This window comes from Papio anubis, chromosome 6, assembly GCF_008728515.1.
Source record: "Papio anubis isolate 15944 chromosome 6, Panubis1.0, whole genome shotgun sequence".
In the NCBI taxonomy this organism is placed as follows: Eukaryota; Metazoa; Chordata; class Mammalia; order Primates; family Cercopithecidae; genus Papio; species Papio anubis.
The window spans coordinates 75,227,282-75,357,228 of record NC_044981.1 but is presented as its reverse complement, the minus strand read 5'-3'; the positions used below and the strand labels follow the sequence as shown (position 1 = coordinate 75,357,228).

Below are 129,947 nucleotides of genomic sequence, written 5' to 3'. Positions count from 1 at the left end.
GGGCTACATACTATATGAATCCATCTATATGACATTCTGGAAAAGGCAAAATTATGAAGAGAATAAAAGAGATGAGGAGTTGCAAGGGTTGGGAGCAGGAAGGGATAAATGGAAAATCACAGAGGATTCTTAGGGTAGGGAAAATATTCTGTATGATATTGCAATGGCAGACATATAAATATGTCATTATACATTCGTCCAAATGCATAGAATGTACAACACCAAGAGTGAACTCTAATGTGAACTATGGACTTTGGTTGACAACTATGTGTTAATGTAGGTTCCTTGATGGTGACAAATGTGCCATTGCCGTGCAAATGTTGATGATTAAGGAAGTTCTTTATTTGGGGGAAAGTATATGGAAATTCTCTGCACCCTCCTCTCAAATTTTTTGTGAACCTAACACTGCTCTAAAAAAAATAGCCTATTTAAAGAAATGGACAAAGGATTTGAATGACATTTCTCCAAAGAAGATATGCAAGTGACCAATGAACATAAGAAAAGATTCTCAACATCAATAGTCATTAAAGAAATGCAAATCAAAACCACAATGAGATACCACTTCATATCCACTAGGATGATTAAAATAAAAAGAAATCCATAACATGTGTTAGTGAGGCTGTATAGCAACTGGAACAATTGTACATTGCTGGTGGGACTGTAAAATGATGCAGCTGCTATGGAAAACAGCTTATCAGTGTCTCAAAATGTTAAACACAGTTATCTTTTTAATTTTGTTCTTCTATTTCTCTTCCTTTCTTGTTTTTTTAAACATAGTTATCTTATGACCCAGCAATTCCACTCCTAAGTATACACCAAAGAAAAATGAAAAAGGGTGTACACCAAAGCTGGTACACAAATATTCGTAGCAGCACTATTCATAATAGCAAAAAAAAAATGGAAATAATCCAAATACCCATGAAATGATGAATGGTTAAACAAAAATGATATATATGTAAGTAGAATATTATCTGTCAATAAAGAGTAATGAAGTAGTGTTACATGGATGAACTTTGAAAACATTATGCTAAGTGAAAGAAGTCAGTTTAAAATACTATATATTACACAATTCCATTTGTAAAAAGTCCAGAATAGGCAAATCAACAGAGACGGGAAGTGGGGAATGACTGCTAATGGATATAGTTTATTTTTGGGGTGATAAAAATGTTCTAAAATTAAATAGTGTTGATGGTTGCACAACTTCATATGCTAAAAACCAGTGAACTGTACATTAAAAGGATGAATTTCATGCTATTTAAATTATATATCAGTAGCACTATTATTTAAAAATTAAATTATAGAAAAATAAAGTTGTATTTGCACATCTAAATACGTTGATTAAGAGATTCATTCCCCCTACAGCATGTTTAACATCAAGTGTATTAGTTCACAGACTCTGTTTATATGAAATCGGTTTCAACTAAGGACTTGGGATAATGGAAAAGCTCCCTGATTTTCCTTACTTCACTGAATTACTACATGGAATGATCCTGCTGGGATCAAAAGAAAGTCCAGAACATAGTCAAAGCCAGTGTATTTGTTTCCTAGGGATGCTGTCACAAAGTAGCACACACTGGTTGCAGAAATGTATTGTCTGTGATTCTGATCAAGTCCAAGATCAAGGTGTCAGTGGGACCATGTGCCCTCTGAAACCTGTAGGGAAATTCTTCTTTTCCCTTCTGTTGGTTCTCTGGAATTCTTTGGCATCCCTTGGCTTGCAGCTGCATAAATCCAGGATGTGCCTTTGTTACTACATGTTGTCTCCACATCTTTGTGTAGCTATCTTCTTATAAGGACACCAGTCATATTGGATTAGAAGTCCACACTGCTCCAATCTAACGTCATCTTAACTTAATCAACTACATGTGCCATGTTAACTTAATCAACTACATGTGCCATGACCCTATTTCCAAATAAGCTTAAATTCTGAGGACCAGGGGTTAGGTACTGGGTTTGGGGTAGGGGAGTGTCAAGCTCAGCTTAGCTTTTGGGGAGCAGGGGCATAACAGTCAGAGACATGGTTGCAAGAACAGAAGCTAACTGGATGAATACTTTTGATAAACTATTAGGAGGAAGTTTACATTGTTAAAGAGTTTTTATAAACTGTTATATGACCTAAAGTCAGTTGGAGAAGGGTTAAAGATCTAGACATATTTGGTCTAGGTAAGATTTTAAAAGTGATGTATTAATTCTCTCTCAAAGTTTGATGGGCTCCCTTGTAGAGGGGTTAAATTTACTATTTAGCTCCGAAGGGAAGAATAAGAAACAGGAAGAAGCAATTTCTAGTGTAATGTAAAGAACTTCTTATTAAGTAGACTGTCATGGGAAGTAATGAATTCTCTATCATTGAAATAGTCAAGCACAGAATGGATGAACACTATTCAGGAAGCCTCTTGGGAGGATTTATGCTTCATTTACAGGTGGTTTAGGGTACTTCTAATTTTAAAAATTCTGATTCTACCATTCACTGGTGTGTACTGAGAGCCTCACATGTGCCAGAGACAGTGTTTTAATCAACATTATTTTAAGACAATCCCTCATCTAAGCCACCTGTCCCATCCAGCATGTGAGTTATTCCTTCTTCCCCCTCCTCGGCATCTTAGCAACTTCTCTCTGGCTTCTTATGTCCTGCAGGGGCCTGAGATGCACTGTGATCAGTCTTTCAAACACTTTGAACCATGCTATATAGACAGAAGAAAGGGCATCAAAAAGTGACATTATTGGAAGTTCGGGCTCAGTCCAGTGGAAGGATTTAGCTACAATCAATGGCTCAGAAAATGGCTCCAAATATTAATATCTGCCCGTATGTAAAACAGTGTTTTAGAGAGAGCTACTCATCTGTAAAAATACATACCAGCCCAGCAGTAGTGATTTTTTTAAATTCCCCCAGGTAATTTATGAGTACTGCCACGTTTCTCAAAGCTTAATTAAAACTAGGGCTTACATAATTGTGAATACTGGGACAAAAGAAATTTGAGACCCATATCTTACCTTACCTCCATCACAAACTTTATTGGGAACACCAGGTGATGACCAGTGGGGAAAGAGAGAAGAGCACAGGGGCAGTCAGGCAGTGGTCACCACCAATGACCCTTGACAATTTGATCTCCTCACCATGTAAAGCCACTCCTAAACACAGGTAAAATAGAAGTCAGCCAATGTCACACAATGCACACATTTAACCTACCCAAATTAACATGATACTTTAAGTAGAGCAATTGATTCTTTCCTTTCTTTCAAAGAGTATAAGCCCTGGACCAGTGGTGCTCCACCTTGACTTCACATTAGAATCACCTAGGGAGCTTTCAAAACATACAATATCCAGACCCCATGTGGAAAACAGTATTGATACCAATGTTTCTATTCCCTCTGCTTTTAGGAACTCAGATAGATTGAACTTCCCTAGCCACTGAAATCCAGCATTGTTGGGGGCCGCACCGGGGGTGGTGGAGAATGAAAGAACACACACAAAGACAAAGACACACAGAGAACATGGCGGCCGCACTCAGAGCCTCCGCCTCACTTTATTTATACTCCATAAACCTCACGTCAGCAGAAAGAATGCAATGCAAAACAAACTTTCTTTTCCCACATGTAACCTTCTACTCAGTACCTTGTTTCTATATTCTTTCTTATCTACCCGCCTTCTTGGCGCCTACGGGAGTTCATTAAAAGTTCAGTTGGAGATACTGTCCTTGAGCCCTATCTATTCTCAGCATACTGTTTTCAAAGGCCCCTGCACAGCATAGCAATGTGTCTTGCTTTGCCAATCAATGAATTTGACCACAAGTATAGATGGGTATTCCTGGGTGGAAGAATTTAATACCTGATAGCCATTTCTCTAGTTCTCTTCCTCTGTCTCATCAGGTAGTAACATTTCAGAAACTAGAACATCCATAAGCTGTCACTGGAATGGCACTACGTGGAGAATCACCTGCCCTTCTTCCATACTTGTTTGACCTGGAGCATGACTGAGAAACAATTTAAGAATGTATATTTGTATCTTTTAAAAATAGAACATGACTTCAAATCACAAACCTACTTTACATGGTGTTCAGCTATTCTAACATATCCTAACTCTTCAGGAAACATTCTCAGTAATATACTTACTAAAAGTGCATTTTCTACAACATGATGCATAAATGTAGCTACACGTTATTATTGTGGATTTAAACTATTTTCAACTGTAATTTTACCTACTCACAAGTTTTACCATGCACTTAGGTTTTAGAATCTAAACACCTAAAATTGATGCAACTCTCCTCTACTGAGGAAACACCAAAATCTTTTCTATGCACATTTTAATCTCTTAAAACAACTGATGACAAAGTCTTACTACACTCACTTTACAGATGAGAACATAGGATCAAAGAGATTAAACTGACTAAGTTGAGTTTAAGCAGTTTAAAGTTTTCCAGTTTGTATTTTTCATATTTCAAAATGTGTGGCCTTATGCCGTGTTTCTCAAATTTACTTCTCAGAGTAATCCCTGAGGAACTTGTTCAAATTTTAGATTTTCTAGGCCCCATGCTGAGAAATTCTTATTCAGTAGGCCTAGGGTAGACTATCTGCATTTCTAATAAGCTTTCCCCCATCCAGTGTCTTTGATATAAATAGTCCACCTATGATACAAACAAACCCTATAAAAAACAAACAGCCTTTATATATACTGTGTTCTCTGTCCAGAAAAGAACAGTTACCACCTTTCCCCACTCACTCTTTTATCAAGTAGGGTCATTAGGTTACAACTACTGAAATCAATTCTTGCTAACTTACCCAGAATTATGATTACTTTTCAAAATACAGGATGGCCCACAAAAATTGAAGAAACAAACAGACTCAGAAAGAACAGAAACCAGGATGGCCCCAGAGATTCAGGTAACAGGAGTTAATTTAGAGATGTGTAAGAATATTAAAACTCATAAGATGAATTGGCTCCAACGTCTTTATGTGATGCTGCTCAAGATTCAGTTTCTAGGAGACAGAATCTGACTAGACGAGATTAGTTCATTGCTATCCATTGACTAAGGAACAGTAGGGTATCCTATTGACCAAGACTATATACAAAGTAAAAAAGATTTCCCAGACATAACTCAAGGGGCTGCTACCAACCAAAGGGAGAATTGATGCTTGGAAGCCAAAAAAAGACCTAACGACTATACTGGAAGTACCTGGCAGGTACTTCCTGCCCAGGAAGTACCCATGTGGTCCCTCTAGTCATTAAAAAAAAAAAAAAATCCCACCATGAAAGTACTTCCTCTGAACAGAGACTGGAAAACTGCCACTAGAAGACTACTTAAATGTACTTCTGAATTTCTGTAGAAAATGTTGGCTTCGTAAATCTGAATATTCTTACATCCTCTCTTTTAAAAAGAAAGAATAAAGGGGAGCAAATTAAACACACACAATTTACATATACAGCATAGTTAGGACAGAGACGTCTATAAACTAAAAATGTATGGGAAAATGAAAAATAAACAGACAACATTAGGCTCACACAGGTAGAGGGAGTCTAGAAAAAGCTTTATTTAGAGCAGAAAGATCATCTGAATAGTTCTAAATCTACAAAAGAAGCTAAATTTATACCTTAAAACATCCCAACAAACAAAACTTCAAGCTCAGATTGCTTCGTTGGTGAATTCTACCAAACATTTAAGTAAGAAATAATACCAATTATATAAAAAATCTTCCAATATATAGAAGAGAGGGTAATATTTCCCAACTCATTTTATGATAACATTAACCTAATATTAAAATCAGATAAAGACACTACAAGAAAACTACAAATATTCCTCATGAGGATAGATGCAAAAATCTTTTTTTAAAAAAAGCAAATATAATAAAGCAATATATAAAAATGACAGTACAACAAGGTCAAATGGGCATAAGAATTCATAGGAATGCAAGATTGATTTAACATTTGAAAATCAAGGAATGCAATTCACCATATCAACATACTGAAAAAGGAAAAAGTAATCATTTTAACAGAGGTAAATGGAAAAAATAATCATTTTAACAGAGGTAAAAAAAAAAAAAAGAACATAGACAATACAAAGCAGAGATTGTTAGACTGGATGAAAAATCAAGATCCAAATAAATGCTGACTACAGAAGACACGCTTTAGATTCAAATACCTAAACGTATAAGAATAGAAAGATGTATCTTGCAAGCACCAGCCATAAGAAAGGTAGAGAGGCTATATTAATATTAGAAAAAAAATAGACTTTAAAACAAAAATAGTGTTTCTACAGATAAAGAAGTATATTTTTATGAAGACAAAAGGGTCAATCCATCAGGAAAATGTAAGCAATCATAAACATATATGTACGTAACAACAGAGTACCAACATACATGGAGCAAAAACTGACAGAAATGATGGGAGAAATGGACAATTTTATAACAATGGTCGGAACTTCAATAACTCACTTTAATAGTGGGTAGAACAAGGCAGAAAATCAGCAAGGAAATGGAAGACTTAAACACACTGTAAACCAACTAGACCTAACAGATATCTATAGAACACTCCACCTAAAAACACCAGACTACATTTTTCTCAGGTGTATATAGAACCTTCTCCAAGATACAGTTTGGCCATAAAGTAAACCTCAATACATTTAAAATAATAGAAAGAGTTGGGCATGGTGGTGTGCACCTAAAGTCTTAGCTACTCAAGAGGCTGAGACAGGAGAATCACTTGAGCCCAGGATTTCAGGCTGTAGCACACTATGATTACACCTGTAGATAGCCATTGCACTCCAGCCTGTGCAATATAGTGAGACCCCATCTCTAAAACAAAAAGGAAAAAGAGAATAGAAATAATGCAAAGTATTATTTCCTCTGACCACAATGGAATAAAGAATGAAATTAAAAATCAAATGGGTCAAAAAATAAATCCAAGGGAAATGATATGGTTTGGGTCTGTGTCCCAGGCCAAATCTCTTGTCAAATTGTAATCCCAAATATTGGAGGTGGGGCCTGGTGGGAGGTGATTGGATCATGGGGGCAGATTTCCCCTTTGGTGCTGTTCTTTCATGAAAGTGAGTTATCACAAGATCTGGTTGTTTAAAAAGTGTGTAGCACCTCCCCCCATCTCTCTTCCTCCTGCTCTAGCCATGTAAGATATGCTGGCTTCCCTTCACCTTCTGCCATGATTGCAAGTTTCCTGAGGCCTCCCCAACCATGCTTCCTGTACAGCAGGCAGAACTGTGAGCCAATTAAACTTCTTTTCTTTATGAATTACCCAGTCTCAGGTATTTCTTTATAAGACTGTGACAACAGACTGATACAAGAAATTAGAAAATACTTACAGATGGATGAAACCAAAGATACAACATATTAAAACATATGTAACTAAAGTAGTGCTTAGAGGAAAATTTACAGCTGTAAATGCCTAGTTAAAAAAGAAGTAAGATCTCAAATCAATAACCCAAATTCCTGGCCTAAGACACTAGGGGCGGGGGAAAAGAATAAACTAAGTCTAAAGCAATCAGAAGGAAGGAAATAATAGAGATTAGAGTAGATATTAATGAAATAAAGAATAGAAAAAAAGAGTAAATTATGAAACCAAAAGCTAGGTTTTTTGAAAACATAAAAAAAAAAAAAATCGACAAACTTTAAGTTAGATTGACCAAGAAAAAAGAGAAGAATCAAATTACCAGATCAGAAATGAAAGAAAGGGAATGATTTTTAGATGAAAGGAGTGAAAAGAATCAAAAGCCTTAAGTAGGTGAGGACATTTAAAAGGTATCATCTTTTTTCACATCTTAATTCCATTAAAAGACAGATGACTATTTAAAGTAAAAACTGTGGGTGGGTGTGGTGGTTCACTCCTGTAATCCTAGGGCTTTGGGAGACTGAGGTTAAAGGATTGCTTAAGCCCAGGAGTCCGAGACCAGCCTGGGCAACATAGCAATACCCCATCTTTTTTTTTTTTTTTGAGACGGAGTCTCGCTCTGTCACCCAGGCTGGAGTGCAGTGACCGGATCTCAGCTTACTGCAAGCTCCGCCTCCCGGGTTTAGCCATTCTCCTGTCTCAGCCTCCCGAGTAGCTGGGACTACAGGCGCCCGCCACTTCGCCTGGCTAGTTTTTTTTTTTTTTTTTTTTTGTATTTTTTAGTAGAGACGGGGTTTCACCGTGTTAGCCAGGATGGTCTCGATCTCCTGACCTCGTGATCCGCCCGTCTCGGCCTCCCAAAGTGCTGGGATTACAGGCTTGAGCCACCGCGCCCGGCCTCAATACCCCATCTTTAAAAAATAATAAAAAATTAAATAAAGTGAAAATTATAACACTGTGTTGTGGGGTTTGTAATGTATTTAGATGTAAAATATAAGACAATAATAGGATAAAGGATGGAGTATAAATGGAAGTATACTGTCAAGATTCTTATAGTTTGCGTGAAGTAATGTGATATTGAATCTAAGTAGAAGTGATATGTTAAGAATGAATCCCTAGAGCAATAATCCCTTACAATTCCTAGAGCAACCACAAAAAAAGTCTTTCAAAGAGATATAACTAAAAGTTGAATTGAGAAATTAAAATGGAATAAACATTCAGCCCCAAAGAAAGCAACTCTATTAAAGATTCTTGGTAGGGTTGCTATATTCAAAGGATCATCTTGTAAAAGAAAACTGGCTGTACAAATAAGTTAGGGTAAATTACCTGTTATGTGCTGTAATAGACACAGTGAGATAAGTAATTGGTTTAGATACCAGTTCTGTTTCTAGCTGAATGACCTTGAGTGCATCATTTAACCCTTCAAGTCTCATGGAGAGAATATTAAAACTACCTAGAAGGATGTCATAATGACAAGATCACATGATACATACAATTTACTTGTACATACCAATCGCTCAATAAGTGTTGAATTAATCTACACGTGTAAACACATGTAAAAGATGTATATGTGCCTGTTCCAGAAAAAAAGTCTAGTAATATTAACTAGGATTGTTTTTATTAAAAATTCATAATTATGGAAGATGCCTTATCTCTCAGAAAACAAAATAAAACAAACCCCCCTCACTAGCCCAAAAAACTCACAGTTACAGATTGTAGTAGCTTGGTCAAGACACCAGGTGGCATGAGATAATAAAAATTATTACCACTCGATACTATTCTTCAGAATACAATTGTACAATGATTCGCATACTACGTATTTAAGAAAGGTTGCGATTTAAATTTTCTAAATCAATGTACAGATTTGAAGGTGCCTTTTGATTAGTTCACCTTCCAATAGCAATTCCATTTCAGCCTTTCAGTGTATCTGCCTTTGCATCTGCCAAATAATAACAGGCTAAGCCTCATACATTGCATGCATTATTTTATTTTATCTTCACTCTCCTAAGAAGCAGGTATTAACTCCAGTTTATAGATAAGGAAGCTGAAGCTTAGGGCAGAAAATGGGGTTCGAACCAAGATTTGACAGAAATTTCTTTTAAAATTCTGTTACCTGGTCTCCCATGGTACTTAATTCCTCTAAAGAAGTATGATTAAGGAAATAGCTAGAGTAACCCTTTTCAAGCAAAATGCAAGAAGCAATCATCAAATTTATTATGCTTTATAAACTTGGATGTGGATTTACAGTGTTGAATTTAGCAGACATAACTGTGAATTGTAAGTAAAAGCTTATTAATAATGCAAAATGTTTATGAAATACACACATAGCCAAGAGGTTTAAAATACCTTACAGTTTCTTTAAAAAGTAAAATATGTAGTAGACAGGCATCACAAGTTTCCATTTACAAAGAAAGAACAGAGCACATGTGGGGATAAGTCATTTAATCAAAGTCACTCCCTCCAAACCCATCTTGGAATTGGCTTCAGAGTATTCATGTGCTTGTTTTCCCAGATCAAAGTAGTGTATATTTACTTTCTTCTTCATTCAACAAAAATGTGTTGAATACCATGTGAAGACTAATACAAACTAGACACAAATCCTGCCCTCAAAAGTCTTTATCTCCAAAGTAAAAAAGTTAGGTAGAACAGTTTCTGGACTGGCTCACCCAAACTCAATTCCACTGACACAATTACACTTACACAATTCCACTGACACTACAGCAGGATTTTCCTTCCTGTTCAGATGATTACATGACCATCTGTGTGGCTCAAGTGGTCACGAATATCTGTCATGCTGAGCAAGAAACATTCTTGCACAAGTTAAGGTCCTGCCCTGGAGCCATAGCTGGAGGAGAAGAAGATGGATAATTAATGCTGCTTCCCTCTTTGGGTGTGGCTCACCAACCAACATAGATCCCCTTTCCAACTTTAAAACCCTTGGTGCACAGAAATGTCAATTCATCGGAAACATGTGTAAGCTAGGACAGATACAGACAAGTTGTTCCAGAGACCATTCTGCAAAACATGTAGTGTGTAATACAAAGTAGAAAGAAATAACTCCCTCAAAGAATACAAAAATGGGTCGGGCCTGGTTACTCAGGTTTGTAATCCCAGCACTTTGGGAGCCTGAGGCAAGAAGATCACTTGAAGACAGGAGTTCAAGACCAGTCTGTGCAATATAGCAAACTCCATCTCTACAAAATAAAAATAAATTAACTTAGATGGGTGTGGTGGCACGTCCGTCTAGTCTTAACTACTCAGAAGGCTGCAGTGGGAGAATATCTTGAGGCCAGGAGTTCAAGGCTGCAGTGAACTATGATCACGCCAGTGCACTCCAGCCAGCCTGGGCAACAGAATGAGACCCATTTCCAAAAAAAAAAAAAAAATTAACTACAAAAATGTTTCTCAGTGCAGTCCCTTACTACTGCATCATCATCAGCTAGAATGCAGGTCAAAATACAAAGTCCTAGACTCTAGACCACTGGAGGGATAGGGCCTGGGAATTCCCATTACATTTTTTTTCTTTTTTTTTTTTTTTTGAGACGGAGTCTTGCTCTGTCGCCCAGGCTAGAGTGCAGTAGCCTGATCTCGGCTCACTGCAACCTCCACCTCCTGGGTTCCATGTCTCAGCCTCCCGAGTAGCTGGGACTACAGGCCTACGCCACGATACCTGGATAATCTTTTGTGTGTGTATTTTTTTTAATTGTAGTTTTAGTAGAGATGAGGTTTCACCACATTGGCCAGGCTGTCTCGAAAGACTGAAAAGGAAACATTGAATATTTCTTTTAGCCAAGAAAGGAAGGGCCATGTGAAAAGAGTGGCATTGGACCAGGGCCTTGAATATAGGGAGCTAACATTCCACTTAGGTAAACAGTAGCTTGAGCAAAGGCAGAGCAGTGTGTAAGAACAGGTTCCTTTGGAATGGGGCAAAAGATACCTAACAAACAATAACAGGGAATGAAGTTGAGACAGTCCTTAGGCTCAAATCATGAGGGTTATAAATGTCATCTTAGGAAACCTAGGCTTTGCTTTATTGGGTTGGGGGATGAGCTGTAGCAGTGGTCCTGAAGACCCTCAAGTTGGTGATTGCTGATGTTGAATTGACTTTGGTTTCTCATAAACAGTCATAACAGATAGATGACATGAGGTCAGTTAAAATAAACAGACCAATAAGAACAAGCAAATGGAGTTAACCATGATGACACGCTTCAGCCCAGGCGTAACCCTGAAAATGTCATCTTAAAGGAAGTAAAAGATGAAACTCTAAACACTAGCCTCTTTTCACCACTCATCTCTCTGGACTGATGCAAGATATTTGACACTATTGACTAAACTTTTTTTTTCCCTTCTTTAGCCTGCCACTTCTTTTTCCCCTCTTTCTCCTAACATTCCATCATTTTTTTCAGATTCCTCTTCCTGCTTCTACTCTTCTAAATAAAGTATCCTTCAAAGCACTGTTCTTGGGCTTCCTCTTCTCTCTGTCCCTCACAAACCTCATCTCTTTCCCCCATCATTCAGAAGCCAATGATAATGGTAGCTCTCCTCTTTGTGCAGGAAAGAGTAGCAAGCACTTTGTACGTACTTTTTCTGGTCTTCAGAGCAATTCTGTCAGTTAGGAATAATTCTTATTACTCTTCAGATGAATAAACTGAGGCTCAAAGAGGGTCCATTCACTTAGTTATGGACATACCTCTGTAAGTTATGGACATACCTCTATAAGTGATTAAGTGATTCCAAGTAAGTTGGAATCCAGTGCCTGACCTTTTCCCATGCTGACTATGATGATTTTCATGTGAAGTCCAATACTGCCTACAATACAGTGGGGTTGGCAAAGGTGCAGCCAGACAAATTGATGGACAAAAAGGGCAGTTCAGAAATAGTCCCTGGCATATACGAGTAGTATATGATACAGCTGGTATTTTAAATCGTGAGAAAAGGATGGGTTTTCCAGTAAATAATATTTTGACATGAATATTTAAACACCTAATTCAAACCATACACCAAAATTCCAGTTAGATTAAAATCTTTATTAAAAAATTAAGCAATAAATATTTATCTATATTTTCTATGCATGCCATATATATTTACTTGCATTCTCTATATTTACTTGTATTTTCTCAGTACATGTTTACGTGACATGAAGGAGGGGAAGGACTTTCAATACATGCCATTAAAGGTGGAAAGCATAAATGAATTAGTGAGACATTTGGTTACCAAAACGGAAAAATTTCCTGAAGAAAACTAAATATCTTAAACAACTTCATAGCTCTTCATAGCTGACATTTCCATTTTCCTGCTGCTCATGCTGCTAGTTTCTTATTTCTATTTATAGTTTGTTCTTTTCCCACTACCATCTCATCTACAATCAAGTAGGAGAAAGATCTCTGAAGTAGACTCAACACTTAAATGCAGGTATGTCAAACTTTCTGGAACTCAGTTCCTCTTTGTTTAAATAGAAGGTGTTGACCTGGATGATTTGTGAGGTGTTGTTTTGTTTTTTTCATTTTAAAATTCTATGATTCTCTTTTTACAGCCTCTATTCCTTTTATTGCTATTTGAAGGGGATAATAAATAACCACTCTTTCTTCTCCTGAGTTCAGAGCCAATTGAGAATTAAGACACATGAAAGACACATATGGCAACTAGGTAATAGCTTTCTTACTGATAATGGTGAGTTTAAAAATGTGGCTTGTTTTATGGCCATATGAGCATGCTAATTAACACTTCCTCCCTGACACAGAATCAAACTCATCCACCCAGTCAAAGCTAAGTTTGACCACAGTCCCTCCTCACTGCACAACAGAGGAGGATAATAAGGAGAGAGAATGTGATGTGAAGCTACACATGTTCATTTTTTCCTCCCAACCTCATCAGAGGTAGGAGTATAAATTTAGCTCAATTCCTTGTATATGGAATTACGAAGGAATGAGAAAGGACCCTCTAACACCAATCACATAATTCTCCGTCTGTTTCTCTTAATAACTGATCTAATTCGGAGTCCTTTCTCCTTCACTTAGAAAAAAGGATATCCTCTAAATTGCTCCCCCCCAATTTCTGGCCTCCCCACCATGGTATCCATGCTGTGTACCACTTCCAGATTAATCTTCCCAAATCATGGGGTAGCTGCACAAATCTGAATTTAGATTCAGAAAATGGACGTTAATCTTGGTTGTTTTACTAATTAGCTATATGGCTGTGGGCAAGTCTCTTTACTTTGCTAGGTTTGGGGGAACACTTATCCATAGCATGGCACGGTTAGACTATCCCTTCTGATTCCATAGTAGTATCAATTTAAGTTTCAAACACTTTCAGTAAGTTTGTCCATAGTATAAAACCCTTAGCATGGTATATGTGACTCTCTACAAACTCACAAACAAAGATTTTCAGTCTTTCTTCCCAGAGTTTCCTAAAGGGCCTGTGCTTTATAGCAAAACTGATCTCTAAAACATTTAGTCCTTTATTATTTCTGTGCTCTTCCTTTGTCTGCAGGGTAACTCACCACTCCCAGCACTGCTTCTCTAGAGACTGTCCAATCTAGATCCCACAAAAACAATTCTTCTTTCCCAGACCAGGCGCGGTGGCTCACGCCTGTAATCCCAGCACTTTGGGAGGCCAAGGAGGGCGGATCACTTGAGGTTGGAGTTTGAGACCAGCCTGGCCAACATGGTGAAACCCCATCTCTCTTAAAAATACAAAAATTAGCTGGGCATGGTGGCGGGCACCTGTAATCTCAGCTACTCAGAAGGCTGAGATAGGAGAATCACTTGAACCCGGGAGATGGAAGTTGCACTGGGCCAAGATCATGCCACTGCGCTCCAGCCTGGGTGACAGATCAAGACTCCGTCTCGCAAAAAACAAAACAAAACAAAACAACAAAACAAAACAAAAAAACTTCTCTCCCAAGACTTTTTGAATCTTCCTAGCCAGAAGTGATAGCAGATTCAGATCTAGGGTGGGGCTACATTTGTCATATACCCACCTGTGGCAGAGACATTTACTGCTCACTGAATAGCCATGGGCAAATACGTAAAAGGAATACATCCTACTTCGGGACAAATGACCCTACAGTTCTCTCGTCCTCTGCTGTGGCAACCTGAAATATATTTGTTTTGGTGTCTGTTTCACAAGCTCTTGTAACATGAAAGACACAGAGTTGAGTAAGCAAGCGAAATTTGTTACCACAGCATAACCCAGCCTAATCTGACTTAATACATCACCTGAAAGAAGGCTGGAGATCACAAGGCCTATTGCTGCTTCCTTAATTGTACACAGAGCTATCAACATGATGGTGGGATATCAATATTTATTATATGTTTTTATATTGAAAATTATAATAACCTACAGCATTATCATCAATATTTATAATATTCTGTTAACATAATTTTTGTTAATGTTGTATACTCTTATGTATCATGTCATTATTTATTATTATATCACCTATAATAAACACCAAAGTGTTTCTTATACCTGTTTTTAGTTGTTCTTTTTTACATAAAAATCTGCTTTTTATTTAATGCTTAAACAACATACTTTAACTTCTGCTCTAAGCAACAGGACAGAGACCCAAATAGAGTTCCAATCTTTTAGAAATTACACTCCTTCTCATTGTTTGTTGGATTTCATGACCTATTTACCACCTTCTAAAAATATAGGTGACTGTAAAACAAATGATGAATAAAACAGAGACTCAGAGAGTAAGTTCGCATTTCTATTATAAAGAATAAAATAAACATACTCATAAAAGTAGAAGCTGGAGAGCCTTGGAAATGACCCTATTGCCTTCTCTACACATCCTCTTACAGGCTCACACTTTCACATTTTCTTTTAAATTATTATTATGAAAAATGTCAAAAAATATAGACAAAAGTAGAACCAACAGTAAAACTAACCCCCATTTATCCATCATCCAGATTCAGTGATTATCAAGATTTTCTCCTACTTGCTTTGTCTGGTTTTTTGGTTGTTATTGTTGCTAGAGTATGTTAAAGCTATATAACATTTCATCCATACACATTTCAGTATACATCTCTTTAAAAACTTACATTATCTAAAATAACCACATTGCCATTATCATACCACAACATTCTCAATCCCTACATTTACTTTTAAAAATTAAAATTAATAGGCAAAAAAATAAGTTTGTTGAGAAAATTATTTTGAAATGCAATACAGTGCTCCCTTGTGAAATGTGGATATACCCTTGACCCAACAAAGACGTTGCAACTGTTTGGCTTCCTTGACAGCTTCCAAGGCTTACAAGTTCCATCATCAGGTCAAAGGGGACATGAAGCAGTCAGCCAGCCAACTCTCCCTTCAAACAAAAGCACCCACTCTTGGGATAAAAGGTCATCTCTGCTCCTCTCTACCAAAACACAGCCCCTGCCCTTAGCCACATGGCAGGATGCTTTCTCTTCCAAACAAAACCTTAGATGAGCGACACTGTCATGGGAGAAAGTGTGAATTTGGAAGAAGAGGCTGCTGAGGCTCGAAGTTAGACTTTCCCTAAATCTTTGGGGTGTGAAGGAGCTGGTTTTGGCATCATTTATTATATAAGAGGGGTGTGTGTGTGTGTGTGTGTGTGTGTGTGTGTGTATTGTTATGAGTTTTGATCTGTGTGGAAAAGGGAATTTGAAAATAGCAGTGGATGATTGGAAAGGCTTTCCTTGTAGGCCTTGTTCAGTAAGCATAAGAGTGCTCCTGTTACATTACCTGTAATCTTTGATAAATAAATGAAGCAAAAATAAGCTAGATAAGAACAAGCTGAGAATTACAAGCTGAATATTCCAAGGCAAATTATTTATCCTTAAGCTTTCATTTCCTTACCTAGAAAATGAGGACACTGATGCCTACCTGACATTAGTATTAATATTGTAAGGACTAAAGAAAATGTGCAAAAGGGGGATTAGTAGGAATCCATCTAAGAGAAAGAAGGTTGCAGTGGGTGGAATATGCTTCTAGAGACTTCATCAGCTTTCCCCAACTTATTTCTGTGAGCTAATTTTAGAGTAGATGTGAATTCTACCCACTTCTTTTCTATCATTGGTCGTAAAATTTCAAGAGGGCAGAAACTCAGCATCAGGTCACCCACCATGCCTAATCAGGAGGAAAGAGCACGCTGAGTTTCCTGAGGAGGGAGCATGTGCAGGAGCAGTGGGAGCTCCATTATTACTCAAAAGAGCTTTTCCTTGAGCTCAGTGCCTAGGGCAGGCTTAAGTACCAGGCCTGAGACCTCAGTGGAGAAATTGTTAGTGCAAACTAAAAGCAAAAAGTCATGTAAAAGGGGAAAAATTGCACATTGCCCTGATCCTTTTAAAAGAAAATTGTTATTTTTAAATTATGTGAGATTAGAAATTGTTGAAGCTATTTACTTAATCCGGACAAATCACAGATGTGTTTGGTTCCCAGAAAGAATCTGCACCCAGTTTAAAAGGTCTGGGCTAGAGGAAAAAAGAAAATTAGAATGAATTTCTCTTTGCCATCTGTCTGCTAGGGGAAGTGGGAAAGGAACACAAGAATGGATTACAGGGAAGTCTGTGGGTAACAAGGTGTACTTGAAGCTGAAATTCTTCCCCACTCCAGAATCTCCATGTTGCTCAGTTGCCTGAAGTAGGCACACCTTGATATGTGTCCCAAACAGTACCTCTTTGGTCCTTACAAGGACACTAGCTGACAATCTGGGAGTTTCATTACAACAAAATCAAGCACAATAATAGTATCAATGAGAGCAATTGATAATAGAAAAATGTTTACTATGAGCCAGTCAGGTACAGTTCTGCAGAGAGAGAGAGAGATATATATATATGTATATATAGCTATATATCCTGCATATTTCTGTGAGTTAATTTTAGAATAGATGTGAATTCTACCCACTTCTTTTCTATCCTCCTGCATATATATGCATATATATACATACACACACACATATATATGTATGTATGTGTGTATATATATAGCTCCTGACAAGCAATATCTCCTGACCAAGAGCTGTAGTTGAGAGGCCAGTTGGGTGTGAACTGCTTCTTTTTTTTTGAAATGCAGAAAGAATGTCTTCTACTTCTGGGTAAAATTCAACATCAATGACTGAGCCATAGATTGAAGCTTGTTCTGTAATTGGGGGATTAGTGTGATTTTCCTCACCATTCAGGGAGCAATTCAAATTGAGGTAACTAATCATCCATAGCTCAAGTACACTTTGTTAACACAGTTTCAGCCCAATTACTTATGTAATATAATCTTATAAGGGACAAAAAATTGGTTGTTTTTTTTTTTTGTTTTAGGTTTTTTCTAAACGTTTATTTCAAAATAATTTTATACTTACACAAAATTACAAAAATTGTACAAACAATTCCCATATACTCTTCATCCAGGTTCTAGAAAGGTTAATTCCTTTTTTTTTGAGACAGAGTCTCGCTCTGTCGCCCAGGTTGGAGTGCAGTGGCGCGAACTCGGCTCACTGCAAGCTCCGCCTCCCGGGTTCACCCCATTCTCGTGCCTCAGTCTCCCGAGTAGCTGGGACTACAGGCGCTCGCCAACACGCCCAGCTAATTCTTTGTATTTTTGGTAGAGACGGGCTTTCACCGTGTTAGCCAGGATGGTCACGATTTCCTGACCTCATGATCCGCAGGTCTGGGCCTCCCAAAGTGCTGGGATATTACAGGCGTGAGCCACCGCGCCAGGGCGAAATGTTAATTTCTTATATAATCATAGTATGATAACCAAAACCAGAAAAGTAGTATTGATAAAATTCATTATTTGGTCTACAGACCTTATTCAAATTTTGACAATTGTCTCATTAAATATCCTTTTTTCTTATGTAGGTTCTAATTCAAGACAGGATCACACATACATTGTCATGTTGCCTAGTTAATCTAGATTATAGAACACAGTTCAGCAAACTTATACTACAAAAGGCCAGATAGTAAATATTTTTGTGTGTTCTTTAGGCCAGACAGTCTCTATGAGAACTACTCAACTTGGCCAAAGGTAGCCATAGAGTATACAGAAATGGGCGTGGCTATGTTCCAGTACAATTCTATTTAGAAAAACAATAGACAGGCTGAATGTAGCTGATGGGCCATAGCTTGCCCATTCTAGAACATTGGTTCTCAAAGAGGGGGATCCCCAGCCCACCAGCATATGTTGTCACCTAGGAACTTGTTAGATATGCAGATTTTCAGACCCCATCTCAGACCTACTAACTAGAAACTCTGAGTGGGGATTGGGGGGTCAGCAATCTGTGTTTTGTTTTGTTTGTTTTGTCTTTTGAGACAGGGTTTAGCACTGTTGTCCAGTCTGGAATGCAGTAGTGGGATTTTAGCTCACTGCAGCCTCAAACTCTTGGGCTCAAGGATCCTCCACGTTCAGCTTCCTGAGTAGCTAGGACTATAGGCCCACATCCCCACACCTGGCTAATTTAAAAATATATATATATTTTTTGTTAGAGACAGAGTCTCACTATGTTGTGTTACCCAGGCTGGTCTAGAACTCCTCGACTCAAGCAGTCCTCCCACCTCAGCCTCTCAAAGTGCTAGGATTACAGGTGTGAGCCATCACACCCAGCCAGCAATCTGAGTTTTAACAAGCTCTCCCAGGTATTTATGATATATGCTAAAGTTCTAAAGCACTGATCCAGACAATTTCTGTGTCTTCCTTTGCCTTTCCAGACCTTGATATTTAGGAGGAGCACAGGCCTGTTGTTTTGTAGAATAGCCATATCTCAGCTTGGGCTTGTTGATGTTGGCTTATGATTAAATTCAGGTTATGCATTTTTTTTAGCAAGAATACCACAAAAATGATCTTGTGTCCTCTTCATTGGGGCTTGTTAGAAGATGCACGGTATCAATGTGTTTCTTCAGCTTTGAGACTAACTGATCATTTGGTTAAAGTGGTATCTGCCAGGTTTTTCTACTGTAAAGTTACTATTTTTCTCCTTGTAACTAATGATTGTCTTGCAGGAAGATACTTCGACACTATGTAAATACTTTCAGGGACTAATTTTATCTTCCATTGATGAATCTTGATCTTAAAACACTTATTACTGTGGTGTTTGCAAAATAATGATTTTTCTATTTCCATCAACCTGTGCATGTTACTAAGAATTCTACTTTAAAAAATGGCTTTTCGTAATCCTTCATTTATGTGTTTGTTCAATGATTTGTTTATAACAGCATGGGTCCATGGATTCTTATTTTATTCATGGATTATAACTACCATCATTAATTTTTTTGTTCCAATTGTCCCAGATTTAGTCAATGGGAGCCCCTTCAAGTTGGCTCCTTTTTCTTTTTGGCATGTCCCATCATATTTGGAGCCTTAATAATTTACGTCTTGATTATCTGCTTTCGGCATTCCATTCTCCTAGCAACAGCTTCAATGAGTATGAACCACTTTTAGCTGTACCATTTTTTTTTTCTGAGACAGAGTCTCACTTTGCTGCCTAGGCTAGAATGCTGTGGAACAATCTTGGCTCACTGCAACCTCCGCCTCCTGGGTTCAAGCAATTCTCATGTCTCAGCCTCCCCTGTAGCTGGGATTACAGGCATGCACCACCACTCCTGGCTAATTTTTGTATTTGTGGTTGAGACGGGGTTTTGCCATGTCACCCAGGCTGCACTTGAACTCCTGACCTCAAGCAATCCTCTAGTCTCGGCCTCCAAATTGCTGGGATTATAAGCCTAAATTTTTTTTTAATTAAAGAAAGATAAACATATTTTTGAAAAGGTATAGGGCTGAGTATGGTGGCTCATACCTTTAATCCAAGCACTTCGAGAGGCTGAAGTGAAAGGATCACTTGAGGCCTAGAGTTCAAGATTAGCCTGGGCAACATAGCAAAACATTGTCTCTCTCTCTATACACACACACACACACACACACACACACACACACACACACTTACCATGTTTTTATTAAAAAAGATTTTTTAAAATCAGCACAAGGTGAACTTGGCTTTCTAAGAATTATTATGGAAGCCCATCTTCCCAATGTTTTGAATTCATGATTCATCTGTAACCGAATATAAACATTCCTATTTGAGCTAGTCTCCCAAATGTGTGAGAAAAGATGGCCCAAGGACTACCAAGAAGTCATCATTGCTAATGCCAGATTCTATAATTCCATACCATCTAAGCAACAGACTAGAGTCTTCTTTCAAAATTTTCATTATAGTTTTCACACAGTATACTGGCTGTAGGTAAAATGCATCTACATTTTCCTATATGTGGAATTACACATTGCATATTCTTTCCAAAACGAATAACAGTATTATTCAGAGAGGTTGGTAAAGAGAGGTTATGTTCAGAAAAGAGGCATTGTCTTCTTTACATCTTTATGACTTAGTCTTGACATTCCTGAGGACAGAATTACCAGCCAAAGCCTGCAGGTGTTAAGTAGGGTATGTGCTTTAAGTCCACAATGATGCAAGACACGGTCCCAGCTGCTTTTCATTGCTACAGAAGGCTCAGGTTGGCCCTGTCTGACACCTATCTGTATGATTTGCAACGTACAGGTGTTGTGAAAGTTTAGGAAGTGTGAGTGACAAAATGTAACACGAGTAGGAAGGATCACACAGTCTGAACCTCTACCACTCAGGCAATCAGAATTGATGGCAGTAACTGATTGATTTAGTTACGTATTTACTTACTGTATATTTCCTTATTGCATATTTATTGAACACCTACTAGGTTCAAGGCCCTGAGTTAGGTCCTCTTGGAAACCAGGTTATGTCAGACATCTCAAAAGGGTCACTCCTACAGATTTAAAGAAATTTTTTCTCTTAAAGAAAAAGAAAATACGTTTAAAAATCTAAATAAACACATACGCATTTGAATGGACATACATGCACACTCAAATAAGAAATTGCTAGGCAATTGAGAGGTGCTTTTCCATTGGCTGCTGCTCTTTTGTAATTCAGTGAGCAAAAAATTTCATTAGCAAATTTTCAGGGAAAAGCTCAAACTATTAAGAATAGAATTAAATTACATAATTTTATTTGTAATAAAACACAGTATGATTCTATTTGTATGATGTTCGAAGGTAGACAAATTTAATCTTAACGAAAAAATCAGAACAGAGATAGCAGGGGTTTAGTAGTATCTGTTGCTACATAACCAACACCCCAAATTTAACAGCTTGAAATAACAAGAATTTTTATCAAATAATTTCTGTGGGTCAGAAATTTTGGACTGATATAGCCCAATGGTTCTGGTTCAGGATCTCTCAGAAGACTGAGGTCAGTACATTGGCCAGGGCTGCACTCATCTCAAGATTTGACTTGATTTGGGCTGGTTTATTCACTTCCAAGATGACTGTTGGCAAAAGGTCTTGGTTCCCTGCTGTTGACAGCAGGCCTCAGTGTCTTGCCACATAGGTCTTTCCATAGAGCTACTTGAGTGCCCTCACAATTTGGCAGCTGGCTTCCCCTAGAGAAATTTGCAATGGTGGCCGGGCACAGTGGCTTGTGCCTGTAATCACAGCACTTTGGGATGCTGAGGCAGGCAGATCACCTGAGGTAAGGAGTTCAAGACCAGCTCAGTCAACACAGTGAAACCCTGTCTCTACCACAAATACAAAAATTAGCCTGGTGTTGTTGCACATGCCTGTAATCCCAGCTAGTTGGGAGGCAGAGGCAGGAGAACAGCTTGAACCCAGGAGTCAGAGGTTGCAGTGAGCCAAGATCATATTATTGCACCCCAGCCTGGGCAACGGAGGAAAAAACAAAACAAAACAAACAAACAAAAAAACCCAGAAATCTGCAATGTATTTATAAACCAATCACAAAAAAGAAACTCCATCTCCCATTTCCACAGTATCCTATTGTTACCCTGGTCAACATTATTTAATGTGGGAAGACATTACACAGTGGCATGATATCAACAGGTGGTAAACATTGCAGGCCATCTTAGAGGCTGACTACCACAAGAGATGGAGGGTTGACTAGGAAATAACATAAAGGAACTTTCTGGTGAAATGTTCTATATTACAATAAGTATGTGGGGCTGGGCATGGTGGCTCAGGTCTTTAATCCCAGCCCTTTGGGAGGCCTAGGCAGGTGGAACACTTGCAGTCAGGAGTTCGAAAACGGCCTGGGCAACATGGTAAAACCCTGTCTCTACTGAAAAAACAAAACTTAGCTGGGTGTGGTGGTGCACACCTGTAGTTGCAGCTACTTGGGAGGCTGAGGCACAAGAATAGCTTGAACTCGTGAGGCAGAGGCTGCAGAGAGCTGAAATCATGCCACTGTACTCCAGCCTGGACGACAGAGCGAGACCCTGTCTCAAAAAAAAAAAAAAAATGTGGATTTCATGTGTATGTGCATTAGTCAAAACTGTGCCGTTAAGATTTGCACATTTCTATCAATGTGTGTGTGTATATATAATTCAATGTATATATACAATGTATATAAGAAAAATTATAAATAATAATAATCAAGGAGGGGTAGAGAGGGGATAGAGGTACAGATGATAAAAGAATGGTAAACAACAGTTTTTGAAGTTGAATAGATTGGTGCAGGTGAATTTATTATACTAAAATATTTTATATTATACTTTATAAACATTCAGTTCAGAGGGTCACATATAAAGAATCAGGAATTTCACATTCATGATGTTTACCCAAAGATGCATCCAAACATCAATTTCTTTGACTTGATATTAATGGAAATATTTTAAAGTAGATCACATACATCTTTGATGTATTGACTTGTATAAATATATACATATTCGTGTGTGTGTGTTTATATGTGTGTGGGGGGGGGGAGGTTCTTGTTGACTCAGGGTCATTAGTATGCATGGTTATTACTGTTTTATTTTGTGATAAAGTGTTTTTGGACTAAAGGCAGCTGAAGAATAACTTGGATTGACTTACCTAATGGGATTTCAAGCCTTTTCTCTTAGAAATGGCTTTGTAAATATTAAATAACACCCAAAATTTCCCAGTAGTAATTAACTCTTTCTACCAAAGAGAAATGTATTCTTTGAAATCTATTGACTTTTATTACATTACTTTTGTCTCCTTTCTTTCTGTTGAGCCACCCAGATGTTCAGCTGATGTTCAATTCTAGAGCAACCCATTTCCTACTTCCAATTGCTGAGTCTACCCCATTGAGGACAAAGGAATCAGATACTTGGTTCAACCCAAAGACACTTCAAACTTACGGGCGTGCATAGATAACAGAGACAAGCTGCCTGGGTTCAAATACTCTTTTCACCACCATTAACTCATTGTTTGCTTTGTCTATGTTATTTAACCTCTTTATGCCTCATTTTCTTAAATATGAAATGGGCTTAATAGTACAACAGAAGATTGTTGTAAAAGGACTAAATCAGCTAATACTTATATAATGTTCAGAACAATGCCTAGCATTATATGTATATATTATTTCTGTGTTTAAGTTCTGAAGAATTTCTGCAATGCTTCTTCATTTAGTGAGTAAATGGCCACGTTACATGAATAATGAATTACACAGAGCACACACAAATAGGATTTCCTATTGAAATCACACACAAAAAAACAGGTTAACTTGACACATACAAGCATTATTATGCTGCAGAGCCATATACCATTATTCCCAAAACTGTAAGCAGCTCACATAAATAATTTTGTAAGCAACTCACATAAATGATTTTCTGATTTTATAAGCAACTCACAAAAACAGCGCTAAGGTTAGGGTAAATAGACTAACTCTAAATGTAATTAGAATTCCTTTATATACTCAACCTTCTTTACAATTTTGCTCATTTAATTTTAGTAATTTCCAATATCTGAAATAAATATTAATAATATTTTTCTAATACCCCATATTTATCATCATCTTCATCACAAACACCCATTTTAAATGCCAAACAGCCTGCAATCCAGCAGCTAGAATTCACAAGCTTAGGACATTTTCCCCACCTTCTTCTTAGAGGTGAATCCCCTGGATTCATTTCTGCATTTCTATCTTGTCAGTCTCTTTTGTCACACTCTCTTTGGGATTTTGGGACATTTGTCCTCTGTTCTTGCCTTCTCCTGCGTACTACTAGTTCTGAGAATAGGAGGGTTGGAGATAACTAAGGCTTTAAAGGCACTCAGCAATAGAAATATATATATATATATATTTCTTTATTATTTAATAAAGAGTGTCTTTAATAATAAAGGAGTGTCTTTTATAAAGACACTCCTTTATTCTTCTCCTTCAAGAGTAAATTAATCTGTGCCTATTTAATTTTGCCTTGTTGCTTACATTACTGTAAGGAGAAAGAGGATTTGGTTTGAATCCTTGAAGTGTCGGGTGCTCCTACAGTGTGATTTTATGCCTAAGAAAAAGGCATGCCTCCTCTTACAAAATTACCTACCATGCCTGCCCTAATTTTCTGAAATGTCTTTAAGAATTGAACATGAAAGGTCACCCTGCAGGGTCTGTTGGTAGCCTCCTGGAGTTCTGCCTGCAGCCAAAGGGCAGGTGGTTGACAAGTCCCAGTGTGAGCAGAAGGTGCCAGAGTAGAAGCCAAGAAACAAAACCCTCTGGGGCTCCCTCTGGGACTGCTATCTGGGCTATACATTTGGCCACCCCCTCCTAGCAAAGGCAATGGCTTCCAGACTCCTGTACGGTCATCCTCTTGCTGGTTGCCTAGGGCAAGGGCACCTTGTGCGAGAGGATTGCTCAGAACTTAGGCCTCCGACATTTCTCTAGTAGCCACTGCTTGCAGGAGAACATCAAGGTCAACACTGGAGTTGGTGACATGGCCAAGCAGTACATAGAGAACGGTCTTTTGGTTCCAGACCTGTGATCGCATGCCTAATGATGTTGGAGTTGGAGAATAGATGTGGCAGCACTGCCTCCTAGATGGCTTTCCTAGGACATTAGGACAGGCTGATGTCCTGGACAAAATCTGTGAAGTGAATCTAGTGATCAGGTTGAACATTCCATTTGAAACACTTAAAGATCCTCTCCTAGCGGAAGGGTATATAACTTGGAATTCAATCCACCTCGTGTATATGGAATTGATGACATCGCTGGTGAACCATTAGTCCAGCATGAGGATGATAAACCCAAAGCAGTTTCTGCAAGGCTAAGACAGTACAAGGATGTGGCAAAGCCACTCATTGAATTATACAAAAGCCAAGGAGTGATCCACCAATTTTCTGGGATAGAGACTAACAAAATCAAGCCCTGTGTTTACATGCTTTTTTTGAACAAGAGCACAGCTATTTAGTCAAAGACACATATTGACCCTGTGCAATGGAAGAATCAGGAAGATTTCGTCACTCATTCAATTTTGTCTATAGTATTGGTATTGTGTCCAAATAAGAAGCTACCTGAGATAGCCTGCAGCTTCTTTTCTAGTTTTAATGGTGAAGTGATAGGAAAACTAATGAGTAGAAAGAGTTCATGAAGAGTTCTGCCTTTCAAAAGAGTCACCTTCACATGTTTAAGGTATCTCAGCACATCTCAAGTCCTTCACAAGAAAGCAAGTACAGGCTGGATTTCAAATGGTGTACAACCTAAACTCTAGCTGATTTTTGCAGCCTTGTTGTTGCTATAGTATCCTTTTTACACATGATGGTGGTGGTCTCCGGTTCTCTCCATCTCCTCAAAGATTGTTGAACCACAGCACCAGTAAGCCTAAGAATGCTAAACGCTCTATCCCAGGCTTTGTCCCAGGTTCTCTGGTATGTGCCCTCCTGGTGACAATGAAATCGATGCTAATTGCTCTTAGCGGTTGTTTCTCTGGGCTTGAGTGATTGTGTCCAGAGTTTATTTTTTCTCATAGGCATAACTCCTTCTTTTCTGCATCCATGCTCCATAGAATCTCTCCTTTTCAGACATCCTAGGATGAAAGGAATTGGCTTCTGTTTTTTTAATGTCTATTTTCTCTGTTCTTAGGCTACGAAATAATACAGGTAGTTATTGCTCTTATTCCTCTCAAATTCTTCTAAGAACTGAGAGCAAGAAGGCTAATTGAATCTCTTCATGCACCAGAAACTGAGCTATGAAGAGGGTCTTAAACTGCTGGTCTGACTCTCATGGATTCATACTGCTCCTTTCTTTTATTGTGAATCCCATTATTGGTATATACCCACAGGATTATAAATCATGCTGCTATAAAGACACATGCACACGTATGTTTATTGTGGCACTATTCGCAATAGCAAAGGCTTGGAATCAACCCAAATGTCCATCAGTGACAGACTGGATTAAGAAAATGTGGCACATATACACCATGGAATACTATGCAGCCATAAAAAAGGATGCGTTCGTGTCCTTTGTAGGGACATGGATGCAGCTGGAAACCATCATTCTCAGCAAACTATCTCAAGAACAGAAAACCAAACACCTCATGTTCTCACTCATAGGTGGGAATTGAACAATGAGAACACTTGGACACAAGAAGGGAAACATCACACACTGGGGCCTGTCGTGGGGTGCGGGGAGGGGGCAGGGATAGCATTAGGAGATATACCTAATGTAAATGACTAGTTAATGGGTGCAGCACACCAACATGGCACATGTATACATATGTAACAAACCTGCATGTTGTGCACATGTACCCTAGAACTTAAAGTATAATAAAAAAAAGAAAGAAAGAAAAAAGAAAAAAATGGAGATAGTAACATTATGAGGACTAACTGAAAGAAATTTACAATACTTAGCACAGCATTTGACAAATTGTAGTTACTTAATAAACATTAGTAGTTACTATCGCAAAAAAAAAAAAAAAGAAAAAATTAAACACTTGAAATTATTTTGGGAACTTCCTGAAGTCTTTTGGGAATCCTCAAAAAACATGGGAAATATTCACCTACATGAATGTTGAGAGCTCATATCTTACGTACAGAAGTAAATAAGACTGTATGAGATTACTGAAATAACGGCATAACTTTTATTTAAGACAACAAAATGCATTTTGAAAATGTTGCTAACTACTGATGTTGACAGTGTCTTTCTCCTATGAGTGACCCAAGCATATTACAAATAGTAAAGGGAATGGAGCCTGTGGGGTTGAAGAAAATGTTGCACTAGCTGTGCCTAGACTAAGACGGAAGCTTTAAAATTATGAGAAAACAAATCTTTATTTTTCTTCTATTCCAGCGATTCATTCCAGAATCTAATTCTCAATGTCTAGAATTAGATACTAATATTTTGTCACTTGTTGTAATGTAATATTAATAAATCATTTGTTGAAAGATAAAAACAGATTAAACCTAGTAGAATTAACATGCTAATATAAAGGAGTTTTAAAATGTAAATGATGATCTCAGATCTTTGATTGAATTGAGAGACAGCCTTAGAAAATGAGGAAGAGTTAAGGAAACTGAGGGAAACGGGAGAGTTTGACAGTGAAGAGGACCAAACATAACACAAAGGTTATAGACAAACACTTCATAGTATTTCACCAGGACTTGACTCATCTTCATCAGTTAGAGATGAAGAGGATCCCAGGAACACCCATCAACACCTTGGACAATTACAGACCTTGTTCCCCTACAGTCCTCACTGGCACTAAGTCCAGCTGAGGGAGCTTCCTGGGGTCTATATACCTGTGCTGTCTCCAGAGAAGGAGCTAACACTGTCCCTGCCCCTGTGGGCTATAGTTCCTGTGCTGTGCCACCTTGGAGAAAGAAGTGTGTCTTTCTCCAAAGACAAATAGCCATGGCTTCTTCTCACCCCTGAGACTAAGCTACCACCAAACCACCCTAGGCCAGTGGCCTGACATCCCCATGTCAAGTTGTGAGCAGCTGTTACACTTTTTCCAGTAAGACCAAGCAGATGTGGAGCTGCTCTACCTGTTCCTTCCTCCTCCTTGAGCTGTAGTCAAAGCAGAACTCTTTCTCCTGAGAAAGTAGTACATTGGCCACTCCAAGGAGCCTCACCTCCCGTGCCTAAGTTGTTGCAGCTCCTTGCATCCCAAGAAACAGTGCCTTGGCTACCCACAGCAGTCACACACTCCAGTACCTAAGCTGAAGCAGTGCCATGCATCTCAGGGAAGTGGTGCTTGGGCTGCCCACAATGGTCACATCACCTGGGCCTGAGCTGAAGCAGTATATCACCCCCTGGGGAAGTGGTGCTTTGCCAAGCTGTTAGTAGCTGCACATCTCAGGGCTGAGCTGACACAGCACATACCACATCCCAGGGAAACAGAGCAGTGGGTGAACTCAGACACCTTGCCCAAACTCTAGGACCCTGCTTCCCTGGGGCAGAATTAGTTCTCTAGTGTCTGAGCTGCTGAAACACTGTTCTCCTTGGAAAGAAGAATCATTGCTGTGCTATTTCTTCCCCGTACCCCAGGGTCCAAATGATAGCTGTACTCCACCATTTTAGGGTACCAGCTGCTACTGCATGTAGCCTCATAGAGTCAGGATACTGCTGAGCCCCACCATTCCAGGGTCTAGAGTCACTATATGATGCCTCATCCCCTGGGACCCAAGTTGATGCACTGAGCCTTATTGGGTCAGACACCCAAATTGCAGCCATACCCTTCTCCACAGGCCCAAACATCCACAGCACCCCTTCTTCCCTGGAGGTGGACCAGTGCTGTGCCCTGCCCCCAAAAGATAGGATTTGTAGCTACAATCCAGTTCCATGAGCAGTTCTAGGTTGTGCCTCAGAGTCATAGATTCTGGTCCTGTAGGCTACCTGGTCCTCCAATCCTGCTACAAAAATGAACCTGTACTCCAAGATCCAGGTATCACAATAGGTTTGTGAGACTCTGAGCCTAGGATCCTGGCCCCACAGCTGCCTCAACTACCTGCACCTGGAATCCAATGCTTCTGTAGCTGCTATTAATAGTAAGCCATGCCACACTTGATATCAAGAAGGATTCCCTCCTCTAAGTCTCTCCATTGTAGGAAAAACAAGGAGGACTTCAAAAGCCCTTGACACTGAGGAGCTATTAACAACCTACACTGCCACTGCCATCCCACAAACTTCTACAGCTTATGCTACTGAGGTGCTCACAGTTACTGCTGACTTTGAACAGCTGCAGAAGCTATTGAAGGGCAGCTTTTCTGGGTATAGTGTTCTTGACTGCACTGTACCTGCCTGAAAATAGAATCACTACATCCTTCCACACTGGCACACCAAAACCCAACTGCAGATGAAAGTTTTTCTCTACAAAATCCACTCTAGAAATTTTGGAAGAGGTGATTGTTCCATCAGATGCACAGACATCAACATAGGAACACACACATACACACAACATTAAAAAGCAAGAAAAATCTGATACCACCAAATAAATATAACTATCTGGTTACAGACCCCAATGAAAGTGAAATCAACAAACTGCTGGAAAAGAAATTCTAAATAGTGATCTTAACAAAACTCAATGAGATACAAGAAAATACAGACAGGCAATTCAACAAAATCAGAAAAAAATTTATGATACAAATGATAAATTCAACAAAGAGATAAAAATCATTGAAAAAGCCAAGAGAAATACTGCAGCTAATGATTTCTACAAATTGAAGAAATAATAGAGAGCTTCAACAGCAGCCTTGATCAAGCCAATAAAAGAATCTCTGAACTTGGGCCTGGTAATCCCAGGCCCAAGACTTATGCCTGTAATCCAAGCACTTAGGGAGGTTGAAGTGGGTGGGACATGAGGTCAGGAGTTCAAGACCAGCCTGGCCAAAATAGTGAAACCCCATCTCTACTAAAAATACAAAAATTAAGTGGGCATTGTGGCATGTGCCTGTAGTCCCAGCTGCTCGGGGGACTGAGGCAGGAGAATTTCTTGAACCCAGGAGGTGGAGGTTGCAGTGAGCAGAGATCATGCCACTGCACTCCAGCCTGGACAACAGAGCAAGATTTTGTCTCAAAAAAAACACAAAAAACAAAAACAAAAACAAAACAAACAAACAAAAACTCTGAACTTGAAGATAGGTTATTTGAAATTACCCAGGCAGAGAAAATAAAGGAAATAAGAATGAAAAAGAGTAAAGAAAGGCTACAAGACTTATAGGACCCCCCATTACGTGAACAAATGGTCACATTTATGGGAGTTCCAGATGGAAAAGAGAAGGAAAATGGTGTAGAAAAACCTATTTAATAAAATAATAGCTAAAATCATTCCAAGCTGGGGAGAGATATGGATATCCAGATCTAGGAGCTCAAAGGTCTCCAAAAAGATTCAGTCTAAAAATCTCCCTGTGGCACTTTATAGTCAAACTGTCAAAATTCAAAGGCAAAGAGAATTCTAAAAACATCAAGATAAAAGCATCGAGTCACACATAAAGGAATCCCCATTAGACTAACGCATATTTCTCTGTAGTACCCTTACAGACTAGAAGAAAATGGGATGAATTATTCAAAGTGCTGAAAGGAGAAAAACCTGCCAGTCAAGAAGACTATACTCAGCAAAGCTACCTTTCACAGATAAGAGAAATAAAGCCTTTTCTAGACAAGCAAAAACTGAAGGAATTTATCACCACTAGCCTAGTCTTGCAAAACTCAAGTGAGTCCTACATCTTAAAGTGAAAAGATGACTATCATGAAACCATGCAAAAGTATAAAACTCACTGGTAGAGCAGATACACAAAGAGAAAAAGAATGAAACCCTATCACTACAGAAAACCACTAAACCACAATGATAAACAATGAAGGAAGAAAGGAGCAAAGGATATGCAAGACAAGTAGAAAACAACATAGTGACATGAGTCTTCACCTATCAATAACGACCTTGAATGTAAACGAATTACATTTCCCACTTTAAAGATATAAAATGACTCAACTATGTGCTGCCTACAAGAAATTCAGTTCATCTGGAAAGACACATATAAACTGAATGTGAAAGATATGGAAAAGGATAGCCTATGCAAACAGAAACCAAAAACAAGCATGAGTAGCTATACTTATTTCAGATAAAATAATTTTAAGTCAAAAACTCTAAAAAGAGACAATGAAGGTTAAAAGATAATAAAGGGATAAATTCAGCAAGAGAACATAACAATTGCAAATATATATGCACCCAACATCAGACCACCTAGATATATAAAGCAAATATTATCAAATCTAAAGAGAGAGATAGACCCCAAAACAATAATAGCTGGGGACTTTAACACCTTTTTACTCTTATTAGGAGGTCATTATTCACTACATTTTAGTATAATGGTTAAGAGTTCAGGATCTGGTATTATATTATACTAGCTTGAATTACCTACTTGCAGATGGCCTTGGGTAAGCTTGTGATTCAGTTTCCCGATCTTCAAAATGAGTAGTATAATAGTCATTAACTCCATGACTTGTGAAGATTAATTGAGAATATTTAGAATAGCACCTGGCATATAGTAGGTGCTCAATACATTTTAGCCATTACTATCTTTTCCTGTATTGGCCATTCATATGCCACTCATACACTTATTCAACTTGGATTTTTTGTATAACCTACATTTGCAAAATGGTTGACTGGCAAAGATTTAAATCATTAAGTTTGTTGGTGAGGCGGGGGGGGGGTGGGGCGGGGTGCGGTAAGGAATTCTATTACTTCTAACTAACCAGTTGCACCTTTCAGTAGTTTGGTGCATTACCAGACACAGTGATCACTATATTGATAGTAACCAGCATAGACACCAGCATAGCACACTGAAATTCAGAAGAGTTGGACTCAAGCCATTTTTCAAACTCAACTTCTCACTTCAACAATATATTTGTGTCCAAGAATGTAAAGGTAAAACACATAGCCTGACTAAAGAAACGTGATACACTCTCTTACAGTCAAATTAAGTGTAGTTTAAAGTATTATATTCAGGACCTTGGCTGTTAAATAATGATGATAAATGACAGTATTTCTATTTTCATACATAACGACTTATGTTAAGTAGTTATTTTTACACATGAATTCTTATTCATTTTGGTCTTCTGTGTTCCCTTTTCCCATAAATGGCACTCCCACAATGCCCAGCTAGAAACCAGTAATTGCCCTAGGTATTTCCCTTTTCCACCTTCTTCACTTACAGTGACCATTCTATTTATTTTACTTATTTACTTAATCTATTCTTTCCTCTCCATCCCTTATCCACTGCCATAGTCTAAGCTCTCACTATCTCCCTCCTGGCCTTTCGCAATAATCTACTGGTTTATATCTCCACTATTCCATTTTTCTCAAAGAATTAGAACATTTAGTACAAATAGAGTACAAATAGAGACAAGATCTTGTGTCTATCCTGCTTCAAAGGCTTTAAAAATTCCCCACTGGTGACAGGGAAAGAACCAACTCCTTAGGATGATATACAGTCCTTCATGTCTGGACTCTACACCCAACTCTAGCATCAGCTCCTGCTGTGCTCCCATTAGCTTTCTGGACATAGATATTGCCTGTCTTATTTTTGTATCACAGCATTTATTCTACTTCTGGCATCAATAAATGTTTGCATAATGAAGGGATGTACACATGTATAATAACAAGCATGACTTTTAAAAAACTGGTATTTATCTCTAGGTTTTTGTAAAGGATTCAAATTTATTTCATATTAAGAGAGTGAAACTTAAAGGTTCAGCTAAAGCTCAATCTTGACACTTAAGAGCTGATCATAGAAATCATATTGTATAATAAAAATACACACACATATATACATATACATATATATCAGTATATTTTGTGTGTGTGTGTATAAAATACATATATATATATGTATAATCGTTCCTTGGTATCCATGGGAGATTGGTTCCAGGACTTCTACAAATAACAAAATCTGCAGATGCTCAAGTCTCTTATATAAAATGGCACCATATTTGCATATAACCTATGCATATCCTCCCACATACTTTAAATCATGTCTAGATTACTTTTAATACCTAATACAATATAAGGACTATGTAAGTCATTATTATATTGTATTTAAAATTTTTTATTTTTATTGTATTGTGATTTTTTATAAGTTTAGTTTTTCAAAATTTTTCAATATGTGGTTGGTTGAATCCGTGATGTGGAACCCATAAATATAGAAGGCCAACCATATGTACTTTCAGACATATTTCATAGAATATAAATATTTATATATCCTAAAAACCTATATATCCTTTAACATGATAATCAGGTTGACCTCTGCATCTTTTGCCAGATAAAATATGAGATGCTTTTATTAAATAGTGGCAATCAAAAAATAACTCTTAAAGCAGGCAGCTGGGCTTTGAGAAAACATAACCCTAATCATTAGGAAAATAAAAAATAAAGGTGGGAGGCAGAGGTGGGAGTGTCACTTGAGGTCACAAGTTTGAGACCATCCTGGCCAACATGGTGAAACGCTGTCTCTATGAAAAATACAAAAATTAGCATGGCAATGAAGAGCACCTGTAGTCTCAGCTACTCAGGAGGCTAAGGCAGAAGAATCACTTGAACACTGGAAGTGGAGGTTGCAGTGAGTCAAGATCACGCCACTGCACCCTAACCTAGGTGACAGAGCCAGACTCTATCTCAAAAAAATAAAAAATAAAAAAATTTAAAAAGGGACCAAAGTAAGGCCCAAAACAAAAGGCAGTAAGTTGTTATAATTGGGAGCCCAGGGAGTAGAGATCAAACCAAAAGAAAGCATCCCCAAACAGCATGTGACTGTGACCTGGTGAAATGTCTTGTTGACCTGTGCATGTGGCAACTCATGGGACATCTTTTCAACCAGCTGTGTTCACTCATTATGAAAGATAAAATGGGTATCTGCTATGAGCCAAGCACTATAATAGGCCACATCAGGGCCTAGATGACCATGTAATAGCCAAAAACTTAAGGAGTTCACAGTCTATTAGGGGAGATAAATACGCCAATAATAATGGTGGCATTTTCAAAATCTTATGAAGCATAGAGAAGACGACTTCTGCTTGAGTAATGTGATCAATGAGGAGCCCAAATCAAAGAAAGTTTCTTAAGAGACGACATGAACTGGGCTTATAAGGGGAAGTAGTGAAAGGGAATCCATCAGAGGACTCAGTGTGGGTATCAGCTAGGAAGTTTGTGAATCTGTGGAATGTCAGATGCCAGATAGGAAGTGGCAGGAGAAGGATGAAGCTAGACAGGTGGGTCGAGGACACATGATCCAATATGAAGGGCAATCCATACAATGAATGGAGGACAGAAGTCACAAACTCAGTATCTTAATTTCATGCTCAAAAACCAGGCCGCTCCAGAGTAGTTGATTTCACTGGATGGCTGTTCTTTACCTGTAACACAATAAGGCATACTGAACTAGGGTTATTTTGATTTGCTAAGTTTTAAAATCTAAAATCAGCCTTTTTGCTCAGTAGAGGTTCTAGAGATTTGTTCTCTCATTAATCATAGTTGTCCAAATACTAATTAAATCATATATAATCCAAACACAGAGATTTTCTAAATGTAGCCAGGCTCATTAGAGCTAATTATATGATCTTCTTCCCAAGAAGCAATGCTTTATTTTAGTCTTGTGAGGATTTTTTTTTCCTTTTCTTTACATTCATGCATTTATCTATACTCCCATCTCTTCTACAAATTGTCCAGTGTAGCCTATAGTGGCTCTAGAATAACATAAGAGTAGAAATATAAGTAGAAATAAGTAATTATGACCAGGAAAAATAGAAAAAAGTAAAAGTTTAAGACCAATGCAAAAAGGACACAAAAATGCAGATGATAAGAGAAGTTGTAGTTCTTTCACAAGAGCTTCAAATCTGGTTCTGAACTTTCTGGAAATAAAGCAAAAAAAGACATGACCCAGTTAGCTGTGTATTGTCATGAGGAGAGAGAAAAGAAACATACCAGTTCCTCCAGAGACATGGGTTTTAGACCAGGTCTACTAACTTGTATGACATTGGGACAATCACTCAGCTATGCTGTGTTTCGCAGTCTTTATCTGTGAAGTGTATAATAATATCTGACTCAGCCACCTTTAGGAGAATCAAAGGGGATTGTAAATAAATTGCTTTGAATAATATAAAGTGCACAAATGTAAGGTGTTACTTCCCATAGAATGCTGAAAAAAATTACTTTGGACAAGCATTTGATATCTATGCACAATGATGCAAACTGCATGGCCCTCCGCAATACCTGCCAGGATGACAATCATGTTGATATTTACATCTATTTGCCAGATAAGAAGGTTGTTACTGGCTGTAGGAGATGTTACTTACCTGACTTTAGATAAGTCAATTCTTGGGATGCATCAAGTCTGCCCCTTTATGGAAACAGCATTTCTGATTCAAACCAGCCTAGTCAGAAACATTTCTCAACTACCCCATTTGGAGAATTCAACTTAATAAAGGATTCATATCTTTATTTGAAACCTCAAGTACAGAGAGTTGAGTTCATCCATACTCATCACATTATTATCACATTAATGGAGATTATTATTGCTGATACATGCAAATGCCTTCTCTTTATTTTTACATCAATTTATCCCTGGCTCCACTACCATTGCCTGCCCCTTAAATATACATGAGTTTTAATTTTGACATATATCATTTTATTTGCATGTCTCTGAAAAACACATATTTTCCTGTGTGCATTTATTTTAATTTACTTATCTTATTGTGCTATAGAGCTCTTTCTGTTTCTTACTTCCTTAGCACTATCTTTAAGATCTACGCATGGCTGTACATGAATACCTAGACCATTGTTGATAGCATTTCCTACATTACTTTCCCATTTCCACCATGACAGATACCAAGATTACCTCCAAGTCCTAGTGTATAGACATGTTGTCATAAATATTCTTGAATGTGTCCCTTCATGAAACTGGATGATAATTTCTCTGTGAATATTTGTTTAGTCTCACATAAGCCAACCTTAACAATTCTACTTACCATTATTGAAAAATAATTCAAACAAAAATATTTCACTGTAGCTGAGATCCGGCCACTGCACTCCAGCCTGGGCGACAGAGCGAGACTCTGTCTCAAAAAAAAAAAAAAAAAAAAAAAAAAAAAAAATTTCACTGTAATAAAATAGTTGAAATATGTCCTCTATAATCTAATGTAAGACAGGAAGAAGGAAGCAAAGGAAAAATTTAAGTAAAAGAATTTAAATAGTTGAGTTTAAAAAGAAAAAATATATATTTCAAGTAAGGAAGATAATAGAAGAACGTTCAATACATATGTGAGTCTGGAGAGTACAAGACAGGAAAGAGTATGGAGACAAGAGGCTGAATTACAGGAATGCCCAATTCCCTTGATTTTCAGTCTTTCTGAGATGTGCATAGTGGGAAGAAAGGATGATGAAGATTGGCAAGATTCCTGACTGACTCCCAAAATTGATTTTGTAACTTAAGCATAAATATTGTCTCCTGCCATCATGTATTTGGCTCACCTACATAATCATGTACTGTGATTTACTCTCGCAACAGCCACCCCGTGACTAGGTATGTCAGCTGCCAAGACTCCTCTACTTCTGTTCTGGGGACCCAAGACCTACTTGGGCTTCTTTCTCTTCTCTACCTTAGCAGTGATTGGTCTCAGGACATAATGTTTATGTCATGGTTTCTGACTTTAGGAATATACTCTGTCTCCTAACGCAGGCACACCTGCTGTACTGAATACACAGGCAAATGAACACAAAGTCTAATCACTGTTTTATCTACAAATCCTACTAATCCTGGATCACACACACACAAAAAGACTGAGTAGTCTTGTGAGTAAATTTCAATAGTGTCATGAGTTGGAGCAAGTCAAGGTCCTGTGGAGTGTTTGACTTAAAGTAAATTTAATGGTGACCAAAGCTTTCCACATTCTTGTTTTCCTTGTTTCTACTCTTCCTCTTTCATTTATTGTGACTTTTCAAATAGTGGAGAAAATATCACTTAGATGACAAAGCCATGTATGGATGAGGAAAACAACACTAAATGAATTTATGAGATTATAACATCTATGATAGTATCAAAATTAGAATGGAGATGATCCCCATCACTCCTTATTCTTTGTGTTGGTTAATAGTTCACATTCCCAAGTTTCACGTTGTATCTCTTGGGAAGAATGATGTGATTTTTTTCAAATCTCCCTGACAGGTACTCTCTTCCCTAATTCCACTTGGTCTGGTCTTGAAAGTGTTTCTGTTGACGCTTCTCTCTTTGCCAAGTGACCCAAGTTCTAATGTTGGTAGAAGAAACAGAGTTTTGAAGTAGATATATCTTAATCATCAGAATCACATGTTCTGGGAAAAGAAGCTAATTCGTATACATAAAAATAACAGCAAGGAGAAATAGGACTTTGGACAAATCTTAGAAAACTTCTGAATCTCTGTTTCCTCATCCGTACAATGAGAATATTAAGGAAATGGTGTCTAAATATCTTCCAGATCTGATCAGACCCTCCACTTCTTCCACTGCCCACTGCTCACTGTCCTCTTTGCATATATGTTCTTCTTCAGCAACCACAAATAAAAATTTGTGTATATAGATACATATGGGTAGTTATTACATATGATGTTACTGAGTGTCCATGATATCCTAGACATTTTACTTGTGTTGCCCCTTTTAATCCTCATTTAATGCTGCAATGTATTATGAACCATATTTTATATATGAGAAAACATCTATAAAGGTTAAGCAATTGACATGAAACCTACAGTTAGTAAATGATGAAGCCTGGAGTCAAACTCTGGTTTGTAAACTCCAAAATCTACACTCTTTACATTAAAACATATTGCCAATCACACAAATGAGTCCAAACCGATGTGCAGACTAGAAAGACCAAAATTGTTCTCCTTCCATCTTTACTACTATAGAAGATATGTTAAAGTGTTTGTGCTTTCTGGGTGGTTTCTTGTAAATTGTAAATACCAAAAAGATCTAATCTAGGGTCTTACATTTACAGGATGAAAAAGAGAGGTGGGGGGAGTGGAGAGAGAGAAAGAGAGGGAGGGAAGGAAATGCCAGACTGAGTTGATAAAGGAGTTCAGCGGAGAGGAAAATTATTCTGAACTGGGACTCTTCTGGGTTGCTTCACAAACGTGTTAGAACTTGCAGTTCTAGAGCCCTAAAGAAGAAATGCCTTCATCAGTGCAGAACAAGGGTTTGTATGTTATTTAGGGTACTTGTAACTACAAATAATAGATAGCATACAATTCAACTTGGCATAAATAATAAGGAAAATTTATTATCCCATCTAACAAGAACTCTCAAGGTAAGTTGGCTTCAGGATTGGGTCACCTCATGCTTTACATCACCAGGGATCTACATTTTGTTTTTTTTTTTTTTTTTTTTCCTGCATCTTTTTGCTTTGCCCTCCTACTCCTAGTTCTCCTCATAGTTGCAGGAAAGCTCCCGCAGTTCATTACATCAAATGCAGGCATAACTACAGGAACTACTTCTTCCCACGAATTTATTTTTAAGAATAAGGATCTATTTCCTATAGTTCCCTGGCAAACCATTCTTCATCTTTCATTGGCTAGAATTAAGATATATGCCCATGGCTAAACCAATCACTGGCAGGACAATGAGACCACCATGATGCATTTAAGCCAATCAGGACTGACCACTTGAACCGGGAATAGAGCCAGACTTGTCTGAATCCCACAGGGAAGTGATGGATACTCCTGCAGATGCAGATCCCCGCCCCTGGACAGGTGGGGAAAGGCTACAGGGAAGGCAGTTAGTGTCTGCTGCAGTACACACAAAAATGGGAAGCTGTAGGCGCAGTGCTCTGGAAAGATGATTGCAGCAAGAGCTTCATCTAAAGGACTAGTAAGGACAGGATTGGATCAATAGGTAAGTAGACCAGAATTAGAATTTCTAGAGCTAACTATGGAAAATCCAGAAGGAGGAAAGGAAGGATAAAAGAATGTTATCTCTGGGCTAGTAGAAAGATGCTACATTACGTTATTCTCATGTTAGGAAAAGGGGGCTAGTTTCAAGGGATTTTTAGCGTAGTTTCTAGTCTTCTAGATCATTATTAACTCTTTTTTTTCATAGTTTCTATGATTTTCTCTAGTTTTTTTTTTTTAATTTTCAAAATTGCTGTAAACATCTAATATATTGCCAGTGTTCTTCCTGTTCCCTTCCTGTTGGCCATTTCTTTTATGCCTAATTGTTTATTTTCTGACCATTGAGCAAAGGGTCCTCCAACCTTAAGAGGCAGAAATGCAGAGATGAATGACAAACTTAAAAGTGTCCTAGAAATAGACAAAAAGAAAAGAGTGTTCTCAGTTCAGTCTTGCCAACAGGAAGAGATAATCTCTTCAGAGTTAGAAAATCTGAAGGCCAGTAAGTGCATAGAAAGAGATAATTATGATAACTAATATTATTGAATATTTATGTTGTGTCAGGCACTGAACTAAGCGCTTTTTATATACTAACGTATTCACTTTCCACAATGATCCCAGGAGTTAGGTACAAGGTCTTCATCTGTAAAATAGAGGTAATAACTGAGGTATGGAACAGTTAAATAACATTTCCGAGATCCCACTATTAAGTGGTGGTTCTAGGATTCAATCAGGTAGTTGGCTCAGGTATCACTCTTTCCATTATTTCCTCTTTATAAGAAGGTACTCATCAGACTAAAGTGTTGCTGAAAATCAGTAATACAGTAATTCATTAATTGAGTACGTACTAAATGTCTGACGTTGCGCTTAGCATTTTCCAAGCATCACTAAACTACATTTAATCTTCAGGGCAATCATGCAAGGCATTATTATTACCACTTTGAGGTAAAGAAATCTAGGCTTAGAGAGATAAATACATAACTATGAACATATTTAAGTATTAATATTAGATATTAAATAATTATGAACAAAATTACACAATGTGTAACAGGACCAGGATTCAAACTCTAATTTGAATAATTCTAAAGCCAATGAATGCTCTTAATTATTAAAACAATGAAAATGGATGAACTTTCAGGTTAGGGTCTGAATTCATAATTCAAAGACCAGGAGAATAGACAGATATTGATGCCAAGTATACTCTAGTCATGGTGATAGTTGCTTTTACATCATTATTTCCATTTATCTCAGTTATTAACACTTTTTTTAAAAAATTAGGTATCACTTTATTAAAGTTTGGGATCAAGTTATGTATTATTCTTGTCTTTACATAAAATATTCATAAGACATGACTTTTTAAAAAGTAGTATACTTGTTTTTAAAAGCTATATATATAAAATATATACACATACACATATATACATTTTTTTTTTTTGTTTTGAGATGGAGTCTCGCCCTGTCGCCCAGGCTGGAGTGCAATGGTGCAATCTCGGCTCACTGCAACCTCTACCTCCCGGGTTCAAGAGATTCTCCTGCCTCAGCCTCCCGAGTGGCTGGAACTATAGGCACGTGCCACCATGCCCGGCTAATTTTTTGTATTTTTAGTAGAGATGAGGTTTCACCATATTAGCAAGGATGGTCTCAATGTCCTGACCTCATGATCTGCCTGCCTTGGCCTCCCAAAGTGCTGGGATTATAGGCGTGAGCCACCGTGCCCGGCCTATATATATATATATTTTAAGAGGCATAGAATGTTGAGTCAGATTTATACTCATCTCTGACAATAAACAGTAATCTATTCTTGGTCAAATTGTTAAACTTTCTGGGCTCAGTTTCTTTACAAAATGACACTGGTTGGTCTGAATGATACCATTTTAAAAACAAGACTGCCCTCTTAGGGAATTCTGCAATGTAGGATTCAAGGAGAAAATTCCCTGGTTCTTAGTGATTCATGAATATCAAAATCTCCCAGCTCACAGAGTCAGACAGGATAAAAACGATTTTCATTCTAGATTCTCCATAAAGATTATATGCTTTTTGATGTTTTATAACATTAAATCTCTTTGTATTACACTCACAATGCCTGATTATTTCCTTATAGCCTATATCAGTGTTTCCAAAACTGGCCCTATAATAAGAATACCTGGTGCGTTTGTGGAAAATATAGATTCCCAAAGCCGTACCGTAGGCCTTCTAAATTGGATTCATCAGTGGAGGGCTCTGAGAATCCATGGTTTGATCAAGTACCCAAGTATTCCTATCACCAGGCATGTTTGGGAAACATGTTTGTAAACAGTAAATGCTCAAACGTTGATTTTTTTAAAATGGTGACATTTTGATTAAAAGAAACAAACAAAAGGGAAGAATATCTGTTAGACACCCTATTCCTATGGGGAATCTAGATCCACAGACATAAAATAATGATTTTCATTGCAAGGTAAAGTGAATAGGTGCCAAATGATGCATTAGACCATATAAATGCATAAGACAACAATAAGTTCAGAGGAAGAAGAAAGTTCCAGGCTGGGCTTGGAAATAAGGCTTGGCTTATGCTGCTGCAGATGTATAGGGTATGAGTAAGTATGAAGAGCATGGGAGGAGGTGCCATGGGAGGGCAGGAACATTAGAGAACAAGGACTCTGACTGGAGCAAAGGAAATGCAGAAGAACAAAAGCTAATACAGTTTAGGGGGGCCTTGAAAATTCCAGCCAGGTCCAGGATTATGTTTGAACTTAATCCTGTAGAGAATGGGGAGCCCTTCAAGATTTCTGAGCCAGGTGTGGTGGCTCATGCCTGTAATCCCAGCGCTTTGGGAAGCGAGACGGGAGGATTGCTTGAGCCCAGCAGTTCAATACCAGTCTGAGCAACAAAGCGAATCCTTATCTCTACAAAAAAAATTAAAAATTAGTCAGGCACGATGGCATGCACCTGTAGTCCCAGCTAATCAGGAGGGATGCGGGAAGATCGCTTGAGCCCAAGAGTCTGAGGCTACAGTGAGCAATGATCGTGCCACTCTAGCCCGAGTGACACAGGGAGACTCTCTCTCAAAAAAAAAAAAAAAAAAAAAAAAAAAAAAAGAAAAGAAAAAGAAAAAGAAAGATTTTTTAGCAGATGAATTTGCTTATAATATTCCACAGTGGTTAAGAGGCTCCTCCTCAGAGGGCTTGTTAAAATCCAAATTGCTTGGATTCAGGAGGTCTGGGAAGAAGGCTGAGAGTCTGCACTTGTAGCAAGGTCCCAAGTGATGCTGATACTGCTGGCCCAGGGATCACATCGTGAGAGCTAGAGTTGTATATGATGGATTGAAGACCACCACAAAGAGTGAGGTGGGATGGCTGTGTGCCAGGACAGGATGGTGGCTTGAAAAATGGAAGTGAAGGAATAGGAAGGAATCATTGAAAGAAACTGGTGGGCAGTTGGAATGGGTGTAGGAGAAGTACGGAAAAAGGAAGACAACAGTTTTAGAATCCAAATCTGTGGATTAAAATGGCAAGAAAAAAGGGAGAAGGCTGGATGCACAGCCATCTTAATTATAAAAGATGAAAAATTCTATCTTTATCATAATGAATTGCTGCTTGAATTACATCCTTTCCACCTTGTTATACATTGCTCCTGGTCACAGAAAATTAAGCAACAAGGAAACAGCTAGTGAGGACAAAATGATAGGAGAGATTGGCAAGAGTGCAAAGAGTGTGTTCTGGGCACTGACAGGGTAGATTGGGCAACTTGTGATTGACACTGTCCTCCACACTGACCTGACCCACTTAGCATGCCTGTCACAGTCTGAGCCTTATAGCATGGTTTCAAATCAGTCATTTACACAGACTCAACCCAAACCAGAAATTCCTGCTTAGGATCTAAACCGCAGCTGTTGTCACTGCCACTCCACACCTACCATGGGGGCTGGAACCTGTGAACTCTGACTCACTAGGCCACTGGATGGGATTCCAGACTTCTGTGATGGGTAGCACTCTCAGTACCTCTGACCCTTACAAGGGGGCTTTTTCCAACCCTATGAAGAACTTGAGCAAGTCTAAGATTGCCTAAGGGAACCCTAGGTTGGGGTGGAGAGAATATCTGCTTATTACAAAGAGCCCTTGGCAAGTCCCCACCAGAGAGAGGAGCCAGGGATTTCCCTCAGATCCGAGTGTTACAAACTAGGTCACTCAGAAAGGGTGGTACCCATAAAGGCATGTCTGTTCTTGGATCCCACCCTACAGTGGCTTTCATCAGAGCTGCTGAGCTACCCATGATTTGCTAATGAGGCTAATAATGCCCCTTGGTGTCTTGTTAACACTTCCACAAATGTGCCCTATTATGGTATGAGCAAGACCAGAGTTTTTAGTCACATAGTCAGGACAATCTGGACTATAGCCGTCACAACTGAACAAAGTTGCATTCCCTTCATTAGTCACTGAGAATATAGAACTGAACAAAACCAATACAAAATCTGCAAGCTGGGCACCGTGGCTCATGCCTGCAATGCTCTCAAGTACTTTAGGAGGCCCAAGTGGGAGGATCACTTGAGGCCAGAAGTTCAAGATCACCTTGGGCAACATAGTAAGATCCCCTTCTCTACAATAAATAAATAAATAAGTTGCCATTCTGGGAACTGGCATTACAATGAGGGAAGACAAAAAATAAATTAAATAATTCATGTATAGAGAATGTTAGAAGGATATTATAAAAAGTAGTAATGCAAGGAAGGGGGTTATGAAGTATAGGGAGTAGGGAAATTATATTAAGTGTGCTATTTAAAGAAGGCCTCACTAAGAAAATGACATTTGATACACACAAGGAGGTGAGGGAACAAACCTAGAGACTATTAGGGAAAAGGAATTTTAGGAAGACGGAACAGCAAGCGCAAGGCACGTAAGGTAGGAATGTGCCTGACATGTTCATACAGCTTCTTAGAGCAGGGGAGACCTATCCTATACAAACTTGGGCACTTACTCTATATTAGAGGAGACTCAGTTGGAGCGTATTGAGCAAAGGAGAAACATGATCTGATTCATGTTTGAACAGTTCCCTCTGGGTGTCCTGGGAAGAGTTGAGTCCAGAAGAACAAGAGTAGAAGCGTGAAGGAGTTAGGAAGTTACTGCAATAATTCAAACTGGTAGGGATGGAGGTGGTGAGAACTGATAGAATTCTGGATATCACTTGAAAATGAAACCAACAGGATTTTCTGGTTGGATAGCCTTTTTCTCATCTTTAAAATATCATTTAATTACATTTACTGACAATGGTATTGGGCTGCCCACCACACACAAGGGATGACTTTAAAGGATGACTTAAAGTAAAACCAAATCTCAATTTCCAAAGCTAATATCAAAATGCAGTAAGTTTTTAAAAATCTATTATGGTGTCATGGTTTTTATTTGTGGATTTATGTTATTACTTATGTTTTAGGATAAACATTAACTTCCATTCTCCAAAAATGGTAAAAGGTAACAACTTTTAAAAGTTGAAACTTTTTCTAAATTATTTTACACAAAAAAGAAAAACTGAGAAATATGCCGGTGCATTCTTATGATAGAATATTTCATAGCTATCAAAATGATATTTATGAAGGAAAATACGTATGAGAAAGTTAGGTGGAAAATAAGAATATAAAATTGTAAATACATTATCTCAATTGTATAAATATGCCAAATGTTAAGCTATCAACTCACAATTATGGGATTAAAAGTTATTAATGCTTATTTCTACTATACTTTTCCAGTAGAGTAAAATAAACTGTTTTCCTTTTATACTAGCACTTTAAAAAATCCATTAACAAGAGATTCACAACCAAAGCCTCCATCTATGGTTACTTTCCATTTATCCAAGACGGAGGAGACAATTCACTAGGTTCATCTGGGCTGGTTAGAGTCTTACCAAAGGGAAGAGAAACAGGCAGCATGCTCAAGATTTTCCCAATATGCAGTCACAGTGTGTCAATCTGATATACAACTGTAGCCCTTCTATAAACACTTACTTTTTGAAATCTCTTTTCAACAATCCCACTCCTCTCTCCACCACCACCACCTCCACCTCCATCACCACTCCCTCCTCCACTGCCACCTCTACTACCACCATCTCTACCTCCACTATCACCTCCACAACCACCATCTCCACCAACACCAACACCCTTCCTCCACCACCACCACCACCATCTCCACCTCCACCATCAACACCTCTCCTCCTCCACCACTACCTGTACCACCACCATATCCACCTCTACCACCAACACGCCCTCCTCCTCCACTACCACCTATACCACCGTTTCCATCTCCACCATCAACACCCCCTCCTCCACCACCACCTGTACCACTACCATCCCCACCTCCACCACCACCATCTCCACCTCCACCATCCTCACTTCCACCACCAAATTCCCACCAGAATAGAGATAGCTAGCTGGTCCACTTGTTGCTCTGTGACTAATTATTCTTTTCATCACTTGCATAGGCTTTTTTCTTTATTATATTCTTAAACTAAATGGAGACTTTGTAACTAGGGCCAGTAGAGTTTGAGCTAATCCACTGCTCCACTTGGTCGAATGCCAACTGTGTCCTTGACACTCACTCTTGTTGTAACAAAAATTTAAACAGCTGTCCACAGTCACCTCTTCCTTCCTCACCTGTGTGTACAGGGACCTTTCTGACCTTATTCTCTCAAATGTGCTAGTTTAGGATATTTCTAATATCATGGTATATAATATGTTTCATGCAATCTTACAAACATTTTAACACAACAAATTTTACTTATTATTTTAACTATTTAATAACAAAGTAATTAGTAATACATTTTCCTCTTACAACAAAATACACTTTCTGAGGTTGAAAGTGGAGGAAAGAGAAGAGAGGAAGAAAAGAAGAGGATGGTGGGAGAATCATGGAGAGCAATGCAAAGTTATTTGTAACTACTTTGGGAAAGTAGCATCAAATAAAAATCCCCCGAAATGATATGGCAAGAAAAACAGAATATTTCAATATTTCTATAGTCCATATCTTAATATCTAACAGCCCCAGGAAACAACAAATCATAGGTTAGGAACCCCTGATTGAAGCATAGTAAGAAAGACTATTTATGAATATTAATTTGTGCTCTTCATCAAATATTTTTAGCTGTTCTCTTTCTAGACAAATGATCATTGCATGAAGCCATGTAATCACTTTGGCCAGTAAATCATGGGCAGACATGCAGGGTGTCACTTTCAAGTGATAATTTGAAGAGGCAGTGCTTGATTTGTTGTGCCTTCTCTTTCCGTCCGCCATACCAACTGGCGATGGGGTACTAGAAGCCTAGCACAAAAGCGATGGCAGCATGGCACAGTGTTCAGCTCTTCTGTAGACATTAATAAGAAATTGTCTAAAGTTACTAATAATATTTGAGATTTTTGGTTACCATGGCAAAACGTAAATAAACTGGATTGATACTGATACTGGCTTCAGTTAATAGCAAATCCTAGCTCCCTCTGGGATTTCCAATAATTGAGAGCAAGCAAATAGGAGATCACAAAGATCAACGAATTCACTAGAAAGTAAGTGTATAGAGAAGATTTAACACAGTAGGCCTGAGACTGCCATCACGAAAAAAGACCTGCTTGCAAGGTTGGCCCTTGGCTTGTGTCTGGAAACTTACAGTTTCAGGAAGCTTCCTGTAATTATCTGAATGCTGAGTGGCCCACTGTTCCTAAACAATATGATTTATGCTGAACACCTGCATCCCTTCTGGAAGTCTGGAATTTTGGTACATGCTAGGTAAATGGTACCTGCATGATTGGTTCCCAATAAACAAATCCAGAATGCTAAGTCTCTAATGAGCCCCCTTGTAGACAACATTTCACAGGTATTGTCACAACTTATTGCTGGGGGAATTAAGCACATCCTGTGTGAACTGGGAGAGGACTCTTTGAAGTTTGTGCCTCGTATCCTGCAGACTTTGCCCCATGCACCCTTCCCCTTTGCTAATTTTGCTTTGTATCCTTTCACTATAATAAATCATAACTATATTCTGAATCCTGTGTATTCTCCTAGTAAATCATCAAACCTACGATGATAAGAAACTATGAGCCAGAGTTACAAGAAAAAACAAAATAACAGATTTCAACTCAAAAACTTCCAAAATACTGAAATTGTCACATACAGGATTTTAAATTGTTCAACAGGAAATTGTGAAAGAAATAAATAGTGGAATCACACATTAGAGAAACAAGCCAGAAAGCATAAAGGAAGAACAAACAGATTTTTAAAATAATCAAATGGAATTTCTCAAAGTAAAAAAGTTCAAAGAGATAATGGCTGAGAACTTTTCAGAATCAGGAAGATATGTGACTCCATAGACTTGAAAACAAAATATATTACAAATAGGATTAAAAATCTGAAAATCAGTGATTAGCCATATTGCAGTGAAACTTCAGATCACAGAAGATTAAACAGAAGATCTAAAAATCAGCCAGGTGGTTGCTTAGAAAACTAAACAAACTCTAACCATATGATCCAGCAATCATGCTCCTTTTTCAACAAAAGGGAGCTAAAAGCTTATGTCTACATAAACATCTTCACATGAACTTTTATAGCAACTTATCCAGAATTGCCAAAACTTGGAAGTAACCAAGATATACTTCAGCAGGTGAATGGATTAATTAACTATCCAGACAATGGAATATTATTCAGTGCTAAAAAGAAATGAGCCATAAAAAGACATGGAAGAAATGTAAATGTGTAATACTAACTGAAAGAAGCCAACCTGAAAAGGCTACACACTGTATGGTTCCAACTATATGACATTCCAAAAAAGACAAAACTATGGAGAGACAGAAAAAGAATCAGCGGTTGCCATAAATTGGAGAGAGGGTTGAATAGGCAGAGTAGAGGGAATTTTTAGGGCAGTGAAACTACTTTGTGTGATACTATAATGGTTGATACATATCGTTATACATTTGTCCAAACCCATAGAACGGACAATACCAAGAACTCTAATGTCAACTATAAACTTTGGGTGATTATGACATGTCAATATGGCTTCATCAATTGCAACAACAAATGTACCACTCTGGCGAGGGATGTTGATAAAGGGAGAGGCTATATATGTGCAGGCAGGGAATATATGAGTTATTGCCACAACTTCCTCTCAAATTTTCTTTGAACTCAAACTGCTCTAAAAAAATAAAGTCTTTTCAAAAAGTAGCCAGAGAAAAAAAGATCACCTACATGGAAATAATAACCAGATGAATAGATGACATCCGAATCGCAATAATGGAAACCAGAAGTCCGTGCAATAATATCCTTAAAGTGCAAAGAGAAAATCACTGTCAGCTTGATATTGAGAACCTGCAGAAAAGAATCTTTCCAAACACAAGGATGAATTTAAACAAAAAGGGGTAATTTACTATCAACAGATTATTGCTAAACAAATTTCTAAAGAGAGTACTTAAAAAGAGAGGAAATGGTCCCAAAAGAATAGACTGAGATACAAGGAGTATATAAAATGGAAATGTTTATGTGAATTAAATAAATATTGTATGTGCAAAATGATAATAATCTGTGGGATTACAATAAGATAAAACTAAAACACTAATATCATGTGAGTTGCACTAATACAGTTAAGATACATTAATCAAAGTCTTTGTATTGTTTGGTAGGGAGGCTAAGTTAGCTGTTTAGGTCTTTGTTAGGTTATAAGCATGGTAAGTTTTAAGATTAATCACTAAAAACAAATAGCCTCTGAACCTTCCAAACCAGTAGAGGTGAAAATATGGAATAGGAAAACAAACAAAAGACTAAACAAACAAAAAACAAAAGGCAAGCAAAGAACAAAGGAAAGAGAAAAGTGGATTAGTAGAAATAAAATATATGAGGGTAGAAACAAATTTATAGCATGACAAATATTATTTATATGTGCTGCAGAGAAAATTGTATTTAAAGAGAAATGTATAATTTTGACAGCTTATTTTAGAAAGGAAAAAAGGCTGAAAATTAATTAGCTAAGCATCCAAATTAAGAGGCTAGGAAAAATAACAAAATAATCCCAAAGGAAGGAAGAAAATAATCCGGAAGGAAGGAAGGGAGGGAGGGAGGGAGGGAGGGGGGGAGGGAAGGGAAGGAAGGAAGGAGGGAAAGAAGGGAAAGGAAAAGGAAAGAAAAAGAGGGGAAATAACTATATATAGCAGAGAGGTTAAAAAGTTAATTTGAATTTCCATTCCAAGATGGCCGAACAGGAACAGCTCCGGTCTGCAGCTCCCAGTGTGATCGATGCAGAAGATGGGTGATTTCAGCATTTCCAACTGAGGTACCTGGTTCATCTCATTGGGACTGGTTGGACAGTGGGTGTAGCCCATGGAGAATGAGCTGAAGAAGGGCGAGGCACCGCCTCACCCAGGAAGTGCAAAGGGTCAGGGGATTTCCCTTTCCTAGCCAAAGGAAGCCGTGACAGACTGAACTTGGAAAAATGGGACACTCTTGCCCAAACACTGTGCTTTTCCCAAGGTCTTAGCAACTGGCAGACCAGGCGATTCTCTCCTGTACCTAACTTGCCAGGTCCCATGCCCACAGAGACTTGTTCACCATTAGCATAGCAGTCTGAGATTGACCAGTGAGGCAGAAGCCTGGCGGGGGGGGGAGAGGCATCCACCATTCCTGAGGCTTGAGTAGGTAAACAAAGTGACTGGGAAGCTCGAAATGGGTGGAGCCCACTGCAGCTCAAATAGGCCTACTGCCTCTACAGATTTGACCTCTGTGGGCAGGGCATAGCTGAACAAAAGGCAGTAGAAACTTCTGCAGACTTAAACATCCCTGTCTGACAGCTCTGAAGAGAGCAGTGGTTCTCCCAGCATGGCGACTGAGCTCTGAAAACTGATAGGCTGCCTCCTCGAGTGGGTCCCTGACCCCAGTGTAGCCTAACTGGGAGACACCTTCCAGTAGGGGCTGACAGACATACAGGCAGGTGCCCCTCTGGGACGAAGCTTCCAGAGGAAGGATCAGGCAGCAATATTTGCTGCTCTGCAGCCTCTGCTGGTGAAACCCAGGCAAAGAGGGTCTGGAGTGGACCTTCAGCAAACTCCAACAGACTTGCAGCTGAGGGACCTCACTGTTAGAAGGAAAACTAACAAACAGAAAGGGATAGCATCAACAAAAAGGACATCCACACCAAAACCCCATCGGTAGGTCACCAACATTAAATACCAAAGGTAGATAAAACCACAAAGATGGAGAGAAATCAGAGCAGAAAAGCTGAAAATTCTAAAAACCAGAGTGCTTCTTCTCCTCCAAAGGATTGCAGCTCCTTGCCAGCAACAGAACAATGCTGGATGGAGAATGACTCTGACGAGTTGACAGAAGTAGGCTTCAGAAGGTTGGTAATAACACTTCTCCAAGCTAAAGGAGCATGTTTGAACCCATAGCAAGGAAGCTAAAAACCTTGAAAAAAGGTTAGATCAATGGCTAACTAGAATCAACAGTGGAGAGAAGACCTTAAATGACCTGATAGAGCTGAAAACCATGGCATGAGAAATTCGTGACACATGCACAAGCTTCAATAGGCGATTCAATCAAGTGGAAGAAAGGATATCAGTGACTGAAGATCAAATTAATGAAATAAAGCAAGAAGACAAGTTTAGAGAAAAAAGAGTAAAAAGAAACAAACAAAGCCTCCAAGAAATATGGGACTATGAAAAGACCAAATCTACATTTGATTGGTGTACCTGAAAATGACGAGGAGAATGGTACCAAGTTAGGAAACACTCTTCAGAATATTATCCAGGAGAACTTCCCCAACCTAGCAAGGCAGGCCAACATTCAAATTCAGGAAATACAGGGAACACCACAAAGATACTCCTCGAGAAGAGCAACCCCAAGACACATAATTGTCAGATTCACCAAGGTTGAAATGAAGGAAAAAACATTAGGGGGAGCCAGAGAGAAAAGTCGGGTTACCCACAAAGGGAAGCCCATCAGACTAACAGCAGATCTCTTGGCAGAAACCTTACAAGCCAGAAGAGAGTGGGGGCCAATATTCAGCATTCTTAAAGAAAATAATTTTCAACCCAGAATTTCATATCCAGCCAAACTAAGCTTCATAAGTGAAGGAGAAATAAAATCCTTTACAGACAAGGAAATGCTGAGAGATTTTGTCACCACCAAGCCTGCCTTACAAGATCTCCTGAAGGAAGCACTAAACATGGAAAGGAACAACTGGTACCAGCCACGGCAAAAACATGCCAAATTGTAAAGACCATTGATGCTATGAAGAAACTGCATCAATTAATGGGAAAAATAACCAGCTAACATCATAAAGACAGGATCAAATTCAAATTCACACATAACAATATTAACCTTAAAAGTAAATGGGCTAAATGCCCCAATTAAAAGACACAGACTAGCAAATGGGATTGTCATCAATGTGCTGTATTCAGGAGACCCATCTCACATGCAGAGACACACAGGCTCAAAATAAAGGGATAGAGGAAGATCTACCAAGCAAATGGAAAGCAAAAAAAAGCAGGGGTTGCAATCCTAGTCTCTGATAAAACAGACTTTAAACCAACAAAGATCAAGAGAGACAAAGAAGGCCATTACATAATGGTAAAGGAATCAATTCAACAATAAGAGCTAACTATCCTAAATATATATGCACCCAAAACAGGAGCACCTAGATTCATAAAGCAAGTCCTTAGAGACCTACAAAGAGACTTAGACTCCCACACAATAATAAGGGGAGACTTTAACACCCCACTGTCAATATTAGACAGATCAATGACACAGAAGGTTAGCAAGGATATCCAGGACTTGAACTCAGCTCTGCACCAAGTGGACCTAATAGACATTTACAGAACTCTCCACCCCAAATCAACAGAATATACATTCTTCTCAGCACCACATCACACTTATTCTAAAATTGACCTCATAATTGGAAGTAAAGCACTCCACAGCAAATGTAAAAGAATTCATAACAAACTGTCTCTCAGACAACAGTGCAATAAAATTAGAATTCAGGATTAAGAAACTCATTCAAAACCACACAACTACATGGAAACTGAACAACTTGCTCCTGAATGACTACTGGGTACATAATGAAATTAAGGCAGAAATAAAGATGTTCTTTGAAACCAATAAGAACAAAGACACAACGTACCAGAATCTCTGGAACACATTTAAAGCAGTGTGTAGAGGGAAATTTACAGCACTAAATGCCCACAAGAGAAAGCACAAAAGATCTAAAATTGACACTCTAACATCACAATTAAAAGAACCAGAGAAGCAACAGCAAACAAATTCAAAAGCTAACAGAAGGCAAGAAATAACTAAGATCAGAGGAGAACTGAAGAAGATAGAGGCACAAAAAAACCTTCAAAAAATCAATGAATCCAGGAGCTGGTTTTTTGAAAAGATCAACAAAATAGATAGACCGCTAGCAAGACTAATAAAGAAGAAAAGAGAGAAGAATCAAATAGATGCAATAAAAAACGATAAAGGGGATATCACCACCAATCCCAAAGAAATACAAACTACCATTGGAAAATACTATAAACACCTCTATGCAAATAAACTAGACAATCTAGAAGAAATGGATAAATTCCTGGACACATATACCCTCCTAAGAATAAACCAGGAAGAAGTTGAATATCTGAATAGACCAATAACAGGCTCTGAAATTGAGGCAATAATTAATAGCCTGCCCACCAAAAAAAGTCTAGGATCAGACGGATTCACAGCCGAATTTTACCAGAGGTACAAATAGGAGCTGGTACCATTCCTTCTGAAACCATTCCAAACAATAGAAAAAAAGGAATCCTCCCTAACTCATTTTATGAGGCTAACCTCATCCTGATACCAAAGCGTGGCAGAGACACAACATAAAAAGAGAATTTTAGAACAATATCCCTGATGAACATCAATGTGAAAATCCTCAATAAAATACTGTCAATCTAAATCCAGCAACACATCAAAAAGCTTATCCAACATGATCAAGTTGGCTTCATCCCTGGGATGCAAGGCTGATTCAACATATGCAAATCAGTAAACGTAATCCATCACATAAACAGAACCAATGACAGAAACCACATGATTATCACAATAGATGCAGAAAAGGCCTTCAACAAAATTCAACAGCCCTTCATGCTAAAAACTCTCAATAAACTAGGTATCGATGGAACGTATCTCAAAATAATAAGAGCTATTTATGACAAACCCATAGTCAGTATCATACTGAATGGGAAAAAACTGGAAGCATCCCCTTTGAAAACTGGCACAAGACAAGGATGCCCTCTCTCACCACTCCTATTCAACATAGTGTTGGAAGTTCTGGCTAGGGGAATCGGGCAAGAGAAAGACATCAAGGGTATTCAATTAGGAAATGAGGAAGTCAAATTGTCCCTGTTTGCAGATGACATGATTGCATATTTAGAAAACCCCATCTTCTCAGCCCAAAACCTCCATAAGCTGATAAGCAACTTCAGCAAAGTCTCAGGATACAAAATCAATGTGCAAAAACCACAAGCATTCTTATACACCATTAACAGACAAACAGAGAGCCAAATCATGAGTGAACTCCCATTCACAATTGCTACAAAGAGAATAAAATACCCAGGAATCCAACTTACAAGTGATATGAAGGACTTCTTCAAGGAGAACTACAAACCACTGCTCAGTGAAATAAAAGAGGACACAAACAAACAGAAGAGCATTCCATGCTCATGGATAGGAAGAATCAATATCATGAAAATCGACATACTGCCGAAGGTAATTTATAGATTCAATACCATCCCCATCAAGCTACCAATGACTTTCTTCACAGAATTGGATAAAACTATTTTAAAGTTCATATGGAACCAAAAAAGAGCCTGCATTGTCAAGACAATCCTAAGCAAAAAGAACAAAGCTGGAGGCATCACGCTACCTGACTTCAAACTATACTACAAGGCTACAGTAGTAACCAAAACAGCATGGTACTGGTACCAAAAGAGAGATATAGACCAATGGAACAGAACAGAGCCCTCAGAAATAATACCACTCATCTACAGCCATCTGATCTTTAACAAACCTGACAAATACAAGAAATGGGAAAGGATTCCCTATTTAATAAATGGTGCTGGGAAAACTGACTAGCCATATGTGGAAAGCTGAAATTGGATCCCTTCCTTACACCTTATACAAACATTAATTCAAGATGGATTAAAGACTTAAATGTTAGACTTAAAATCATAAAAACCCTAGAAGAAAACCTAAGCAATACCATTCAGGACGTAGGCATGGGCAAGGACTTCATGACTAAAACGCCAAAAGCAATGGCAACAAAAGCCAAAATTGACAAATGGGATCTAATTAAACTGAAGAGCTTCTGTATGGCAAAAGAAACTACCATCAGAGTAAACGGGTAACCTACAGAACGGGAGAAAATTTTTGCAATCTACTCATCTGACAAAGGGCTAATATCCTGAACCTACAAAGAACTTAAACAAATTTACAAGAAAAAAACAACCCCATCAAAAAGTGGGCAAAGGATATGAACAGATATTTCTCAAAAGACGACATTTATGCAGCCAACAGACACATGAAAAAATGCTCATCATCACTGGTCATCAGATAAATGCAAATCAAAACCACAATGAGATACCATCTCACGTCAGTTAGAATGGCAGTCATTAAAAAGTCAGGAAACAACAGATGCTGGAGAGGATGTGGAGAACTAGGAACGCTTGTACACTGTTGATGGGAGTGTAAATGAGTTCAACCACTGTGGAAGACTGGCGATTCCTCAAGGATCTAGAACTAGAAATACCATTTGACCCAGCAATTCCATTACTGGGTATATACCCAAAAGATTATAAATCATGCTACTATAAAGACACATGCATAGATATGTTTATTACAGCACTATTCACAATAGCAAAGACTTGGAACCAACCCAAATGTCTATCAATGATAGACTGGATTAAGAAAATGTGGCACATATGCACCATGGAATACTATGCAGCCATAAAAAAGGATGAGCTCATGTCCTTTGCAGGGACATGGATGAAGCTGGAAACCATCATTCTCAGCAAACTATCACAAGGATAGAAAACCAAACATCACATGTTCTCACTCATAGGTGGGAATTGAACAATGAGATCACTTGGACACAGGGTGGGGATCATCACACACTGGGGCATGTCAGGGATTGGAGGGCTGGGGGAGGGATAGCATTAGGAGATATACCTAATGTAAATGACGAGTTGATGGGTGCAGCAAACCAACATGGCACATATATACATATGTAACAAACCTGCATGTTATGCACATGTACCCTAGAACTTAAAAGTATAATATTAAAAAATAAAAATGAAAAAAAACAAAAACAAAACCCTGACCTGCCAACCATCGGGGAGGTCAGGACTTAAATGTGTGCTGTCAGGGGCCCCCTTGCTTGGTGCCTGCAAATAAACACCCTTCTTTTCCCACTAGAAAAACAAAAGTTAATTTGAGAACATGTTAGCCCACATAACTTAAAAATTTTGACAAAATGGAGAAATTTCTATAAAACAGCAAAAACAACTCAAAATGAAATTAAAGGCTTGATTTTTGTATAGCTATTAAAGAAACTGAATCCATAACAACAGTAAAAATATTTCCAAAAGAAAAAAATTAAGCCTAAATAATTCTACAGGTAAGTTTTACCAACCTTGCAAAGAAGACATGATTCTAATTTTACAAAACTCTGCTAAAGAATACTTTTTGTAGAAATATTACCCAAATCCTTCTATAAAACTAGTCTGAAAATTAGTATGTAAAAGCAAAATTACGGGCCAGTGTCATTCATAGAGATGCAAAAATTCTCAACAAAGTATTAGCAAAATGAATCCAGTTTAGCAATTGCAAAAAAATACTTACAAATTCTTCCTGTCCATGTAGGCACACTCCTTTACAATATGACTGTCACTTCTCCCATTAAGAGGTGAAGTCTGTCTGTCCAAGCTTTGAATCTGATATTGACTATCTGACTTGATTTGGCCAATGAGACATTAGCAAATATAAGGTTAGTAGATGTTTGGAATGTACTTGCACACTATGCTTGCCCTATCTTTATGCTGCAAACCCTTCTGCCACCATAGGAACAACGAGTCAGGGCTAACCTCCTGGAGAGAAGGCTGTGGTAGACATGGAGATTTGTTGCTCAATCTCCCTTCAAAGAAGGTCTGGTTGTCCAGCTGAAGGAAACGTGGTCAGCAGTCTTCAGCTGTCAGTTCCTCAGGGTCCACCTCAGCAGCAGAGGTCACAGTCTTGTGAAAGAGGTGTGTGTATAAAGACTGGCCACTTCAGCCTGACAGTGGACATCGCAGATGGGCAATGTTCACTCCAGAGTTCCCTACAAAGTGTGACAAGGCTTCATGAAGCCTGCATCACAGTTCAACTTCTCCCTCTGCAACAATCCCTTTTCTCCTTTTCTTTCACAGGTATTAGTTCCTAATACACACCTTGCACCTTAAATTCTATCCCAGAATCTGCTTCCAGAGAACCCTATCTATACCAAGACCCTGATGATCCCAGTCATCTCAGCTATTCCTGCTGAAGTTCGACTCATGTGAGTGAGGCCATCCTGGATCAGCAGAACCAGGATGAACCAGCTCCAACGTAAAAAGCAACTGACTCAGATAATCCTGAAAAATAACAAATATCTGTTGTTTTAAAATACTAAGTTTTGAAGTGGTTCTTTACATAGCAAGAGCTAGCTGGTACATCAGCATATTAAAAAGATAATACAAAAGTTGGACTTGAACTCCCGAGAGAACTCCACAAGAGAGCTGACATTAGAAAAATCTATGCCATTCACTACCTTAACAGTTTAAAAGAGGGAAAAATATATTATCATCCCAATAGATTAATTAAACTAAGTGATAAAAATAATAACCTTTTATTACTTAGAAAAAAACCTCTCAGTAAAATAGAAATAGAAAGACACTTTCTTAACATGAATAAAGGTGTATTCCAAAAACCTCAAGCAAGAATCAATTGAATAGTGAAATACTAAAATCTCCTTTAAAATCAACAACTAGCACTATCACTATTTTCATTCAATATTTCACTCAAAAAAAATAAAGAAGAAAAAGGAACATGATTTAGTAATAAAGAAATAGAGACCCCCTATTTCTGATGTGATGACCCTACATGTGATGACTATTTATATAGAAAACCCTGGAACCTTTAGGTTAATTAGGAAAATAAAAATCTTAGCAAGGTGGCTGGCTATAAGTTCAGTAACAAAAACCAATTACACTCCCTGATGAAGTTAATTGCAAAAATAAAATAAAATTAAAAAACAAATTATGGTGCTATAAAGGAAGAACAAAAAATTAAGAAAGGTAATTTTTAAAAGCTACTATTTACAATAGCAACAGAGCTTTTGTAAGAAAGCCAACAAAAGATGTGAAAGACCTGCATGAAAAAAATTATAAAGTTTATTGAAAGATAAGAGAAGACCTAAATAAACTGAGAAATATATCATGTTCATTGATAGGAAGACTCATCATAAAATGGCAATTATCTCTAAATAACCTAAATGTACTATGAAACTATAAATACAATCTCAGTATGATTGTTAAAATTTTTTTATTTTATTTATTGTTTTTGTATTTGCCTCCTGGAGGCAGGAGCTCATTCTGTCACCCAGGCTGAAGTTCTGTGGCATAATCATAGCTCACTGCAGCCTCAAACTCCTGGGCTCAACTGATCCTCCTGCCTCAGACTCCCAAGTAGGTAGGACTACAGATATGCACCACCACACCCAGTTGATTTATTTTTATTTTTATTTTTTGCAAAGAATGGATCTGATTATGTTGCCCATGCTGGTCTCAAACTCCTGGCCTCAAGGAATCTCCCTGCCTCAGCCTGTCAAACTGTTGGGATTACTAGCATGAGCCACCACCATGCCCGGCCTCAACATGATTCTTTTGTGTATGGAATTTAATGAAGTGATAAAATTGACATGAATGCCTAAGGGGCCAAAAATAGCCGATACTCTCCTAAAAGTATTTTTCAACACATTAACTGATTCTGACTATAGGTAATTGTAATACAAAGAACACTTATAAAGAAATAAAAAAAGGTAATCCAAAAATAAATATGACATGAAACACATGAATACCAGAGAGTAAGGACCTGGCTTTTCAGTGATAGCAAAAAAAAAAAAAAAAGAATGGTCAATAAACATATGACAAAATGCCCAACCTCATTACTAAACAAAAAATTAAAGACACTGCAAAAATATTATTTTACACCTATGATAGCAAAAACCTTTAAATTCTGACAATATTAAGTATAAAAGATGTTGTAGACCAATGAGTTCTTAATTCTGATAGTGGGAATATAAATTGGCATGAATTTTAGTTTTTCAAATGAGTGAGAAATTATGGAATCCAAATATTAATGAGGACGAGAACCCAGAGAGGTTAAGCACAACTAAGCATTTGTCTTTAAAAGAAACATCTGTGAAACTGAGGTACAGGTTTGACAACCTGGTAGAGTATGATAAACAAGACTCAAAATCCAGGAACTTCCTAAGGAAAGACACACCTGACATTCGCTTTAAGTTGGAACCAGAAGGGCTGACCTCCCTGGACAAGTGTCCTCTAGAAATAAACCAAGTGGATTTTTGTGTGTGTGTGTGTGTGCGCTTAACTTTTCTTCTTTTTTTTTTAAGTGGATTTCAACGTGATTTTGTATCACCTGGGTGGTTCTGAGAACCTCAAGCTTTGAATTTGGAATACTCTAGCCCTAGGTAAGCCTCTCGGATCTGGTATAAGCTAGCAAAAATATTCTCCGCATTTGGAAATCCATCTTTGGAAGATGCCATTATAGGAAACCTCATATGCTTGCTTTTTTTCCCCCAAGTAACATGACTAGCACAAAGACAAAGATAATATTCCACACACAACATAATCACAACATGATTATGTTGTGTGTGGAATTTAATGAACTGATAAAATTGATATGAAAGCTCAAAGGGCAAAAAAATAGCCAATACTTTCCTAAAAATGTTTTTTCAAAACATTAACTGATTCTGACTATAGGTTAGTAATTGTAACAAACAAGACACTTTCATCAAGAACCCACTGAAGCAATAGACAAAATGATGCTTTTCCCCATAATATAATTTCTAACTCTAAACATGACAAGTATTAAAAAAAATTGTTACATACACAGTAAACTTCAAAATAATTTTAAAAAGAAAAAAATAAACAGTATTCTCAATGAACACATGTAGACAAATGCCTGACTTCCAGGTTGAATTTTTATCATGCTTTCTCTATGAGTGTGGTTTGCAGAATTCTTGTTTAAGCCTACTACTTCTCTATTACACTACATTAACTTAAAACCAGGAACCATGAAAACTAATAACCACAGTTACAAATTTGGGAAAGAAGAGAATGAGAAGAAATGCCACAAGTGGGAGAAAATAATGTGCAAAAGACATCTGATAAAGGACTGTTACTCAAAATACATAAAACTCTTAAACCTTAATAAGAAAATAAACCAATTTAAAAATGGGCAAAAGATATACAGATAGCAAATGAGCATATAAAGAGATGCTCAACATCATGTCATTAGGGAGATGCAAATTAAAATGAGATACCCCTACCAACCCATTAGAATGCCCCATATCCAAAACACAGACATCAAATGCTGGAAAGGATATGGAGCCACAGGAACTCTCAAGCACTGCTAGTGAAAATGCAAAACAGTACAGCCACTTTGGAAGACAGTTTGGAGCTTTCTTACACAACTAAACACTCTTAACATAGAATTTAGCATCAAACTCCTTGGTCCCAAAGGAGTATTTAGCCAAAAGAGCTAAAAAATTAGGTCCAGACAAAAACTTTCACATAGCAACTTTATTCACAATTCCCCAAATGTGGAAGCAATCATGGTATCTTTGAGCAGATAAAGAGATAAGCTGTGGAACATCCAGACAATAGAATATTAACCAGTGCTAAAAAGATATAAGCTAGCAAGCCATAAAAAGACATGTTACTAAGTGAAAGAAGCCACTCTGAAGAGGCTATAGACTGTATGATTCCACTTATATGACAGTCACATTCTGGAAAAGCAAAACTATAGAGACAGTAAAAAGATCAGTGGTTCCCAGGCATTAGGGGAGAGGGAAGGATGAAGGGACAAAGAACAGAGGATTTTCAAGACAGTGAAACTATTCTGTATGATGTTACAATGGTAGATAAATGTCATTATATATTTGTCAAAACTCAAAGAATATACAATACCAAGAGTGAACCCCAATATAAACTATGGACTTTGGGTGATAATATGTTAAGGTAGGTTTACAGACTGTGATAAATGTACTACTGTGGTGCGGAATGCTGATATGGTGGATGCTGATAGCAAGGGAGGTAATCACATGTGTGGGGGTGGGGTGGGGAAAGGATTACCTGGGAACTCTCTATACATTCTGCTCAATTTTGCTATGAACTTAAAACTGCTATAAAAAATAAAGTCTCTTAAATTCTTTTTTTTTTTAATTGAGAAAAGGATGCTACGTGAGGATACTTTAAGCTATTAGATTCAGTCAAGAGACTCTGGGGCCACATTTATAATTATCCATTACCTAGCAAGTCATACAGTGAGGGCATGCCCTATACAGCTTACAACACAGAATCCAGCATGATATTCTAAATACCAAAAACAGCAGATGTTATGAAGAATATCTGAAAGAGCCAAGTTCTTTCCTAAAATTATAGACTGTTGTTATCAGTGCCAGAAATAATTAGGAAGTCTATTTTGGAATTCAAACACTTCAGGATTTGCTTTTCGAAGTTCATTTACTAAGGTCTAGTCTCACATCTTCCCTAATCTACTTTTTACTAATTAAGAATTTTGCTGCCATGCCAACAATACATTTTCTTAAAGAAAACAATCTTACAACTTTGAAATGTTAGTGTCATTTTATGCCACAAAACTTTATTTACAAAGTTTTTTAGAATATACTTGCTATCCACCCACTATTCCAAGAGTGAAATGATGTCAAATAGATTACACAGGAGCATAAAACAGAGAAAACAAGTCTACAATATATACAGTGCCATAAGTGGTTGCTATTTTTACAGTTTTCCTTTAAAGATAATCTACTGAATTTTTTTTGCTGATAACACTTAAGAGTGATGTTGTCTTCAAATGTAGATTTCCACAAGGAGTCAAGAGTATTACAGTCCAATATATTTTATAGGTGGTATGTGACAATTTACGAGTAACCGCAAATCATTTTTTTTCCCTTTTTTTTCCGAAAGTCTTGGATGATGAAGAATTATGACTTTCACCACCACTATAGTGTTCATATAAAGTCTGAAATTAAAAACACAAATCTGTTTGGTAATTTTTTAGTTCAATGTACTGTCACATTAGATGTATTTTGATGTATTCTAAATATAATACATTTATTTCACTCTTGCTCTTACAGTTGGGAAATTATTTTATAAGCTAATAGAGATAATAAAGAATTTTAAACACCAAGCTTGGTCTTAAGTATTACCTATCACGAGATGTAACTCAATCTTTCTATGAGAGAAATATAACAGAGCTACTAATAAACATACATATGAGACTTCAAGGTCTTATCTCTTTACTTTTTCTTAAATAAAGCTAGTCTTAGGTAAATTCCTATACAAAATGTATTTATAAGGAAACTTTATATAGATGGTATTTTAACTAATAAATAGAAGACATTACAAATTATTATATAAATATAATAATTAGATATATATTAAAATCCATGTATTTAAAAATTACTTAAGACTCAGCTAACATTTAACTTATGAAGATGGCAGACATCTTTGCCCTCAAGGAACATACAACCTCAGTGATAAAAGTAACTAATCTACCCCAATTATAGCTATAAGAGGCTTTGAACAAGATATTAGTATAAATTTAAAACATGGAGATACAAAATACAGAGCAATTACAAAACATATTCGGTCCACTTTTAATTACTAAATCCATTGATTTAGCCATTAGCATTTGAGAAAATTTAAGAAAACAGTTACCTCATATCATATAAATGCAAATATAGTGAATGTATAGTAAATTCCTTCAGAAATGTACTCAAGTTCTTGGCAACTTAGATGGACTTTATACGTATCTAAAGAGCTACGAGTATTGATAGTTTAAGTTCCCGTAATTTTATGATAATTGTGTAACTGAAATATATAATTAGGAACTGCTTGTTGGCTAAACCAGTTGGTCAATAAGATTCATGGGGTTCTAGTAATAACTAGGTGCTTGAAAAATCATGGTATAGATATAAATGGACATTGGAGGCTAAACAGCTTGAGACTTGTGCTTTCAGAATTGTGTTGACTGCTGTATACAGCTTCAAAAAAGCCATTAGATGTAATGTCTCTAAGGAAAAAACTGGCTAAAAGGAATGAATTCAAAAGCTGTATTAATAATGGTGCTGAGTTAAAAGACACATTATATTCTTGAATGCACCTTATGTGATGATCTACTTTGAACTGTACTGTATGCAGAAGAATACAAATCAAGTAAATCTGTATTTGTCAAAAGGCACATGTTAGGTATCTAAATGTAGAAACATGTTTCATAACTGATCTGATGATTGGACCAACTTTCCTTCAGACTGTTTCCTTAAGTGTCGAATTCACTACATAAAACAGTTAAAATTAATGTAAAGAACAGACATACTTACTTTAGCAGCTTTCAAAATGGAGTTAGGAGAATTCAGACCAACAAGTTGGCCCAGAACATATTTCATTTCTTCAGTGGTTCCCTTGGCCATTTGGTTACCTATAAAATAAATCAATAATACACTAATACCACTAAGAAAAATATAAGTCCATTATAAATACACATTTTGTTTAACAGCACAAGTGATATTCTTGTAATTTATCACTGATTTTAACCCCTTATCTGGAATAAGTAAAAATAAATACCATAAGTAAAGAAAAAAAAGTTTATTTACTTTACTATTTATAATAATGGAACTTCCTTAAGGAAAAAGGCAGGCTGACAAAGGGTAGGCAATTTAGATTCTGTCTTTGTTATATCAATAGGTAAAAGACTGTTTATATTACCAATCTAGTAACAGACAAATTTTTAAAGAAGTAGTACCTGGATGAGTTTGAATTTGAACGTATGGATGAGCCAGGAGCTCAGGAATGGATATCCTCTGTTTAGGGTCCCTTTTTAAACAACACTATTAAAACAAAGATATTTTAAAGAGAAACAAAGCAGGTTTTCATATATGACATTGATAAAGTATATTTCCAGATTACATTACGTTATAAAAGTTGCTTTTTAGATATCCCACTCAAGTAATGATAGGATTATTTCTCCCAAGGCACTTTTGCAAAATCCCCAAGTATTTACAAGCTTTAAAACATCTTCAAAGTAAAAAACTAATTCAGTTAGCAATTTTTTTGAATAGAACAGTTATATCTAAGCCAGTTACACAATTCCAATTATTTCAGCATTTAAGTAAATAATTAGTTACATGATATTAATATTACCTTTAACACATCCTGAAGATCTTTCTCTGGAATATCAGGAAATTCAATTTCATGATTAGGATCAATTATGGCATGCAACTTAGAAATCTGATTAATTATATGCTGAAATGGTGTTTTCCCATAAGTCATATAGTACAAAATACATCCTAAGGACCAAACATCACTTTTGGGGCTTATCTAAGAAACAAACAAACACAAAAAAGTTGCTGTTATTTTCATGTAAAATGTAAAAACATATATATTATATATATTTAAAATCATAATTAAATCTCAATGAATGTGTACTACATTATGGTAACATGACAAAACATCTTTTTCTAGTTTTCATTTCAGTTGGTTATTCCATCAGAAGATATGAGCTTTACTTTAAATCTTTCTATAACCTCGTAAGTAAAATATTCCAATTAAGACAAAATATTAAATTCTTTCCAACTTGTGAAAATATAAACTAAAAAATGTAACTATAAGTTTTAAGTTTACTTGTTTTCCCCAGAATTATTGGATTATAAATTTTTATATAAGTTCAAAGTATGTATACAGTTTTAAAGGTTGTTTAAATTATGCAACCCTTCAGATAAGACCATTGGAAATAATAAATAAATAATACAACTTTAAACCCAAACGCATATATTATAGAACTATGCTGAGCTTGTGTGTCCAAAATCCCCAAGTATTTACAAGCTTTAAAACATCTTCAAAGTAAAAAACTAATTCAGTTATCTATTCTTTTGAATAGATCAGTTATATCTAAGCCAGTTACACAATTCCAATCCCTTCAGCTATTTCAAGTAAATACTTAGTTATATGAAATTAATATTACCTTTAACATATCTTGAAGATGTGTTACTAACTGGTAATGCTATGTGTCTGTTTCCTCACCTCTGGTATAGACATTATAAAAGTACATTGTCACGGGCATTAAATGAAAAACCATAAATATGGTTAATCATAGAGAAAAGCTTCTGGTTATCGTAAGTACTGAAGTTGTAAAGCAAATGAAAATAGAATTGATAAATGAAGTCAGGAACTGCTTGTTTAAGATGAACAAAACCACAGAAAGTCTAATAAAAACACAAGAAAGTTAAGTTTTAGAAGAAGAGTGGAGGCTAAACAAATATAAAAAGAATTTTATGAAAACATTTGGCAAAATTTTATGCCAGTTATTTGAAAAACACTTAAAAGCCAGATTTTCTAAGGAGGAAAATATAATTTAGTAAAACAAAACAAAACAAAAAAACACATTTATCAAGCAATGATTCTGAGCTGGATAAATGTACTAAGTACTTTATATATTCTTTCCCATTTAATCCTCGATTTATTTTATAATAGGCACTGTCTATAGGCACAATTTAGAGAGGCAGATCTATGGCTTGAATGAATGCAGGTCCCTGGGACAATTTGTGCTTGCACTCACTTGGTTACACTGATGTACAGAAAGGTTAGCCTGGGAGTCCAAGGCATCACAGTAGGCAAAAGGAGTCCCTGACAAAGGGCACCCAAGAGGCTAACACAAACTCATCGAGGTAGTGAGATAAAGTCAGTGAAAAAGTAGCCAGTGGCAGGCCAGAAAACAACTACATTCTCCAGCTGTACTTGGAAATGTAGAATTCACAAATGAATAAGTGGTGAAAAATAATAAGAATTGCAAACAAAAAAAACCAGCAATGTCTCTGTAATGGCCTAAAAAGTTTTAGAACTTAAAGAAATTGTTATCTGGTAAGTTTATTCAGAAAACAGCGCATTCCCTACTGTTACCAGATAATTGCGATGTAAATAATCTTTTCAGTACCTTTGACTTAGACTTCCCATTCTCTCTGGAGGAAGACATATCTTTGATTGCTTCTGGTGGCATATAATTAACTGTGCCAACCTACACGCCAAGTCAGAGAAAACACAAATCAATGAAAATATTTCATTCTGTTTTAGATTCTTAAAAATACAAATGCCAGATCCTTGGAAACTTGGCTAATTATAGATTTCAACGATATCCTTGCAAACTTCAAATAACTGCTGACAATGTTAAGATATATATATCAAATTTCTTCCCAATTGCAGCAAAATGAGTTGGGTTCATAATCAGCAAAGTGACTCCTTTCAGAATGCTGTGCTTTTTCTGTGATTATAGTGGGCAACTAGTAAAGTCTGCCCTAAAAACTGTCCAGGCTAAAATTCTATTAATGGCCATAAACTTTGAGGCCATTGAGGGACTTACCATTCGTTTCTGTGTTGTAACATATTCAACTTTAAAAATATATATTTTTTAAATAAGCCAACCAATACATAAACAAAAAGACCATCTAGCTTTGTCCCACAGTAGTCCTCTGAGTTTCTACAGCATGATATGCCAACCTTACAACAGCCTCATTTTCTTCTAAAATAAATGGTTTGCTTTAAACACAGAATATATCTACTTTAGGGCCTTGACATGGAAGATACTGTCAAGCTGATTTACAACTCATTGTTCTGCCATACTTTTGATATAAAGAGACATGACTCTCAAATAGGGCAAGTTGTCCATCTATTCCTCCTAACAAAGTCTATTTTACTCCTGGGATTAAGGTGAACTCACATCAAAAATCTGTAAACACAAAACATATCATCTTGGCTCCAAGCAAGAATATCTTTTAGATATACTTTGGTGCCATTGCTTTAGTTTTTATAGAACAACTTCATTAAGTTTGCTGTTACAATATCTATTATAAAAATGTTGCTTATAATACTTATGGCATTTACAATATGAAGGCCCATTTAAGAATTTTTTTTCCAATTTCAGTGATAGGAAAAGGTCTGCTTCTCTAGAAGAATAAAAATAATCTTACCTCACAGACAATGAAAAACATATAACTGCAACTATCTCTTTGCTACAAGGAAACTCTGAGCCAAATTTTCAGGTCAATTTTTGATCATGACCAAGTGATTTCCAAGGAAGGTATTACTGTTTCTCTATTTCAGCTGTAGTAAAACCATTCAAAATTGCTAGGGATATTACCATTTGATCTTGATTTTTTAAATTATAATGATTATGGTTTATATTTTTAAACCCATTCTTATTAAAAGACTTCAAATCCTTTAGAGATGATTAAAAATATAATACTCATTTGCAATATAATACTTCACAGGTGAAAAAAGAATTGAACTCTACTGTGAGATAACCAACATTAAAAGTCTTACCTGAGAATCTTTAACAATACTTGTTGTATCTGGTTGCATTTGGTTTGCGATCCCAAAATCGATTAGCTTTAGCATTCCATCAACTATCAGAAAGTTAGCTGGTTTAAGATCACTGTGAACAATGCCTTTAAAATAAAATTCCACTATAATATTAAACAATGCAAAACATCCTAAGGACCAAAAAATTCAGTCTACAGGTCAAGCTGTATTTATTCCTTCAATTAGTGAATCCAATTCAATATTTATTTTTTTATATATTCTGCAAACACTTACATAGCACTTGATATGTGCCAGGCACTGTTCTAAGCTCATTGTTTATACAGTACTGAATCATTTAATCTTCACAACAATGCTGAAGTATTATCATCATCCCCATTGTAAGGCAAGGAAGCTAAGGCAATGAGAGTTTAAGTAACTTGTACAAGGTCACACGGCCTAAGTGACGGTGCCATGAGTTGAAGCCAGACAGTCTGGCTTCAGAAATCTATCCTCTTGATCGCTGTGATTCACTGCCCACTAGACAGCATCATAAATTATACTGTCAGACAGTAAGACCCTAATGCTCCTGACATCTCCACCCCATAGCCCTGATCTTGATCACTGGTGAATTATCTTTTAACTTACAGAAGGAGGGATATAAGGAGGAGATAAATTACAATTAACTAGGATAACAGTACTAAGAACAAAAAAAATATATAGGGTAAGGTAAAGGCAGAGAAAAACCCTAAAAAGAACCAAGGACAAGTAAAAACCAACCCAGAAGGTAGGTCTAACAGTAAAAAACAAACCAAAAAAACACAACTCTCACATAGGGCATACAATACAAAATGATTAGAATGAGTAAAGTAAACATCTCATATTTTTTAGGATGCCTGAACCCCAAAGTCTTAGACCTGCTATAATCCAAGTATTTGGAGATAAAGATGACAGACTACGTTAATACTGAGAAAAATACATTTTGTATTACAGATGTGGGAACTTGAGTTCGTGTCCTATATCCTTTGGGTTAACAGTGTTTTAAGAAATGGTTTTGTTCCTTTATCTTTAAATGAACTTCTAATTATTTAGTTCATCTAGTTAAAGATACCAACAACCAATGCCTTAAAATTATAGGTATATTTCTCTAAGATGACACTATTAACAAATATTTTAACCTTACAAATATAAAAAAACCATTAAATACCATGTTGATGGATTGTGTGAACTGCCTCTAACATATTTTTCCAGTAACTCTTGCGTTCCCATGGATCAATGGATTTTTTCTTTTTAAGCCAACTATTAAGATCAATATTTCCACACTCCATTACCATGTAGATGTACTGGTCCGTGATTTCACTGCAATTAAACAAACAAAAACAACAAAACAATAAATGGCTAGGTTATATCAAAGTTTACTAAATATTTACCTGAAGAACTATAGCAAAAAGTTTTCTTTTTAAATTTAAAAAGGATTCTTACTAATCATAAAGTCGGATGATCTTATCACTGTGTTGTTGTAGTTTATTCAAATAAGCTATTTCGTTCCGGTAACTATCAAGAGTTTGGTTATCTGCTTCTTCTAAGTTCACAAATTTTATAGCATATATCTGTTTCTTTTCATTCAACACCTGAAATACCTACACAGTAGAACAAAGAGAAGTTTAGAATGTACTATTTATACACTGTCACACAATGATTCTAAATGTATTAGAATTTTAGGTTGAGAAAATTCTAAAGGAAATACTGATATGAACAATGAAAAGTTTCGGGCCTATTTTGAGTGTAGAAGGAGAGAAATAATTCTGATAGCAGAGTTACAATCCATTCCCAACGACCTATGATGATGGGCATTCAATAATTTAAAGGTATAAATCTAAAGTTTCTATATCAACATGTAAGAAAAGTTTAAATTTCATATATATAACAATCTGTTGGATGCCCTAACCAGGGAAACAGCATAAAGAAAAAGACATCCCAAAATGTTAAGGACAAGCCTGGTGTAGTCGTGTGCTCCTTTAATCCCAACTACTCAGAAAGCTGAGGTGGGACAATTGCTTGAGGCCAGGAGTTTGAGTCCAGCCTCAGCAAGATAGTGAGACACTGTCTCAAGGAAAAAAAAAAAGTTAAGGATGACTAAAAGCTATGATATAGAGTCAATTCAATTCACAGATGTTGTTTTCTCCATAGTGCCGCGACTTAGCAATTTCATTCATGTGATAGAAAATATTAAAAATTATATACTAATCATAAGCTATCAGTATATCCAGCTGTGAATAGTAGAGTAGGTCTGAATTTCAAAGTAAAGCTGGCAGGAACAAGATGTTCTTGTATGTTGTCAGGATCTCTGAGATCAAAGTTCAATTGCTCTGGCTATAAAAGATGGTCAATTCCTAAGTAACATTTATAGGACAGATAACATTTTTTAAAATAGAAAACAATGCAAATGTAGCTAACTTTCCGCAGAAATGCAACAAGGATGGTGCTTTTAAAACTCAATTCAAATACAAAATGCCTGTGTATACAAGAAAAATTATATTCATTTACCCCTTTTGACATATTTAAGTAAAAAATCATTTAACCTTGACTGCCCAGCAGATACTGGGAAGGAATAAGAAAAGAGCCCAAGTGTTTATGAGGTTGATGTGCTAAAACTGCACTAACAAGGAGAATTTATTAGGCCCCTCAGGTATAGCTTGTGTTTAAGTTTTAAGTATGAGACTCGAATGAAGTATTACTAGTTTTAGTAGGATACACAGCAAATTAGAGGGGGATGGGGCATAAGAGGGATAAGAAAATAACAATACAACAGATAAGGATTTAAAAATAGCAGCATAAAGCCATTTTGTAAAAGGTAAATAACCTCATTAATCCATGACCCTGAATGTGATGGCTAATGCCTTATTTGTATGTTCTGGTAGTATATTTGTACAATGAAATAGCTTTGTATCATAAAAATAAAATTTAAAGATTAGAAAACATAGGATATGAAACTTAAGAAAGACTAGAAGGAAATAACTGTATTTGAGCTCCAGCTCCATCTTTATCAGCAACCTAACTTTGGGCAAGTTCCTTAGTCTCTCAAAACTCAAATGCTGTTAGTAGTACCTACAGCACAGGATTGGAAGGATGACTCAGATGACTGATGTCTGCAGTGCGTTCTGTAGTGTGTCTGGAGTGAAGCAAACGTTAGCTACCATCACTGAAGACATTCAGGACAGAATAAAGTGGACATTTTAAAACATGCTAAAGTTTTCGGACATATCAGAAAAAAAAAGTACAGGATACTAAAGCTATTTATGTAATAAGATCTTAAAATTAAGTAAACAAATGAAAACTTTTAAATCAACTTTTTGTATGAATGAGCTTATTATTGCCCCCACTGTCCCTGTTCCGGCAAAACTCTTGCAATCTGGTTTAGGTAAGCCTTATTTCAATTTCACAGAGATCGTGTCAGAATTATGATCTGTTAGTTTTATGGGAAGTTACCAGTGTCTTGACCATTCTCATTACCCCATGACTGTTCTAGATACTCTCAATAGCCTCCTTAAAAGTTGGTCACTGCCTAAACTCTGAAACAGGCAAAGCATAAATGGTATTAGTTTCATAAAGCATGTTACTTTCTTTGAGGCATTTGATTTTTTTCAACTCAATCATAATTAACTTAAATGATAATTTAGTTGAATTCAGAAAATATGGGCCAGCCATCGCTTTATCACTTGGCCCTTGACTTAAGCTTACACCTTCATTATACTCCAAGGAAAAAAATGTTAAAATGCCATTAAAATGCCACTCTACATTCTCTGAAAACATACCACTAAATAAATATCTCTATTAAGTGTCATTACCTTGATACTACTAAAATATAGCCAAATAACAAATAAATAATAAATATCAGCCAAGTAATTTTTATGAAAGCAACTAAATTAGGTAATTTAAATAGACTGATAAAAGGAAATGTATAATGAAACCAATATTTATTGAAGAGTTGATACACATGGGAATGCATATACCTTATTTATTTATTTATTTATTTGAGACGGAATCTCGCTCTGTCACCCAGGCTGGAGTACAGTGGCACGATCTCGGCTCACTGCAAGCTCTGCCTCCCGGGTTCACGCCATTATCCTGCCTCAGTCTCCCGAGTGGCTGGGACTACGGGCGCCCGCCACTACACCCGGCTAATTTTTTTGTATTTTTAGTAGAGACGGGGTTTCACCCTCTTAGCCAGGATGGTCTTGATCTCCTGACCTCGTGATCCGCCCACCTCAGCCTCCCAAAGTCCTGGGATTACAAGTGTGAGCCACCGCACCCAGCCATCCTTATTTTTCATAAGTTAATAAGACAGCCTTATGCAAGTCTAATTATTGTTAGTAAGATTAGGAAATTACAGTAAAACTTAAAATGAGTCCAACAGTTTTTGTTTAATGTGTTTAATGTGTTTTGTTTAATTTGTTTAATGTGTTTTGTTTAATGTGTTTAACAACTTATAATAGCAAAAGAGCTTAGGACGGACAGCTTACTCATTCAACTAATAAATTCAATCCCTATCTGTTCTAAGTACTGTTCTGGATACTGGGGCTAGTATCACTGAGCAAATCAGAAAAACATCACTATCTTCATGGAGCTCACATTCAAGTGCAGGGGGACACAAACAACAAATCAAGTAAGTAAATTACAGAATGTGTTAGAAGGTAAGATACACAGAAAAACAAACCAGGCGGGGAATAGAGAACATTGGTGATTAAAGGTAGGAGCTGCAGTTTTAGAGTGTGGGCAAGGAAGGCCTAACTCAGGAGACACATGATGATATCTAGAAGAAAACAGGATGTTATGTTAAAATAGGCCAGGAAGAACTGAAATAAGCTAACACAGAAAGACAAATACCTCATGTTCTCACTTATATGTGAAATCTAAAACAATTAATCTCATAGAGAAGAGCTCACACCACTTTTGACAATAGTGGTTACCAAAGGCTGGAGGTTGAGGGAAATGGGGAGATGTTGGTGAAGGAATACAAAGGCTCAAATAGGAGATACAAGTTTGGTTTTTTTTTAGATGATTAGCATAGCATGCTGAAAATAATAATTGGATACTATACATTTCAATATTGCAGAGTCAATTGCTAATGTTCTCATCACACAAAAAAATTGAGGTAATAGATGTTAATTAGCTTAATCATTTCACATTGTATTAAAAAAGCTAATACCACCCTGTACCCCATAAAAATATACAACTATAATTTGTCAATATACAATTTTTAAAAATAGACCAGGAGGGCAAGGACTGAGTCAATGAAATCCTTTAGGAGGCTACTAAAGTAATTTAGGTGAAAATACAAAAGTTGCCTTGACCAAAACAATAATGCTGGAGATGATGAGAAACAGATTCTGGAGATACTCTGAAGTAGAACCAACAAGATTTGCTGATTGGCTAGATGTGTGTGTGAGAGTAAGAGGCACCAATTTTTTGGTCAATCAATTGGAAGAATGAAGCTGCCATTTACTGAAATGGGAAAAGCTATGGAGCAAGAGTTGTGTTTGGACATATTGTTTTAAATGCCTGGTAGACACTAAGAAGCGATGTTGAATAGTCAAGTTGAATATACAAGTCTGCAATTCAAAGGAGAGGTACGAGCTGGAAATACAAGTTGGAGAATTGTCGGCATATACATGATATTTGAAACCACAAGACTGAAAGAGAACACCAACAGAATGAGTTTAAGAAAAAGATGAAAGAGGGTTGAGGACTAAGCCCTGGAGCACTGCTTCACTGAGATCAGGAACATGAGGAAAATAGGTATGGCCAGTTTGAGAAGAGAAAAACACAAACCAAGTGTGGAAAAACGCTTGATTGAGAAAAAAAAAATCAGTTGTCCCAAATGCTTAGTAATCCAAAATCTAAGCTAAGAATCAGATTTGGCAAAAAAAATGGAGGTCATTAGTGGTCTTGATTACAGTTATTTTGGTGAATGATGAAGGCAAAAATCTAACGGAAGTAGATTTAATTGAATGATAATTAAAGATGGTAAATTTAGATAATGCTTAAGATGCCTTCAATCTAGAGATGTAAAATGATATAAATTTAGAACTCACGTAAGTTTAGAAAATAATCTAATTCCAGAAATTCACTTGTTACTGAATTCTGTTTCTGAAATGAATAACTGAAAACAAAACAAAATCCATCAGCAAAAATCCTTGCTGAATGATTCTAAACATATTAGCAATTTACATCACATTCTGACTCAGAAATTTCTGATTCTTTTGTGATAATACATAGTGGTCATTCACTACCCCATGTCAATGTTTTTGTTATTAAAGAAGAAGTTTAGAAGCATAGGACATTGAAAGGAAAGGCAGGAGACGGGGAATAAGAAATCTAAAGAAGATATGTCACATGTGAGGCAGTGGGAAGAGAAGGGCAGGTGTTAAGATGGCTTTTTGGCTCAAGGGCAACATGGCCCCTAGAAGTTAAGGAAAAGCAGCCCTCACAGGTAGAAAGACAAAAAAATAGAAAGTTTAAAATATTTTTATTTATTTCTTTTTTTTTTTTTTGAGACGGAGTCTCGCGCTGTCGCCCAGGCTGGAGTGCAGTGGCGCGATCTCGGCTCACTGCAAGCTCCGCCTCCCGGGTTCACGCCATTCTCCTGCCTCAGCCTCCTGAGTAGCTGGGACTACAGGCGCCCACCACCGCGCCCGGCTAATTTTTTGTATTTTTTTAGTAGAGACGGGGTTTCACTGTGGTCTCGATCTCCTGACCTTGTGATCCGCCCGCCTCGGCCCCCCAAAGTGCTGGGATTACAGGCGTGAGCCACCGCGCCCGGCCTATTTATTTCTTAAATATTTTAAGATACTTACCTTGCTTGAACCTCCACTTCCTATCTGCTTTAATATGGAATAAATTCTTCCTTTAACCGAAATGCATTCATTTGCTGAAGAGGATGCTAAAACCTAAATAAGTAAAATATATAAATAAAAGTTCAATCAATATGCCTAAGAAACTAGCTTACATTTGGTATAGTCAACTGCTCCCCATTTTGAATTTATCTTAAATCTTAATTAGAAATGTTACAATATTTTTAAAAGGACTTGCTCTACTTAAATAAAAAAAACCTTAAAAAATAATGTAGACAAACTTCTAAGATCTCCCCCTTTAACTGGTTTTGACTTCAAAAGAAATTTCGAGGAGGAAAAAAACACTTAATATGCAATCTGCAAACTTATAAGCTTAAAAAATATATAAAAACTAAAATATAAAATTATATTTTTCATATTTCTTTTCTTTTTCCTTATACCTCTTTACTTACATATGTACATATACACACACATAATTATATCTGTATTTTTTTTTTTTTTTTTTTGAGACAGGGTCTCATTCTGTCTCCCAGACTGGACTGCAGTGGCATGATCTCGGCTCACTGCACCCTCTGCCTCCGAGGCTCAAGCGATTCTCCTGCCTCAGCCTCCCGAGTAGCTGGGATTACAGGCATGCCACTACCATCCGGCTATATCTGTATTCTTCTTTCTCATTTAGCGTTATATTATAAAGGAAGCAATGTGCTAAGGTGCTAAGAGCTCTAGAGTCAATGAGACAAATGCAAATTTCAGCAATGTCCCTGACATGGTTTGGATCTGTCAAATTTCATGTCAAATTATAATTCCCAATGTTGGAGGTGGGGCCTGGTGAGAGGTGACTGAATCATGGGGGTAGATTTCCCCTTCAGTGCTTCTCTGAGAGTTCTCAAGAGATCTGGTGGTTTAAAAGTATGTGGCACCTCCCCACAACTCTCTCTCTTCCTCCTGTTCCAGCCATGTGACATTTGCTCCCTTTCACCTTCTGCCATGATTGAAAGTTTTCTGAGGCCTCCCCAGAAGCCAAGCAGATTGCCAGCATCATGCCTACTGTACAGCCTGTGGAACCATTAGCCAACTCAACCTCTTTTCTTTATAAATTACTCTCAGATATTTCCTTATAGCAGTGTGAGAACTCATTAATACAGCCCCACACTTTGTGCTGAGTGATATTCAAAAGTTACTTAATTTTTCGGAACCTCAGCATCTTCCCCAGCAAACTTTCAGGTGATGTACTATACAACCTGCCCCATCATCCCTTTCCTTATACTGGAGGATCTCTCTGTGTACCTATAAATGCTTTGAACAGATGGAGTGCTGAGAGGACTTATTCTGAGCTGATAAAGAAGTTGAAACAAAAAGAGCTCCTGATTAGCTGATTAACCAAGTTGAAATAAGGTCTGAATAAACCTCAATTTAACTAAGGCCTGCTTTAGGTTCCAAATGGTAGACTCTCTCATGTAATCTCCTATTTATTTATTTATTTATTTTTATTTATTTATTTATTTTTTTTGAGATGGAGTCTTGCTCTGTTGCCCAGGCTGGAGTGCAGTGGCACAATTTCGGCTCACTGCAAGCTCCGCCTCCCGGGTTCACGCCATTCTCCTGCCTCAGCCTCCCGAGTAGCTGGGACTACAGGTGCCCGCCGCTGCGCCCGGCTAATTTTTTCTATTTTTAGTAGAGACGGGGTTTCACCATGGTCTTGATCTCCTGACCTTGTGATCCACCCGCCTCGGCCTCCCAAAGTGCTGGGATTACAGGCGTGAGCCACCGCGCCCGGCCGTAATCTCCTATTTAAATAAAAAGTTAGTATTCTAATTTTTTCACCTCTAGGATTGAGATACACTGTTGAGTCCATATATATTTTCTGTAACAAAGTGTTGGGCTTTTTGTGTTGTAATTTCATCATTTCCCCACTCCTTTCTTTTGTGCCTCCTCTCTCTTCTTCCTTTCATATTTAAAACTGTGAACATTGCCAAGGGAAGAAAGCAGTTCAATGTCCTTTCCCCATGGCTGCTGACAGTTTTTAAAATAAAATAGTTCTTATTTGTGATTCAACACTAATGTGAACTCCAGTTTCCTATACAGGACATTCCACATCCCCCTTAGTCTGCCCTACTCACTGTGGTTAGAGTTTCCAAAATGCAAATCGGCTCTTTTCACTTTCCCTGCTTCAACCTCTTCCAAAGCTTCCCACCCTCTTAGGGTAAAACTTAAGGGCCCAGCAAACCTTGGGACTCACCCCTTCCCCTTCCTGAGCTCTAGCCACACTGTGGCCTCTTTCAGTCCTCTCCTGACACTGGCCTCTTCTAGAAGGCTCCACCAAGCCCCTTCACTTGTCATCTGTGACTCGTCTTCTGGATTGCAACTCAAACAGGGTCTGACAGTAATAGCTAAATAAACGTGTTTTGAATCAATGCATGAACAAACTTGATCATTTTTCTTTTTCCTCTGTAATTTATTATATTGTTTCAATCCTCAAAACACTATCACCTCTTTCTAGTTAGTATCGACTGTCAGTTCATTGTTTTATCCATTATTCTTTCAAACTGCACAAATTATACATAACGCAAAATTTACCACTTTAACCATTTTTAGGTACAACTCAGTGCATTAAGTACATTCAGTATGTGATGATGAAAAAGTTCTGGAGATGGATGGTGGTGCAAATATCATCACTGAAACTCTATACCCATTAAACAGTAACTCCCCATTCCTCCTTTTCCGTTCCCTGATAACCACTGTTCTTATTCTGTTGACTAATTTTTTTATTAGTTGATTTTTATAGTTAATTACTCATGGGTTTTTTTATTGTTTTATTTAAATAACGACTGCTGCTAATATTTCTGATTTACTAAGTGTCATGCTCTGTATTAGGAGTTACATATATATTAACTAATTTAATCTTCATAACCATCCTAGGAGATAGTTAGCTGTATTAATTTTATAGATGATGAAATGGGCACAGAAAGTTTAGGTAACTTGCAAAAGATCACAGAGATGGTAAGTAGTGAGGCCAAGATTCATGCCCAGTGTCTCCAAGGCCCACATTTTCTAACAGTTAATTAAGCTGCCTCTAGGACAGTTATTAGAAACCAACTTTTGCCTCATCAGCAAAAAAATCTTTCCTCTTAGTTTATAGTTATTAGTATAATACATTCTAGCAGTACCTCATATTGCTATTCTGATATTTTTGAAAATTTACATTTCCAAATGAATTGTATACTAACAAACAAAATGAAGCTGCTCACTAGCAGCTGACAAAATACAACAAAAAGTAACCTCAGCCAGGTGCAGTGGCTCATGCCTGTAATCCCAGAACTTTGGGAGGCTGAGGCGGGCGGACCGCTTGAGGCCAGGAGTTCGAGACCAGCCTGAGCAACATGGTGAAACCATGTCTCTAGTAAAAATACAAAAATTAGCCAGGTGTGGTGATGCGTGCCTGTAATCCCAGCTACTCGGGAGGCTAAGGCACGCAAATCACTTGAACCTGGGAAGCAAAGGTTGTAGTGAGCCGAGATCACGCCACTGCACTCTAGCCTGGGCAAGAGAGCGAGACTCTATCTCAAAAAAAAACAAATAAATAAAAATAAAAAATAAAAGGTAGCCTTGATTATAAGAGAAGTTTTATCCAGCTATTCAAACTGGATCCTTTGGCCTAGTTAATAAGAGTAACTTCATCAGCTTCTTCAATAATGAACCTCTCAAAGCCACAAGGCACACTCTTATCAGGATAGCAGGAAAGTTTTGTCTAGTGGAAATAAGAATGGCCAAGTTCTTAAGACCTTTCCTGATATCTAGATGCTATAAAAATAAAAGCTGTACAAAACTGATTGTATCTTAACATATACCATCATATATAAAGCTTATCGAACCTGTAAATTTTGAAGTGGAGTAGCAGGTATTTGCTGCTGTTGCTGCTGGAAACAGGCAGGTTGGCCATAGGGTGTTGACAACTGACAAGCAGGTGGAAAGTCATTCTTTACAACTGGAGTTCTAAAACTAGGAAATATATATATTTTTTATTTAAAACATTACAATTTAATAAATAAGATTCTGATTGTTTTCAAGTATTTTAAAAGGCTGATATAAACTTAAAAGTGCTACATCAAACAGAAACCAAGTCAGTTTACATGATATAGCTGACATTTATTCCAGATATGCCACCACCGAATATTTAATTTTGGGGAATTCTTTCTGAAAGTAAATATTTGTATGCAGACAAGAAATCTTTGTTTGTAAGATAAAAAAGATGGCATTTAAAATACAAAGTAGTTAGAGTTATTTTATACGAATTTAGCAAACGTCAGCTTATGGCCGGTCACATATTTTGAGTGTTTTTTTAAACAGTATTGTTCTATAATGGCTTGCTAGAAACATCAGAAAGCCAGTTACGTCAGAGGAGTTTGGCCTTTGAGCTTAAATCTGTCCAGCATACATTTGTGCTTTGTTTGCCTTGTTTGCTATTAATATAACCTCAACACCTAGAACAATGCTTGGCACGAAAGAGCTCCACAAATATTTGTTAACAGTAATTAACTTAATGTCACAAGAAATATCTATTATTGCTATTTTAGTTAGCAATCATTCTTTAAAATATTCTACATATAATAAAACGAGGCAATATATAGTAAAACTATATTAAGTAGGTAAGAGGCTGGGTTATAAAATCTTTAAGGCCAGTTCTAATTAAGATCAAGAATTACATTATGAAAATGAAACGTAAAAGATGACATGGATTTAAGCTATCCCCCAAGACATTAAAGATATAGCCACTGGTTGATGGTTGTAATGTACCACACCCCTTTATTTCCTTTCTCTGAAATGTCATTCATTTTTTTTTGTAGTATTCCTTGCGTTCCCTGTCAGCACACTCATCATCCAACTTCTTCACTTATCCATCATTCCTATCCACTCAAGTACTACACCCTTGAATATCCCCAGAACTACATGAACTGTAGCAACCAATCTCTTCCAGAAGCTATCACTTTCCAATTACCACCACTCACGTGAAAAAATTCATCTACTCTTTATCCGCTCTAAGAATACTAACCTTTAAAATCTCTCTCTCAATAGAGAGATATCTGCATGGCAATACATGATTATCAAGACGTTTTACATCCTTAGAATATTTATAGGTTGTAGGTACAGATTACAATATGACAGAAACTACATTCACAACAATCCTTAAAGATATGTATTTTTGCAACCACTTTCCCCTTTCCATTTTATAGATGAAAACAATGATGCTGAGAAAATAATATGAAGTTGGAAAGTCTTTAAAGTAAAAGAGCAGGATTTAATCCCATATTTATTTGGCCCAGAAGCCCATGTTAATTCTATCATACCACCCTGCCAATCAAGCAAGGGGCCAAAAGTAATTACCAGCTCATGTAATCATCCAAGGTATTGCTGCTTGGTGTCTTACAAATAGATTTTGGGTCAAACCATTTAGATGCTGACATTGGCGGTGACTGTTTTGAAACTGAAAAGACAGGTTGCTCAAAAGTGGTGTGTTTCTGCTAAAACAAAATAAGGAACACTATGATTTAGAGTTTTTAAATTAGTTGCCTGTTCACTAGTTTTTACAAATATTACAACTTTTAAAATAAAACAATAACATATGATATACAAAAACATACTAAAAGGGGTAGGCATATAAATATACATTTTAGACTCTCAATAAATTTTTTAGTGTAGTTATTTTACTCCAAATTCTTAAGCCTAGTACATTCTGCTCAAACTGATGGCAAGTACAGGGAAGGCACACAAAATTGTTTAAAACAGAATTTAACATTCTCCTCTATCAGAGCTATTGTAACAGGTATTAAATTCTTAAAATCTAAAATAGTAGTCTGTGTTGCTGAAAATCAGCCTTTCTTTAATCAATAAAACTCTATTCCCTTCTCCTCAAATGCGGCAGAATACTAGTTACTTAGCAAAATGTGGAACGACAAATGCCTATATTGTGTCTGCCATAAGAAGAGACAGAACCTGCAGAAATTCTTTTTCCAAAAGCATTGTAAAAAAAAAAAAAAAAAAAGAACCTGTAGGATTCATCCTGTACAAACACCAATGATGAAAGAACATTCGCTGTAGCAGAGATCAGCAAATTACAGCCTACAGGCTCAGGCTGAATGTGGCCTGCTGCCTGCCTATTTTTGTAAACAAAGTTTTATTAGAACATGGCTATGCCAATTTGTTTACATATTGTCTATCGCTTTTATTTTCATGCTCTAATGGCAGAGGTGAAAAGCTACAACAGAGCCCTTCTAGCCTGCAAAGCCTGATAACCCCTTTATAGAAAGTTTGCTATAACCCCTGCTGTAGCACATCTCAATTAAATAGAGAACCAAGTTTTGCTTGAATACTTTTAGTAACTAAGCATCACTAGTCTACAGAGGTTCACTTCAATTTTGGGACAGCTTTAGTTATTAGAAAATATTTGCAAATAAATTGGATTAAATTGGTTTATCTATTATAATTTCAACACACTGGTCCTCATTACGCACTTGAGAATTACAGTGGCTAAATCTATCCTACTTTCTACATTTCAGTCTTGGCCAAGAAATTTTTTTTCCAGGAAAAATTTTCCCTCTTATTTAATACTTCGTGTGTCTATGCTTACGTGCAAGCATGCACATATTTTAGGATTAGTGGTAAAGATGTTACTGAGGAACTGCTGTAGTAAGATTAATGAACAAGGAAAATGAAAGAGATCATGCTCATAGAGTGGAATGTCTGCATTTGCGATTTTAGAGGTCAGAATTGAGGATATAAGGAGTGGGTGGCTAAAGTAAAATTAAGGAAATGGTCATGAGATAGGAAGAAGTTAGAAAAATGAAGGCCAGCTGTAGGACTGGTAATACACAGGAGTGTAGAAGCCAACAAAAACAGTGACAGTTGTTGGGATCTGGTTGATCCGGAGCCTAATATCTTCCAGGAATGATGGGGAGTCACCAGGACTTTCAGAGATTGAGAGTAAGTCAAAAGCATCAAAAGAACAGGCCTTTACAAGAAAGAGGAAGAAATGGTCTGGACACAGAACAGAGAGCACATAGCCATTTGGTAAGTGAGATGTGAGACAAAAACATTCCTCCCTTGAAGGGACTGCTGGACAAGCTGTATCCACAAGAAACTGCCTAGATTCTATACTTTTTCTTTTTATGTGTACTAGCCAATGGTTCTTAGTTGTGCAATGGTTCACGGCTGTGCAACCATCACCACTATCCAATTTTAGAATATTTTCATCTTCTAAAAAGAAACCTCATACCCATTAGTAATCATTCCCCACTCCCCACTGCTCCCGGCCCCTGGCAACCACTAATCTACTTTCCACCTCTATGGATCTGCCTATTCTGATGATTTTATCTAAATGGGATCATAAAATATATGGGCTTTTGTGGTGAGCTTCTTTCACTTAGCATATTGTAAATGTTAACTTATGTTGTAACATGTACTAGTACTTCATTACTGTTTATTGTTGATTAACATTCCATTGTATGGATGTACCACATTTTGTTTATCCATTCATTGGTTGGATATTTTGTTATTTCCACTTTTTGGCAATTATGAAAATGCTACTATGAATATTTATGTACACATATTTGTGTGGATATATATTTTCAGTTCTCTTAACTACAAACCTAGGAGTGGAATTACTGGATCATATAAAGCTATGTTTAACCTTTTGAAGAACTCCCAGACTGTTATCCAAAGTGACCGCACCATTTTACATTTCCACTAGCAGCATATGAAAGTTCTAAAATTCTCCACATCCTCACCAACACTTGTTATTGTCTCTTTAATTAAAGCCATCCTAGTGGGTGTGAAGTAGTATCTAATTATGGTTTTGATTTGCATTTCTTTAATGATCCATACGGTCTTCAGTTCCCTTACAATCCTATTAGTGTACAGTTTCCAAATAGAAAAAAAAGAGGAGATGCTTGTTTCATACAATCTATGACTCAACCTGTCAGGATCCTTATCATCCGGCATTTGTTATCTATATCTACTACTTACAGATCTTACTATGACAATATTTACCTTTCTCACTTTTATTTTCTCATGAATATATACAGGAGTTTTCTAGAGACTGTATGACATGTAATAATGAAATACATTGAATGCAAAAGCAGACATAAGAATCCAGTCTTCTGTTAAGCCAAATGTTAGATTTGCAAAAACTGTAAAACAATGCTGCTCTTCTCACTGTAGTTCTTTTGTTTCAGAAAATACATATTTTTCATAATAATGCATTTATATTCACGTGAATTTATCAGTAATTTTTGTTTTTTTTTTTGAGATGGAGTCTCGCTCTGTCGCCTAGGCTGGAGTACAGTGGCACGATCTCTGCTCACTGCAAGCTCTGCCTCCCGGGTTCAAGCCATTCTCCTGCCTCAGCCTCCCGAGTATGCTGGGACTACAGGCACCCACCATGACGCCTGGCTAATTCTTTGTATTTTTAGTAGATACGGGGTTTCACCGTGTTAGCAAGGATGATCTTGATCTCCTGACCTGGTGATCCACCCGCCTTGGCCTCCCAAAGTGCTGGGATTACAGGCATGAGCCACCGTGCCCAGCCCTCACTTATTTTTAATTAATTAATAAACATTTTTAAAATTTCTTGGTTTTACATCCTAATATATAGTAAATAGAGATAAATATAATCAACATAAACAAAATCTCTTTAGGAGCATTGATAATTAAGAGTATAAAAGACCAAATGTTTGAGAACCACTGAATTAACAAAGCCTTTACTGTATTTACTACAAGTCACTGAAAAGAAATGATAAGGAAACTATGGCCATGAACTGCAGCTATAGCTCTCTAGTATCCTACTTGATCATTCCTTCTGAAAAGCCACCAGGAATGATCATTCAGTATGTTACAAATTCATGTACAGTGTCTAGGCTATATTTTTCTATTTTTCTATTTTTATCAATGAGTATGACCATAGGAAACTGTTAAGTGCTTGGGACAGCACTGTGCTAGTTCAGAGATCAGCACACAGTTTTCTGCAAAGGACCAGATAGTAAACATTTTAAACTTTGCAGGCCAGGTGGTCTCTAATACAACTAATCAACTCTGCTCTTATAATGCAAAAGCAGCCACAGACATTAAATGGATCAGTGTGTCAGTGTTCCAATAAATCTTTACACAATCAGGCTAAGAACTAGATTTGGCCCATAGCACCAGTCTATTGGCAATCTAGAAACACTATTGAAGATAGAAAATAATTTAGCCTGACTTACTGAATGTATGACTGCTACTGAACACCATTTTATAAATGATAAAAAAAAAACCTTTAAATAAACTATTCTACTAAATTTCATATATATTTAATAAAAGAAAACATTTAATATGATCATCAAACTTCAGAAATGCATTATGAACAAAAAAGCAATGTTGTACTGTAGTGGAAAAGTTACCTCTATATTAACCTTTCGGGCTAACTCTGGAATCTGCCACTGATTTGAAGATGCAACAGGATTCTGGTTAATACATGCTGACTTTCTCTTAGATTGCCACTGTTTCTGGTTACTCTCTGGAACCTCTGGTTCTTGGTACTCTTTAGTTTCTGAAATTGTATTTGTTGTCATTAAAAAGCAAGAATATTTGATCATAATAAACTAAGCCTAAACAATAGAACATGTTACAAACTATATTAGTATTTAGTTCTTAAAAACAATCAAGGAGGGAGAGAAACTGAAAGCTTTAAGCCAGCTACTTAACAATTTGCTTTTAGCAAGTCAATTTCACAAAGTTGCACTATAGTCATCTTCCTAAACTGTTACTAAGAACTTTGTCAGAGACCCTGCCACATTTAAATGCTTCTTTACCAATAAATAAGTAAAAATGTAAAAACATATAGATGTTATAAAGTCTTACTAAAAGAGAAGCTAATTCACTTTTCATAGACCGAGTATCCAAGTCTCAAAATGCATTTTAGAACCTTTTTTTTTCCTTTTTGCTTTCAGCCTCAAAGCATACTTTTAAACTCTTTAGTTTCTCCCTTTCCCACCAGGCACTTCCAGGAACAGTGTTCACTTATCTAATCATGTACTTGCTTAGAAATTTCAGGGGCCAGTTTTGAAACGAACCAAGCAGAGATGGAGCTGCAGACTCCTCTTGCTTAGGGGCAGTTTCCATCAGTTAGCCTAGCAGTACCCAGTGAAGTCAGGATGACACAAACCTTACCTCCAGATGGGCGACGACTCAATATAACCATCAGAACAAGACATTCAGACCTGCACCACTCCCACATCTCTCCCACACCTTTTCTTTCCCAAACCCCTTCACTCAGCCCAAAAAGTTGAAATGGTCTTTTGAGGGCATGAGCCTGGCCAGTCCCCAACTGCAAGCATTTGATTAATAAACTGCTTTCCTTTCACCACACCTCACTTCTCGTGTTTTTGGCCTCTGTGTGGTGAATAGCTAGACTTGAGTCAGTTACAAACGTGGTGCCTTGTGTGAGGAACCGTGTGTTTTGAGGGGCTCAGCCTGTACACCTGGTTTCCAACAAGTGGAGCAATTGGCTGTGGGAGCAGGCCAAGGCTCACCCATTCAGGCTACCCGGCCAAGGCAAGGGCCACTTGCAAACGCCAGCTGCTCGTAGCTAGCTGACCCTGCAGTTGGGACCTTAAGGAATTCCCAGCAGCTAGGGAGACCACCCTTGTCTCAAGGATTTTTCCTTCCCTTCCCTTTGCTGTAACGCTCAGTTAGTGAAAGGAAAGTGGCATCTGGGAAGTCAACAGAACTCAAGGGTTGGATAAATCAACCAGAGTGTACTGGGAAATCCTCTGTCTTAGCCATCTGTACTTTCTAGTTGTCTGGACCTAGTAGAGGTCATCTGTGGTGCCATTTGGGCCTCTTTGCCATCTGGACCCAATGCAGGTCACTCTGCAATGCTGTCTGGGTTTGAGACAAGATCTCAGCACTTATCTCCAGTCTCCCCTTTTTGGGGATGGATTTGGAGTGCTCCATCTGCATTGGATCTGCCTGTGTTTGTGTCTCTGTTTAGCATTATCCCTCTCTCCGAGGGTGCTTTGAAACTGTCTCCATCCCACCCAGCAAGATAGGCTGCTCCTCTCCTCGCTAGTGGAGAAATGCTTTCCAACAACCTGACCTCTGATTTTTGTCATACTCTTTTGGACTCCAGAATATTTCTTGTATCTGTGTCAAGCTTTGTTAGGGGAGAAAGCATGTGAGCTCTTTCCTGGACTATCTGGGACTCCAGCTGGTTACACAGTACAGCCCATTTTTGTGCACATTTTAAAACTATGGGCAAATTACAGTAAGAAAAATTCAGAGTTCAAATGGTTAACCTGCAACTATAAAATTAAACAGTCTTCTAAAGCTAGCTCTCTATTTTATCTTTTCTTTTCTGCCTGCTTTGAATGTGCTATTATGCTACTTGAGTTGAGATAAAACTCACTGTTTAAACACCACTTGGAGAGTTTGGTTTTTTATTTTTCTTACACAGTTCAGCCAGTTACGGTTATAACAGAATCATTAGTAACTCATTTGCAACTGAAGAAAAAGGGGGAAAAAAAGGATAAAGAGGTTTTTAAAACCAAACTGCCATATAGAGACTGCTTTACCCAAATTTTGGTTGACAGCTTTCCTTAGATTACCTATCAAGGCAAACAAGGTTTAGCCATGTGAACAGGTTCCAATTTCATCAGAAAAATAATTTGGATCAGCTATCTTTTATAAAGTGGTGAGTTTGTATTGCTATCTTATGGCTAGATCTGAGGTAAAAGCTGTTGGATCTTTGTGCCTGTATGTATACATGTTTAGACATGTGTATATGAACATACATGTATATGTTGAATCTAGCATGCTACCAAATTGGCTTATAAGTAAATAAAAACTCATAAATTAAGTAAGTCCTAATGCTTTTCAAGTTCACATGAATCTTTGGTAATTAAATTGATTTTAAAACTATTAATAAAAATAAAATGTCTTCAGAATCATCAGCATATATTTTTATCTAAGTATTTTGACCAAATGGTTTTATATTTGTCTATGTCTATATATTAAGATGTCAGAGTTTAACATAACGGTTATAAGACTATAAAACACAGTCAAAAACAGACTAATCTTTGTGTGATTTTTTCGACAAATAAGACTAATTTAATTTAGATTGGTGGTTCAATGAAAACAGCTCAATATTCTGAGTTGCCAGCAAAATACATTTACTTAGGTTCTTACTTAAGTGTTCACCTGTTACTCAGACTTTAAAAATGGTTAACGGGGAAACAACTTTAAATAATGACTAGCTTTGTATAACATCTCAGTTTTCAGAAGTAATCTAGATATACTGTTAAAAATGGAAAAAGCTCAGGGCATGTAAATGAGATAAATGCCTGTAGTGGACTTCCAAATTATTCTGAATTAAGTAATTGATGCTCATGAGATGTCTGGGTCATTTCCAATTAAGAAAAAATTATAATATGGGAAAGCATGTTTCAGAAATTGCAGAATAGTCTTTTGAAGGTAAGAGCCTGGGCATTCTCCAACTGCTAGCATTTGGTTAATAAAATTGCCTTCCTTTCATCACACCTCATTTCTCGTCTTTTTTGACTCCAAGTAGCAAGCAGCTGGACTTAAGTCAGTTACAAGACCTCTAGTTTAACATAAAAATTTCACCTTATGCAAGTTCGTAATTTATTCTCTCAAAGGTCTATAAACAAAACCGCCTCAACAATATATTTAACATTCTATAAATATACAATTCCATTCCTTTCATTATAATGGATGCAAAAGTCCTAAACAAAATATTAGCAATTGATATACAAAAGGGATAAAAAATTATATCCAAATTGGGCTTATTCCTAAATGCAAAGTTTGCTTAACATTTGAAGGTCAATGTAATTAGCCATAATAACAGAATAGAGAAGGAAAATATATAATTAACTAAATAGATGCAGAAAAAACATCTGATAAAATTCAACACCCAGTCACACACAAAAAAACAATTATTCGTAGCCTAGATATAAAATAGAACTCACTCAATTTGACAAAAAGTAGGGACAAAACTCTACAGCAATGATATTAAAGATAAAGTATTGACAGCTCTCCCTTAAAATAAGGAATGAGACAAGAATGGCACCTATCATCCCTTTCCATTCACTGTTATACTGGAGGTCATAGCAATTATAACAAGGCATAGAAAAGAAAGTTAAAGGGATTCAAAAGGAAAAAAGCTGCACTATTTTATCTTTTTCTTTTTCTTTTTTTTTTTGAGACGGAGTCTCACTCTATTGCCCAGACTACTAGAGTGTAACGGCATGATCTCAGCTCACTGCAACTTCCGCCTCCCAGGTTCAAGCAATTCTCCTGCCTCAGCTTCCCAATTAGCTGGGATTACAGGCACCTGCCACCACCACACCCAGCTAATTTTTTTTTTTTGTATTTTTAGTAGAGGCAGCGTTTCACTATGCTGGTCAGGCTGCTTTCGAACTCCTGACCTCAGGCAATCTGCCCGCCCTTCTCCCAAAGTGCTGGGATTACAGGCGTGAGCCACCGCACCCAGCCAGCTATACTATTTTCAAACATAACTATATACCTGTAAAAATCCAAAAAATGCATGGAAAACTATTAGAATTACTCAGTGAATTTAGCAATGCATGAATAAGTAAAAATCAATTATATTTTTTATAAACTAACAACAAAGTTTTTTTTTTTTTTTTTGAGACAAGGTCTTCTTCTGTCACCCAGGCTGGAGTGTAGTGGCATGATCATGTGATCATGGCTCACTGCAGTTTCGACCTCCTGGGCTCACGTGATCCTCTCACCTCAGCCTCCTGCGTAGCTGGGACCACAGGTACATACCACCACACCCAGCTAACTTTTTCTGTAGAGACGAGGTTTCCCTGTGTTACCCAGGCTAGAAAAAGGTTTTTAAAAAGATATCATTCATTATCACAGCATCAAAAAATATCAAGAATATTTGATCAGCATTAAAAAAATATTCAACAATAAATCTAGCAAAAGATACACAAGATCTCTAAACAGAAAATAGTTATCTCATTACTTTAAATGACTGAAAAGGTATGCTAGGTTATTGAGCTGTAAAACTTAATTGTAAAGACATCAATTTCTCCCAAATTTCTTATAGGTCAAGTTAAATATCAATCACAATCCCATTTTTTTAAAGTGGTAACCAAAAGGTAGATTCTAGTGTTTATATGGAAATGCAAAGGCCAGGAATAGCCAAAATAGTCTTGAAGAATAAAGTTGAAAAATTTACACTGACAGATATCAAGACATAGTGCAGCTATTAAGAGAGCATTAGGCCTGGTATGACAGCTCACACTTATAATCCCAGCACTTTGGGAAGCTGAGGTGGGCAGAGTGCTTGAGCTCAGGAGTTTGAGACTAGCCTGGGCAACATAGCAAGACCCCATCTCTACAAAAAAATTAAAAATTAGCCAGGCATGGTGGCACAGGCCTATAAGTCCCAGCTACTCAGGAGGCTGAGGTAGAAAGATCACTTGTGCCCAGGAGGCAGAGGTTGCAATGAGCTGTGATCGCACAACTGCATTGCAATCTGGGTGACAGAGCAAGGCCCTGTCTCAAAAGGAGAAAGGCAAAAATAAATATGGAACAGAAAAGAATCCAAAGCCAGACACCATACATAGAATCACCTAATTTACAACAGGTCAGTGAGGTAGAGGAGGATCTTTTCAATAAATGGTGCCAGGTCACTTGGATATCCATTAAGGGAAAAATAATGAACCCTGACACTTGATCTTACACATATGTAAACATTAAACTTAAGAAAAATATAAATGAGAAGGTGAAAGGTAAAATGATAAATCTAAAAAATATGGAAATATCTTGCCTGATGGCAGGGTATAAATCTTTCCTTACTGGAGACAACACTTCCTTTTTGGCCCAGAAAGCATTAGCAGGCACCAGAGGAATCTGGAAATAGATTTTACTACTTTTCCACATTTTCCTGCTTTTAAAGATTGGAACTGTTCTCTCCTCTGTTTTGCCAATATTTAAGATTTATGGCTCTTTTCAAAATACCATTTAAGCAAATCCACTGCTTGGAGAGAAAGAAGTACTTCAGAACTGAACCCACCCAGGTGATGGATAGAGCACATGTTAACAAACTTCTGCTTGTTTTTCTATTGTTAATCGTTCTTGTATTTTCAAGAGTGTCTCAACTAAGAAACTAAAAAGGGAAAGAAAAATAATTATGCCTTTTCCCTTACAAACACATATTCCAACTAATGATTTATATCTAGATCATATAAATACCTCTTAACAATCAATGAGAAAAAGAAAGAAAAACCAATAGAAATATCAGCAAGACTGCAACCTGGGTGACAGAGTTGCAGTATGTTAAAGAGAGTATCCACATGGCTAATAAATACATGAAACGATGTTCAAAAGCAGACATTAAGGAAATGCGAAATGCAAATTAAAACCACAATGAGATAGATAACACTAGATAGCATCAAAATGCCTAAAATTAAAAGCCAACAATACAATGATTGCAAAGAACAGAAGAAGGAGCAACATAATTGTTGGTCTAAGGTTAGCACAACCACTTTTCAGACTGTTTGGCACTATCTTCCAAAGCTGAACACACGCATATCCTGTGACCTAACAATCCCACTCTTGGAATACACTCAATAGAAATTTGTACATATGTGAATCAAAAGACACCAAAATATTAATTAGCAGCATTATTCATTAGACAAAAACCTTATCCATATACATGTGAATAAACAAATTATACTATTACACTAATTAAATAGCATATGGCAATAAAAATCAACAGACTATACATCATAAAAACATGGATGAGTTCCATAAACGATAGCAAGTAAGCAAATACAAGAATACACACTGTATTATTTCATTCTGTGGTGTTAGAAATCAGAATAGTGATTATATCTGGAAGGAGAGAGGTCTTGACTAGGAGGTGGAGCAAGGAGGTTATTGAGGTGCTAGTAATGTTCTAATTTTGATCTGGCTATTGGTTACAAGTATGCATTCACTTGTGTTATTTCACTGTGCAGCACTCTTGTGATTTGGGCAGTTTTCTGACTGTATGCTTTATTATATTAATAAAGTATTACTGGTACAGTGTAGACAGTAAGCATTCATTTAAAACATTAACTTAGGTACTGAGAGTACTATTAACAAGCATATTTGATAAAGATGATTTTCTCAATCATACCAGTTATGATAGATGCCAACAAAATACGAAATGTAAACATTTTCCATCAAATGCTAGGAATAAGAATCTGTTCCCAACCAAAATAATGGTTTTTTGTGTGTGTCCCTGTTTGACTGGGACTGAGGCACTCTTGGGATATTGGGCATTCAGCAAAGTCCCTGGCAAAGGCAAGCCTCACTTGGTCCCAAAGTTCCTCCTCAGTCCTATTAAAATGAATAAAAAATTAATACATCCAATCTGGCAACCTCTATCTGGGCAATGATCATCCTATTAATGATTATTTATGATCTGTTTAAATATATTTTTAATGGTACCCTGCATTCTAAAAATAAACACAAAATCTAACGGCATTCAAAGTCCACCTAGTCTTATTTCCTATTTGCATACTACCCATGTTACAGTCTGCAGCATAACTAGACAGTCTCTAGTTCCTGATTTTACTCATTGTCTGTGTTATCCTCTTCATCTGAAATACTCTAGTATTTCCCCCCATTTAAATCCGAATTAGTTTCTTCGAACTTCACCATCATCACAAAATATTTCCTTATTTCTCCAAACCAAATTAGTTCCTCAATTTCTCCCTCTTCTGAATTCTCATAGCATTTCATATATGCGACTCTCATGACAATCTCTACATTCTATTCAGCATTATATTTATATATCTCTGTGTATCTCCCACACTGAACTGCAACCTACTTGGGACACTGTTTTATTAACTTACATATCCCTAGAACATGTATCACAGTACTCATGCAGTGGAAAACCAAACACTTGATAAAAGATGAGAGTTGTCATATAAAAATAGCTCTGTATCGCTTTCAGAAAGCCAACTGAGAAAAATAACTCAGTTCCATTGCATTTTCCCTCCACTCTTTCTTTTATGCACCTTTTAGGTAAATAAATTTCCTTTGCTACGGGATTCAATACTTTTCTTATATCCTATATAACTGAACTGAAATTCAAGATAAAAGAACATAGACAAAGTTTCACATCATAATTCTTGGGTGGCTAGTCTGCTTTCTCAAGCTATCAAATGGTTTTCTTAACTAAACATATAAGTCTACTGATTTTGTCACTCTTACCTTCTAATTTAGCTCGAAGACTTGATTCAGTTTTATTCTTCAGGGTTACTGAATCAGTAATAATAAGTTCAGAACTCTTTTCATCTGATACCAGAGGTTCCTTGCAATGAATATTTTGAACAGACTACATGAAAAAAAAAATCAAATAAAGTCCCATAAATAGTAGTACTACTAATTTGTCTTACTGTTCAATATACTAAAGTCTTATCTATATATAGATTGCTCGTAAAATTTTCTGTTATAATTACATGTAGACTTACAAACCCCCAGCAAAGGTTAATTGCCTGAATTATTAATTAGAGGAATGGGAAGGGTCATAACCATAAATCTGGCCTATTTGCTTTCAGTGGATGTATTAATCAATTGCTAATATTTCATTTAAAGATGGAAAGGGTTAGAAAGTTTAAATTCAACATAGAGTATGCCTCATGACAAGAAAAAAGATTTAAGTATTTGTTACTTTGATGGCTATTTTATCACCAAAAATAACAAGTCAAAATTAATAACTGTATAATTTAAGACAGTAGTTACTCTAAATCCAGAGAGCGATCTTTTTGATACAATTATGCACTGTTCTCTAGGACAGCCAGGATTAGAAAAAAATTAATACTTAAAGCATAGATCATGAAAGAGGGAGGCATTACAAAGAACATAAAATTGAAAAGACCCACAGCATGATGCCAGGGGTTTAACTCAATTATAATAATAGTATAACCACTAAAAATCACAGTATAGAAGGAACTAAAATTATTTCCTTTAAGTCCACACAGTTACTCTGCCATGTCAGGAAGTCAGGATTGATAATTTATGTCCTCACCTCTGCCCTAACTCAATTTACTCTCTCATTTTTCTTTTTCTAAGATGTCTTACCAGAATCATATGATTAAACATAACAAAAAACAAAACTTAAGACACAATAGCTCCCCCAGTCATGTATTCCCAAACCCAGCCCAACTATCTGCTTAAACACATGCATAATAAATACTACTTCATGATTCTCTTAAGAGACTGTTGATCCTTGCTCTACCACTTTAATTTTGGAGAAACATAGTCTAGGACTTCTGCACCAACTTCCTACTGGTAGTCCCATACCTCTTGGGGTATGGAGGAACACTGTTGGAGATATATGAACTATTTATAAACCCTTTCCCCAGAAAAAGCTCCATGAATCCTGATCTTCCCAGATCAGGAACCCTTGCTTCATATAATGACATAGAATTAAAATACCTTTAAATTTCTCAATTCACAGGAATCATTTCCACTTGGTTTAGATCCGGCCACAACCAAATCTCGGCATTCTGATCTAGAGGTTTGTCTTTTACCCATGAAACAAAATAATTTTAATATTAAATTTGAAAAAAAAAATTTCAATGTATTTTCTCATCTTAAGTTGGATTTTTAATATAAATACTTTTTATTTAAAAAAACTCTTAAAAGGACATTTTTTAAAGTGACATAATTCCAATACAAAGGTGACAGCTAACAAAATTAGGTTCTGGGCAATGACAAAAGTGACAAGAGATAGGTGATTGCCTACTTCTTCATTATCTAATCAATAGCAATTGGAGTTAGGGTTAGACTGTGGGAAAGGCAAAGTATGTAAATGAAACTACATTTCCAATTACAAATAGCTAAAGGATAAGAACCAGGGTATAGCACTTCTGTGGACCTCCACAGTACCTGGCATTGTCTATCATTAATAGGAACCAAGAAAATGGCTGGAGTTTTTCTGTTTTTATTTTTAATTTTTTGGAGTGGCAGAAAGTCTCCTTTATTCTTGAGCTAGGTATTTGAAATAGAGATGAACAAGATGGAATGATAGTGACAAGACTTTAAAGCTTAACCTTGACAACCAAAATGTTCTTTTAATGTCAATGTTTAGTCAAGTCTAAATATAATAGAAATTTAATTATAAAAGATGTTAACTAAAAACAATCGTTGTATTTCTAAAGTTTATTTGCAAAATGATTCTCTGGACTGTAAAGAGCCTTTTCTAATATAAATATTACAAATGGTGGTCAAAATTAAGAATAGACCAAAATAATTCTCCTTTAGCTGAGCTAGATGCTACATTTCCATTTCTTAACAGGGAATAAACATGCAAATTGAGGGAAGGGGAACACACTGGATGTGATGAACAGTATTTCATCTGTACCTAACCTGTCCCACTTCTTGAAGCCCTAGACTCTGAAGCAAAAGAATCATCATCTTTCCCACTGACAGCAATTCTCCCCTTGAACTACCTGGAGCAAATATTTGTTCCCAGACCTCCTTCTACCCATTATGGAGACTCTCGAACACAGCAGGAAGAGATTCTTAGCAGACAGCCTACCCATAAGTGAGAAATCCTCAAATATCAGTCTTTTAAGCTTAATGTTGGCTTAATATTTTTTCCTAATTTTTAAAGTTCCTTTAATGAATATTTTTAATGAGTGAAAAACAAAACAAAAGTTATTTTCTCCACTCATTCCTTTGTTCCTGACAGCATTTAGAGACTCAGTATCTTCTAAAACTGAATAAAAACTTAATCATAATTACTATTACTCAGTAAAAGACTTTAAGACCATTCTGCCATCAATCTTCACATATGGACAACAAATTTTAAAAATTAAAACTCAACATACCTTTTTATAAAACAAGGTACAACTGAATCATCTGTCTTCACATCACAGTCTGGGCTATTTAGAAGGTTAAGTGGGACTCTTCCAAATGGGCATGACTAAAAATATTTTGAAAGATTAAAATAACCAACTAGGAAATTAAGACTTAACTATCACCACCTTAATCAAGCAGATTGAAAGTAACTTACCTGTTTAGTTTTGTTGGTTTGTTTCAATGAATTCCGATAACCTATTTCTGCATCTTGTGGGGGCATGTTCTCTCTAAACAGAAAGAAAATACCCCCAATTTTTCCAAGAATAATATTAATATGTATTTCTACTCTATTGCTAAACATTATCACACACGAAAACATATATATAGATACATGTAATTAAATTAAAAAACACAGATGTATTTATATAGAAGATGAACATTTAAAAACTGTTTCCATTTCCTTACCCATACAAAAACCGGGCTTTGGTAGTCTGTCCTCTGGAATCACAACTGTTGTTCCTATTCTGTAAATGCCCAAGTGAACTGGAAAATGATTCTTGGGCAGTTAATACCATAGATGCTGTAAAAATTTTGAAACGATGATTAAATTTGTTAGAAATAAGAAAAGTACAAAAAAGTAATCTTATAAATAAGAATATTTTAAAAGTCAACTCATAGTAAATACTTGACCCCAAGTAAGATATGCAGACATGAAGATGTTACCAAGATAATTCTTTAACTACTTCTTCAAATTCTCTTAAATTATATAACTATTTCCCCAGGGTAAAAGCACATTCTGTATTTCCAAAAAAAAAAAAAAAAAAAACCATTCTCTTGCTTAGAGTTGTTTTTCATGTGTTAACAAAAGTTTATTTAGCAAAAAAGACAAATTTGCACAGGGTCGTAAAGACTTTTTTACTTCTCAAAGTCTTAACTTCCTTTACAACTTAATCTTAGATTTTAACCATTCTACATAAATAATACTTTTCTATAAAATATTATCCTGAATCTTTACTTGAAGTACTACCGACCACAGAAAAGTATTAGTATACATTAATAGTTACCTGATAAAGTCTTCTTTTCCTCCTCTGAAAGCAGCTGCTTTTTTTGGAGGTTTAAATTCCGTAGGGCAATTTCCAGCATTTCTAGTGGTACTGCTCCACGTTCCACAGCTTTTTGAAGAAGTTGTTTACTTTTTTTGACATTACCTAACAAAGCAAAAGATACTTATCATTTTTAGGCAGTAATCTTTACCCACCACCCAGATATTTATTTATCAGGACCTAGGAAAAAAACTCAAAAAGACTTTAAAAGAATATTTATTCCAAGGCTCACGTACTTTATTTCATAGGCAAGTAAGCAATCTCTCACTTCTTATGCAGATAATCAACTCTCTTAACAATGCATACCAAATAGTTTCCTTGCAACATGGAGCTGACGTAATCGTGCGTTACTTTATTACCACCATCCACTTTCAGAAGTAACAGAAGTGTAACAAAGCAGTTACCAAGAGGGGACAGCAAAGGTCAATCACAACAGTTAGAAACAGGAGGGTGTTCTAGATATTACAAAAGTGCCAAGAGCATCAGTCTCTTACAACATGCTGTAATAAGTATCATTCATAATGACATTTAGTTAAGGGAAGGATGACATCTTTTGTTAAACAGCATCTTCCATCAAAAGAATTTTGGGGGAAAAACATAATAAATACAGATTAATCTTTAGCTATCACACTCAGCTATATCAGCCTGAAAAAGAATGCAGAATAACGGAGGAACTATCATAATTGTCTTTCTGAGTATGGACCGATTACCAAACAAATTGGTAAACTTACCCCTAGCATTTGACTTACTTTAAATGTATACATCACATATCTTACAGAATATTATCAACATTTATGGGAGCCACTGAACTATGCTATGCACTTGGCACTTAGGGTATAAAAATGCTTAGGAGATGATCTCTAGCTTCTGATAGTTTATAAATTTTTAAAAATATCTTTGATAGTGATTAAGTCTACATTTATTCAGTAGTGGTAGAATTTCATGTGTTGTGTATTTTAGCACGACAAAAGAGAGAAAGGCTTAGATTAGAATTAAGAAGCTTAATTAATCAGAGAGCTTAGTACTGAGATCTGAGATTTCTTTAAGAATCTGGTAAAAACTGAAATGTCCTCCATCCCTATAAAAATACACACACAACAGACCATGCATAGGATTTCAGGGATGTTGCATTATTTCCTGACAGTCAAGCCATCAACTGTGCTCAAAATAATCATAATTTGACCACAATGCACCACTGTGCAATGCATTTGACCACACTGCATCACTGTGCATTACCACCACACTGCAGACAAAGTGGTATAGATAAAGTTCATCTTTTTTAACAGATAACTCAATTTAAGAGTTTCAATATTTATGTGTTCTAAAGATGTAAAATTTATGGTTGTTATTGAGAGCCACGATACCTCAAGAAATTCTGAAGTAGAATGGAGAGAAAGAAGCCTTGCCAAATTTTCTCTAACAAGCAAGGAGGAATCCATTTTTCTAAGGAAGAAAGGGATAATAGTTCTAAAAAGTAACCTGACAGAGCAAAGGACATATTGGAGAAGACGATTACTAGGACTCAGAAATCATCTGAATGGGTAAAAATTCAGGGTTCTCAAATCATTTCTGAGTCATATAATTCTCTTCTCCAGCCTCAATCCTGGGGAATACTCTCCAGTGACCAATCCCTGCTATGGAAACCATCACGGGGATTCTTCCAATAGTGTTAATATGTTTATCACTGGCAGTAAACTGGATCACAGTTGTAGCAGAAACAAGGCAGTGGGAGAATGGAAACACCTGGCCAGAGAGCAGACTGAGGATGTTATCGAAAGGCCCCGGAAAATGAGAAAAGACTAAAGAATGGCCAGGTTAAAAATGTCTTAGGAAGAGATTGTCTTGGTCTTACCCAAAAAAATCCAGACTATGAAGAACCAAGTGAACAAGAAATAGTTTCTACAGCAGTTTACTTATTTTAAAGAACTACCAGTTAACGCTACACACACACATATAGTTTACCTGACCGCCAAGCTACACAGCTACACTTTAATGTACATTTTGGTGCTATGAAACCATAGCATAAGAAAAGTTTATGTAAGCTCTAGATACTCAAGCTAGAGCTTAAATATCTGATATCCTTCTTCCTACAAATACTCAGTGAAGCAGCTACTTTCCTTTAGACATTTCCTGAATCTAACTAGTAGCACATAGACAATGTTCATGCTCATTTCCCTGGATTACTCTTTATACATGGAAAAGCTAGTATAAGAGATATTCTCGGTAATTATGTTTAGGTGGCATTTTCCCCCCCATATTCTCATCTGATCAACTTAATGCCTTTTGCCTCAAATTTCCACTGCATATATATGATTTAATATTAGAATGTAAGTTGTAGTAAGTTATCCTTCACTTAAAATTTGAATTTGACATTTTCAGATTACCTTGTGACAGTTCAAATTGTGCAAAAGATATATGAACAAAAGCAAATTTCTTGCAGTTTGCTCTGGCCATTTGAAAGTAGTCACGTGCATCATCTGGCTCTTGAATACTGTAATAAAAGATCTGAGTCAAAATTTAAGAAAAAGAACACAGCTACTTAAATTTGATAATGCTTCATTCAATTTTCCAAAAGACATGGGATATTGCTTTTTTCTGTGGATAAAATTAAATACTAGTAAGTTATTTTTTAAAAATCTTTTTAGACAGTTTAAGTAATTTGTGGAAATGTGCATAGAAAAGAGTTTACATTAGTCTCTTGTTAATTAGAAGCAAAAGTATTTGGTAAAAAAATATTAATTTTCTCACAATACTGACATGTTTTTATTTTCTCCCTTTGCAAGGTGGTTACATATTATGTAACATAGTTAAACACAGTTAAAATGCTAGTACTTACGCTTTTAATTCAGCAAATCTCACTTGAATTCTAGCAAAACTCTCATTTTGGCCATATTTATCTGGGGGAAGTGCTTCAATTGCTTGACTGTAACGACCAATCAATTTATTTAAAAGAGCATCACTTAGAGGAACACTGTTTTTCTCTAGTTTGAGCAACAAACTCAACCAGTCCTCTGGGCTGTTTGCCATCATCATAATTTGGTTAACAGTTCCCGAGTTATCTAAATAAGGGGAACAAAATATATCACAAGAGAAGACATAAAACAAATGCCAAATTGCAGTTTTCCTTCAAAATATAGTCAAGCATTTGTACTCACAGTATCAATGTACATAAAGTCCTTGTAATACTTTTTAAAATTGTAAAAGTTCATATAAATGTAACTTATTTATTGTATATTTATCTTTTATCTAGGTATACTTTATCCAAAAGTTATGTATTTTGAAGAAAAGAAAAAATCTGAAAATAAGTGGGATTTTTTGTAAGTAGCCTTTAAAAATTGGATGTAGTTTAAGATAATTTTATGCTGTTGCAGGATAACTACAATTTTAGCATCCTACCTATCCATAGAAAACTAAATCTCTCCCACCACCACCTGTACTAATTAAGTTAGAAAATTCTCCCTTCAATGATTTATTCATTAAACTTACTGCTCCGGTCCTAATATAATCTTCTTTACAACCTTACCCATTCAACATTATCTCTGTATACCTCATACTTACTTGTAAAACAACCAAACCAGCTTTACAATAAAAAAATAAACAAATGATATAATCATTTTCTTCTCTCCAAGTAACCTGTATTTCTCCTAGAGGCCCTGTTAATTTCTTGGTCCAACAAACTCATAGTTACCATGGTGTAGACCTTTGGAATTTATAGGACCTCTAGTGACGGTCAGGTTTCTCTCTGTGGAACCCCAACCAACAGAAACAGCAAGAATAATCTTCAGACAAAATTTTCACAGTGTAATGTACTTTTTAGTTTCTTCAGTGTTAGTTTTTTAAAAAGATAACTTGAATGTCAGTCTTCTGTTCAGGATATTTTGGTTATTACTCGATCTCCTGACCTCGTGATCCACCCGTCTCGGCCTCCCAAAGTGCTGGGATTACAGGCTTGAGCCACCGCGCCCGGCCGCTTTGGTTATTACTAAGCATTATTAAATTCAGATTTCCAGAGAAGCTATCATTCCTTCTATAAATTTCAGTCACTTTCAACAAAGCCTACACCTTTACTTTTACAAATAAAATTTGTTTCTACTTTCTACTAAAATATAGTGCATGCATAACTTTGCTTTGTCGTTTTAAATTTAATTTGGCCTGACTTTTTCTATTTTTACCTCCTATTGCTTTCCTAAGAAATTAGTCTGTGAAATGTCTAAAACACACATTTTCATCTGTGGCTTTGCAGATACATTCCTCGTGCCTGAGGACCCTATTCTTCCTCTAATCAACAAATAAAACATTTGTGTTTTATCATGCTAGTATTCCTATGATGCCCAGCATGCATTACAGTGTAGCATAGTGAATATATAAATTCTCACCTAGAAAGAAACTATGGTTTCAAGCACCTTTGAATCTTCCTCAATACTTAAAATACTCAATTGCCTTGATGTACAACCTTTGTTAGTGTGACATAATTAAGTACAATTATACTCTATTAAGATTTTGCTTAACACCAAAACTATCATTTTCTAGGTTTTTTCAAAGTGAACACAGTCAGCCACCATGATTAGATCACAGGTTCTTCCACTTATTTTCAATTTCTCATCTATTTAATGGTTAGTATACATGTAACAAAATTATCCAAAGGTCACCATTCAAATGACCAACCATTTGAAATACAGTAAAGAATCAGGCTTCTGAGCTAATACTTTTAGAAGAGCTAGAGTATTAAACTCTGGGCACCTTCACCCATTAATCATTGTTCAATAAATGTTTAAGTACCTACCTACCATGTGCCAGACACCAAAGTTCTGTGGATATAACAGATAAAAACCCTGCCCTCATGTAGCCTACATTCTAGTGGAGATGAAAGACAATAAACACATGAGTAAATTTTAAAGTGATTAGTACTACTTCTTTACCTTAGAGGACACCCAACAAACAGTTAATAACTTAAAAGAAAAGAAAAACTCACCTGTAGTATCAGCAGAAATTTTATTCAAGCTTAGTTCATCAGTAAGGTCTTCATTTTTAAACTTATTTTTAATGTCTCTCACTTTGTTCATTATGGAATCAATTGTCAATTCTCTGCCACTTAAATCCTCGGACTCCATTTCTAAGAAAAAAACTGAACTAGTCATAATTCCTATTTAGCATCAAAGAAAAAAAATGTGCTAGCTTTTTAGAACCCAGACGACTAAAGCATTCGTTTTGTGAACACATCTAAACGCAGCTATTACTAGGCTAGTATTAATGGAGCTAAGTCCACAACAACAAGGTACACATCTTTGTAATTTATTCAGCAAGGTTTCATAGGCCAAGTACACTTTTCCCCCCAATATAACATCAATGACGTCATACTCTAGAAATCACTCTAGAAATCTGCAAATTTAGTGTCACTTAAAAAAATATGATGGAGTGTTTGCTTGGATTCTGGAAGCTACATACACATAAAGATTGCTTGGATTCTGGTAGTGACATAGGCAAAGAATTTGGCAACAAGAATAACAATTCTTTTATTCGCCTGCTTTACGTGAGTAAATCTTCACCGTGCAAGTGCTTTCAAAGCAAAATATGAACATGATGGGGCTTTACTGATACTTAAGAAATCCACAGGTTTATTCTTGTGCATATCTAGCAGAATCATGATTTGCTACCTTAATCCAACACTAAGAAACTACTGTACTGGTACTGAGCACTTGCTTATCTGCATGGTGGTGGTGTTTGTTCAATAAAGTGTCTGCAGTCTTACTGTTAATCGTATCTTTGTGCCTCTCAAACACCAACTCAGTGTGACTGATAACAATGCTGCCCCGTCTTCGGATTTAACAATGAAGAAGTCATAAAGTTGTAGCAAGGTATCACTCCACCTTTTAAAAGAGGTTTGAAAGGTAACTGTCAGATCACGGCCACCCCTTTCTTTCCCAGTTCCAACCCGCAAAACAAAAGAGATCGTCCTTGGAAAACGATCTTGTGCGCAGGTACCCCACCACCCCTTCTTTCCAGCGTGGGCCACACCCACTTCTTACTTCCTCAACAAAACCTCCAGCATCACCCCACCGGCCAGACGCGCTGAGGCACCGAGCCTCCCCTCCCCCTCCAGCTTGTTTAGCCGCGTCGAATATCCGGCTGCAAGCTGCCCCCACCTCGCCCCACCCCTCACCGACCGGCGTTGACAATGAGCCCCTACACCGGCTGCGGCCGTTCCTCAGTACGCCGGTGCGCCGGTGGGAGAGAACTTACCTACTGGAAGCGGCGCTGAGGAAATGAAAAGATGGAACCTAAACTCCTTTCCGCAAACACGTTTGAATTTCCCCGTCGCTATCTCCACGGTCTCCAGTTGGTCAATGCTAGCCACGTAGAAGCGTCTGTCGTGATTGGTTCGTGTGCGACGGGGCCGCCCCTCCCCCTGCGTCAGGCGAGGCCCGCCCCGGAAGAGCCCGCGGTCGCGTCCGCACCGGTGAGGTGCCTGGGTTGGTAGGGTGCTGGCACTTTGCAGGCGTTCCCCGGGCGCCAGTGGGCGGGCTTTCTTGCTCTTTCCAGTTTAAGCAGGCCGAATTTCTGCCTGGGAGGTAGCCACTCCCGGGCAAACCTACCTGGTGAGAGGAATATAGGGGCGGGGACGGCTGCTCCCAGCATCCGGACCTAAAAGATGTACCTTGGGCCGGCTCTTTACTGACCTCACCGCCACCCTTCTCCTACGTTCCACGCGGTACTCACAGCCTGGCTTAGAGAGGATGTGGCAAGAAAGGATCTTTAACTGGGCTACGTTCAGCCCTGCCGCCAGCTCAAGAATTTCAGTGCTTTTTATCCTTGAGCTTCCGCTTATGCCCTTCCATTATCCTTAAATGACTCCTTGCTTTATCTTCAAGGCAGGACCCTCCCCCTTGTCAAAATTCTGCGCAGAACTCAAGCGCCCATCATGATTGCCCTGCCTGAACTCGCTTTATCAGCCCCCCTCCCTCCGAGCCTGCCCCACTTAAGGGCTCAGGTGTCCTCAGGGGTAAAAACATCTCCCTAGTAATCTTCGCGGGTGCGAGGCTCTGCTGCTAAGTGGCTTTGTGGTCCAGGGCAACAGTTACTCCTCGTCTGCAAAACTAAAAGGGATGTGTCTGTTGTGCCAGCATTATGACATATGTTCGGTGGTAGGACGGGTTGGTTTTGTGTGTGTATAGGAAACTAACTGCAGCTGTCACTTGTTAACTCTAAAGCTGTCCTTAGAACCCTCACATTCCCAGCTCTGGATAGTCACCCAGTCAGCGTGAGAGCCCTTGTCAATCACTTAATGCATCTTTCTGTGTCAGCTAGCTGGTATTTCTGCTTCAGCAGAGCAGAAATGACTTGCTATACCATGGTTGGCTAATCACTTACCTTTGCACCATTGCATCTAATGCTGCTTGTGCCTGGAAAGAGTTTATTATTCCTTCAATTCTCGTTGATCTGTTTGCGGCCTGATCTCAAAGCTTGCATTTTCCTGAAAATACTGTTGCTGGGCGACCTCACCCTAACACTTCTTTCTCTACTCTCGTGTGGTAGTCTCCTTCAGTCTTCTATCTTTAAATACCATCTATATGTTGATGGCTCCCAAATGTTTATCACCAGCTGAGCTCTCCTCAACTCCATACTCAGATATCCACTGCCTACTTATTATCTTCACTTACATGTCTCATACGCATCTTGAACTCAAAATGTCCAAAACCAAGCCCCTGATATTCCTACCCAAATATGTTTTTTACAAAATCTAAAAAGACAAATTCATTGTCCTAAATTTTTTAACCCCAAAACCTTTGTGTCATACAGATCCCTCATCTAATTCATAAGCAGATTGAGTCAGGGCTAGCACAAGAGATTCCTGGACTCCTACCAGTTCTCCCCACCTCCACTGCCACCACTTTAGTCCAAGGCACCTTCATCACTTACCTGATGTTACGTGCAGTAGCCTCCTGGCTGGTCTCCCTGCTTCTGCCCTTGCCTCACCTCAATTTATTCTCTGACATAGCAAAGTCATCTTAAATCAGATTATGTCACTACTTTGCTCAAAACCCTTCAGTGCTCCCTTTCTAGCTCAGAATAAAACCAAAAGTCCTTATGATGGTCAGTGACTATTGAGCACTTGAATATGTCTAGTGCAACTGGGAACTGAATTTTTAAATTAATTAACCTTAATTGATTAAATTTAGATTTAAATTTGAAAACTGATATCTAATGGGATTATTTTAAAACTTTTTAAAGTAATTTTTTTTAATTTTTTCTAAACTTGCATTAGTCATGAATTTATTGGAAGACTTTTAAGTATACTTGGAACAACCTAAGTATATGAACCTACTTTTTCAACTGTAAATTTTGTGGGATGCAAATGCAGATGAAGTATTTCCAATGAAAGTGTCTGAGTAAGAAATGTGATGTACTGTTAAGTATAAAATACACTCTGGATTTTGAAGACTGAATAAGAAAAAGTAATAAACATTGATAATTTTTAAAATATCAATTACAGGTTAAAATGATATTTTTGCTATATTGAGTTAAATAAAATATATTATTAAAATTAATATACCCCATCACAGACCAGAGGAGACTAAGAAGACATGACAACTAAATGCACTGTGATATCGTAAACTGGATCCTGAAACAGGAGGATGACATTAATGGAAAAATTAGTAAAATTCAAATTAAGTCTGAGGTTTAGTTAATGATAATGCACCAATGTTGGTTCCTTGGTTTTGAAAAATGCATCACAGTAATGCAAGATCTTAACAACAGAAAAACTGAATGAACAGTCTGCAGCAATTCTCCGTACTATTTAATACATTTGGAATTTTTTGTAAATTAAGAATTATTCAAAAATAAAAAGCTTATGAAAATGCAATTTCACCTGTTTTACACTTTACTATGGCTAGTAGGAAATTGAAAATTACATATATGGCTTACATTGTATTTCCATTGGACAGTGGTGATCTGTAAAATCCTACAGTTTTACCTATTTGACCTATTTATTTCTCTTGTTTATTTTCTGACTTTCCAAACTTTACCCCCACTAGAATGTAAACTCCATAGTACAGGAATTTTTGTCTATTTTGTTCATTACAGCATCCTCAGTGCTTAGAACGGTGCCTGGTACATTTGTAGGCACTTAGTAAATGTTAGCTAAATACTAACATTTACAACCATTAGAGTATTTAAGAATCCTATTTTATTAAACACATTTGTATACTTCTTGCATCACAATTTCTCATTTGGCTTAAAATCAGCTGCATCTGACAGTGAATAAACTTTTTCATTTTCAGAGTCAAGCCTTTCACAAAGCAATAAAATTAGCCATAAGATTATGACTTATTTTAAGATGGTAAGTTTCACATTTTTGTCACATAAATGAAAGTTTGAACTATTTAACTTTGTCATTAGCATCATGTCACTTTTTTTGCTAATCTTTGACTTTTCAGTCAGCACAGCTGCCTTTTTTATTCCATTATTTATTTACTTATTTATTTTAATCCCCTCCAAGGAGTTTTTTATTCAATTATTGAGGTCATTGTTACACAAGCTCAGTAAGGCCCAGACTTTGATTTTTAAAAACTAATTATTATACATGGATTTCTTTTGTGCGTATGCAAAAGTTAAATTTCTGATCAATAATAAATCCAGTTCTTACAGCATGCAATCAGTTGTGTGCTGCTTTATGGTGGTTTATTCTGGATAAAACATTACTAGTGTATGCTGATTTTAGTGCATTTAGGAGTGAGCCCATAAGAATGTTGAGAATTGTATGAATACTGTCAGGAAAGCTAACTATCACAGAATGGACCAAGCCATACACGAAATAAAATAATGCCAAGGACAGGTAACAACATACCTCACAGATAACAAAGAAAAACAGCAATGACAGTTTAGATTATGTTCTACAAAGGAAAATAGCAGTGACAAGTTAGGACCACTACTTGGACATCAGGTATTATTTAATCATGCAGGCAACAAACTATGCTAACAAATAACAGAAGAAAAGTAGGATTCTCAGTTCCTATTTTTCTTTTTTCTCCAATATGAAGAATAGTAGTCAGACTGACAATCTTAAAAATAAATAAATAAATATAGGACAGGTTATATAAGAAAGACATTTAAATTCCATTTAAATTCTCTGACACAAACGTGTGTGTGTGTGTGTGTGTGTGTGTGTGTGAGAGAGAGAGAGAGAGAGAGAGAGAGAGATAGGGTCTGGCTCTGTCACCCAGGCTGGAGTGCAGTGGTATAATCTTGGTTCTCTGCAACTTCTACCTCCTGAACTCAAGCCATACTTCCACCTGAGACTCCCAAGTAACTGGTACTACAGGTGCATGCCACTATGCCTGACTAATTGTTGTATTTTTTGTAGAGACAGGGTTTTGCCATGTTGCCCAGGCTGTTCTCAAACTCCTTAGCTCAAGCAATGCACCCATCTCAGCCTCCCAAAGTGCAGGGAGGCATTGTGATAGTCTGTGACTACCATCACACTTGGCCATAATTTTTTAAAAAATTTATCCGGGTTGGGTGCGATGGCTCACGCCTGTAATCCCAACACTTGGGGAGGCTGAGGAGGAGCAGATCACCTGAGGTCAGGAGTTCGAGAACAGCCCAACCAACATGGAGAAACCCCGTCTCTACTAAAAATACAAAATCAGCCGGGCGTGCTGGTGCACGCCTGTAATCTCAGTTATACAGAAGGCTGAAGCAAGAGAATAGCTTGAACCTGGGAAGCAGAGGTTGTGGTGAGCCGAGATCTCGCCATTGCGCTCCAGACTAGGCAACAAGAACGAAACTCTGTCTCAAAAAAAGAAAAAAAAATTATCCATCCATTTTCAGTCTCTGCTATATAGAAAGAGCCTCACATAGTTGGTTAATATACCAAAATATCCTGAAGAAAATAAGCAGGATATTGAAAAAAATGTGCAAATATAATCCCAGAAACATTGCTGGCAATCTCTGAAAAGTCATAGTAAGTAGAAGCAATGATAAAAGCCAGAAAGGGATGGACAAGTCTTACCTTTTTGGAAAAGGTAGAATTTGGAAGCTATTAATCTGTATAATCTCCGTGTAGATTTTAGGCCCATTCTGGGATCAATTACAGAACTGTTTGGAAGCAAAGATCTCTAGAAACCAACACGAATGCATTAAGAGCAGGCCATATAGAATACACTAAGTTCTGATTTTGATTGTTTCTATATTTCGAAAAGGGAAGGCCATAAATACAGAATATCTTAACTTTGGCAAATAAAATGATAAAGGCTCTCTTACTGTTTTTGTGGAAGAAAGGAGCAAGTAATTCCCATACAGTTAATGTGAAGTAGTTCTGCAATTCTGGATCATTTTTCTCAAAGATCACTTCTTAATGGTTTGAGGAGAACTTCAGGTTGATCCCTAGTAGAAGTCCTCAGAACTCTGTCTGCAGTTTTATTCTAAACTACATATCTTATCTGTGTGACAAACATATAAAAATAATACCTAACTTTTCATATTAATTAAAACAAAAAAATACAAAATTAGAAGATACTTTAAATGGACAAAATTGATAATATGCAATTTATAGAGATAAATGTACATCTGTACATTTAGATTTCTAAAAATAATAAAATTCTCAAATACACAGTTAGAGCCTAGCCAAGATGAAGAAACATGGTCCAGATTTATTCTCTGGAAACAACAGTAACAACAAAAACTATACAAAATAAATGAAATAATGGTTTTCAAGCATCAGACATCAGGCAATACAGTACAGTGATCCTTAAGAATAGTGAAACAAACAAATGAGTCATAATGTTGCCTCCAGATTACTTACTGGTGAGAGTTGCCAAGTTTCAGTGTACAAAGGGAGAACCCAGGAATTGCCTGGTATTCTAAAGTTAAGAAGATGGAGGTCATAGTCTGGAATGGCCAAGGCAGGTGAAGTTCACAGAACAGAGTACCAGAGAAAAAGAGCAGAACACAGAGAGAAATCTGGAAATCTGCAGAGAATGTCTGTAAGTCTCCAGCTCTGTACTGGTAAGTGCAAGTGTATGTGGAAACTATCCCAAGACCAGGGGAAAATAACAACCATGGGAAAGAATAAAAGGGAGTAATATCAAGAGCTCATAAATGGCAAGAAATAGTTTTTGTTCACAAAGCAACAAGTAGAAGGCTCATGATATTGCCTTAGAACTGGGGCAAAATTAGCCCTACAGCATGCAGTGGCTCAGTCTATAAAAGCTTACGAGCAAACCTTAAAAGGATCAGACAAAGCTCTAGAATATTTATAGAAATACAAGAAAATCCAACTGGGTCACATTTATAATGTCTGGCATCTAATTAAAAAATTACTAGACATTAAGCAGGAAAATGTAAATCTAAATGAGGAAGTGGGGGTGGAAATCAATTAAAATAGATGCAGATGTGGCACAGATTATCCACTTAATAGACAAACAGTAATTATAACTGTATTCCATATGTTCCAGAAATTAGAGAAAAGTGTAAACACATTAAAAAGAAATATGGAATATATGAGAAGATCAAAAACAAATGTATAGAGATGAAAAATGCAATATCTGAAATAAAAATTATATTGGATAGGATTAATAGATTATAGTCTGGAAAACAAAATATCCTAAACTTGAAAACATATCAATAATAAACTATGCAAAATAAGGCACAGAGAAGCAAAGAAACAAAAATACAAAGAACTTCAGTGAGTTGCAGAAAAACTTAATGTGGCATAATGTACATGTGATTGGAGTTTTCAAAAGAAAGGGAGAATTGAAGAGTATATTTGAAGAAAAAATGGCCAAAATTTGTTTAAATATGTTGAAAACCATAAACAAACCAATTGAAGAAGTTCAACAGATTCTAAACACAGTAAACTTCATGCAAACAACACCTGTGCACATTATTACATTGGACAAAACTAATGATAAAGAGAAAATATTAAAAGCAACCAGAGGAAAAATACATATTACATATAGATGAACAATCATAAGAATAACCGTAGACTTCTTGCCAGAAACAATGTAAGCTGGGCAACAATGGAGTGACATCTTTAACCCTTTTCCCATTTAGGAGTAAAAACTACAGTGGCCTGCCAGCACTCATTTAATTTTACATAAACATGCTTTTCGAGGCTAAAGCCAATCTGACTTTCAATGTGAAAATAACATGCAAAAGCTGCTCTTGGAGTTATTTCTAAATGTAACTAACATCAGAATTGTCTGAATCATCAGTATTGTCAATTTTGAAAACATTGGATTCATCAAATGAATCATCAGCCAACAACTGTTTGAGAATGATGTTAACATCACATGTAGAAATGCTGTGTTGGCCGGGCACAGTGGCTCATGCCTGTAATCCCAGCACTTTGGGAGGCCAAGGCAGATGGATCACAAGGTCAGGAGATTGAGACCATCCTGGCTAACACGATGAAACCCCGTCTCTACTAAAAATAAAAATTTAGCCCAGCGTAGTGGCAGGAGCCTGTAGTCCCAGCTACTCGGGAGGCTGAGGCAGGAGAATGGCATGAACCTGGGAGGCGGAGCTTGCAGTGAGCTGAGATTGTGCCACTGCACTCCAGACTGGGAGAGAGAGCAAGACTCGCCTCAAAAACAAAAAAAAAAAGACAAAAAGAAATACTGTTTTCTAGGATTTGACATTTTCAGCAATTGAGAATTACTATGTTTTGTAAATGGAAATACAAAACACCACTACTAAAAACAGAATATTGTAAATATTTTATTTATTTTTTATTTTTTTTGACACAGGGTCTTGCTCTGTTGCCCAAGCTGGAGTGCAGTGGTGCGATCTCGGCTCACTGTAACCTCTGCCTCCCAGGTTCAAACAATTCTCCTGCCTCAGCCTTAGGAGTAGTTGGGATTACAGGTGTGCACCACCACGCCTGGCTTATTTTGTATTTTTAGGCCGTTCTCGAACTCCTGACCTCAAGTGATCTGCCTGCCTCAGCCTCCCAAAGGATTGGGATTACAGGTGTGAGCCACCTCACCTGCCCCAGAATGTTGTAAATACAATGATGTCTTTTATTTCCAAAGTCAGTGTACTAGAACGATGCAAAAATAGTAAAAGTAAGATATTTTGTGGCAAAGTTATCTCACGGTAAACACAACAGTTGCAGGCATGTATTATTGGGGCAAACAGGAAAAGGGTTAAAATACAGAAAGAGAAAGAAAAAATTTCTATAAACCTAGAATTGTTATTTCCAGCAAAAATACTGTTCATTATGAAGGGAAAATAAAGATTTTTTTGAGACATACAAAAGCCAAAATAATCCATCAGAATGGCACTACAAAAATTATTAAAGGAAGCCTTCAGGCAGAAAAATTCTGAATCTACATAAAAGAATAAAGAATACTGGAAATTGTAAATATGTGGATATGTAAAAAGATATTTTTCTTATTTTTGAAATCTCTTTAAGAGGCAACTAAAGCAGGCCGAGTGTAGTGACTCATGCCTGTAATCCCAGCACTTTGTGAGGCCAAGGCAGCCTGAGATCGCGCCACTGTGCTTCAGCCTAGGCAACAGAGTGAGACCCCATCTCAAAAAAAAAAAAAAGAGAGAGAGAGAGAGATAACGAAAGCAAAAGATAGTAACAATATACTGTCAGGTTTATAAGATATAGAGAAGTAAAACATGACAACACTCACACCAGTGATGGGAGGAGGAAAATGAAAGAGTATTATTTAAGGTTTCTTTCTACTATGCATAAATTGGTATATTACGTGTGATAAGTTAAAGGTGAACTCTATAAACCTCCATTGTGTATCATGGTAACCACTAGCCACATGTAGCTCTTGAGCCCTTGAAATGTAATTGGTCCAAAATGAATGTCCTGTAAGTATAGAATACACATCATATTTCAAAGACATAGTGTAAAAAGTATAAAATTTACCATTAATGTTTATATACTGTTATAAATTAATATTATTATTATTAATTGAAATTATAATTATTGGGTATATTATTTTAAATTAAAATAGTCTTAAAATTAATTTCACCTGCTTCTTTTAGCTTTTAAAAGCATAGCTATTAGAAAACATGTAAATTGCATATGTGGCTCACATTATATATCTATTGGACAGTATTACTAGAAACCCTAAAATAGCCACTAAAATCAAACAAAGACAAGTAAAAACCAACAAAACAAACAAAAAACATAGCTACTGAGTGAACAAAAGACAGAAAACAAAAAATACTCATTTAATACTAATGAAGCAGAGAAAGAGGAAAAGAGTAAAAAAGAACAGATAGGAAAATGGAAAAAAGATAGCAAAACAGTATATTTAAATCCACCTATATCAATAATCACATTAATGTACATGATCAAATCTCCCTGAAAATGGTAGAGATTTTCAGATGTATAAAAAAGCAAACCAACTATCCACTGCCTTCACTAAACCCTTTTTAAATATGAAGGCACAAATAGGATAGAAATAAAATAAGGAAAAAGATACACCATGCTGTCATTACTAAACACTAAAACACTAAAATCAGAAACACCTATCATGGCACAGGTCTCTGAAAACAGACTTAAGAGTGTTTGGTTATCTAGGTGAATGGCCTTTGATTTCTGATCTTGGGTATATTTTGAAAGTATCCTCAGACATGGATCTAAATCAGAAATTCATCAGAAGTGAGTATGTCTGCTGGAAGTCTAGCTAAAATGCTTTAAAGTTTAATCCTAGATTTTATATCACAATTCTTTAGAGAGCTGTGAAAATAAACACTATTTCTCTATGATTAACCATCAGAAAGAAATAGATTTTGACACATTTCATGGAACGAGCTATCAAGACAGGTCCCCAGATAGTTCAGAGTAGCTAATAAACAAAACATCTCTGCCAGAAACTACAGAGTGAAGAAATGAGATCTCATTGAAATAAATTCCCTAATCATTAGAATAAGTCCTCTAACTGCACAGCACTATCACCATGTTCTACATTCTTCCTGCCCCCAGGTCACAGATCTGGATAAGAGCACCAAAACTAAAACAAGAAAGATAAACAGAAAATAAAAATGTAAAATAAAATGCTCTCCCATGATGTACTCTCTTAAGAGATAAGTTGATATCCCTTATTGTTAGCCCAGTTTTGCATTGCTATACTGAGGCTGGGTAATTTATAAAGAAAAGAGGTTTAATTGATTCACGGTTCTACAAGCTATATGAAAAGCATGGTGTCAACATCTATTCAGCTTCTAGTGAAGGCCTCAGGAAGCTTACAATCATGGTGGAAAATAATGAGAAGCTAGAATGGCACATGGAAGGAGCAGAAGCAAGACAGAGAACGGACAGGTCCCAGACTCTTTTCCACAACTAGATCTCATGTGAACTGAGTAGGAACTCACTTATCACCAAGGGTATGGCACTAAGCCATTTATGGCCTTTACTCCAGTTTCCAAAAACTTCCTCATTTCCATCTGAGACCTCCTCAGGCTGGCTTTCACTATCCCTATCTCTATCAGCATTTTGGTCACGATCATTTAACCAAATTCTAAGAATTCAAAATTTTCCCTCATCTTTGTGTCATCTTCTGAGCCCTACAAACTCTTCCAACCTCTCTGCTTATTGTCCAGTCCCAAAGCCACTTCCACATTTTCAGGTATCTTTATAGCAACACCCCACTCCTGGTACCAATTTTCTGTGTTAGGCAATTTTTGCATTGCTATAAAGGAATATTTTGAGGTTGTGTAATTTGTAAAGAAAAGAGGGCTGGGCATGGTGGCTCACACTTGTAATCCTAGCACTTTGGGAGGACAAGGCAGATGGATTGCTTGAGGTCAGGAGTTTGAGACCAGCCTGGCTAACATGGTGAAACCTGGTCTCTTACTAAAAATAAAAAAATAGCTGGGTGTGGTGGCACATGCCTGTAGTCCTGGCAACTCAGGAGGCTGAGGCAAGAGAATTACTTGAATCTGGGAGGTGGAGGTTGCAGTTAGCCAAGATCGTGCCACTGCACTCCATTCTGAGCGACAGAGAAAGACTCTGACTCAATAACAACAAAAAATAAATGAAAGAAGAAAGAGGTTTAATTGGCTCATGGTTCTGCAGGCTATATGAAAAGCATGGTGCCAATATCTGCTTGGTTTCTGGTGAGGGCCTCAGGAAACTTTCAATCATGGTGGGAGGTGATGGGGAGCCAGCATGTCACATGGCAAGAGCATGAGCAAGAGAGAAAAGGGGGAGGTTCCAGACTCTTTTTAAACGGTTGATCTCACATGAACTAACTGAGTGAAAACTCACTCATCACCAGGGGTATGGCACTAAGCCATTTATGTAGGATCTGCCCCCATGATCCAATACTTCCCACTATGCCTCACCTCCAACATTGGGACTTACATTTTAGCATGAGATTTGGAGAGGACAGACATTCAACCCATATCACCCTTCTTGGTTTACCTAGAGTAATCAAAATGTCAGATGAACCAAATAGACATGGAAATAAATGTGTCTTTAGGGTAGATATATATATTAGTCAGTTCAAGCTACCATAACAAGATATTACAGACTGGGTGGCTTAACAAACAGAAATTTATTTTCTCACAGTTCCAGAGGATGGAAACCCAAGGTCAAGGTGCCAGCAGGCCTAGTTTTTGGTAAAGTCTTCTCCTACCTGTAGATGGTACCCATTTCTCTCCTTCCTCCCTTCCCTCTTCCTTCCCTTCCTTCCTCCTTCCTTCCTTCCTTCCTCCCTCCTCCCTCCCTCCTCTCCCTTCCTCCCTCCCTCCTCCCTCTCTCCTTCCTCCCTTCCTCCCTTCCTTCCTTCTTTTCTTTTTTTGAAGCAGAGTTGCGCTCTTATCACCAGGCTGGAGTGCAGTGGCACGATCTTGGCTTACTGGAACCTCCACTTCCCAGGTTCAAGCCATTCTCCTGCCTCAGCCTCCCAAGTAGCTGGGATTAAAGACATGTGCCACCACACCATGCTAGTTTTTGTATTTTTTGTAGAGACGGGGTTTCACCATGTTGGTCATTCTGGTCTCGAACTCCTGACCTCAAGTGATCTGCCTGCCTCAGCCTCCCAGTCTTTCCATGTCCTCACGAGTCCTTATCTTTCTGTGTCAGAGTGGAAAGTGAGAGATGTCTCTGGTGCCTCTTCCTCTTCTTGTAAGGTCACTAGTCCTTTTGTCCAGCACCCCACCCTTTTGGCCTCATTTAATCTTAATTAAAGATCAACTCCAAATACAGGAACATTGGGGTTAGGGCTTCAACATATGAATTTTGGGATGACACATTCAGTCTATAACAAGGTATGTGTAAGGAGAGTAATAGAATAAGTCTAGTGTCTGAGAGCTGACTGTTCCTAAATAATATTTATTACCTAATTATAAGTGCTATGCAGATGTTATGCATGGTCCAAGAATGTACAAGAAATCTAACAAACCTGAAAAGGAAGCAATTCAAACGTACCCATCTGGTCCTGATTTTAATGCTATCCTCAAAATGTCTCCCTTTTTGAGAGGATCTAAATAAATACTGAGTTATTTTAATTCATTTTCCTATGTTCCTTGACTCCACATACATTTTTCCTTTTCTCTGTAATTACTCCGATGAAGCCTTCATAATCTCTTCCTTACAAGAATGATAGCAGTGCTTCTCCAATTTGTCTTTTCACATTTACTCTTACTTGCTTTCAAATTATCTTTTAAAAGGGATAAATCAGACAAAGTCTTTGGTAGTTTCCTATTCTTTAAGCCTGATATTCTGAATTCAGGCTATGAAGCTATACATGATCTGGTCCTTGCCTCCCTCTTGAGCCACATTTTACTGCAGTCTTCCACTATTATTCACTATGTTTTAGCACGTATGCTGTAGCTACACTGGACTTCTGGTTCTTCCAACAGGTGTCTTTTCTATATGCAGTTCCTTCTACCTGGAATAATCTTCCTTATTCTCCAGTGCCCTCTAGTTCCTTCGTTCTTCAACAAGTCTTTGTTTCAGATCTTTTCCTCAGAGAAGATGCACTAGGTTAGGTTCCCTCATTACACCGTCTTTGCACACTTGACTCTGGATCTTAGAAAAAGATCCAAGGTCTAGAGATCAGATACTTAGTTTCTCACCGTAGTTCTTAGCCAAGTCACTACTTTTCTGGGCTTCCTTGTGCCATGAACTGTATGAAGGACTGAATACTGTCACAAAGATATTTTGTAAACTCCCTCAGACTGTCAGGGCTGACACACCAAAACCCATAGCTGGGGATGCAATGGGGAGAGTCACCAATGGAAACCATCACTCAGAGTTTAACAGTCTTTTTTCTGGCATATTGGGGTTGAAACAAAGAAGTACAGAATTTTGCATTAGGTGCACATGTGGTAGGGTAGGGAGAAAAAAGGGCAGCGTGTAAAGGACTGATTGGGCCGGTTATTGTGGTTGAAGTAATAAGCCATATGTTTTAGGTTATATGCTGTTTGTTCCTTAATAATATATGTCAATTTAATAGTACCTTTTTGGAGGAAAAATAATAAATATATAAGCTATGCACAATTAAAAAAATTATTTTATTCAGGCATTGTACATTGTACATAACAAACTATACATATTTAAATTGCACAATTTGATAAGTTTTGACATATGTATACAGTCATAAAACTAAAACCACAATCAAGATAGTGAACATATCCATCCCCTCAAAAATGTTTCTTTGTGTCCTTTTGTTATCTCTCCCTCCCAAACAATCTTCTCCCTTGTGCCTCCAGGGAGCCACTACGCTGCTGTTAGTATACCTTAGCTTATATTTCCTATAATTTCATATAAATGGAATCATATAATATGTATTCTTTTTTGTATGGCTCTTTCACTCAGCATAATTATTTTGAGATTCATTAATGGTGTTGCATGTATGACTAGTCCATTCCATTGTATTGCTAAGTAGTATTCCACTTTATGGTTATATCATGATATGTTCATCTATGTACTCTTCACCTGTTGATGCACACTTAGATTGTTTTCAGTTTGGTGTGATTACAAGTAAAGCTGCTAAGAACATTCATATACATTATTTTAAGGACTATGTTTCCTCCTCTCTTGAGTAAATACCTAGGAGTGGAATGGCTGTATCTTCTGCTAGGTGTATATGCAATTTTTGAAGAAACTGAAAAATTGTTTTCCAAAGTGGTTGTTGTATCAGTCAGGGTTCACTAGAGGGACAGAACTAATATATATATGTATGCAGGGGAGTTGATTATTAACTCACATGATCACAAGGTCCCACAATTGACCGTTTGCAGGCTGAGGAGCAAGATCACATTTTTCTGCCCGCTTATATTATATATTTTATATATATATAAAGGGGAGTTTGTTAAGTATTAACTCACATGAGCAAAGCCACAATTGGCTGTCTGCAGGCTGAGCACCAAGATCACATTTTTCTGCCCACTTATATTCTAGCTGTGCTGGCATCTGATTAGATTGTGCCCACCCAGATTAAGGGTGGGCCTGCCTTTCCCAGACCACTGACTCAAATGTTAATCTCCATTGGCAACACCCTCACAGACACACCTAAAATCAATACTTTGTATCCTTCAATCCAATCAAGTTGATACTCATTATTAACCATCACAGTTGTAATTGGTCTACATTCCATCAACTAGTAGTGTATAAGTTACAGTTCTTCCACATCCTCTCTTACACTTAGTGTGGTTAATCATTTTTTGATTTTAGCTACTCTAATATGTGTGTAATAGTTCATTTTGGTTTTAATTTATTCTGATTCATTTATTTTTAATTAACTAATCCTGATTATTAATGATGTTGAGTATCTTTTCAAATGTTTATTTGCCATGGCATTTTTTGAGGGGGACGAAGTGTCTGTTCAAAACTTTTGCACATTAAAAAATAATTGAGAATACTTACTGTAGAGTTTTGAGTGTTCTTTGTGGATACAAAATCTGGATACGAGTCACTATCAGTTATGTGATTTGAAAATTTTTTTTTCATTCTGTGACTTGTCTTTTTGTCTTTTCATTCTCAAATGATAGGGTCATTTGAAGAGCAATTTTTTTTTTTCTGTAGTCCAAATTTTTCTTTTATAAATCTTAGAAATATTTGCTTAGTTCAAGCTTACAAAGATTTTCTTCTATAAATGTTATACTTTCACATTTAACAATTAGGTTAATGGTCTATTCTGAGTTAATTTTTACATAGGATATAAAGTAATGATCCAAATTTATTTTTGCATATGGATATAAAATTGCTATAATCTCATTTGCTGAAAATTCTTTTATCTGTTGCATTGCTTTTATACCTTTGTTAAAAATAATTTTTTCAAATATATATGGATTTATTTCTGTACTTTCTATTTTGTTCTTCTGATATATTTGTCTATCTTTACAGCAAATTTAGCTGTTTTTGTTTTTGTTTACTGTGACTTTTAAAAAAATCAGTTATTATTAGCTCTCCAACTTTGTTCCATTCAAAACAAAGTGGCTGTATTGATATCAAAGTCAGCTTCAGACCAAAGAAAATTACCATAGTTAGAAAAGTATAATATATGTATTATATACATATGTGTATATATGTATATAATTATTCTGTATAATTATGTATATACATATATACATATCAGTATATATGTGTATAATACATATATATGTATAATACATATACATATGTACACATATAAGTGTATATGTGTATAATACGTATACATATATACACATATAAGTGTATATGTGTATAATACGTATACATAGATACACATATAAGTGTATATATATAGTGTTACTCCATTCAGGCTATTATAACAAAATGCCATCAACTGAGTAGCTTATAAATAAAATAAATTTATTTTTCACAGTTTTGGAGGCTGAGAAGTCCAAAATCAAGGCACCAACAGGTTAGGCATCTTGTGAGGGCCTGTTTCCTGGTTCATAGATGATGCCTTTTCCCTGAGTCGTCATATGGTGGAATGGCAGAGCAGCTCTCTGGAACCTCTTTTATAAAGGCAGTAATATCATTCATGAGAATGAAGTCCTCATGACTCAATTATCTCCTAAAGGCCTCACCTCCCTACACCATCACACTGGTTATCAGGTTTTGGGGAACACATAAACATTCCCTCCATAGCATATATACACTATAATAGATATATCAGTCACCATATATGGGTACTAATAGAGTTATAGCTATCTATATCTGTATATATGTGTGCATATATATATAAAAACTATATGGCCTATATATATATATACACACACACACATATATACACACACATGCACATACATGCATGTATTTGTTTAATGATGGGTGAATGGATGAAAGTGAAATAAGCACAAATGAATAATCCCATTGAGCAGCCCCAAATATTGCCAAAATATTTGAAGATATTTTGAAGATGAACTGGTGTTTCATATTTTAGCCTGTTTGTGACTCATTCTTCTCTACCTGCAAATGCAGCTTTTCATTTCTTTGAAAACATCACATTTCCCTACTATTTCTGAGAGTCTCTGGAGTGGTTCATGTTCATGTCAGAGAATATGCAGCTACAACATAGTACTGTAATTGTCATTTTGTCTGCTGAAACCACTGTTCTTTGAGTTCTGTGAGGTCTGCAGGACATTGCTATCATGTTCCCTGTTGCATTACTGTTATTGAGACTCTAATAAATCACATCTTTGCCAAATTTCACAATATTAGATTGTTTCTAAGGAGAAAGACAGGACAACAGAAGTTTGACCTTCCTAAACGTCCTAGGAGAAGCAGTAACTGGAGATTTAGTCTCATTTAAGAAATTTTTCAGCAGACAGGAGGAGACCGAAGCCACTCCAGTGATTCAGGAAGTGTCCCATCTAAAGTCCCGTAGACTAGGCAGGAGTTGAGACATTTGAGTCAAGGTAGATACATCACACATTCGTGTAAGGGGTGAGCTTTGTGGTAGCTTCTGAGAAGTGCCACTCTACCTTTTCTCAGGTCCAGATCTAAGGAACTTATTTTAAGTTCCTCGAGAATGGCCCACAGGGTAGGGGTGCTATTTAAAAAAGTGAAGGAAAGCTCTCATCACATGTCATCTCAGTTTCGCAGACCATGATAGGCCCCTGCTTACAACCATTCATACCTTTCATAGTAACTTAGATAGGAAGCTGTGCTTACCAAAGGCCCTGCCTGATTTGGCCGTTTCTAATTCTCCAAGCCTATATCATTCCACTTTTTCCCCTTTCTCACAAAGCTCTGCTCACTGGCCTCATCTCAGTTCCTTAAACGCAGTGCAATTTTTCCTGCCTAAGGGCCCTTCATTTTACTGTTGCTAGAATATCCACCCACAGATCCTCAGTGGTTGGCCCCTTTTTTTTTTTAACCTTCTAGGTACCTGTTCAAATGCGGCCTCTTCCACAATGCCTTGCCCAACTACCTGACCTAAAATAGTCCCCAATTCCAGTTGTTCTTCATGACATCATCATGCTTATTCCCTTCATAGTACTTATCACTATATGTAATTATCCTGTTCATGTATTTATTTATGTGTTATTATCCGTCTTTCCTTACCACATAAGCTCTTTGAGAATGAGATCCTTGCTATGTGTACATTGCTATGCCAAAAACATTGAATGGTTTATTAACTACCGTATTGTAGGTAGTTAATAAAAATTGTTGAACCAATGAATTGGTCTGTCTTGTGCACCAGGCTATGAGTTCTGAAAGGACTGGATCAAGGTCTGTTTTGCTCATTACTGTATTTCCACACGCAGAGGACATACTTAATAAATACGTGCTGAATAAAAGTGAAAGAAGAATAGTAAGTCAAGAGTTATAAAGCCAGAAATACTGTAAAAAATCCAGGCCAGACACTTTTGACCCGATAGTCGTTAACTGTAGCAGTATCCTCCATATGCGGGTTCAGAGACCAGGCAAATGCAAGTGAAATGCAAGTTTGTCAAAAGGTCTCACCAGCCTGTAGGTACATTCAGGGTCACATGAAGACTGCCTGATTTCAGGACGTATTTCCTTTATTTGCATAACGCTTGTCCTCAATCCTTAAGATGGTCCCCTTCAGCATTTCTGAGAGTCCCCAGGGAGTGTCTCACTTGTGATTAAGAAAAAATCTAGCTTTATTAATGTTCTCACTGCCTTGTAGACACCACACTTATCCTCTAAGGATCACTGTTACTCTCCTAGGTCCTGTTCCTCCAATCATACCATTCTTCAGCAAACCCCCCCTGCTGCTCCACTGACCACAAAGGACTTTACCACACTCCACGCGTTTCTGAAAATTTCACAGCAATAAAGCTCAGTGATCTATGGCAAACTCTCTGCTGTGGTTACCTCTCTCTCCCTTGTAACTTTTAATCTGAGGTGTTAAAAACAGTGAACTATGTGTATGTATGTGTGTGCCTTAATATTTTATAGTGTTAATTGAATGTTTTTTCAGTTTTTACTTGTGGCTCTCACTTTGCCTAGGACCCACACGCAAATCTATGGAATTTGACTGGGAACAGATACGAGTCACAGTCACAAAGTTATACTCAGAATCCATATTCTCCTCTGGGAAGAAACTGGGGGGCTCGTTATGGCTCCCACCTTCCACCTTTAGGATAAGGTCTCTCCCAGAGGACTCTAGAGCCCTCCTTCAATTAGACTGCTGTCAGGGTATCTCACAATTTATTCAAAATACCTAGCGGCCCAAGCAGGAGACAAGCTCAAGCTCTTTCCTATAGGCTCTTCAGGTTCCAGGAAAATAGACTGGCTTCACAAATTCCCTAGACATGCTTGGATGGGCCCAGATTCAAGCTGAAACTCTGCTATCTTGATACACAAGAAAATCTTCAAATGAACTCAGCTGTAACAAACCTTCAAACCACATAAAGCCATCCCACACCCTTGGCAATAAACAAGCCAACAGCAACAGAGGCCATGAGGTGGCAGCAAGAGCAACTTAAAGGCCATAAAGGGAATACAGAAGCCAACCACCTCACAGGATACTCTGACAAGAACAAGAAAGAATTTGGGCTTCTGACAATTCTGCTGAAATTCCTCCATGATACTCCTCAAACTGAGGACATAGATTACTTGTTATTACACAAGTACATAGAATGATAGGATATATAAATCATTAAAATAGTTGTGTTTGGATGAGGAAATTGTGATGCCTTTTCTAAATAAAGTTTAATTTGTATATTTTGCTACTCTGTTTTTACAATTGAAGGGCAAGGGAAAAAATGAAGATTGTTATTATATATCTTTGAACCTAACTGTTCTAAGATCGGCAGAAAAGTAACCTCTTGTTCAAGCTAAGAGTTAATAATTAATTATCGCTAAACCTTGTTCAGTTTGTACATTTGTGTGTTGAATGCCATAACATAAAAATAGCAGAATCTCATTTCACAAATTCAAAAGTTCAAGAACCATCATATTTGTTTATAATCTGTAAATCACTTGAAATCCAACTCCATGCCCTGTTCCTATAGACTAGTGGGAAATTTAGTAGTAATTGAGGCTCCACCAGCCCAAGGCTGTACCTTGCACCTCATGTATCATTAAGACTCAGGAGGACCCCAGTCATTAATCATTTGCTCACACCGTTTTCTGCTGCTCACACATTTCAGCAGAAATGCCAGGACATTTCCAGGGGTTCTGCTGCTTTGGTCCACATTCAGTGACAGGAATCATCAGAAGGCTCATAGTACCTGTGCTGAAGGTGTGGCCTCTGAGTGCCCCCAGAAGTAAGCCAGCTCCTTTAGTCGTCATGCCATCTCTTGACTCTGCAGAAAGGAAATATAAAGGAACTGGCTACCAGTTTGCAAATAATATTTCTCAAAATGTAATTAACATGAATCTCTCGAGAACATTTATGACAACTAAAACACACACACAATTAACTTTACTAACATAGAGCTGTGATAATAAAGCTAAATAGCATTCTGAGATTCTAAAATAATTTCTGCAGATTAAATAGAAGGTGAGGAACGGTCAAAGCCTTTTCTAATATGTATGTGTTTATCTTTCCTATTTTAAATTACATTTTAACGGTGTCTTCTATGAGGGGCCTGAATTACTTGCCACCTTAATACAAAAAGGTTCGAAACCTTTCCTAAGTTAGCTATAAAAAAATACCTTATTTTATCTAATATGTGTGAGGCCTGAAGTTTCCTTTTCACATAATGAAATGTGCGTCTTTTGTGATGGGACCAATGTCCTAATACTTTCATATTGTTCTCTTTTATTTCAAAGGTATGTAAGGATTTCATTTGCTCTGAGCACACAGATGTAGTAAGTCATTCATCTGGGGTGGAGGATAGACATCACCCACACAAAGTCTTTGCACAACACTGGTCTGATTAGAGTTCCACTTGCGCCATGGGCACACAGGATAGTGACAGATGTAGCTGTCAGAGGCTCACTCCCTGCTTTATCTGATAGGGCAAGGCTGCACAGGGAGCGTCCAACAACTAGAGTAGTCCTGTCAGAACCCACAGGTGCCTCTGGGGCAAAGAAGGGGGCAACAAGGGTGCCTTTCCTCTAAAATCAAGCAGGCTGAGAAAAACTAAGAAGCTCCTTCTCCATCATCACTGTAGGTGAGTGCAGGATGGAGAGACAGAAGAAAAGCAAACACTGATAAAATTGTAATATTTATTTTGACAACATAAGTATCTTATGGAAAATAAACGATTTGAATTTTAAAAATCGAAGGTGAGGGTAAGAGTAACAGGAATTCAAGGGAAAACAGCATTCCTATATTAGTGAGAAAAATAGATGAGGTTTTAAAAAAACAAGTATCTCTGGGATGACACATTAATAAAGTTTTGATATTTGATAGTTGGTGATTTAGAATTCAAAATTATAGTCATTTAAAAAATATATATCTTATTATATAATCACATCAAATAAACTCATATCAATATATAGTGGTAATAGTAATGATAGTAATCAGTCCTAAATTCCTGAAGGAAATATCACAGAGTGAAATTAAAAATGACAGTGTTTTATATTTGTAAACCACTTTATAATTTTCAAAGTGCTTTCACTTAAATGACCCCATTTGATCCTCATATCAGTCTATGAAACAGGCAGCACAATTTTTTCTTTCATCAGTGTGCAGGTAGGAGACTGAAATGTAGACCAGTTTAGTGATTTCCCCTGGGGTACATGGCTTGGATATACCAAAACTAGAAATAGAATTCTGGACTTTTGCTTCCCAGAGCATTTTTATTTCTTATCAAATTGTTATTCATAGCTCTACATTTTCTGTCACTGAAAATAGACGTCAATTTCCAGAGGTGAGTAAAGCTTGTCCATAGATAGGTATAATTCACAGTATTTATCCATATTGGACTGATACATTTTAGGGTTGACCCTTTTCATGTGTTGTTAAAATAATGAGAATCAACCTAATAAACAACTCAGCTTACAACTTGCCTTTGTACTCTCCAAAAGTCTCTTCAATCGTAGTTCAGTTGGCAGTTGTAGCTTTTGAAGAGCATTGCTTCTCCCTACTCCACCCTTTGACCCAGTTTCTACCAAAAGCTGGCACCACAGCTATTATATTGCATATATTGCAGAAGCTTTGAGCTTCTTTAAATCTGTCTCAGCAATTTTCAACCAGGCTATTTCATTGACCCAGGAAAGAGCAGAAGTAAGGAGACATATATGCAAGGACGTTGTCAGGTTCATTCTCTTTCCCACCTATTTCCTAGATCCATCCCTTTCCACCCAGGCTTAGGAGTAAATATACAGATGGGTTAGGAGAGAGACTGTATTTTGTTTCAAACAGACCTTGAGAGGCCATACCAACACTGTCAGCTCTGAGGGATCCTCAGAAGCCATGGAAGCTTCAGCTGTGGTGCAATTCCATGGAGAACATATTGTTTCACTGAAAACTTTCTGGTTATCCAGGACCCCACTTATGATCAGAAAAGATCCATCCTAACATCTGTGAGATCCAGGGCAATAGGGCAAATAGGGGTCCACATAGCATTTGTCTAAATATTTAACTGTCATGCAAACAAACTGTAATATTAAATACGTTCTCTCCTCCTGTGCAATAATGGTACATCTGTAATAACAAAATTGAAATACATGTTTGACGCTACGGTTTCATGTTATTGATAGCTGGCAAAAAAGAAAAGTTATTTGAATTTAATTATTAATCTATTTTGGGGATTTTTTTTTTTTTTTTAGACAAGGTCTTGTTCTTTCACCTAGGCTGGAGTGCGGTGACTGACTATAACCTCGAACTCCTGGACTCAAGTGATCTTACCACCCCAGCCTCCCGAGTAGCTAGGACTATAGGCACATGCCACCACACCAAGCTTTTTCATTTTTTCTGGAGGCAGGGGTCTCACTGTGTCACCTAGGCTGGTCTTAAACTCATGAGCCCCCATGTTCAGCTGGGATTTCTGTTGATAAGCCAGTCATTTTTGAATTATAACATGAAGCAATATAATTTATAAGTTATTTATAAATTGATTTATTTCATATATTTATTTTTCTTACTTTCATTAGAAAAATATCACTTATTACATTGCGCTAATTAAGACTTTCGGATAATTTATGTTCTATTGAGAGTACTGACCTAAAGGACTAAAAATTTTTATTTATTTATTTTTTTGAGACAGAGTTTTGCCTTTGTTGCTCAGGCTGGAGTGCAATGGCACAACCTCTGCTCACTGCAACCTCCACCTTCAGGGTTCAAGTGATTCTCATGCTTCAGTCTCCCAAGTAGCTGGGATTACAGGCATGTGCCACCATGCCCGGCTAATTTTGTATTTTCTCAGTAGACATGGGGTTTCACCATGTTGGTCAAGCTGCTCTTGAATTCCTGACTTCAGGTGATCCACCCGCCTTGGCCTCCCAAAGTGCTGGGATTACAGGCATGAGCCACGATGCCTGGCAAGGACTAAAAATTAATTGTAACCAGGCAAGGTGCCACCAGCCTGTAGTTCCAACTACTGTGGAGGCTGAGGCAGGAGGACCCCTTGAGTGCAGGAGTTCAAGGCTGAAGTTTGCTGTGATTGTGCCTATGAATAGCCACTGTAATCCAGCCTGGGCAATCTAGTGAGACCCATCTTTAAACCAAATAAAGCAAAATTAATTGTAATTATAAAATTTCAGCAAAAATTATACTAAATATAAAATTAGAATTATTTTTCATATTTTTTAAAAAGTGATTTTTTATATTCAAAATTATTTATTAAACTAAAAGTCAAAATGCAAACTCTAATGCATATACAAAAATTTAATCAACATTATCTAAAGCTAAATTTTAAAATTCATTTTTGAAAATTTAATTAAAACTTGTTAGATATTTTCATAAAAATAAAACTATTCACAATTCTAGCATTAAATGTTCATCTAGTTTTCAATATAAGAATCAAGATCACATTTTATATATGTCATAGCTAGATCAGCATTGTCCAATAGACACGGTGCAAGCCACATATACAACTTTTAGTTTTTTTTTACATTAAAAGTTCTTTGACATTAGAAAAATGTAAAATAAAACATTAACACATGTTAATATTTATTTTAATAATATATTTTATTTAATCTATATATTAAAATTTTTCAACATGTAATCAAAAGTAGTTAATAAAGGCTTTCGAATTCTTTTTTCATACTGTCTTCAAAATTCAAAAATATACAAAAGTATATTTTACAATTATAACACTTCTCAGCTGGACACATTTCAGGTGCCCAGAAGTCACATGTGGCTAAGGTTACCATATTGGACAGCAACGTGAATTCTTCAATGTCAAGTATTACTCCGTTGTCATGTGCAACTATTGCAAATACCACATTAATTGAAGGCTTTCAGACCCACAGATTGACACACAAAGAGAAGCAACAAAATGGATTTTTCACACAACTGGGAATTATAGTAAGAGGAAGAACTTGACATGTTAACATGTCCAACTAACTTGTCTTTTCTCTTGCTTAAGCACTTCTACCACTCTAATCCTCGGAAGCAGTGTCCACCTCCGGTGGTGGTACAATCCACAGACCATCATGGATGTAACTGCCTTTTGCTCCAAAGGACACAGGACAAGAGGTTGGAAGAAGCATTTCCTTGGGACCCAAAGAAGGGTTAGGCATAACAGTGGATCTTTAGGGATTACATGCTACACTGTACACTGTGGAGCATCAGACAACAGGTAACAGAAATGCCATTTGTTCATTAATTCATTTGTTGGTGCATTTATGAAAATTGGGGCTGAAGCAAGGGGCTGCACTTGCTCAGGTATGAGGAAGATACTGGATCAGGGCACTCCCATAACTAAGTTGGTTTCCCAGTAGCACATTAGAAAAGGAAGGGATCAAGATGGGCCAGGTCTCTCAGGAATGTGCTAGATGAGGGAGGATGGGCTGGACTGTGAATCTTCATGTAGTAATAGCAGTGTTTCAAGAATGAGATGAGTGGCAAGGTCAGGTCTGAGAGAGCAGGAGTACATGGGGTAAGGCTGGCAAACTTTCAATGACCTGGAATGCACATACTCCATCAATTATTGCCAATCTTCTAGTTTTTCCAAAGTGGCCAAGTATCTAGATACAAGATGCAAATGTTTTTAGTGATCATTATTATTCTGAATACATCTACTTATCCATCCATCTATCCATTCATTCATTCATCCATTTAACATTTGTCATCTATATTGAACAGCTACTCAATGCTAGACACTGTTCTTAGTACCACAGATACAAGGATGAATAGGATACAATCCCTACCCTTAAATAACTCTTACTGCTGTATAGGAATTTATCCTCTGCTAAGGCCTTCTTTCTTTTATCTCCTAGTTATTTCCTCAAAAATGTGAACACCTGCTTGTGTTGTCCTCCTCAATGCTGGTGCAGATCAAGGATCCTTTAGGGACTGTTGTCCATGTCAGCTTTTTCTGGGAGGCTGAAAATTGCTATGCAGAACCTCTTGGGCTCTCCTTCTAAGACCACTTGATAGAGGAAGTGTATATTTCCCTCACCTTCTACAAAATATCTGAATAGAAATCATAATATACACTGCCTGTGATAGATCATGCCTGTAATCCAAGCACTTTGGGAGACTGAGACAGGAGGATAGCTTGAAGTCAGTAGTTAAAGACCAGCCTGGGCGACATAGTTAGACCTTATTTCTACAAAAAAATTTTTTTAAATAGCTGGACCTGGTGATGTGCACTTATAGTCCTATCTACTCAGGAGGCTGAGGTGAGAGGATCACTTGAGCCCAGGAGTTCAAGGCTGTAGTGAGCTATGATTGTGTCACTGTACTTTAGCCTGGGTGACAAAGTGAGACACTGGCTCTATAAAAGGGGGAAGAAACATGACATAGGAAGAATAGGGAGAAGTCTTTGCTCTCAGGGGACAGAGATAAAATACATTTGTGGTGGTCACATCTGTGTGATCCTTTCATATTATTTTGGTATTGGGAGAAATTCTTTCAACATGAGAATATACTATACAATATTTAAGATGACATTAATTTTCCTCCATGGAAAGAAATACTTATCAATGATTATTTCTCTTTCATACACACCAAGTAAATTTTAGAACATTACATATGGTTACTAAGTTCAATTATTAATGAAGAGAGAAATATATCTTTTAAATATGTTTTTCAATTTCCAGTGGAGAACTTACTCTCTTTTAGGTAAACTTAGTAGTGAAGTATATCAGTTGTTTAAAAAAATGCCATGTTTTATACATATTTTAATATTCATTATCTAATTTGACCCACACAACAACTATATTATGTAGATAGGGAATGTATTATCTTCATTTATCAGATAGAGTTGAGCCATAAAGAGATTGGACTTGTACATGCCCACACACATTAGTGCCAGAGATAAAAATAGAGTTGAAGTCTCCGGATTCCTAGTCCAGGATGCTTTCCATTATAATACAGTACTTTCCTAGTTGCTCTTCATAAAATCTATGATCTGTTACAGACAAAATGCTAAAGGAAAATCCTCATAAGTAAAAAATCCAATCTGCTAGCAAGGATCTAATAAAATGCTCAGAACATGTTGTTTTCCTTTGTCTTACCCTTATTTATTCTAGATCAAAATGGAATACATAAATATACACAACCAGAAATTTACTGAGACCAATTATTTCATAATTTTATGGATGTTGTGCCCAACATTAACTCACATGTCATCTCTTATTTGGAAATCTTTTGAATGATTCTGGGCAAAAAACTTACTACTAATAAAGAAAATCCTGCTTAATTTAATTAGTCTTTGGCAATAAAAATTTGTGAGTTTGCTGATCAGTAAGTTAGCTCTACCAGATAGACCTCATTATTTACAGACTTGATTTAGTTTCTCAGTAAAATGGTCTTCTTGGCAGAGCATTAGGGAATAATATTTCCTTCATTTTCTACTTTGCTTTATAACTAAGGAAGATTTTATGATCATTTAGATCTTACTTCACTGCCAACTCTTGCAATTTAATCCTATGTATGCTCTGCCAAGGACAAAACTTTCCACTTTACAAAAAAATTTTCTCCAAAAAATACCTATTGGCCCCAGATATGAAATTCACCGATGTATATGTTTTCAAAGAAAAGATAAAAGTTGTGGAAAGCAGCAATGTGGTAGGAAAATCACTTGATTAATTCTCAAAAGTGATGGGGTAGTGGGAAATAAGGTGGTAGTGGGGGTAGGGGAGAGGTAGGAAGTAGGAATGTATATATATTACGTATATACTTACAGGAAAAAAAATCTAACCTTAAAGAATGTGGTGAGGTACTAAGAGCAAAAAACGGCAAAATTAGGTCTCTATAATAAATTATAAGACATTTAAATTACTTTCTTCCTTTTGACTTCCTTGGATATAGTAATGTAGATAGCAACATATAGAAAATACACATAGAAAAGCACCTCTTGGAATTCATTTACTAAAATTTTCAAGTAAACTCAATATACTCTGCAGATAATCACAAGTTTTTACAATGGTTGAAATAGGTTGAGTGTTTTTCCAAGTAGCTAGCAAGACAGGTTTCAAAATGATTAAGGATACAATCTTTCAGTTCAAAATTAAATTCACTTACTGTATTAGTCTGTTCTCACACTGCTAATAAATACCTACCCAAGACTAGGTAATTCATAAAGGAAAGAGGTTTAATTGACTTACAGTTCCACATGGCTGGGGAGGCCTCACAATCATGGCGGAAGGCAAAGGAGGAACAAAGTTACATCTTACATGGCGGCAATCAAGAGAGCATGTGCAGGGGAACTCCCCTTTAAAAACCATTAGATCTTGGGAGACTTATTCGCTATCCCAAGAATAACACGGGAAAAACCTGCCCCCACAACTCAACTACCTCCCACCAGGTCCCTCCCATGACATGTGGGGATTATTATAATTCAAGGTGAGATTTGGGTGGGGACACAGAGTGAAACCGTATCATTTGCTAATTTTATAATTGAAACATTTTTTAAATTTCAATAATGTAATTAAGAAGTCCAGAAAAATTCCAGTGTAACAATGCTTATCAGCTTCATCTTTTACTCCCTGGCCAAAATTTTAATTGGCTATCTGGTAAAAATTATGAAATTACCAATTAAAATATTATCCATTACTGAGAGGTAAGAAGTTAATATATATAATACAGCATGTAAAATTAATATGGATGTAAATTTAGTGTAATAAACTCTTCACCTTAATATTTCTAAGAAATCTAAATCTAAGTTCTAAACTCAGTTGTTTCTTCAGATCTATTCATCCATTCTCTGCTTCGGTTCATTACATTTCTATCTACTCATCATCCAAGTTAAACCTTGTAAGTATCATTTATTCTTTCATTCTTCAAATATTTGTTGAATAGCAGCAATGTCTCAGACCAGATGCTAGGCACAGGAGATACAGTGGGGCTAAGACAGACAAGGAGCCTTCGTTCCACTAGAGAAAGATAATAAGCTTTATGAATTAGTTAATCAAACAAGATAATTTTAGCTAATGATAAGTACTGTGGAGGAAATAAACTGGGTGATGACAAGTAGAGTCCAATTTAAATAGCCTTCTCTGAGGAGGTGACACATGAGCTGAGACTAGAAGAGCTTGGAGCAGAATATTCCAGGCAGAGGGAATGACAAATTAAAGGATTAGAGTGAGGAAAAGTTCAACGTGTTTGAAGAACAGCCTGGGGAGTGAGGTGGTGTGAATAGGCAAGAGTCAGTATACACATAGACTTGGTAGTGATGGTAAAGAATTTATTATAAAATCATGGGAAGCCATTTAAAGCATACAAGTAGGGGATTGGCTTGATCTGATAGTCCTGTTAGAGAGGGACAAGATTGGGAGCAGAATGACTCATCATAAGGAGTCCAAGCAGCAGATAATGGTGTCTTATTCCAAAGCAGTAGAAATGCAGACCTGTGATATACGTTGGAGGTATAACTGGTAGGTCTCAATAATAAATAAGATGTGGTCGGTAGCAGTGGTGTGCTGGAACAGACTCTCAGTAGCTCATGTGAGCTGAGTGCAAGCATTTCCTTCCAACTCTGGATTCAGTGATGAAATGACACCTGGCTTAATCAGCCATGGAGGGAGTATCTATGATGTATCATAAAGATTGGCAAATGCTACAAATAAGGCCTTCCACCCTCTTATCCCCAGACTCAGTTGAATATTACCCACACATCCATGGCAGGGAGGGAAAGGAGAATAATCAACAGTTGATTTGGACACAAATGTTTGAGTCACCTATTGAGTCCTCCTGCTCCTTCATGCTCATCAGGTTTTCAAATTCTACCAATTACTTTTCAAATCTATCTCTTCACTTTCTCAACATCTGATGGACTGTTCACAGCCTCTTTCTTGCACTATTTCTTGCACTATCTCTTTCTTGCACTATTAAAAAAACTTCCTGGTTTCTCTGTAAAGAGTGTTGCCACCTCAAATTCATCTTTCAAACATCAAAACAAAATTATCTAAACTACAAATATAATCTCATTACTCTTAGGTTTATTATCATTTAAACTGTTTGTGTATAGGAAAAGTTCAAGCTCCTTAAAATTATGTCCCAAGGCCTTTATCCCTGAATTCTATTATCTGGTACTCCCCGTCTTAAACTTGACCAACATTCAACTGCTTCTTATTCCATATACATACCATGCTACTTCTCACCTTCAGGATATGCTTTTAAATGTCTCCACTATGGGAACTGTTATTCCATCCTCAACTGGCAACTGGCACACATAGATCATCTCTTTGGGAAGTCTTCCATGATTACTTCCTCCCCACACTGGCTAGATTATGAGGACTAACATCTGGGCTCTTAGCCATTCACCGCACTTATTTCATTGTGTTGAAATTACTGTATGTATTGCTGTATCTGTCTTTCCCTCTAGACTATGAGAAACTTCGAGGCAAGGATAGCACCTGACATACATAGCAAATTCAACAAATGTTGAAATTCAATGAATGTTTGTTGAATGAACAAATGAATTTGTTAATATTTATATATTGCATACATTTCAGCCTTTTCTAGTAGGCCACAGACATCCCCAGTCAAAATGAAGAGATTTTCTGTTTTCAATGCACTCCATCAGATCTCTGCCTTCATATTGTCATTTAGGTTGTTGTGGAGGTTA

General features: G+C 37.0%; 1 protein-coding gene, 1 long non-coding RNA gene and 1 pseudogene across 7 annotated transcripts; 2 read left to right on the top strand and 1 right to left on the bottom strand.

Moving 5' to 3' along the window:
• Positions 1 to 24,948: 24,948 nt before the first annotated feature.
• Positions 24,949 to 25,704, top strand: LOC101001862 (annotated as a pseudogene).
• Positions 25,705 to 33,102: 7,398 nt separating this feature from the next.
• TTK (TTK protein kinase) lies at positions 33,103 to 101,551 on the bottom strand. Of its 6 annotated transcripts, none has more exons than XM_021937516.2 (23): positions 100,674 to 101,551; positions 100,183 to 100,300; positions 99,406 to 99,546; positions 97,270 to 97,492; positions 96,818 to 96,924; positions 94,395 to 94,538; positions 93,796 to 93,910; positions 93,545 to 93,617; positions 93,360 to 93,454; positions 91,963 to 92,050; positions 90,736 to 90,859; positions 82,881 to 83,029; positions 78,835 to 78,971; positions 77,325 to 77,451; positions 73,456 to 73,548; positions 68,081 to 68,238; positions 67,806 to 67,957; positions 66,623 to 66,747; positions 65,241 to 65,321; positions 63,452 to 63,628; positions 63,054 to 63,138; positions 62,632 to 62,729; positions 33,103 to 34,952 (listed from the first exon to the last, which is right to left on the bottom strand). In XM_021937516.2, the coding sequence occupies exons 3-23, from the start codon at positions 99,542 to 99,544 to the stop codon at positions 34,932 to 34,934; spliced, it is 2,511 nt and encodes an 836-aa protein (XP_021793208.1). In that variant the 5' UTR covers positions 99,545 to 99,546; positions 100,183 to 100,300; positions 100,674 to 101,551; the 3' UTR covers positions 33,103 to 34,931. The 6 variants fall into 6 exon arrangements, with proteins under 6 accessions (XP_021793208.1, XP_017813535.1, XP_017813534.1 ...); XM_017958046.3 differs by lacking the exon at positions 33,103 to 34,952 and adding an exon at positions 59,795 to 61,271 and having other exon boundaries at positions 78,835 to 78,968; positions 100,674 to 101,546; XM_017958045.3 differs by lacking the exon at positions 33,103 to 34,952 and adding an exon at positions 59,795 to 61,271 and having other exon boundaries at positions 99,406 to 99,558; positions 100,674 to 101,545.
• LOC108585501 lies at positions 68,359 to 97,769 on the top strand. The gene is made up of 4 exons (XR_001901932.3): positions 68,359 to 68,466; positions 71,160 to 71,264; positions 80,393 to 80,517; positions 97,684 to 97,769. It is a non-coding gene; the product is annotated as an uncharacterized LOC108585501 (long non-coding RNA).
• Positions 101,552 to 129,947: the final 28,396 nt, after the last annotated feature.

Bases quoted from the DNA above. Each gene is read 5' to 3' on its own strand.
- TTK (XM_017958045.3), bottom strand. From the start codon at position 99,544: ATGGAGTCCGAGGATTTAAGTGGCAGAGAATTGACAATTGATTCCATA. The intron at 93,911-94,394 runs GTAACTATTAAT...AAATTTTTACAG, and splicing joins GGAAAAGAAGACTTTATCAG to CATCTATGGTATTAACTGCC. The intron at 83,030-90,735 runs GTAAGAGTGACA...ATACAATTTCAG, and splicing joins TCTTCGAGCTAAATTAGAAG to AAACTAAAGAGTACCAAGAA.